This window comes from Lynx rufus, unplaced genomic scaffold, assembly GCF_022079265.1.
Source record: "Lynx rufus isolate CCGP_SWC_20201006 ecotype Redwood Valley unplaced genomic scaffold, mLynRuf1.p SCAF_12, whole genome shotgun sequence".
NCBI lineage: Eukaryota > Metazoa > Chordata > Mammalia > Carnivora > Felidae > Lynx > Lynx rufus.
The window spans coordinates 39,625,618-39,751,775 of NW_025814826.1; the positions used below are offsets into that span (position 1 = coordinate 39,625,618).

A 126,158-nucleotide genomic window follows, 5' to 3' on the forward strand; every position below is an offset into this window, starting at 1 on the left:
GCTGGGACCACAGTCAGACTGCTGTGTACCTCTCCCAGGGGCAGGACTCACTGCGGAGTGGTGTGGCCCCTGTCTGGGCTACTTGCACACTTCTATGTTTGTGGTGCTGCTTTGATGGGATCTGGCCAAGAGCATATTAGCCGGGATGGATCCACAAGGTGCACAGGGGCAGGAGGGGCAGACTTAGCTAGCTTTGCTGTCGGTGGCCCCCTGTGAGAGGGACCCTGCAGCATCGGGAGGGAGGCAGGCCCTTCAGAAGGACAGATCCACAGAAGCACAGCATTGGGCATTTGGGTGGTGCAAGCAAATTTAGTGAGGGAAACTGGTTCCCTTTGGAATTTCGGCTGGGGGATGGGAGAGGGAAATGGTGCTGGCCAGCACCTTTGTTCCCCTGCTGAACTGAGCTCTGTCTTCCGGGGCTCAACAACGCTCACTCCCAGCATCCTCTCACCCTCCCCACTCTGAGAGCAGAGCTGTTGACTTTTAACATTCCAGATGTTAAGTCCCACTGGCTGTCAGAACTCACAGAGTCTGGCCCCTCTGCTTTTGCCACCCAGATTTTGGGGGCTCTGCCTTGCTGGGCGGGCTGCCCCTCCACTGCCCCAGCTCCCTGTCACCAGTCCATGTAGCATGAACTGCCTCTCCGCCCTTCCTACCCTCTTCTGTGGGTCTCTTGTCTACGTTTGGCTCCGGAGAGTCTGTGCTGCTAGTCTTCTGGTGGTTTTCTGGGTTATTTAGGCAGATATGGATGGAATCTAAGTGATCAGCAGGACGAAGTGAGCCTAGCATCCTCCTATGCCGCCATCTTCCCAGGTCTCTCTAAGGCAGTTTACAGAGCTACTTCCCTCCCTTTCTTGATATCTGATCATCTTGATATCTGATGAAATTCCTCACCCCCAATCCTTGACGTCTGATTACTTTGTCTTGCCTTTAGCAAGAATCTTGTTAGGGTTCCCTCCCTCCTCCTGATGTTTCCCTCTTAATTAATTTACATTCACTGATCCCTGCATTGCTCCTTGGGTATAAATCTCCACTGACAAGGCTGTATTTGGAACTGATCCCAATTTTACGCTGAGGTCTCTTTTTCCCTACTCCAGTAATTCCTGAATGGAATCTGTTTTTACTTTTTACCTGCTGTCCAGCTCTGGGTTTCTTTAGCAATCTCATCCTAAAGTACAAGTTTAAGCAATCTCAACAAAGCAAAGCAAATACTTAATATGTACCATTACAATGTTATGGGGTCATATCAGTTAGGGACTAAGCAGGAAACAGAGCCACCGGAATTTGTAAAAGATTTAATTTAATGCAGGGAATTGGCTACATGGGCACTGAAGAGCTGAGAAGGTAAACAGGGCATACTAAAGCAAGGCAGAGATTCCTAAAGCAAAAAAAAAAAAAAAAAAAAACAAAAAAACTAGGATTAATACTCGTAGGCTAAGGGGAGAGAGAGGAGGTGGAATTACCAAATCCCAGGGGCCAGGGATCACATGGAAGAAGCTAACACCATGGTATATCTAACCACCAGGAAATGGGGCAATGAAGGAGACAGAATGTACCAGATAATATCACCCAAGGCAGAGAAGACAGGGAAAATACCTTGGCTCCTCTCTTAGTATACCTCTGATCCCAAATCAGTGTTCCCCATTGGCTGATTCCCCGCTGGAATCTGGGAACCTAGGGAAATGCAGACTGCAGAACTCCACACACTTGCAACAGAAGAGCAAAGTGTGGGGAAGGCAAGAAATGGAACTGAGGCTGGAAACACTCCAGCCTGGTAGAGTGGTTCATTCAGTATTTAATTTGTGCAACACTCAGTGAGGTATTGTTACCCACCTTACAGCTGTGAAACTTAAGTTCATTAAGAGAGAGAGCCAGGGGGAGAAGTCAACATGGCAGAGAAGTAGGGGGACCTGAAGTTCCCTCCTCCCTCAAACACAGCAGTATTGAGGCCAGAAGTCTTGGAATTCCAGGAATCCAGGTTACAGAGTGACCAAAACATATCCAGGGGCCCATGGGGACAATTTGGTGAGACATAGGTGCATTATTGCGAGTTGGGAGAGATAAAACAGGTTGTGTAGGCACAGAGGGAAAGGATACCCCTCTGTGGAGAGACAAAAGGAAGAGGAAGAGAGGCTGTGGAAGTGTAGGACTGTATTTGGACAAGAAAAAGACCTCCCCAGACCATGGGCCAGGGTATGGGAAAAAAGAGAAAGAACCAATTTCTAACACGATCCAGAGTTGCAGGACTTTCTCTGGACTAGGGCCTGCCATCCTGTACATGCACCTGGGGAGGGAGGGAGCCAGCCCCAGTCTCGGGAGCAAGCTCAGAGAGCAGTCCTCTTCTTTGAGTGCTCTGGGAAGAAGGTATATAGTGGCTCCAATGACAAAAGACCCTGTAGGTGCCTGTCAGCCAGAGGCCCTTTGTTGGCTGGGCAGAGTAGCAACACCCCTGAACCAGGGCACATGGAATGGGATCCTTTAAGGCATAAGGGTTTGAAACCCAGACAATTGCCTAGGGGATGAGGGAGACTGGGGAGTGGAACAAACCAGCCAGCTCCCTGGGACACTAGACCAGGGAGGAGAGACTGGGGTGTCACCATTTTTCTCCCCATCACCAACAGGGTGGGGCTTCTGGGAATGCACAAGGGAACCACAGTGGAGGCAGGACCCACCTACACCAAACCACACCACTCCGTGCCTGGTAACTGCATATCTAACAGAGCAAGATTGACACTGACTGAACCAGACAGCCCCTCCTCCAGACCAGCACAGCCACTGGTTCCAAAGCACCATCAGATTTTTGGTCCAGCAGTTTTGCATTTTCTGATTTGATCCTTCTCTATTCTGGTTATTCTGGTTTTTGGTTTGTTTCAGCAGACATTTTAAATCTATTCTTTTACACTTCTTCTGTATCTCCTTCGTTATTTTCCTCTCTCTCTCTCTCTCTCTCTCTCTCTCTGGATTGAGCGGTATAGTTTCTCTGACTCTCTGCCTGGTCACTGTTTTTACCTTTTCTTTTTCCCTGCCCCTGTCATTTCTCTCTTTGTATGGGATAAGTCTTCTTCCACCCCACCATACCTTTTTAAAGTTTTTTCAGGGTTACTTCAACAAACAAATTAAAGCACACCTGGTGGAAGGTCCCAATCACCACTACAAGTAGGGAGAAAGAGCAACCAAAGCCACAACAGAGAGCACACAACATACTCCAAAAGCACCTTCTGAAGGACCAGGCCCTGTAGAGTATTTGACCCCTTTTTAAAATAGTAGTGCTCACAGGTATAGGACACATAGCAAGCTATTAAAAGATGTAAAAGACAGCCAGCGAAAATGATGAAACAGAAGAATTCGCCTCAGAAGAAATTCCAGGAAGAAATGACAGCTAGAGAATTGCTCAAAACAGATGTAAACAATATATCTGATCAAGAATTTAGATTAATAGTCATAAAAAGGCTTGAAAAACATAGAAGACAGCAGAGAATCTATTGTTGCAGTGATCACGACAAATTAAGAAATGTTGTAAATGAAGTACAAAGTAAACTAGAGGCAGTGATAGCAAGGATGGAGGAAGCAGAGGAGAGAATAAGGAAAATAGAAGATAAAATTATGGAAAATTATGAAGCCGAGAAAAAGATAAGAAAATACTAGACCATGAAGGGAGAATTAGAGAACTAAGCGATTCAATGAAACATAATAATATCCATAACATAGGTTCCAGAAGAGTTCCAGAAGAAGAAGAGAGAGAGAAGGGGTAAAAGGTTTACTTAAACAAATTATAGTTGAGATCTTCCCTAATCTGGGGAAGGAAAAGGACCTCCAAATCCAGGAGGCACAGAGAACTCCTTTCAGATTTAACAGGAGTAGATCTCCATGGCAGATCATAGTGAAACTAGCAAAATACAAAGATAAAGACAGAATTCTGAAAGCAGCTAGGGACAAACAGGCCTTAACCTACAAGGGTAGACACATAAGGGTAGTAGCAGACCTGTCCACTGAAACTTGGCAGGCCAGAGAGGAGTGGCAGGAAATATTCAATGTGCTGATTAGAAAAAATATGCAGCCAAGAATCTTTTATCCAGCAAGGCTGTCATTCAGAATAGAGGAGAGATAAAGGCTTTCCCAGACAAACAAAAATTGAAGGCGTTCGTGACCACTAAACCAGCCCTGCAAGAATGTCTAAGGGGGACTCTGAGTGGAATGCTGAAAAGACTACAAAGGACCAGAGACATCATCACAAGGATGAGAAGTACAGATAAACACAATGACACTAAATCCATATCTTTTAATAATAAATCTGAATGTAATGTGCTAAATGCCACAATCAAAAGACATAGGGTATCAGAATAGGTAAAAAACCAAGATCCATCTATATGCTATCTGCAAGAGACTCCTTTTAGACCTAAGGACACCTTCAGATTGAAAGTGAGGGGATCTATCATCTCTGGAAAATCTATCTGTCATGCTACTGTAAGTCAAAAGAAAGCTGGAGTAGCCATACTTATATCAGACAAACTAGATTTTAAACTAAAGTCTGTAACAAGAGATGAAGAATTACATTATATCATAATTATGGAGTCTATTTATCAAGAAGAGCTAACAAATGTAAATGTTTCTGCCCCCAACTTGAAAGCACAAGCATATAAATCAATCACAAACCTAAGCAATCTTATTGATAAGAATATAGTAATTTCAGGGGATTTTAATACTCCACTTATAACAGCATCTAGGCAGAAAATCAATAAAGAAATAATGGCCTTGAATGATACACTGGACCAGATGGACTTGATAGATATATTCAGAATTTTTCATCCCAAAGCAGCACAATATACATTTTTCTTGAGTGCACATGGAATATTTCCTTAGATAGATCACATACTGAGTCACAAAACACCCCTAATAAATATAAAAAATTTGAGATCATACCATGCATATTTGCAAATAACACACTATGAAACTTAAAATCAACAACAAGAAAAAATTTGGAAAGCCTCCAAATGCATGGGGGTTAAATAACATCCTACTAAAGAATGAATGGGTCAACCAGGCAATTGAAGAAGAAATTTAAAAATATATGGAAGCAAATGAAAATAAAAACACAAGAGTTCAAATCCTTTGGGATGCAGCAAAAGCAGTCCTAAGAGGAAAATACATTGCAATCCAGACCTATCTCAAGAAATAAGAAAAATCCCAAATACAAAACATAACTTCACACCTAAAGGAACTGGAAACAGAGCAGCAAAGGAAACCCCAAAGCCAGCAGAAATAAACAATATAGAATTTTAAAAAAAAACAAACAGTAGAACAGATCAATGAATCTAAGAGCTGGTCTTTTGAAAGAATAAACAAAATTGATAAACTCGTAGCCAGACTTCTCAAAAAGAAAAGAGAGAGAATACAAATAGATAAAATCACGAATGAAAGGCAAGAGGTCACAACCAACACCACAGAAATACAAACAATTAGAGAATGTTTGAAAAATTATATGCCAACAAACTGGACAACCTGGAAGAAATGGACAAATTCCTAGACACCCACACACTACCAAAACTCAAATGAGAAGAAATAGAAAATTGTAACAGACCCATAACTATTGAAGAAATTGAATCAGTTACCAAAATCTCCCAATAAATAGTAGTCCTGGGCCAGATGGCTTCCCAGGGGAATTCTATCAGACATTTAAAACAGAGTTAATACATACTTTTCTCAAGCTGTTCCAAAAAATAAAAAGGGAAGGAAAGCTTCCAGACTCATTCTATGAAGCCAGCATTATCTTGATTCCCAAACCAGAGACCCCACTAAAAAGGAGAATTATAGGCCAATATCTCTGATGAACCTGGATGCAAAAATTCTCAACAAGATACTAGCAAATCAAATCCAACAGTATATTAAAAGAATTATTCACCATGATCAAGTGGGATTCATTCCTGGGATGTAGGGGTGGTTCAATATTCGCAAATCAACCAATGTGATACATCATATTAATAGAAGAAAGGATAAGAACATGATCCTGTCAATAGATGCAGAAAAAGCATTTGACAAAATACAGCATCTTTTATTAATAAAAACCCTCAAGAAAATTGGGATAGAAGGAACATACCTTATCATCACAAAAGCCATATATGAAAAGCCCACAGCTACTATCATCCTCAATGGAGAAAAACTGAGCGCTTTCCCTTTGAGATCAGGAAGATGACAGGGATGTCCACTCTCACCACTGTTGTTTAACATAGTGTTGGAAGTTCTAGCCTCAGCAATCAGACAACAAAATGAAATACAAAGCATCGAAACTGGGAAAGAAGTCAACTTTCACTTTTTGCAGATGATATGAAACTCTACATGGAAAACCTGAAAGACTCCACCAAAAAGCTGCTAGAACTCATATGAGTTCAGCAAAGTTGCAAGATATAAAACCAGTGTACAGAAATAGGTTGCATTTCCATACAACAATAATGAAGCAACAGAAAGAGAAATCAAGAAAGCAATCCCATTTACAATTGCACCAAGAACCATAATTTACCCAGGAATAAACCTAACCAAATATGTAAAAGATATGTATGCTGAAAACTATAGAAAACTTATGCAAGAACTGAAGAAGCCTCAAAGAAATGGAAAAACATTCCATGCTCATAGATAGGAAAACAAATATTGTTAAAATGTCAATACTACCCAAAGCAAACTACACATTCAATGCAATCCAAATCAAAATTGCACCAGCATTCTTTTCAGAGCTAGAAAAAACAATCCTAAAATTTATATGGAACCACAGAAGACCCCGAAAGGCAAAGTAATGCTAAAAAAGAAAACCAAATGGGAGGCATCACAATCCTGGACTTTAGCCTCTACTACAAAGCTGTAATCATCAAGACAGTATGGTATTGGCACAAAAACAGATACATAGACCAATGGAATGAAATCAAACATCATCCAATGAAAAAAGACAGTCTCTTTAGCAAACGGTGCTGGGAGAACTGGACAGCAACATGCAGAAGAATGAAACTGGACCATACCTTACACCATACACAAAAATAAAAAAAATGGATGAAAGATCTAAATGTGAGGCAGGAAACCATCAAAACCCTAGTGGAGAAAACCAGCAACAACCTCCTTGACCTCAGCCACAGCAACTTCTTATTCAACACCTCTCCAAACACAAGGGAAATAAACTTCTGCACTGCAAAGGAAACAATCAACAAATATAAAAGGCAACTGACAGAATGGGAGAAGATATTTGTAAATGACATATAGGATAAAGGGTTAGTATCCAAAATCTATAAAGAACTTATTAAACTCAACACCCAAAAAACAATCAAGTGAAGAAATAGGCAAAAGACATGAATAGACACTTTTCCAAAGAAGACACCCAGCTGGCCAACAGACACGTGAAAAGATGTTCAACATCACTCATCAGCAGGGAAATAAAAGTGAAAACCACACTGTGATACCACCTCACACCAGTCAGAGTGGCCAAAATAACAACTCAGGAAACAACAGATGTTGGCAAGAATGTGGAGAAATGGGAACGCTTTTGCACTGTTGGTGGTAATGCAAACTGGGCAGCCACCCTGGAAAACAGTGTGGAGTTTTCTCAAAAAATTAAAAATAGAATTACCCTACGACCCAGCAATAGCACTACTAGGAATTTACCCAAGGGATACAGGAATGCTGATTCATAGGGGGCACATGTACCCCAATGTTTATAGCAGCACTTTCAAGAATAGCCAAAGTATGGAAAGAACCCAATGTCCATCAACTGATGAATGGATAAAGAAGATGTAGTTTATATATACAATGGAATACTACTTAGCAATGAAAAAGAATGAAATCTTGTCATTTGCAACAACATGGATGGAACTGGAGGGTATTCTGCGTGAAATAAGTCAGTCAAAGACAGATATCATACATGTTCACTTCTATGTGGAATTTGAGAACTTAACAGAAGACCATGGGGGAAGGGAAGGGGAAAACAATAGTGTCAAACAGAGATGGAAGCAAACCATAAGAGACTTAAATACAGAGAACAAACTGAGGGTGTTGGGGGAGGGGCGGGAGAGAGTGGGAAATGGGTGATGGGCACTGAGGAGAGCTCTTGTTGAAATGAGCATTGGGTGTTCTATGTAAGCGATGAATCATGGGAATCTACTCCTGAAGCCAAGCACACACTGTATACATTGTATGTTAGCTAACTTGACAATAATTTATACTTAAAAAAAAATAATAGGGGCATCTGGGTGGCTCAGTTGATTAAGTGGCCAACTTCGGCTTGGGCCATGATCTGGCAGTTCGTGGGTTTGAGACCTGCATTGGGCTCTGTGGTAACAGTTAGAAGCCTGGAACCTGCTTTGGATCCTGTGTCTCCTTCTCTCTCTGCTGTTCCCCCACTCACTTTCTATCTCTCTCTGTTTCTCAGGGGTGCATAGACATTTAAAAAAATTGTTTTGAAATAAAAATAATAATAATAATTTAAAAAGAAAAGAAAAAAAAGAGAGACAGACGCTAAGTCACAAGGCCCATAAAGGGGTAGATCTGGAAGTTTTATAAGGTGTCTCTCTCCTGATTCAAAGGCCCTGCAGCTTGGTAGGCAGAGACTTGAACATCACAGCCATGTTTTCTATGCTGTGAATTCTGATTAACAGTTCCACGGAGGGCTGATAGGCTTTTGGGAAACAAAATAGGGAGATCATCTAAGTCATAGAGTAACAATCTTACAATGCAAGGCTACAGGACCTAAGAACGCAGCAGCAGACCCGTGAACCTTTTTATTGAATAGAACAAAGATTCTGGCTTAACTGCTTACATAAATCATTATTGTTCTGCTTAATGGGGCTGCCATAAACCTAATAACCTGAAGGATTTGAAAGCAATTTAATGAAAAATACACTGGCATTTTAGAGGAAAGTAATTTGGCCCAGGGGGACGGTTTGGATACAAGGTAGATTTATCCTTTGTAGTCAACAATAAGCCCTGTTACCTGGGTGAAGTCACACATTAGCACAGATGAGTTTATCTGATAAGCTGCTGCCAGCAAAGAGCAAAACCCAAAGACATGTAGAAGGGCACAGAAGTGGTTTTTATGGAGTCTGAGAAGAGGTAAGGGGGAAGGAAGGAAGATTAGCTGTCTCGCAGAGAGATAAGGACTCCCTCAAGAATTATGGAATTGCTAGGGAAACTTATTGGTTTTGTTATTTGTTTTCTTGTTTATTTATTTAGGAGATTTCCTATGGACTTATTAAATGTGTATTACATGATCTTCTGGTTGTCAGTGCATATTAGAATGTGATCTCGTATGGATCTAAAGATTGAGTAATGTGGAAAACTGTTCTTGGATGATTGTACAACAGGCATCCACACATTCTGATCTTTATAGCCCGAAGGGTTAGTAGGCCTCAGACAATCCACGGTTATAGCTATTTCCCCTGGAGCCATATGACAGTGTTTAAAATTCCTGATTTACGGCTCTTTGTGCTCTTTGTACTTGGGTGTTTTATTGCTTGCTTGTTTGTATTGTGGAGACCAGCTAGGCTCTGAATCCTCCTATGGGCTCTGTTTGGCCTCCTCTAATCTAGTATCAGGCCGAATCCCTACTCCACAACTGAACCATTAGAGAAACTTGCTCATTTGGCCACAGTGATTAATAAGAGATGATTGCGCACACACACACACGTGCACACACACACACACACACACAAAGATGAGCACACAAATCAAGTCAAGCCCATCTGCTCCATCAGCTGATTTTTTCCAACTTAAGCTAATCACAAAGCTGTTAGGATATAATACTGTAAAGTGTTGACAGTCACATTATAGCAGATGGAGAAATCCAGTGAGCATCAGGAGAGAATGAAGCTGATACACTAGCAATAGAGAATCAATAAAGCATGTGCGTCAGTGGTGTTTAAGTTCTCCTTCAAGCTCCCAGGCCCCAGATTCATGCAGCTCAAACCCTTTCAACAAGTGCTTCTGTCACTTGCAATCAAATTCCTTGCTTAAAATAGTTTTTAATGTGGGTATAAAGCTGGTGACTCTAATGTGAGTGAAATTTCCTAACCACCCTCCAACTCTGTTCTGAACCCATCACTTATGAAAACCAAAACCATGCACAACCCCTCCAAAGACATTAGTCAATTCCTGCAAAATTTACTTTATCTCCACCACTCCTGCAATGGGGACCCAGCATTGATGTGGGCCCAACATCCTGCATATTTCATGTATCACTCCATGAACAAACCCCAGCACATGACAGCCTCTTCTATCAACAACCTCTCTAAAAATCACATTTGTGAGTTTAGAAGACTGCACTACAGGTTTGATGAAGGCTGTGTCCTGAGGCACAGCCATGTTGCATATCTCATTGCCTTTTAACATCATTTCATTCTCTCCCATCTCCTACCCTTTTCTTTCTCCTTTTTCCCTTTCTCATTAGTAATACTAAGAAAATTAAATCCATTTCCCTGTACATGGAGATTTATTAATCACAATCTGTTGCCTTTACATCTCACTTATTCAACTTCACTTCGAATGTCTTTTTTTTTTAAATAAAACATGAACAAAACTTTATAACCCATAACAAGGGGATCTGGTGGTATAGTGTCAACATTCATTCATTTGTACATTTTTATTACTAATTTAATGTATACCAGACAGTGGTAAAAAATTTCAGTGGTTCCTGTTGTCTGTTAGATCTGTGGTTTTCAACTGTAATTGATTCACCTAGAAACCTGTATTTGTCTTCCAAGATTTTATTTAAATTAAAGTTAGTTAACATAATGTAGTGTTGGTTTTTATGGATAGAATTTAGTGACTCTTCACTTACACGTAACACCCAGTGCTCCTCACAAGTGCCCTCCTTAATACCCATCAACCATTCAGCCCATCCCCACCCACCTCCTCCCAGCAATCCTCAGTTTGTTCTCTATAGTTGAGCCTCTTATGGTTTGCCTCCCTTTCTGTTTTTATCTTATTTTTCTTCCCTTCCCCTATGTTCATCTTAGTGAACATATGAGTAATATCATATGTAATTGTCTTTCTCTGACTTATTTTGCTTAGCATAATATACTCTATTTCTGTCCATGTCATTGCAAATGACAAGATTTCATTCTTTTTGATGACTGAGCGATATTCCATCTTATATACATATCACATCTTCTTTATCCATTCATCAGTCAGTGAACATTTGGGTTCTTTCCACAGTTTGGTTATTGTTGATAGTGCAGATAAAGATCAAGGTACATGTGTCCCATCAAAACAGTATTTTTGTAACCTTTGGATAAATACCTAGTAGTGCAATTGCTGGATGGTGGAGTAGTCCTACTTTTAACTTTTTGAGAAAAACTCCATACTGTTTTCCAGAGGGGCTGCACCAGTTTGCACTCCCACCAACAGTGCAAGAGGATTCCTGTTTCTGCATTCTCACCAACATTTGTTTCCTGAGTTGTTAATTTTAGCCATTCTGACGGGGGTGAGGTGGTATCTCATTGTGGTTTTGATTTGTATTTCCATGATGGTGAGTGATGTTGAGTATTTTTTCATGGTGTCTGTTAGCCATTTGTATGTCTTCTTTGGAGAAATGTCTGTTTATTTCTTCTGCCCATTTCTTAACCAGATAATTTTTTTTTGTGGTGTTGAGTTTGATAAGTTATTTATAGATTTCGGACACTAACCCTTATGCAATATGCCATTTGCAAATATCTTCTGTCATTCTGTCAGTTGCCTTTTAGAGCTGTTGATTGTCTCCTTCACTGTGGAGAAGTTTTTTATCTTGATGAAGTCCCAGTCATTCATTTTTGCTTGTGTTTCCCTTGCTTCAGGAGATGTGTCTAGTAAGAAGTGTCTCCAACTGAGGTCAGAGAATTTTTGCCTGCTTTCTCCTCTAGGATTTTCGTGGTTTCCTGTCTCACCTTTAGGATTTTCATCCATTTTCAATTTATTTTTGTGCATGGTGTAAGAAAGTTGTCCAGTTTCATTCTTCTGCATGTTGGTGTACAGTTTTCCCAACATTTGTTGAGGAGACTGTCTTTTTTCCATTGGATATTCTTTTCTGCTTTGTTGAAGATTAGTTGGCCATACATTTGTGGGTCCAATGCTGGGTTCTCTATTCTATTCCATTGATCTATATGCCTGTTTTTATGCCAGTACCATAGTTTGTAATACAGCTTGAAGTCCAGAATTATAAGGACTCCTACTTTGGTTTTCCTTTTCAACATTTCTTTGGCAATTTGGGGTCTTTTCTGGTTTCATACAAATTTTAGAATTATTTGTTCTAGCTCCATGAAAACTGCTGGTGTTTCCAAATGTCTTATTAGGATAACTTCCTAATAAAATTCTCTTTCAAAGTCTGATGCCAGCTAGGATTTTAACATATTGTATAACATTTTCTGCTAATTTATTTTTAAAAAGTAAAGTTTTGGATATTTGAGGTAATAAATCATACCTAATTTCATATTCTACCTTATTCACCTCACTTTAGACCATAAGCATTTTCCCATGTGAATAAAAGTTCTTCATAATAATATTTAATATCTTCATAGTATTTTATTGTATGAATATATGCTAGTGTACTTACAAAATTATTATTTCCATCTGAGTGAAGGTAAAAGCAGAATAATGATATCAATATATAATTGTTTTTAAAATATGATTTTAAATATAATTCTTAGAGAAAATTAAGGAGTACAGTTGCCAAAGCCTCTCTTTAAACCACTTACAATGCTTATGGCAATGTTGAATTTTTTTATTTATTAAAAGTTACATTTCCAACTCAACCCATTATATTTGGTTTTTGATGACAATGAACTGACTGCAGTTTCTAATTTCACATCAGTTTAAAAAGTTAGTATGCTTGCCTTCAGACCTAGGATCAATACAGGTTAACACCAAAGTGAGAACACTTGCTAAGGGACAGATGAGTTGTACTGCTTTCTTTAGCTACCTACAATGAGTCAATTCTTAGGAGTCATCATTCCAGAGTCCTACCAGGAATGCTGTAGAAACCACTAGTTAAATTGCTACAAAGAATTTCACTCCTTTCAAAAATCTGTCACTGCCTCCGACTCTGCAGTGGGCAGATTTGACAAATAGGTCAACAGGCTCTCCTGCTTTCTTAATGACTCATGGATGCTGGGTAAATCTGTGGGCTTAGGTGGCTGCTATCTTTGTAAAACATGGTCTTTGGGTAATTAAATAAGTACCTTTAGCCCAGTATTCAACATAGATTGAAATTATTCCTTGAGAACTAAAATACTCAAGGTTAAAATAGGGGGGAGATGGGGAGCCAAAACCCGGAGAAAAGAGAATTAAAAAACTATGCAAGAAGGATTGCTTAATGAAGGTTTTTCAGAAACAGTTGGATAGTAGTTTTTCTTCTCATCATCCCAAACTTTAATAACCCTGTTAGGCCTCATTAGGAATTATCATACAGCTGGGGCTGGCCATTTGTCAGATCACTGGGGAAACCATTAAAAAGCATGCACCTGGAAGAAATTCAAAAGCAATGGTATGGAAACCACAATTGAAATTATCTAGACCCACTGCAACAAGCATGGGGTGAAATCATGAATTTCTAAAATCGTAAACCAAATTTTCTCATTGATTAAACATTTTAAATTTATTTTTTGACTTAAATATGTTTAATTACTCACTTTCCCAAAGCCTCTGTATCTGAAGATATTGAATACAGATAACCCCAAGAAAAGTTAACCAAGCAATAAAATAAAAGCAATAATTGAGAAATATAATTATGTCCAAAATTCCATCTGTTTAAAATCCTAGAGACTTGGGACATATATGACAAGAACTTACCACCACCACCACCACCATCATCAAGAAGTATGTGGACAATTCACTACCTGTGCACGTAAAGCAGATTTAAAAAGTGGTTAAGAGCTCCCTAGAGTCCATACTGCCTTGGTTCAAATCCAGGCTCTGCCACTTACTGCTATATAACTAAGGCAGGTTACTTAAATTCCATGTCCTAGTTTCCTCTTTAGTAGAATAATAGGATTGTTATGAGAAAAGAGTTAATATGTAAAGTACTAGAACAATGGCTGGTACATAGTAGGTGCTATTTACATATTAGCTGTAATATTGTTATTACCTTTAAGAAATAGATTTTTGAAATGCCTGTGGCTCCTATGTACTTTAAGGCAAAGATTCCCACCTGTAATTTAGATGAATGTGTAAATTTAACATAGTGTTGTTAGTCTATCTTCTATTTCAATATCCCAAGGGGTTTATTTGTTGTTTTTGAAAGAATTTTCTGTCCTTAACTTACAGAAAGTTTTCAAAGAAATTTAAAAGGTTGGACCTCTAGCACAGGATGTCCCAACTTAAAGACGATGCATTCCTTCTACCACTTGCCCCTAATCCTGAGTGTATGAATCTTAGCAGTCTGGTTGCAGTAGCCAGGTGCTGAACCACTATATCATGATCTATTGCTGCTATTACTAACGTGCAAATATCTAGCCAACTTCATTCCATATCCCCTCATCCCTGAGACTTTCAGAATCAAGCTTTCTGGTTTTACCAGTTGCCCCTGTGAGATAGTCTACCTTACTCCCATATAACTGCACCCACTTTGCAGCTGCTCTCAGATATAGTGCTTCAATGTCACGTACTGTGTCTGTCCTTGGAGAATCTCTGGCTTCCAATCTCATTGATTCTCTTTACTCCTAACACTAGTGCCTACAGCCATGAAGAGAACCTTTCTCCATGCCTCTTAGGCATCAGGAGCTCAGTTCAGGGTTCTTGTCCCTTTTCCTCACTGGTATCCCACCACTAAATCATCTGTCTACACTGCTCTTTACCCTGTTCCAGTAGCAAAGGACAGGTGGAAAACCCTGATAGCTAAGCAGAAATCTGACTAGAAAACAAATGCAATTATTCTTCTTTGATACCTCCAAGCTTTACAAGGAATTCTCAGCATCTCCTTAGGGAGGAAAACTTGTCAGGCATTCTCTCTCTCTCCCTTCTCCAACTGGGAAATTTCTCTCTCCATCTAAGTTCTCTAAAATTACCTGGAGGTAGTAGGAGTATGAATGCTGGTAGTATAGGTTCTGGGAACACTGGCCTCTCAGCAAGCCCTGGTGCCCTCAACAGCTGGTTCCTCAAGGCTACAAGTAACCTGCTTAACAATCTTTATTCTCTTTCTGTGAGCTTAGAAGCCAATTATAGGGGAAAAAACTTATCTAACATCCAATATCATGCTGTTGTAATTATTTCTTATTTATCAGTTGTGTATTCTTTAAGACACTAAAAAGCCTTTTGAGGAAACCAGCATATATGGATAATTAGGCACTCTATATAATCTATAATCCTCACAACTCTGTGGGGAATGTATTATTGTCCCCATTTTACAGAGTAGGTATTGGAGAAAAGCCAACTCCCTAAATCATGTTTATTTTACTAAACAAAACTTGAAGATCTGTGTTCACATTTTGATCATCTTTGACACTTAGCAAAGTTACTCAAAAACATAGCATATTTTCAAAGTTCATACATGTTGTAGTATGTATGCATTTTTGTTGCCAAATAATATCCCATTGTATGGATCTATCACATATTTATCCATCCATCCATTTGTTATACTTTTGGCTATTATGAGTAATGCTACTATGAATATTTATGTACTAGTTTTTATTTCTTTTGGGTTTATACCCAGGCTTGGGATTGGTGGGTCCTATGGTAATTCTATGCTTAACCTTTTAAGGAACTGCCAGGCTGTTTTCTTTTTAGCTTTCCGTTTTGTTTGCCATTCTTTATTTCTCAATTGTTTTTCCTCCTATCTGGTTCCAACTGGGTTCCCGAAGTACCAGTAAAATCTATTATACCAACATTAGAGGATACACTTCATACTTTTATTACCTTGTACTTCCATTAAGATATCCTCATTCTTTTTTCCTTTAGCAAGGTATGTATTTGCAGACAGAGAAAAACACTGAAAACATATGTGCTATTGAGTAAAGGACCAGAGAAGAATAACATTTATTTCAGAGTTGTTCGTTTCATAATTTCAGTGACTGAATTAACATTGCATGCCAAACCATATTTTTCCTGGGGGAAATACACATGGCAGTTAAAAGAGCAATATTTGTTTTAATGTCAAGAATATATTCAATCTTCTTCAATATTCCCCTGGTACCATTTTCCAGAAATAAATACCTTTATTGGATATTTTAGCAAACATTAAAATGAATTTCAAATTAAAAAAATAATTATAGAAAACATTTAAATGGCTTAAAAATACAATATTCTACAGATTTTTCTCCCATTTAGAGTAAATTTGTAGTGTGGGCACATGGAAAAAATGGCAAAGTCAGAAAATATAGTTTCAGAATTGAAGGGTCTCATAAATCTTTTATCTTCCCTCCCTAGTACCAAATAAGTTGTTTTCTAAATTTATTTTCATAAATATACATTTTTGAGGAGAGTAGCAGAACTATTTTGACATGGAAAAAAATTTCCCCTTCTCAAAAGCACTTGTAATTTATTTACATACCCATATTTACTGCTGCTGTTGATAAAAACATAATTTAACTATCATCCATAAACTCAGATGTAAAAATCTAGAATAAAATCTCAATGTGAAGAGCATAGTTACATATTAAAAGAATTTCTCGTCTTGGAATCAGGCTTCTTTCGACCAAAAGTCTTAGGCAAAAAGATAACTTATGACTCACATTACCCAAACATACAAGAATAGATCTAGCTTTATGCACTACTAGGTACACTAGATGATATAATCAGGGTCTATTTTCTCTCACACAGCCTCTTAGCTCCATCCCTCTGTTGGTCCCATATTTTGAGACATTCTCAACTTACTATAGTGACAAATTTGGTTCTGTTTATATCGCTTCATTCTCCTATCCAGCAGCATGTCTTTGTGCCAGAAGTTACAGTAAATGCTCATCGTGAATCATTGGTTCTGAATGAATCAGGTGTCCTTTTATGAGCCGATCACCATAACCAGTGCATGGCAAAGTACTGATTAGTTTAGCTTTAAGTGATGGTGCCAAGAATGGAGCCAGTGACATACAAGCACATGGTTTCAGAAAGAAATTACGGGATAGCTACCAAAATAAAGGGGCATGGATACTGATGCCCAAAATATAGGAAACGTGTACTAAAATGCTATTGCAATACAAGTTATTAATAAAAGAATAGAGTAAAAAACATGATTATACCAATAGAATGACATTTTGATAAAATTCAAAACCTAATTCTTAAAATTTTAATAGCATTATGGACATAATTCATTGATATAAACTGCACATTTAAAGCATACTCTTGAATAAAGTTTGAGATACATATTCCCTCATAAAACTATCACAATTAAGACAACACATCTACTACCTCAAAATGTTTCCTTATGACCCTTTATAATCTTCCTTTAACTCCTCCCACTTAGCAACCTCTGATCTGTTTCTTATCAATATAAATTTGTTGGCACTTTATAGAATTTTATACAAATTAAGTAATTTAGTACATACTCTGGCTTGTTTCACTCAGCATAATTATTTTCTGATTCATCCATGTTAATTATATCAATAGTTTTTTATTACCATGTCACAGTCTATTGCATAGATATCTCACAGTGAATTTATTCATCTGTGATGGACATTTGGTTTATTCTCAGGTTTGACTATTACAAATGATTTGGCCATGTATAAGTCTTTGCATGGGAATATACTTTCATTTCTCTTGGGTAAGAGAATGGGTAAGTGAAATGGTTCAACCATGAGGTAGATAGGTTTAACATTCTAGAAAATTGCCTATTTTCCAAAGTGATTTTCCATTTCACAATTCCAGTCAGCAGTGTATGAGAATTCCAGTTACTCCTTGCCAATGCTAGATATGGTCAGTCTTAAATTTGAGGCATTTCAATAGCTAGGTAGTCATATCTTATTACGTTTTCATTTTGCAATTTTCTAACAAGTAATAATGTTGAGCATCTTTTCATTTGCATACTTACTACTCCTATATCTCCTTTGATGTGATGTCTGTATAATACTTTGGCCCATTTAAAAACATTTATTCATTTGATTATTTTTTTTAAGTTTATTTATTTATTTTTGAGAGAGACAGAGCAAGTGGGGGAGAGGCAGATAGAGAGGGAGAGAATCCCAAGCAGGCTCTGTGTCAGCTGACTTGGGGCTCCAACCCACGAAATTGTGAGACCATGGCCTGAGATAAAACCAAGAGTTGGACACTTAACCAACTGAGCCACCCAGGTGCTCCTCGTTTGATTATTTTCTTACCGATTTTTGATGAGTTTGAGTGAGTTATTTATAACTTTGGATACTAGTCCTTTATTAGATAAGTGATTTACAAAAGTTTCTCCCAGTCTGTGGCTTTTCTTTCATTCTAAAACTTACAAAGAACATAATTTCTTAAAGTTCAATTAATCAATTTTCTCTTCAATGGATCTTCCTTTTTGGTGTCCTAAGCAAGAAATCTTTGCCTAGCCTCATGTTACAAAGATTTTCTTTTATTTTCTAGAAGTTACAAAATTAAAATGTAAATTTTAAATCTATGATCCATTTTAATTTTGGTACAAGGCTGTTTCTTATGACCACTATAATAAATTACCACAAAATTGGTGACTTAAAATTATAGAAACATATACTCTCAGAGATCTGAGGTCAGAAATTAAAAATCAACATGTCAGGAAGGCCATACTCTCTTTGCATGATCTGGAGGAGAATCCATTATTTGCCTCTTCTAGCTTCTGGTGGCTGTCAGGATACTTACCTTGTGGACATCACTCCAATTTTGGTGTGCATCTTCACATAACCTCTTCTCTGTGTTTATAATCTCCCTCTATCTCTTTCTTATAAAGGCACTGTCATTGGATTTAGGGTCCACCTAGATATCCAGGATAATCTCTCCATGTAAAATCTTTAACATCATCATTTTTTCTTTATATGGTAATATTTATAGGTTTCAGGGATTATTACCTGATATCTTTGGTTCTACATCTGTACTTGGACTCTCCATTTTATCAATCACTTCATCTGTTTTGATGCCAATACCATGTTGTCCATTGTCTTGATTACTATAGCTTTATAATAAACCTTAAAATCTGGTGGTTTAAGACTTTTTTATTCTTTTTGGTATTCTAGGTCCTTTGTACCATATTTTCCCTAAAAAGAAAAAATCATGTTAGGACTGTTTGATTGACTGAATCAAGTCTATAGATAAACCTGTGGAAACATCTCACCACAACTAACTGTGCTACTGTTTTTACATCAGTTTCTGATTGTTGGTTGCTAGGATATGGAAATAGTTGAGTTTTGTATATTGATATTGTTTCCTGCAACTTTAATAAACTAACAGTTGTAGTAGTTTGTTTTTATTTTGTATTTATTTATAAAGTCCAAAGGATTTTCAACACAAATGATCATGTTACATGTGGAGAAAGACAGCTTTACTTCTTTTCAAATCTGGATGTCTTTTATTTTTCTTGCCTGAGTGTACAAATTAGAACCTGCTGTACAATTTTGAATAGAAATGGTGAGAGCAGACATTCTTACCCTGTTTCTGATCTTGGTGGGAAGGATAGGGGAGTGCAGCAGTGGGGAAAGCGCTAAGTCTTTCACCATTAAGTATTATGTTAACTGTATCAGGTTGAAGAATTTCCCTTTCATTTCCAGTTTGCTGTAAGTTTTTCATGAGAATGTTAGATTTTATCCAAAACTTTTTAAATACCTACAGATAAGATCTTATGTTTGTTAGTTTTTTTAGTCCGTTGATATGGTAAATTTCATTGAGGTGTATTTAAAATCTAAAACCAAACTTTCATTGCTCAGATAATCTCTACCTGGCCATAATGTATTATCCTTTTTATATGCTTTATATAATCCTTTAAGTTGCTAAAATTGTGATGAGAATTGTTGCATTCATGTTCATGAAGGATATTAGTATACAGTTTTCTTTTATTGTATTGTCTCTGCTGGGTTTTGGTATCAGGATAATGCTGGATTTTTTAAATAGATGGGGAATATTCCCTCTTTTTCAATTTTCTAAAAGTTTGTGTAGAATTGATATTATTTCTTCAAATATTTGGTAGAATTCACTTGTGGTGCCATCTGGTCTGTGAGTCTTTGTGGGAAGATTCTTAACTATAAGTTTCATTTTAGACATAGATATAAAGCTTCTTGACTCAGCTTTGGTCACTTGTGTCTTTTAAAGAATTTGTCCATGTTTTCTGAATTGTTCCAATTATTGGAATAAAGTTGATTATAATATTCTCATATTTTAAAATATCTGTAGAATTTGTAGTAATTTCACTTCTCTCATTCCTTTATATTGGTAACTTTTTAATGAAATTTATTGTCAAATTGGTTTCCATACAACACCCAGTGCTCATCCCAACAAGTGCCCTCCTCAATGCCCATCACCCACTTTCCCCTCCCTCCCACCCCCCATCAACCCTCAGTTTATTCTCAGTTTTTAAGAGTCTCTTATTTTTTGCCTCCTTCCCTCTCTGTAACTTTTTCCCCCTTACCCTCCCCCATGGTCTTCTGTTAAGTTTCTCAGGATCCACATAAGAGTGAAAACATAGGGTATCTATCTTTCTCTGTATGACTTATTTCACTTAGCATAACACTCTCAAGTTCCACCCAAGTTGCTCAAAAGGCCAGATTTCATTCTTTCTTATTGCCAAGTAGTGTTCCATTGTATATACACACCACAACTTCTTTATCCATTCATCAGTTGATGGACAGTTAGGCTCTTCCATAATGTGGCTATTGTTGAAAGTGCTGCTATAAACATTGGGGTACAAGTGCCCCTATGCATCAGTACTCCTGTATCCCTGGGGTAAATTCCTAGCAGTGCTACTGCTGGGTCATAGGGTAGGTCTATTTTTAATTTTTTGAGGAACCTCCACACTGTTTTCCAGAGTGGCTGCACCAGTTTTCATTCCCACCAAGAGTGCAAGAGGATTCCCATTTCTCCACATCCTCTCCAGCATGTATCATCTCCTGATTTGTTCATTTTAGCCACTCTGACTGGCATGAGGTGATATCTGAGTGTGGTTTTGATTTGTATTTCCCTGATGAGGAGTGACGCTGAGCATCTTTTCATGTGCCTGTTGGCCATCTGGATGTCTTCTGTAGAGAAGTGTCTATTCACATCTTCTGCCCATTTCTTCACTGGATTGTTTTTCAGGTGTGGAGTTTGGTGAGTTCTTTATAGATTTTGGATACTAGCCCTTGTCTGATATGTCATTTGCAAATATCTTTTCCCATTCTATTGACTGCCTTTTAGTTTTGTTGATTGTTTCCTTTGCAGTGCAGAAGCTTTTTATCTTGATGAGGTCCCAATAGTTCATTTTGCTTTTAATTCCCTTGCCTTTTAAGATGTGTCAAGTAAGAAATTGCTGTGGATGAGGTCAGAGAGGTTTTCTCCTGCTTTCTTCTCTAAGGTTTTGATGGTTTCCTGTCTCACATTTAGGTCCTTCATTCGTTTTGAGTTTATTTTTGTGAATGGTATAAAAAAGTGGTCTAGTATCATTCTTCTGCATGTTGCTGTCCAATTCTCCCAGCACCATTTGCTAAAGAGACTGTCTTTTTTCCATCGGATATTCTTTCCTACTTTGTCAAAGATTAATTGGCTATACTTTTGTTGGTCCAGTTCTGGAGTTGGCAAAAATGGAGTCAAGCTTTCACTTGTTGCAGATGACATATTATACATGCAAAACCCAATAGACTCCACCAAAATCTGCTAGAACAGATACATGAATTCAGCAAAGTCGCAGGATACAAAATTAATGTACAGAAATCAGTTCCATTCTTATACACTAATAATGAAGCAACAGAAAGACAAAGAAACTGATCCCATTCACAATTGCACCGAGAAGCATAAAATACCTAGGAATAAACCTAACCAAAGATGTAAAAGATCTGTATGCTGAAAACTATAGAAGGTTTATGAAGGAAACTGAAGAAGATACAAAGAAATGGAAAAACATTCCATGCTCATGGATTGGAAGAATAAATATTGTTAAAATGTCGATACTACCCAAAGCAATCTACACATTCAGTGCAATATCAGTCAAAATTGCACCAGCATTCTTCTTGAAGCTAGAACAAGCAATCCTAAAATTTGTATGGAACCACAAAAGACCCCGAACAGCCAAAGTAATATTGAAGAAGAGCAAAGTGGGAGGCATCACAATCCCAGACTTTAGCCTCAACTACAAAGCTGTAATCATCAAGACAGCATGGTAGTGGCACAAAAACAGACACCTAGACCAATGGAATAGAATATATTGGTAATTTTTATCCTCCTTTTTTCTTTTCCTGATGAGCTTGGCTGCAGGTTAATTTTATCAATTCTTACTAAGAACCAAGTTTTGGTTTCATTGATTTTCTTGATTCCTATTTCATTGATTTATAATCTAATAATTACTATTTCTTTTTTGCCACTTACTTTGGGTTGAGCTTCCACTTTTTCTAGTTTTTGAAATTGGAAGCTAAGGTCATTGACTTGAGATCTTTCTTCTTTTCTAACAAAAGCATTCAGTGCTACAAATTGCCTTTAAACACTGCTATAACAACATCACAAATTTTAATAGTCCTCATTTATATTCATTTTGAACACTTTCTGATTACTGTTTGATATTTTTTATTTGAATTATTTACAAGTCTGTATATAATTTCACAGTATTTGGCGATTTTCTAAAGGGCTTTCTGTTACTGATTTCTAATTTAATTCTATTTTGCTCAGAGGACATGTCTTGATACTTGTTGATTTATTGGGATTTGTTTTATGGTCCAGAACACAGTCTATCTTGAGAAATATGATGTTTGCACTTAAGAATGTTTATTAAGATTAAGAGTATTACTCGGGGCGCCTGGGTGGCTCCATTGGTTAAGCATCTGACTTTGGCTCAGGTCATGATCTCATGGTTTGTGGGTTCAAGCCTCGCGTCAGGCTCTGTGCTGACAGCTCAGAGCCTGGAGCCTGTTTCAGATTCTCCCCATCTCTCGGCCCCTCCCCTGCTCATGCTCTGCCTCTCTCTGTCTCTGAATAATAAATAAATGCTAAAAAAATTTTTTTTAAATAAAAAAAAGAATATTCTGTTGTTGGATAGTATGTTTTTATAAATTTCAATCAAGTCAACTTGGTTGATCGCATAACTTGAATTTTCTATATCCTTGTTGATTTTCTGCCTGCTTATTTTTATCAATGACCAAAAGAAGTGTATTCCAATCTTCACTGTAATTATTGATTTTTTGTTTATTCTTATAGTTTATTAGTCTTTGCTTTGTGTATCTTTAAGCTTTGTTATTAGATACATAAACTTTAAACATTTTTTATGTCCTCTTGCATAATTGACCCTTGTCATGAAATGGTCTTCTTTATCCTTAGTATAATTCTTTGGTCTGAAATTGATTTTGTGTGATATTAATATAGCCACTCCAGATTTATTTTATAGTGATTATTTCACTAAGTATATACGAATACACATGTAATATACATTACATATTATTACATATGTATAATTTATACCAAAATATATTAAAATGGATCCAATTGTACATGTTAAATAAGCATAATCTATTGTGTACAAACCATACTTCAATAAGGTTTAAAATTTCCAGTATAATTAACATGGTGTTGTGTTAGTTTTAGATGTACAATAGAGTGATTCAACAGTTCTGTATATTACTCCATGCTCATCATGGTAAGTGTACTGTTAGTTCCCCTCACCTATTTCACCTATCCCCTCACCCACCTCCCCCTGCCAACCACCAGTTTTCTGTTTTTAACAGTCTGTTTTTTTGGTCTGTAACTTTTTTTCTTTGTTCATTTGTTTTGTTTCTTAAATTCCACATAAGTAAAATCATATATTTGTCTTTTTATGACTGACTGATTTCACTTAGTGTTATACTGTCCAGATCCATCCATTTTCCATCCAGATTTCATTCTTTTTTATGCTGAGTAATATTCCATTATACATAATGGTGTGTGTGTGTGTGTGTGTGGCACACACACCACTTCTTTCTCCATTTATCTATTGATGGACACTTGGGTTGCTTCCATAGTTTGGTATTGTAAATAATGCTACAGTAAACATAGGGGTGCATATATCTTTGAATTAGTGTTTTGGTATTCTTTGGGTAAATACCCAATAATGGGATTACTAGATCATATGGTAACCTGCTCTTAATTTTTTGAGGAACCTCCATACTATTTTCTACAGTGGCTGCACCAGTTTGCATTCTCACTGCCAGTGCACAAAGATTCCTTTTATTCTATACCCTGCCAACATTTGCTTCTTGTGTTTTTGATTCTAGTCATTCTGATAGGTGTGAGGTGATACTTTGTTGTGGTTTTGATTTGCATTTTCCTGGTGATTAGTGATGTTGAGCATCTTTTCATGTTGGCCATCTGTGTCATCTTTGGAGAAATATCTGTTTATGTCTTCTTACCATTTTTTATTTTTTAAGTTTATTTATTTTGAGAGAGAAAGTGTGAGTGGGGGAGAGGCAGAGAGAGAGGGAGAGAAAGATAATTCCAAGCAAGCTCCACACTGTTAGTGCAAAGCCCAATGTGGGGCTTGAACTCACAAACCATGACCTGAGCCAAATTCAGATGCTTAACCAACTGAGCCACCTAGTTGCCCCATATTCCCATTTTTTAATTGGGTTATTGAGAAGTTTTTGGGTTTTTTTCAACGTTTATGTATTTTTGGGACAGAGAGAGACAGAGCATGAACAGGGGAGGGGCAGAGAGAGAGGGAGACACAGAATCGGAAACAGGCTCCAGGCTCTGAGCCATCAGCCCAGAGCCTGACGCGGGGCTCGAACTCACGGACCGCGAGATCGTGACCTGGCTGAAGTCGGACGCTTAACCGACTGCGCCACCCAGGCGCCCCTTGGGTTTTTTTTAGTTGAGTTGAATGTTAGTGGAGTTATACATTTTGGATACTAACCTCTTTTTGAACATGTCGTTTGCAAATATCTTCTATTATTGTTTTGTTGATTATTTCTTTTGATGCATAGAAACTTTTTCTTTTGATGTAGTCCCAACAGTTTATTTTTGTTTTTGTTTCTCTTGCCTCTGGAGGCATAACTAGAAAAATGTTGCTATGGCTGACGTCATTGAAATTACTACCTGTCTCTCTTCTAGGATTTTTATGGTTTCAGGTATCACATTTAGGTCTTTAATGCATTTTGAGTTTATTTTTGTGTACAGTGTAAGAAAGTGGTCCAGTTTCATTCTTTTGAATATAGTTGTCCAGTTTTCCCAACACCATTTATTAAAGAGATTTCTTCCTTTTGTATATTCTTGCCTCCTTTGTCAAAGATTAATTGACCATATAATTGCGGGTTTCATTCTGGGGTCTTTATTCTGTTCTACTGATCTATGTGTCTACTTTTATGCCAGTACTGTATTGCTTTGATTACTGCAGCTTTGTAGTATATCTTGAAATCAGGGATTATGATACCATGTTTTGTTCTTTTTCAAAATTGCTTTGGTTATTCAGGGTCTTTTGTGGTTCTATACAAGTTTTAGTATTATTTATTCTAGTTCTGTGAAAAATGCTGTTGATATTTTGACAGGAATTGCATTAAATGTGTGGATTCCTTTGGTTAGTGTGGACATTTTAACAATATTTGTTCTTCCAATCCACAGGCATGGAATATCTTTCCATTTGTTTGTGTCATCTTTAATTTCTTTCATTGGTATTTTACAGTTTTCAGAGTACAAGTTTTTCACATCTTTGCTTAAGTTTATTCCCAAGTATTTTAATATGTGGTGCAATTGTAAAAGGGATTCTTAATTTCTCTTTTGGTTATTTCATTATTAGTGTATATAAATGCCATGAATTCTATATATGGATTTTGTATCCTGCAATGTTACTAAATTCGTTTATGAGTTCTAGTAGGTTTTTGATGGAGTCTTTAGGATTTTCTATATATGTAGTGTCATGTCATCTGCAAATTATGAAAGTTTTATTTCTTCCTTACCCATTTTTATGTCTTTTATTTTTTTTTTGTTTGATTGCTGTGGCTAGGACTTCTAGTACTATGGTAAATAGAAGTGGTGAGAGTGGACATCCTTGTCTTATTCCTGATCTTAAGAGGAAATCTCTCATTTTTTCGCCATAGAGCAAAGTGCTAGCTGTGGGTTTTTCTTATATGGCCTTTATTATGTTGAAGTAGATTCCCTTTAAACCTAGTTTATTGTGGGTTTTTATCATGAATAGATGTTGTACTTTGTTGAATGTGTTTTCTTTATCATTGAAATGATTATGGTTTTTATCCCTTCTCTTTTGATGTGATGTATAACATTGATTGATTTGCAAATATTGAACCACCCTTGCATCCTAGGAATAAATCCCACTTGAGTATGGTGGATTATTTTTTTTTTTTAATATTTGTTGGATTTGGTTTGCTGGTATTTTATTGAGGACTTTTGCATCTGTGTTTATCAGAGTTCTCTGCTTTTTTTTTTTTTTTGTAATATTTTTATCTGGTTTGGGTATCAGGATAATGCTGACCTCACAGAATGAATTTGGAAGCTTTTCTTCCTCTTCTATTTTTTTGGGATAATTTGAGAAGAATAAGTATTAACTCTTATTTAAATGGTTGGTAGAATTCACCTGTGAATCACTCTGGTCCTAGACTACTGTTTGTTGGCAATTTTTTTTTATTACTACATCAGTTTTATCCCTAATAATCAATCTATTCAAATTTTCTGTTTCTTCCTGATTTGGTAGGTTATAGGTTTCTAAAAATTTATCCATTTCTTTTGGTTGTCCAATTTGTTGGCATATAATATTTCATAGTATTTTCTTATAATTCTTTATTTCTATGGTGTCAGTTGTTATTTCTCCTCTTGCATTTCTGATTTTGTTTATTTGAGATTGGTCTCTCTCAGTGTCTCTCACTCTCTCTTTGAGTCTGACTAAAGTTTTGTCAATTTTGGTGATCTTTCCTAAGAACCAGCTCTTTGTTTTATTAATCTGTTCTATTTTGTTATTGTTTCTGCCATTTATTTTGGCTCTAATCTTTAATATTTCCTTCCTTCTATTGGTTTTGGGTTTTGTTTGTTCTTTTTCTAGCTCCTGTAGGTGTAAGGTTAGGTTGTTTATGTGAAATTTTTCTTGCTTCTTGAAGTAGACCTGTATTACTATAAATTTCCCTCTTAGAACAGCTTTTTCTGCATCCCAAAGATTTTGGACCATGTGTTTTCATTTTCATTTGTCTCCATTTATTTTTTATTTCTTCTTTGAGTTTTTGGTTTCCTCATCCATTGCTTCATGTTATTTAACTTCAATGTAGTTGTGTTCTTCCCAGATTTTTTCTTGTGGTTGATTTCTAGGTTTATAGGATTGGGTCAGAAAAGATGCATAGTATGACTTTAATCTTTCTTAATCTGTTGAGACTTGTTTTTTGGACCAATGTATAATCCAGTTTGTTCCATGCACACTTGAAAAGACTGTGTATTCTGCTGTTTTAGGATGGAGTGTTTTCAATGTATCCATTAAATTCATCTGGCCCAATGTGTCATTCAAAGCCCCTATTTTCTTGTTGACTTTGTTTGGATGATCTATTCATGTAGGTGAGGTGTTAAATTCCCCTACTATTATTTTCTTACTATTGATTACTTCCTTTATTTTTGTTATTAGCTACTTTATGTACTTGGGTTCTCTCATATTGGGGGCATAAATATTTACACATATATTTGTATATTATATATAATATATATATATTTTATATATAGTTATATTTTTTGTTGGATTGTTTCCTTTATGATTATGTAATGTCCTTCCCTGTCTCTTGTTATAATCTTTGTTTTAAAATCTATTTTGTCTGACATAAGTATTGCTACTCCAGCTTTCTTTTCACTTCCATTTGCATGATAAATGCTTTTCCCACCCTCTTCATTTTAGATCTGCTTGTGTCTTTAGGCCTGAAATGAGTGTTTTCATAGGAAGCATATAGATAGATGGGTCTTGCTTTTTTATCCATTCTATCACCCTCTGTCTTTTGATTGGAACATTTAGTTCACTAACATGCAAAGTAATTATTAATAAGTATGTACTTACCACCATTTTGTTACTTGTTTTATGGTTGTTTTTGTAGTTATTCCATGTTCTAGTTATTGCTCTTCTCTCTCATGGTTTGCTGGTTTCCTTCAGTGATCTACTTGGATTCCTTTATCTTTATTTTTTGTGTATCTATTACTGGTTTTTGATTTGTGGTTACCATTATGTTTATATATAACATCTCATACACATAGCAGTCTATATGAATTTGATGGTCACTTAAGTTTGAACCATTCTAAAAGCACTAAATTTTTACTCCTCTTCCCCCAGTATATAGTGTCATACTCTACATCATTTTATTTTGTGAATCCCTTGATGGATTTTTATAGATATACTTAATTTTCCTGCTTTTGTGCTTTCTAATTTTCTTACTCCTGCTTATGGTCTTTCATTTCCAGAGTCCCCTTTAAAATTTCTTGTAAGACTGGTTTAGTGGTGATGAATTACTTCCACTTTTGTTTGTCTGAGAAACCTCTCCTATTCTGAATAATAGCCTTGCTGGATAGAGTATTCTTGGTTGCAGGTTTTTTTCCTTAATAACTTGGAATATATCAGGACAATCCCTTCTGGTCTGCAAATTTTCTGCTGAAATATCAGCTGATATAGCCTTATGGGATTTCCCTTGTATGTAACTTTTTTCTTCCTGCTTTTAAAATTCTCTCTTTATCACCATTTTTTGCCATTTTAATTACTATGTGTCTTGGCATGGACCTCCCTGGGTTGATTTTATTGGGGGCTTTCTGTGCCTCTAAGATTGAGATTTCTGTTTCCTTCCCCAGATCGGGAAATTTACAGCTATTATTTCTTACAATAAATTTTCTGACCTCTTTTCTCTTTCTTCTTCTGGAATCCCTATAATGGGAAAGTTACTACGCTTAATGGTGTTGTTGAGATCCCTTAATCTCTTTTCATTTTTTATTCTTTTTTCTCTCTCTTGTTCAGCTGGATAGCTTTCTATTACTCTGTACTCCAGGTTGCTGATCCATTCTTTTTTCTCTAGTACTATTTATTGAGTACTTCATCTCTGATTGGTTCTTTTTTAAGCTTTCTATCTCTTTGTTGAGAGTCTCACTGAAGCCCTCCATTCTTTACTCCAGTCCAGAGAATAGCATTGTGACTATTACTTTAAATTCTTTATCAGGTATATTACTTATATCCATTTCATTTAAGTCTCTTGCTGTGCTTTTTTTCCCCTGTTCCCTCACTGGGGACATACTCCTCTGTCTTCTCATTTTGCCTAACTCTGGGTCTATTTCTCTGTGTTAGGAAAGTCAGCTATGTCTCCTGCTCTTGAAAGTATTGGACTTACAAAGCAGAGGTCTTGGAGTGTCCTGCACTACAGTGTTCCCTGTTTACCAGAACCTGGCAGTTCAGGGTTGTCATCCTGTGTTTTGCATGCACCCTACTCTTGTGGCTGAGTTGCATTTGCCTTTAGTCCAGTCAGCTGCAATGGCTCTCTTAGTCTATTGTGACAGGGTTTGGTTCCTGTGTTAGTGGGCCAGTATGGGACTGCTTTGGGCTTGGGTAGGGTCAGACCAGGCATTTGCCAGAGCTGCAGCAGCACAGAACTGCAGGGTGCTTCCCTGGTGTTGTCCCTGAGATGTTGTCATTGTTGGGAGAGGCCTGCAGTCCACTGCTGGGACCACAGGAAGGGTGTGTGGTGGTGGTTATCTTCTCCTCTCCCTGAGCAGGAGTCACTTTGTGGTGGTGCTGACCCATCGAGGCTGCTTGCACACTGCCAAGCTTGTGACACATCTTTGGATGGACTCATACCAAGGGTGTTTTGGAGGGGGCAAGTCCATAGGAGAATGCAGGGCTTGGGGCATGCAGTGTTAGGTTGGTGCTGGTTTGCTGTGGGAGGAATCTGAGATGGGGGCAGATCTGCACAAGTATGCAGGTCCAGGGCCTACTGTTAGCAAGCTAAGTGGAAAGTGTTCAAGCTATGCTCATTCCCACAGGTGTCCATGTATCTAGGCTGTGGGAGGGGGTGGGGAGTGAGTGGAGAGCCCTCCCCCCCACCAGCTCCTTTGTTCTTGGAGAACTACCCATCAGCATGGGCCTCAAGATTAGCAAACAAATCTCCCTCCTGTACCCCCAGGAGTCTTTCAATTTGCTGTTTCTGTGCTGTATCTAAGTGGGGCTGTTTGTGGTACTGCCTCTTCAAGGGCAGGGACAGTTTCCTGTCACTCTCTGGCTCTCAGAGCTGAGCCCATGATTTGTAAAGTTCCAGGTTTTAAGCCTCACTGTAAGAACTTCAAAAGTTAAGCCCCTCTGGTTTTCAAAGTCAAATGTTAGGGTGTTCATCTTTCCTGTGCAGGTCCCCTGTGCCTGAGGTGCCTGGTGCAGGGTCTGCTCCTTTTGCCTTTTGTGCCCATGGTGTCCCTCCTGTGGACAGTTGCCTGAACACTTTGGCTCTGAACCATGTCTCTGCCCTTCCTACCCTCTTCAATTTGGCCTTTTCTTTACATTTAGCTGTGGACAGTCTGTTCTGCCAGTCTTTGGGTCATTTTCTGGGTTATTTACACTGATGTGGGTTTTATCTAGGTATGTCCATGGAACAAGGTAAGCCTAGGATCCTCCTATGCTACCATCTTCCCCAGAAGTCAAAAAAGTTCACTTTAAAAGCTGATGCAGGGGCACCTGGGTGACTCAGTCAGTTAAGCGTCCAACTTCAGCTCAGGTCATGATCTCACAGTTCGTGAGTCTGAGCACCACGTCAGGCTCTTTGCTGACATCTCAGAGCCTCGAGCCTTCTTCAGATTCTGTGTCTCCCTCTCTCTCTGTCCATCCCCACTTGCGCTCTCTCTCAAAAAATGAATAAACATTAAACAATAAATAAAACAAAAGCTCATGCAATGACATGTATGAACATCTGAAATGGTAATAATTATACATTTTGGATATCAATGACAGTATAGTTTTCTAAAATAAAAATTTTCAATAATTTTTTAAAGAAAATTGAGTATAGCCCTTAATTAGAAATGACATTCAGAGTATGCACATACCTCTTAGACTTTACATCAGTGTGTTGCAAATAGGTTACAGGTCACCTAGATATTTAATCCCTTGGTCCTTAGATAGCCAAGTCACTTCTGGCCAAGAGCACCCCTAGTGTGCTATAATTTTCTGTGTGCCATAAAGTGGGGGGAAAAGGCTAGAAATCTACATTGTTTGGACATAGTACGGGGTACATGTAATAGATTTCAAAAATGGTTCCATTTCTTCGCCTTCCTCATATCTAGGTCCTCTGCCATGGAACTTTGCAGGGTACTCCACTCTAACTCTGGGATAAGCTGTGTGATCTGCTTTGGCCAGTATGATATGAGAAAATGTGACACAAGCAGAGGCTTGATAAATACTTGTGCAACTGATCTTGCCGGTCACATTCTGACACAGTCATATTGTATGCCTGGGTTAGTCTGCTGAAGGAAAGGACAGGTGGAACAGAATCTCAAGATGGATGTGGCTGGTAATGGATCCAACACAAGTGACCTCTCTTGGAACATGGTTGCCTCCTTTTAAACCCAAAACACTTGTTCAAAGCAAAGTCATGGGGTTGGCTCTTTTTATTTCCTTCCCATGGCAGAAACTTAGGAAACAAGGCAACATACAATCTTAACTTTCCTATTTCCTTTGAGGCACTAAGGGATATTTCCCTCTTTAATATATACATTAACGATTCAAAAAATACGTTTTTATGAAAAAAGAAAGAGTTCTCACAGGCATATCTATCCTTTTGGAAAACACACAGATCCTGTTGTAAATTTCCCAGGTGTTAAAATTTAACTGCATCTTTCTCCTATGAGAAAGTTGAAAAGTATTACTTACATACTGGGTGTCAGGGAGTTTTCAGACCCATAAAGAGGGATGTAACTTCAAGCTTTTAATAAACATTGATATATACTATTCTAATGTAAAAATATTATAATTTAGTTACTTCCCTAAGATGGAAATTTAGATTTCTCTAAATTTTTATTAGAAACATCACCACAATGCATATTCTTATATATACTGTGCTGGGCACATGTTGAGTGTCTTCCAGTATTTCTGGGATTATGGAAAATGCACTATTTATTTGAATACATATTTATAACTGTCCTTTGGTACCCACTGACACTCCCACCAACAGTGTAGGAGAGTTCCCATTTTCCCCCACCTTGGTCAATATGTCATATTCTAAAAATTTACATTTTTTTACCAATTTCCCTGATTACTTGGGAGACTGAGCATCTTTTTAAAAGTAAATTGGCTATTAATATCTTTTATCTGCTTCCCTATTTTGCAGTTTTTATATTATGAAAAAATAGTTTTTTGACATTCTAGATTTTTCTAGATTTTAACCCTTCTCTATTATGCGTTGACAAATATCTTCTCTCAGTCTGTTTTCTTTTACCGCTGTTATAGAATCAGGTCATAAAGAAATTTTACATCTTATAATCCTTTAGTTTCTCTCATATTTTTGTTTTCTGGGTCTGAGATTATACACATTTAAGTAAATAAAAAAATATGTCTATTTACGGATCCAATGATATACCAACTTGTTTACCACTTCATAATGTATCTTGGTACCTGATTGGTTACCTTTTATCTTCATTGTTTTTGCTCATAATTCCTTCATACTAAGTTGAGAGGGGCTAGTTTTCATTTATTATTCCAACATTCTAATATTAGGCATAATTTTTTACCAGCTAAATTACATTTACTTGTTTGGTAAGACACCCTTAGTACTAAGATGTAATTAAAATATTCTTCCAGTAATCAGCAATGACTAGTACAATACTAGTTTTATTATATTATTTGCCATACATAAACTTAACATTTGTTTTATCTCTTTAATCACATATAAAATGTTAGAAATGCCTGTGCAATGGTGATTTAATCTGTATAGTAATTTCCTTTGTATGCAGAAACCTGACAGTTGTATATTACTTGAAAGCATCAGTTTTTACCATTCTTAATTTTTGAATTCCCTTATCCTCTTTCTCCCCTTCCTATTGGCAACACTTCTGCCTGCTTCTTGTATGGGTTCCGGACTTGGTCAGACTTCTTTCTAACAGAACCACTACTCCACCTACCCCCTCCCACTTTTTTTTCCTCCAAAGAGAAACTTTACCTGGAAAACTCTGTAAGGTAGACTCTTTGTCTCTTTATACTTAGCAATGCATTATCCTCAACATTGGAAACACGAGGTTATGGTATATAGTTGATGCTTACTAAATGTTGAAATAACGAATTTTTTTTAAAGAATATAGGGTTTTTAAAATTTTTTTAAATTTTTATTTTTATTTTTTTCAATATATGAAATTTATTGTCAAATTGGTTTCTTTTTTTTTTTAATTTTTTTTTTCAACATTTATTTTTGGGACAGAGAGAGACAGAGCATGAACGGGGGAGGGGCAGAGAGAGAGGGAGACACAGAATCAGAAACAGGCTCCAGGCTCTGAGCCATCAGCCCAGAGCCTGACGCGGGGCTTGAACTCACAGACCGCGAGATCGTGACCTGGCTGAAGTCGGACGCTTAACCGACTGCGCCACCCAGGCGCCCCTCAAATTGGTTTCCATACAACACCCAGTGCTCATCCCAAAAGGTGCCCTCCTCAATACCCATCACCTACTCTCCCCTCCCTCCCACCCCCCATCAACCCTCAGTTCTGTTTTTAAGAGTCTCTTATGCTTTGGCTCTCTCTCCCACTCTAACCTCTTTTTTTTTTTCCTTCCCCTCCCCCATGGGTTTCTGTTAAGTTTCTCAGGATCCACATAAGAGTGAAAACATATGGTATCTGTTTTTCTCTGTATGGCTTATTTCACTTAGCATAACTCTCCAGTTCCATCCACATTGCTACAAAGGGCCATATTTCATTCTTTCTCATTGCCACGTAGTACTCCATTGTGTATATAAACCACAATTTATCCATTCATCAGTTGATGGACATTTAGGCTCTTTCCATAATTTGGCTATTGTTGACAGTGCTGCTATAAACATTGGGGTACAAGTGCCCCTATGCATCAGTACTCCTGTATCCCTGGGGTAAATTCCTAGCAGTGCTACTGCTGGGTCATAGGGTAGGTCTATTTTTAATTTTTTGAGGAACCTCCACACTGTTTTCCAGAGTGGCTGCACCAATTTGCATTCCCACCAAGAGTGCAAGAGGGTTCCCGTTTCTCCACATCCGTTCCAGCATCTATAGTCTCCTGATTTGTTCATTTTGGCCACTCTGGCGTGAGGTGATATCTGAGTGTGGTTTTGATTTGTATGAAATAATGAATATTGTTAAGTGACTCTTAATATGAAAAGCACATAAAGTACTACCTTATTACTATAAATTCCTGCTCATAATTTATGATAAAAATCGACAAAATACAAGGTAGTTGTATTATGCCATAGACTTATAGCATATGCCTTATTATTTTTTTAAATTTTACTTTACATACAATATTGGTTTCAGGAGTAGAATTCAGTGATTCATCACTTGCATACAATAGTGCTCACCATAAGTGCCCTCCTTAGTACCCATCACTCATCTAGCCCATCTCTCACCTACCTCCCCCTTTCAACCCATAGTTCTCTATCATTAAGAGACTCTTGTGGTGAGTCTTATTTGTGTGTTTATTTTTTAAAGTGTAGAAAATTGTTTCAGTTGATTTATAGGCTTATGGGATTCTTAAAACATTTCGAGAAATCAGAGCTTAGAATCACTGCTCTGGATGTATTACTCTCTTAAGATAGGTCAAGATGCAAAAATCAGGACTACTTATCCTGATAGTTTCCAATTCAACATTATGTTAAAAATCACAGGAAGAAAAGAAAATTACTACCTGGAACTTTGTGTGTATATGCATACATACACACACAGCCATATGGTTAACTAAGGAGCACATTAATCGGCATTTTTCTTATATTTCCTAAGAGGGTACTTATGATCCTTGGGGAAAATTTTAAAGATTTAAATCTCCTGTCACATAATAAAGTTTTTAATAATTCACTGTCTCAATATTCTTTTGTGTCATTAAGTTTTACAGCACAGAAAAGTTCTGGAAATACAGTTTTGTGTCTTGTTTTTCTGTGTTCTGACCTTATGATGCTCGAAACCCAGTCCACCTCATTCCTAAATACTAAGAGCACTGTTAGGACTCTGGCTTTCATTACCAGTTCTCTGGACTTCCCCAATTTTTTATGTAGCATCCCAATACTTCTCTCTAGGAAACTGCATTTTAAGTGTTTAGAACATGCATGTAATCTCCATCTTTTTCCTCCAAAGTAAACAATTTTCCAGGTAAACGCAAACCCCAAAAAAGCCAAGGAAATGAAAAACTACAATTCATGACACAATATATTTAATATATAAACAGGGTTTTTTTTTTTTAATGTTTATTTTGAGAGAGAGAGCATGAGCAGGGGAGAGGCAGAGAGAGAGGGAGACACAGAATCTGATGCAGACTCCAGGTTTCAAGCTGTCAGCACAGAGCCCGACGTGGGACTTGACTCAAGAACTGTGAGATCATGACCTGAGCTCAAGTCGGACACTTGACTGAGCCATCCGGGTGCCCCAGGGTTATTTTTTTTAACTGTAGAAGTTTAAGGAGAACTACCAGGATAAATCATAATTTGTGTGACAGACTGTCACATTAATGGTGCCAATGAATTATACCTCCTGCTGTGTTCCTGTGCAGTCCCTCTCACACTGACTCTAGACTTGACCATGTGACTTGCTTTGTTCAATGGAAGAAGAGCAAATGTGATGGAAACACAGGCTTGATAAGCTCTTGTGTATCAGTCTTGCCCTCTTGCAATGTCTGCTCTATCACAGGAATAAGACAAGTCTGGCCTACTGGAGCCATGCAGAACAGAGACAGCCACATCAGTGAACCATAGATTTTCAAATAGTCTTGTTTTAATGAGTTTTGAGGTGGTTTGTTGTATAACAATGGATAACAGCTACACTTTCTGGAACTTTATCATCTCTCTTTGTCTATGCCTTTTGGAAGAGCAAATGAATAAAAATTAAATAAATGGAAAAAAAATTTTGGAAAAAAACTCCAAATCTTAGTATTTCAGCAAACTTTAACAATACTGGACCTGCTGTACTTCTGTTCTATTTCCCCCCTCTACCTCAGCTATTCAGTCCATTTAAATGAGTATTTACAAGAACCAACAGTTTAACTGTAATCCAAAAGTTCTATAGGTACAGAAGGAAGAAACTATCAATGAACAAAGAGTATGTGATAAATATTTTTATTTTTAAACACTGAATTGTACATCTTTCATATAAAAGATGAAATTCCAGACTGTTTTTAAAAAAATCACTCTAATACTTTACATTTTTTACAGAAGTAAATTTTCTCTAAATTTGCAGCTTCATTCCATAGCTTTTATAGAATCATAATCTCTTGAATATACTTCCAATTTCCTTTAAAAAATAAAAAATTCATATAAGATAATTTATTTAACATAGTAAAACTTAACAGGTTATAGTATAACTACTAAGCTTTCTGGCTACCACTGAATACTTTTCTCAGTACAGAAAAGCCAACATGTTGGGGTGATCAATTCTCTGTATTTACTTTTATTAAAAACAGGTTTTTGGTAGTGAGAACAAATAATCTCTCATTTGTTGCTTGAAAGCCTAAAATAGGATCATTGGTTTCTAGGCTTGCTACTTGCTGCTTAGCAACCTGCCCTACTTGCCGACCTTCCTTTCTGTTGTAAAGTACAGTGGACATGGGAGTGGGCTGGCGGTAGATGAACACTCGACGGAGGCACTCACACAGGGCTGCATACGAGTAGTTTGGAGCACAAGCAAAAAATTTTTTGTCTCTCTTTGATGCTTGGACGTAGCCTGTTATGAAACAAATAAAAACCCGTATATTAAAAAGAAGGAAAATGTGATTACACATTTAGTATTTCCCAGTTTTTATTATAAATTAAAATGCCTCGATAAAATATACACCATAAATATTCAACAGTGTTTGAATTCTGAACCATTAATGACTACTTACAATTTCTCCCAATTGGTGCCAAAATAGAGCTTTAATTCTTAAGGAAGAAAATAGGTAGGGTTTTATCTCTTTAAGAAAAACACAATATAGTTCCTTATTTCCGTGAATAATTAGGACACTAAAAATCTAAAAATCAAAAGGACTAAAAACATGTCAAACTATCTTTAAATGCCAAATAATTAAGCTCATCAATCACAGATGTGGCATTACAGAATCTTTTTTATCAAAAAAATGGGAAAATATTTATAGGATACCACTATAAAGTTATTTCAGGAGTGTGTTCATAATATAGCCCCCAAGCCTAAAAATGCTAATGTGACAATGCATTCTCTTATTATTTCTATTATGTTAGTGGTATTTTTATACACCAGTGCCCACAGTGTAACAGGATTTTGTTGTACTTCAGCTCCCAGAAGTAGAACCTTGAGATCACTACAAGTTGGAATGAAAATTTAAGCATCTAATTTTTTTTTTTTTTTTTTTAATTTTTTTTTTTTTTCAACGTTTATTTATTTTTGGGACAGAGAGAGACAGAGCATGAACGGGGGAGGGGCAGAGAGAGAGGGAGACACAGAATCGGAAACAGGCTCCAGGCTCTGAGCCATCAGCCCAGAGCCCGACGCGGGGCTCGAGCTCGCGGACCGCGAGATCATGACCTGGCTGAAGTCGGACGCTTAACCGACTGCGCCACCCAGGCGCCCCAAGCATCTAATTTTAAAAACTTAATTAGAACATCCCTTGAAAACTAATTAAACTCTGTAAAATCTTATTCTTGTCTTTTAAAAAATTATCTTTACAGGTTAAAAGGGTATTTATGTTCTGAAGTATAAATTAGGATTTTCAGACTGGGACATGGTTACTGAATGTTATAACATGTGGGATAAAAACAGAATACTAACGTAAAGTGATCTCATCAAATAACGAGCAAAGGAACTCTAGGTAGAGCACAGGAAAATCAATATTGGTTTTATAATTAAACAGGGTTTGAAGAGGAAACAGTGAAGAGGATGTAGATATCTGAGTATTTTAGAATTAGCGCTCTGGGCTAACCTTGAGAAAATTAACAATGTATATAATGTCTTGAGACTACATATCAAATGTAATGTTGATTTAACTTAAGCAGAATTCTAAACAGACTTAGGGATACAAATGGAGAATCTAAGCATATAAAAATTATGTGACAGAGATTTCCTTACTGAAAAAAGAAGATTCAGAATTAAAAAAGAGGAATTATATAGAGGCCAGAAATTTTATATTCAAATTTTTCAATAAAACTCTTTATTTCAGGTCATAAAAATCCATTTGGAGTCTGAATTAACCAGCTTAGCAGCCTACATTATTAACTATAAAGGATAATTGACCAATCTCCTCTATAATTAAGGTTGTATTCAGAATATATAATTTTACTTCCTGTTCCCAGTTTAAAATAATCACTCAATAAAGCAGTAACTGTGCCTAATTTATATAAAAAAACTTCTTCCATACAATACTAATATAGTTTGACATAAAATCAATTATTGCATAAGTCTACAATTATGTATCTTAACATTTTTCAAGCCCTGGTTTTAAAATGCATTTCCTTAGAGCAATTCTATGATGTTTTTGATGATTACTCTGAAGAAACATGAATACAAGTTCCATGTAGGGTATTGTCAAACCCACTGTTCATATTCTAATACCGCATAGCTTATTTGGAATAAACAAATGACTGATTAGAAGAATCAAGTGGTGAGACAACCACTTTGATTTCTATTCTGTGCTGATCTTCTGTACAAGCATAAAAATTGATTGGTTCTGTTCCAAAAGTACTAACATTCATCAACTATAGTAAAAGCAACCAAACATAGCACAAATCAATCCAAAGGTAATTAAGACAGATCAAATTAAAAAAAAAAAAAAAAAGAAAAAGAGAAAGAAAAAAGAAATGAACTTAAAAAAAAATGACCCTACTTTCTGACATAATGGAAAATGCTGTCAAAGAGCTTGCTTTATACCTAAAGCATTGAAAGTTGCAATGTGCTCCCACATATCATCTTGTTTGCTGGAGTGTGGTTGCCAGAGTAGGGCATCAACATCATGGCGTAAACAGAAGCAGGGCATTTCTTTAGGATCCACTATGACAGAGAAAAGGTACTGGTTGCTTCCAAGATTCACCTAAAATAGTGACAAAGAATAATTTACTCAACAAATTAATAATGATGATGATGCCAATAACTGACACACACCTCTATATGTCAGCAAGTTTTCTAAACTGTTTATACAGGCAGTTTGATTACCTCTTCAGAAATGCCCCTGGGAGAAATGTGCTACTGTTATATCCATTTTAAAGTTCAGCAAAGTCACTTGCCCAAGGTCAGCCTGGTAATAAGTTGTGGAGCTGAGACTGAACCCAGCATCTATGTTCCTAACCACTACACTATACTGCCTCTTAACTCTTAGTATCCTAGTTTAAAACACAATATAAAACACTCGTTTATAGGCAGAATACTTTTTAAACCACAGAATTACAAATATGAAGTTTACAAATGGGAACTTGTAACAATTACTAAGTACAATGTGATAGCTAAGATTTATGAGCATGTGCTATATATACAAGGCATGTTATAAATATTAATTTCAACAATCAACACGCTTGTTATTATCTGCACTTAAGAGATAAAAGAACATGGAGAGTTTGAGAACTTGTTCTAGGATACAAAGAAACACCACAAAGCTGAGATTCAAACTCAAATCTGTTTACAAATTATTTTAAGTTGATGTACTGTTTAATTTCAGTATCAATGTCAAGAATGTTTATTATGCTAATAATTTTTATTGCAATACTCATGACTAAAGGAATTCATTTTTAATACAAAACCATCGGATTGAGATTCATATTTGAATTCTACCTATAGGAATACTTCTTTTAATGAAAATAGGTTGAAATGATATTCTGTCTAGAAATGTTATCATCAGTTAAAAATGCCTAAATACCACACCAACAAAATCACATCAAATGTAGAAAACATGCATAGTACTTGATAAATATTGAATTGCTTTCATGAGTTTCAGAGAAGACTGGAGAATAAAATGTTGGGTTCCAATGAGAGAGACCTGACCTGTATTCAGTAGGGAAAACTGTGAAGTGGCTCTCCAGGAAGAGGATTTATTGGTACAGCTGAGCAGGCATAGGCTCCTGGTCACAGGAGGATTCTGTGACAGAGCAATTTCTGTTGCCCCAGCAGTGCCTGGGGATAGAACTTTTGTCTTCCTCGGAAGGGGAAGAGGATGGCGGACAGTGTTCACAGACTATACATGTTTTTTATGTAAATACACCTACAACGATGTTTACTGCAGCTTTGTTTATATAACATTGAAACACTTAAAACTGGTACATTTTTCTTAGGAAAAAAAAAATGGGCCCCTTATTCTGACTTAAATATTTCTTCTCTTCCACTCTCACTTACTTTATACATATCTCCATTAGAGTCATTGAGAGAAAGAGTAAGCATGAGTGGGAGGGAGGGGCAGAGAGAGAGGGAGACAGAGAATCCCGAGTAGGCTCTGCACTGTCAGTGCAGAGTCTGATGTGGGGCTTGAACCCACCAAACTATGAGATTGTGACCTGAGCTGCAATCAAGAGCTGGACCCTCAACCAAAGGAGCCACCCAGGCATCCCAAAATCCCATTAAAATATTTTTCTTTTGTTTATTTTGAGAGTGAGTGAATGGGGGAGAGGGGTGAGGGTCGGTGGGAGGAGAGAGCGAGAGAACCCCAAGAAGGCTCAACACTGTCAGCATGGAGCCCAACATGGGGCTCGGACCCATGAACCATGAGATCAAGACCTGAGGCGAAACCAGTCAAGAATCGGATGCTTAACCAACTGAGCCAGCTAGGCACCCCCACCCCTGCAAAAGCCAATTTTATAGTAATTATTATTATTTTTAATTGAAGCATAGTTGACATATAATACAATATTAATTTTAGGTATATGACATAGTGACCCAACAATCATATACATTACAAAATGCTCACCATGATTAGTTACAAAAGTCACCAAAGTTGTTATAATTTGATTGACTATATTATTCCCTATGCTGTACTTTTGATCGCTGTGTGTACTTCTTAATCCCCTTCACCTATTTTGTCTATCTTCTAACCCCCATTCCCTCTGTCAATCATCAGTTCTCTGTATTTAGGAATCTATTGTTGTTTGTTCATTTGTTTTGTTTTTAGAGATTCCATATATAAGTGAGATCATATATTTGTCTGACTTATTTCACTTAGCATAATGCCATCAAAATGCATCTATGTTGTCACAAATGGCAAGATTTCCTTCTTTTTCATGGATAAAAAGTATCCCATTGTATGTATATACATATTTTTAAAATCCATTGATCCATCAATGTACACATATTGTTCTCCTATGTTGGCTCTTGACTATCATAAATAATGCTACCATAAGCATGGGGGTTAGTACTTTTTTTGATTTTGTGTTTTTATTTCCTTTGAATAAATACCCAGAAGTGGAATAACTGGATTATGTGGTTATTTCTATTTCTAATTTTTTGAGGAACCTCCATTCTTGTATTTTGCATAATGGTTTCACCAATGTACATTCCAACAAGGAGTGCACAAGCGTTCCCTTTTCTCCACATCCTCACCAACACTTCTTACTTCTTTTTCATACTGGCCATTCTCACTGGTGTGAGGTGATGATTCCCTGTGGTTTTGATTTGCACAGGGCTCTGCGCTGGCACAAGGAGCCTGCTTGGGGTTCTCCTCCTCTCTCTGTCCCTCCCCCACTTATGCTGTATCTCAAAATAAATCAATACACTTAAAAAGTAAAATGGGCTTTGGGAGAACATGCTGTGGTGGTGATTAAGAACATGGGTTTGGAAGCACATCTGAACTGAAATCCCAGTTGCCATTTACTAGCTTCCTAACTTAAATCTCTTCACCTCTTAAGTTTGAGCTTCCTCTTCTATAAAATGGGATCATATTCCTAATTCTTAAGTAGTGAAGATTAAATAAGGTAGTTGGTAAAATAACAGAAAATATGTATATATTGTGTTCTGCCTCTGGGTCCTGGCACACAGTTCCTGAAACTCTTATAATTTCCTAAGTGATAAGAACACTAGGAACATCTTTTGTTGTAATATTTGATCTTTGATCCAGGTTCCTGACACATAGCTCCTAACCCCTTGGTATTTGACTCTAAGTTATAGGAGTGTCTTTTGTTCTAACGAGATGACTCTTGGTGGGCTCCTGGATGGCTTCAGGATAGGGGGTGTTTGCCAGAAAGACCACAGCATGATTAGGAGCTTGGAACTTTCAGCTCCACCTCCTGACCTTTAGGATAGGATCATGACTGATCATGCCTGTGTGATGAAACCTTCACAAAAGTCCCAAAAGTACAGGCTTCATAGAGCTTCTGAGTTGCTGAACACATGGAAGTACTAGGAAGATGGCAAGTCTGGTGAGGGAATGGAGGTTTTGTGACCTTCCTCTATAGTTTGCATTATGCATCTCTTTCACCTGGATGTTCATTATTATCCTTTATTGTATTTTTTATAATAAACTGGTCAATGTGCATTTTGTTAACTGTCTTGGCAAACTATAGAACCCAAGGAGAGGGTTGTTTAAACCCTGATGTATGGCCAGTCACAGGTATAGATGAACCTGGGATTTGTGACTGGCAGCTGAAGTGGGAGTTTGGGAGAGTCTTGCGGGAGTGAGGCCTTAGCCTGTGGGATGTGACACTACCTGCAAGTAGATTGTGTAGGATATCCTACTAGTCTGAGAAAACTACTTGATGTGTGGAAAACCCACACATCTGGTATCAGTAATGTTCTGTGTGGTAGCATTGTGAGAGTAAAGGAGAAACCCAGGGAATTGTTTTTCTTTATACAGTTGTAGATGCATATCAACCCAATACTTAATGCATAGTAAGAACAGTGTAAATTTTAGCAATTTATTCTATGTACAGAATGCTTGAATTTTGAATTCAATAATAGGCTTTGGAATTAAAGTTTCAGGTCATTAACTTTTCAGTCTGGCCTCGTAAAAATACTCTGTTTCTGAACAGACAGAATCTTTTTCTTGATACTCATTTTTAATTTAATTTGGTAATAGCAGTTATTAGAGGTTCTTTAAATGTCTTTACTTTGACATTTAATCTTCAAAAGTCTTTAATTGCTAAGTGTTCTACAAAGAAAAAAAAAGTATCAATTGACTACTTGAAATGCATTTCAAAATTTTCTCTAGAGAATATTTTACTCTAATTGTAGTTTTCACTAGTACTTTAAAGATAAACACAATCTTCTCTTTAATAAACATGAAAATAGAAGGAATGTGGAATTGTATTGTATTGGCCAGTTTATGGGTTTAGGATTTTTTTTTTAAGGCAATAAATTTGGCATTAGCAAAGAATGAGTTTTCCAAATTAGTAAATTGTCTAGTGTAAATGAGTTCTTCTCATTTAAGTGCTAAGACTATGTTTCAAGCCTTTTTAAAATGAAATGTTGCTAAAATTTATTATTTGCACATCTTATATAGAACATTCTGAAGAGAAAGTAACATTTTATTGATGGTTGAATGTCATCAGGGTAAACATTAATGTATATGTCTATGACAATACCCTTAGAGACATCTGAAATGAGTAGAGCTCTTTAACACTACACTAAGTAACCTCAGCCTTCTCCATTTTAAAAACGTATTTTCTGGTTATGTGTGGTTTGTTTTTGTTCCTTCCTTCCACTGCTAATAAGCTATTGGGGGCTACTTCTTTTGTCAGCATTTGCCCAAAGCAGCCATCCTTTCCTTCTTCCTTATTTGCTGTCCCATTTTGCTCTTGGATACCAAATTGTGACCTTGGGCTTTGTGGTACCTGTTCCTGACTATCCAGGGAACCTTAGAGCATCTTACTCTTGACTCTTACAGGTTATTTGCCCATGCCAGGTAAATGGATAATGTTTCACTTTCCCCGTTTTGTCTGCTTCAAATATTTTTGTTTTTCTGCATTTTCTTATGTTGATGCTATTTTTTCTATAGGATCATACAAAAGTGCACTTGATTTTAAGTGTACTTTTTTAGTTATCACACTTCATTTCATTTACTTAATTCACTTAGCAAAACTAGTTACTTTAGTTTGTAATCTTAATACTGATTTGTTTTGCTTTTGGGTAAAATTATGTAGTGTGGATTTTTAGAGTTTGCAGGGAACAGAGAAAACCTCTGGAATTATCTTGAGGTGGATGTTTAACGTGAACATATGTGAAGATCATAGGGAACAGTGGAAACAATCAGATCTCATGAAGAACTGGGTCATTCTACAAACAAATGCACTGGCAAGTCAGGTCTAAAGGAGAAGTGGAATGTTGTTTAGAAAATAGTACCTAGTTTTGATGAACATGTAATCTACTTATCTCTTGAGAACCAAATGTCCCTTGTTCTGTACTTCACTGTGGTGTCATTGTGATCATATCACCATCTTCTTTCCTTCTGCTACTCATACCTGTATCCACCTAAGTCACTTTCTACCTCCCACAATGGTTTCTACTTAATTTATTCTCTCTGGGTATGTCTTTTGCCCTTCTGTTGGCTGAATAATTGTGTTTATTGTTCATTTTGGCATTTAGACTTCCCAAACAAGATTATTTTATTGTTTTGGCCAGCCAGCATCCAGTATGGGAAGCACCTGTTCAAGAAAACACTTTAATCTTGGATAAAAGATGGTTGCCTCTGAGATGCCCACCCTTGATTTTTTTTTTTTAGCATAGGTCAGAGGAATGGAGTTTTACAGTACACAGTTTGCCTACTTGTGTATATGGAACCTCTTGTGAATACTGAACCATCACTAATTTACTGATTATAAGTTGAAGTTCTAGGCTTTTTAGGCATGTTTACTGATAGTAAGCAAAGGAATTCCAGATTCTGCCTAGGATGAAGAAAGCTGGAAATAATGTCACTCCAAATGTAACAAGAAAAGGCTGGGTAATTTGTAGAATCATTACTTTTAAAAAATTCATCAGAGAGCTGAGGTTACAAGGAAACCAACTAGCTTGAAATCTGAGGAAAACCAGGTGTCACCAAGGAGATGGGCTAGGGGAACTGTTCCATCTGAGCATAGAAAGAAGAAAGAACTGCATAATTGAGAATTCAACTAACAAATTGCCAAAAGCCTAGTGTGGGACAGCAAGTACAGAATTCTTTGGATTTACACATTTTCTTATGATCCTTGACCAGTTCCTAGCAAAAAAGACCAGGAGAAAGGGAGCTGCTCTGAAGGTACCGAGTTTTAGGAAGGAAGTGTCTTCCTCTGTGGAAAAATCAGAATGTCCTTCTTGGATTTTTTTCTGTAAGTGTCAAAAGTCTTAAACCGTTGGGAGAGAGCATTAAATCTTAGCATCCCAACGGCTCAGAAGACGACCTGTTGCAGATGAGGTGAAAAAAAATTAAAATTTTTAAAAACACCATCTCTGTGCCTGGAGGAGAAATTAAATCATCCTGGGCCTAGACTATTACAAATTTTCTAGAGGAAGGGCAGTATCACTAAAAAGTCCCAAACCCTGAAACCCAAGAACACATGGCCCAGGACTGAGGCTGAGCCAAGAGTCTGAACCGCTCATCCGTGCAACACCCCCCAACCCCCAATCAGGCTGGGAAGCACCAAGTAAGTGACAACAGCAGTCTACCACTAGAGAAGGAGTAAGAGCATAGAGAGATTCTCTCTGAGAGGCAGATGTACAGTGAAAGCCCAAAGCTTAGGGTAAATTAGCAGAGTTGGGGAAAATCTTCCATCAACTCAGCCTCCACCAGAGTGTAACTTAACACTAGGGGAATTTGAAGCGTGGGATGCACTGAGGGTAACCATAACAACAAAACTCAAGGTTAGATCAGCCTTTTTACAACCCTCCTGTCATAACCACCCACACTAATGACCCAGCAGAAGTATGTCCACTCCCAGGCATAAATACTATTTACCTCAGTCTCTACTGCTCTCACATCCAGTATTCAATCAAAAATTGTAAGGCACAAAAAAATGAAGAAAGTAAAAACATCCCACTGTCAAGACACAAAGCAGACCAGGTAACCAGATTCAGATGATCTATATTTTGGAACTACAAGACAAGGAACTTAAAATAACTATGGGATTTTAAAGAGTTTAATGGAAGAGATGGGTTATGTACATAAATAAATGCAGAATTAGAGCAGAGAGAAACTGCAAAGGGTGAAAAAAAAATCCTAGGGGAAAAAAACACAGCAAGAGAAAAAGGCTTCAACAAACTCATCAGTATACTCTATGGAAAAAGAATTAGTGACCTTGAAAATAGGTTATTAAAAATTAGTAGAACCTAAACCAAAGTGGGGGATGGGGCAGGGATTAAAAACAAAAAACTGAGCATCTAAATGCTGTCAGGCAATATTAAACAGTCTAACACACATCTGATTGGAATTCTAGAAGAGATATGGAACATTCACCAAAACAGACCATATTCTGTCCTATAAAAAACACATTTAAAAAATTAGAATCATAAACACAATGTTCTCTGAGCATAACAGAATTAAATTAGATATTAGTAGGGGCACTTGGGTGGCTCAGTTGCTTAAGCATCTGACTCTTGCTTTTCACCCAGGTCACAATCTCTCAGTTCATGAGTTCAAGCCCCACATCAGACTCTGTACTGACAGTGCAGGGCATGCTTGAGATTCTCTTTCCTTCTCTCTCAGCCCTTCCCCACTCACACATGCTCTCTCAAAATAAATAAACATTTTAAAAAATTAGATATTAGTAAAAAAGAAAAATTTGGAAAATCCACAAATAATCTGGAAATTAAACAACATGTTTCTGAATAACCCATGAGTCATAGTGGACCTCACAAAGGAGATTAGGAAATTTTGTACTGAATGAAAATGAAGCATAGTACATGTGAGATGCAACTAAAACAATGTTTAGAGGGAATTTTATAGCATTACAGGTTATATTAGAAAAGAAAAAATGAAGTAGTATGAGCAACTCTTTCATATATTTGATAATTTAAGTTAAATTCCTTGAAAGACAAGCATTACATTTCACTCAAGGAGAAATAGATAACCTCAGTAGTCCTGTATCTGTTAACAGGATTGAATTTATTGTTAAAAACCTTCCAACAAAGAAATCTCCAGACCTAGAATGCTTCACTGGTGTGTTTTACCAAACAAAGAAACAATATCAAACTGTTCCAGGAAACAAGAGAAAGGAACAACTCTCAACTTATTTTATGAGGCCAGCATTACTCTGAGAGCCAAAGATATGACAAGAAAAGAAAAGAGAAACTATTATTCCTGATGAATGTAATGCAAAAAATCTCAGTAAAATATCAGTAAATCAAATCCAGTAATAAGTAAAAAGGATAATATATCATGACCAAATATAGTGTATCTTGGGAATTCAGGACTGATTCAGCATTCGAATTATCAATCAGTGAAATTCAGCATTATCAACAGACCGAAGAAAAATATTTTAGCCTCCATTTATGATAAAAATGCTTAGCAAACTAGAAATTAAAGGCAACTGCCTCCCTGAGGAACCTAGAATTAACACTGTACTTTATGGTAAAAGACAAAATGCTCCTCCCCACTAAGACTGCTAAGAGGAAAGGGTATTTGCCCTTATTACTCCTAGTCAGTATCATGCTGGAAATCCAAGCTATTGAAGTAAGGCAAGAAAAAGTAGGAAAAAGCATACAACGGAATATTACTCAGCGATCAAAAAGAATTGAAATCTTGCCATCTGCAACAATGTGGATGGAACTGAGTGTATTATGCTAAGTGAAATAAGTCAATCAGAGAAAGACAAATATATGATTTCACTCATATGTGGAATTTAAGAAACAAAACAAATGAACACAGGGGAAGGGAAGAAAAAATAAAAGAGAGGAAGGCAAACCATAAGAGACTCCTAAATACAGAAAACAAACTGAGGTTGCTAGAGGAATACTGAGTAGGGAGGATGGGCTAAATGGGTGATGGGCATTAGGGAAGGCACTTGGGATGAGCATTGGGTGTTGTATGTAAGTGATGGATCACTAAATTTTTCTCCTGATACAATTATTACACTATATGTTAACTAAATTAGATTTAAATAAAATATTGAAAAGCATAAATAATTATCAAGAGATTCTAATACTATCATGAGAAAGTGAAACCAGACTTTTTTAGGTGTTATCCTAAATCATTGTTTATACACAATTCCTTTAGCTACTCTTAGTTTGCAACCTTTGAATAGAATTAAAAGCCTATTTTCCTATCATGGCCACTGACCAACTGAAGAGGGATCAAACATCTTTTAGTGGCATTTTTTTTTTTTTTTTTTTTTAGTGGCATGATCTACTTACCTATGGGGAATACTAGGCAGGCTGGAATTTTTTTTTTTTTAATTTTTTTTCAACGTTTATTTATTTTTGGGACAGAGAGAGTCAGAGCATGAACGGGGGAGGGGCAGAGAGAGAGGGAGACACAGAATCAGAAACAGGCTCCAGGCTCTGAGCCATCAGCCCAGAGCCTGACGCGGGGCTCGAACTCCCGGAACGCGAGATCGTGACCTGGCTGAAGTCGGACGCTTAACCGACTGCGCCACCCAGGCGCCCCTGGAATTTATTAAGTAAAGTGAATATTATACAATCTCTCACTACACAGAGAAGAATTCTAAATTATTTACTTCATCTAAAGGGTATGTTTTGTCTTACAGTATACTATTATTTGCAGTTAGTATCATCAGACTAGTTAATCTTGATTTTAAAACTTCCAGAAACTTGGTTTTGAGTATATTTAAAGCATCCAAAGCTTATTTCAAGAATAACTTGTTCACTTTTTATGGGCAGATCTACAAACTACTGAAATATATGCATTATAGGAAAGTATAAAATTGAAAGTGATGGGCCTACAGTTAGAATTATAGATAAAATATAATTTATTTGACAATACAATGACAAACAGAATAATGAATTTTGCATTTCTTATTTTTGAAATGGTGCAAGATTTTAGAAATTTGTCTCTAAATTAAATATGCTAGATTAACACAGAGTCAGGTTTTTTTTAATAGCTATTCACAAATTTCTCAGGCATAAAATTGTTTAAATGCTTTATGATTTCCATGAAGATCACTCTAAAGTTGCCATGTTTTCCCCATTAATGTTGCTCATTCCGTTTAATTTGGGATGACTATAATATTTAAGGCAGAATGTATAGAAGATGCCTAGGATGGTAATAAGGGATATTTGCAATTACTAAGGTCTTTCTAAGTGCCAACCCCTGTGTAGGTGGCTTGAAATATATTTTACTCATTATAATAATTGTGAAATAAGTACTATTATTATCATCATATTTATAGAATAAGATAGGGGCTAAGTATCTTACCCAGAGTCATCTCAAAGAACATAAAAGAAAATGAGGTAAGTTCTACAGGAAAGGTATCAATTATTGATGCATCATTTCTTTTTATTAACACTGGAGAAAGTTCTCTTTGAATATGGCATACAGTACAGCATAGCTCGTTTTGTGCTTCACAGATGCAGCTTTTTTTGTTTTTACAACGCAAAGTTTGTGGCAACCCTGTGCTGAGCAAGTCTATTGGCGCCATTTTTCCAACAGCATTTGCTCAGTGTCTCTTAGTCACCTTTTGGTAATTCTTAACATGTCAAACTTTTTTATTATTACTGTATTTGTTATCATCATCTGTGATTGGTGATCTTTGATGTTAACTATTGTAATTGTTCTGGGGTGCCACAAACCCCACCCATACAAGATGAACTTAATTAATAGGAAGGCATCTTAAAGGCTGAGAAAGGCCAAAAGCTAGGCCTCTTGCCCCAAATGGTTAGCCAAGTTGTGAATGCAAAGGAAAAGTTCTTGAAGGAAATTAAAAGTGGTATTCAAGTGAACATACCAGTGATAAGAAAGCAAAGCAACCTTAACTGATAGAAAGTTTTAATGGTATGGATAGAAGATGAAACCGGCCTCAGCATTCCCTGAAGCCAAAGCCTAGGGAGACTCTTAACTCTCTGCAATTCTTTGAAGGCTGAGAGAGGTAAAGAAGCTGTAGAAGAAAAGTCTGAAGGTAGCAGAGCTTGGTTCATGAGGTTGTTTCATAGGTACCTTAGTCATCTGTGTGTTTTCTTTAGAAAAATGTCTGTTCAGGTCCTCTGCCCAGTTTTTAAAACATTAGTTTTTTGGTGTTGGGTTCTAGGAGCTCTTTATATATTTTGGATATCAATCCCTTATTGGATATATCATTTACAAATATCTTCTCCAACTCAGTAAGTGACCTTTCATTTTGCTGATGATTTCCTTTGCCATGCAAAAGATTTTTAGTTTGATGTACTCCCAATTGTTTACTTTTGCTATTGTTTCTCTTGCCTGAGGAGACAGATTGAGAAAAATATTGCTAAGGCTGATACATAAGCCTTTACTGCCTATGTTTTCTTTTGGGAGTTAAATGGCTTCAGATCTTATATTTACATGTTTAATTAATTTTGAGTTTTTTGTGTATGGTGTAAAAAAAATGGTCTAGTTTCATTCTTTTACAATGTAGTTTTCCCAGCACCATTTATTAATTTTCCCCATTGTATAGAGAATATACATATTCCCCATTTGTCATATAATTTGTCATGTATTAATTGACAAGATCAGCTTGGGTTTATTTCTGGATTCTCTATTCTGTTCTACTAATTTATGTATCTATTTTTGTGCCAGTACCATACTGTTTTGATTACTATGGCTTTGTGTAGTATAGTTTGAAATCTGGGATTGTGACACCTCTAACTTTGTTCTTTCTCAAGAATACCTGGGCTATTAGTAGTATTTTGTGAATCATACAAATTTCAGGATTTTTTTGTTCTAGTTCTGTAAGAAAAATGCTATTGGTACTTTGATAGGCATTTCACTGAATATCTAGATTACTTTGAGTATTATGGACATTTTAACAATCTAAATTCTTCCAATCTATAAGCATGGTGTATATTTCCATTTCTTTGTGTTTTCTTCAATTTCTTTCATCAGTGTTCTATAGTTTTTAGAGTACAGGTCTTTCACCTCTTTAGTTACATTTATTCCTAGGTATTTTATTATTTTGGTGAGAGTTTTACCTTTTTTTTTTTAATTGAAGTACAGTTTAACATCTAATGTTCTATTAGCTTGAGGTGAACAACATAGTGACTTAACAAGTCTTTATGTTATGCTATGTCTACCACAAGTGTGGCTACCATCTGTCACCATACAGTGTTATTACAATAGCATGGACTATATTCCTTATACCTGTACCTTCCATCCCCATGATTTATTCTTTTCATAACTAGACCTGTTTCTTCCACCCCCTTTCACCTATTTTGGCCACCCCTCCCCTTTTCACCAGTTTGTTCTCTGTATTTACAGATCTGGTTTTGCTTTTTACTTATTATATATTATATAATCTACATATAAACAAAATCGTATGGTATTTGTTTTTCTCTGTCTGACTTACTTCACATACCCTCTACCAATGTCCATCCACATTGTCAAAAAATGGCAAAATTTCATCCTTTTTCTAAGATTTTTTTAAGTTTATTTAGTGAAAGAGCAAGCAAGGGAGTGGTGGCAGAGAGAAGGGGAGAGTGAGAATCCCAAGCAGGCTCCACACTGTCAGTGCAGAGCCTGATGCAGGACTTGAATTCATGAACCATGAAATCATGACCTGAGACAAGGTTGGATGCTCAACTGAGCCACCTAGGCACCTTTTTAAAAGTTTTTTTTATTTTAGAGAGAGACCACAAGTGGGGAAAGAGGGGAAAAGGGAGAGGAAGAGAATCTTAAGCAGACTACATGTTCAGCACGAAGTTCAATTTCACAATCTTGGAATCATGACCTGAGCTGAAATCAAGAGGTGGACGCTCAACCAACTGAGCAACTCAGGTACCCCCAAGATTTCAAGATTTCACCCTTTTTTATAGCTGAGAAATATTCCAGTGTGTGTGTGTGTGTGTGTGTATTCACATACCACATCTTCTTTGTCCATTCTTCTATCGATGGACACTTGGGTTGCTTTCGTATCTTGGCTATTGTAAAAAATAATGCAATGAACATAGCGGTGCATTTATCTTTTTGAATTAGTGTTTTTGCTTTCTCTGGGTAAATATCAGTAGTGGAATTACTAACTTTTACTTCTTCTTTATCAATTTGGATGACTTTTTCTTTCTTTTGCTTGTCTGACTGCTGCAGCTAGAATTCTCAGTACTAATAAAAGTGGCAAGAGTGGGCATCCTTGTCTTATTCCTGATCTTAAAGGAAAATTTTCAGTTTGAGTATGTTAGCTGTGGCCCTGTCATATATGACATTTACTCTGTTATGTTCCCTCTATACCTAACTTCATTGAAATTTTTTATCATGAATGGATGCTAAATTTTGTCAACAGCTTTTTCTGCATCTATTAAGATGATCTTAGCATTCTTATTCTTCATTTTGTTGATATGGTTTATCTCATGTTGACAGATTTGTAGATAATAAGCCATTCTTGCATTTCTGGAATAAATCCCACTTGATCATGGTGAATGATCCTTTTAAGGCATTGTTCAATTTGATTTGCTAATATTTTGTTGAGGATTTTTGCAGCTATATTCATCAGAGATATTGGTCTAATTTTCTTTAAGGGTCTTTGCCTGGTTTTGGTATCAGGGTAATGTTAGCCTTATGGAATGAAATTTGTAAACATTCCTTCCTCTTCTATAATTTGGAAGTTTGCGAAGAGTAGGTATTACTTTTTCTTTAAATTTTTGGTAGATTTTACCTTTTGAAGCCATCCATTCCTGGACTTTGGTTTTTTGGTTAATGATTCAATTTCACTACTAGTTATTAGTCTGTTCAGATTTTTTTCTTTCTGATTCAATCTTGGAAGATTGTATATTTCTAAGAATTTACCATTTGCTAGGTTATTCAATTTGTTGGCAAATAATTTTTTGCCATCGTCTCAGTCCTTTCTATCTCTGTGGTGTCAGTTTTAACTTCTCTTTAATTTCAGATTATTTGAGTCCTCTTTTTTTTTCTTGATGACTTTGGCTAAAGGTTTATCAATTTTATCTTTTCAAAGAACGAGCTTTTTGTTTCATTGGTCTTTTTTTTATTCTCTATTTTAATTGTTTCTGCTCTATTCTTTATTACTTTCCTTCTACTAACTTTGGGCTTTTTCTTTTTCTTGTTCTTTTAGTTGTAAGGTGAGATTGTTTGATATTTTTCTTGTTTCCTGAGATAGGCCTGTATCACTATAAACATCTCCCTTAGAACAGCTTTTCCTGCATCCCAAAGATTTTGAACCATTGTGTTTCTATTTTCATTTCACACAAAGTACTTATTAATTCAAAGGGGAAGATGATAACTTGGGAGCAGGGAAACCAGGTGAATACCACCCAATTAAATTTCATGCCATAATAGTACGGAAAATTGCCATGAAGTTCTCCTTCATGTTAGACACTAAAAAGGAAATGTCATTTATGTGGTATTCCTGGCAAAAATGTAGCCAGTGAGTCTGATCTTGAGGAAATATTGGAGACAGTCCATAAAAGGTACAAAATAAAGTCAACAACATAAAGACTGGGTAACTGGATGTTCCAAATTAAAGGAAACTAAAGAGACATCACAACTAAGTGCAATAGGTTTCCAAATCAGGGAAAAAAAATTGCTATGAACTATGTTAGATAAAAGTATTATATCAAAGTTAAATTTCCTGACTTGTATTGTGCTTATATAAGAAAATGCCTTCATCTTTAGTGCACATGTGAGATATTAGGGATGAAGGGACATGGCATGTGCAACTGTTCCTATATATTTTAGCAAAACGGAGGTAGAAAAACAAAGAAAAAATAAATGTGACAAAATGTTAATAAGTGCTAAAATCTAAGTGAAGGATATTTTTTTTTTCAACGTTTATTTATTTTTGGGACAGAGAGAGACAGAGCATGAACGGGGGAGGGGCAGAGAGAGAGGGAGACACAGAATCGGAAACAGGCTCCAGGCTCTGAGCCATCAGCCCAGAGCCCGACGCGGGGCTCGAACTCCCGGACCGCGAGATCGTGACCTGGCTGAAGTCGGACGCTTAACCGACTGCGCCACCCAGGCGCCCCATAAGTGAAGGATATTTTTATGGGCTAAGCTGTATCCCTCCCAAAGTCATATGTTTAAGTCCTAACCCCACAGTACCTCAGAATGTGATGTATTTGGAGACAGAACCTTTAAAAGGGTAAACTGAGTCATTAGGGTGCGTCTTAATCCAATATGACTGGTGTTATAAGACATTAGGAAACAAACACATGCAGGGGGAGGACCATGTGAAGACTAAGGAAGACAGCTATCTACAAGCCAAGGAGAGAGGCTTCAGAACAATCTAAACATGCTAACACCAAGATCTCTGACTTCTAGCCTCCAGAATTGAGAGACTATAAATTTCCATTGTTTAAGTCACTCAGTCTGTGGTACTTTGTTATGGTGGCCATAGTAGCAAAATTGTATAGCTTAAATTTTTTTGCACTATATCAAATTTGACCAAGTATTAGAAATTGATACCCCAGGGAATGTAAGAACATAAAGGGATCCTGAGACCAAAAAGCTTGAGAACCATAGGCTTAGATACTTTTTATCTAAATAGTATTTCCTTTCTAAATGTATTTCTAAATACATTCTTTCTAAATGTATTTCCTTCCTCTGAACTTCTGATCTCATCCTTAATATCTTTTGGAAAGAATTAGTGTATCAGATACTTGCCTTTTGTACTAGCTTTCATAATGACATTAACTTAAAAGAATTATTTCCTCTTTGCAACTCCTCTGCTTCCAGTCTTGATGGCTTTATTTATCTATAAGTTGCAAATACTTTTTTCAGCTATTTTAATTTTCTGTTTTAAGCAGTATATGATGAGTACCATCTCAACTGATCTTAGAAACTCACTGTAATTTAATTTTTAAAAATATCCTATCACCTTTTGATTGCTCAAGCCTGTTTAATTTGATCACTACAGATTACTACAAACCACATATGTAATTTTGAATTTTCTAGTAGTCACATTAAAAATAAAAACAGGAAAAAGGAGTCTTAGTAATATATTTATTTAACCAAACATATAAAAACTATTATCTCATAAAAATTCATATAAAAGTGTTAACGTATTTTATATTTTTTATTCTAAGACTGCAAAATCTGGTTGTGTATTTCACACTCATAGTACATCTCAATTCAGACAAGCTACAATTTCAAATGCTCAATAACTACCAGGTGGCCAGGGGCTAATATTTTGTATAGTACAGATCTAGAGAGAAGCAAAAATAACTCATCAACTGTATTTGAATTCTGACTTGAGTTTTACTCAAGTGACCACATCTTATTACTTTCCTTTCTCAAATTTAAAATTTAGTATTTCTCTTTTATTGTGCTGCTGCATATATTCCTTCCCTATTTTATTTTCAAAATGCTAAATTCTAACCCTGATTCCCATTTCTTTCAGGGAACTTCTATTTTGAAAAATCGGTCATTTACAATATAGAGTTCTGACCTTTTTTTCTTACAGTATTGTTTCCTAAAACTATAAGGACATATACTGACCTTTCCATGTACAGCCAAAGTCATGAAAAATGAAATCAAGAGAGAACTTGGAGTAAACACTGCAGAAAGAAGTACAAATTGTTGATAAAGTACTATTTGATTCCTAGAATGGATGTAGCAGTGAACATCTGAAATATTATAGCCTCCTTTGTTTCCTTCTTCCAATGACAAGCCAACTGGTACCCCCCTGGGTACACCAAGAAACTACACATTTGACCAACTACCACCATAAGGGCATTGCACTAACAGAATGAAACCTAACCCAAGTCTTTCTGTGAAAAAGGCTTATTTGCTTGGCCTGGAACCTCAGCCCCAGACTTTTAATTTAATATACAGGGGCTTACTGAGATACTCTTGGAGACGGAGACCAGCGGGCATTATTGCACTATCCCTCTGCATTCTTCCAGAGTGCCAGGATCCCCCGGAAAGATACTTGTACATTTTCTTGGCACCCTGATTTTCATGGCTGCCACCCAGGGGACACGTCTAGTTTACCTGGTTCTGGCAGACAGTGGGACTTCTGGTTATGACTATATATTTTGCATACCTTAAAAGCTGTTGCCTGAGGCTTCCAATCAGTCTGAATGTAGGTGCTGACTGAGATCCTCCCCTTAGGGACACTGACAGTTCTTGGTATACCCCTAAATGCTAGGAGCCACTAAAAGTAAAATAGGCTGCTTGGAATATCAAAAAAGTTTGAGAGAAAACCAAGAGGTAGGGAAGAGCTGAACAATAAGGTTCACTTCCTACAATAGATCATTCCTTCAAGACCTGGAAAGTTGGCTGTTTTACCTAAGGCAGAGAAACCAATACAGTGAGGAAAATGAAGAAACAGGAATATGTTGCAAAGAGGAAAGAACAAGATAAGACCTCAGAAAGAGATCTTAATGAAATGGAGGTAAGTGGTTTGTTTACCCAATGAAGAGATCAAAACAGCAGTCATAAAGATATTCACTAAGCACAGAAGTATGGATAAACAAAGGGAAAACCTGGGGAAGGAAGGGAAGGTTCAGGAAGCCCAGAAGGTTGGGCTCCAGAAAGTTTGAAGTAATATCAGCTCAAAAAGACCTACACCAAGACATGTCATGTTTAAAATGTCAAAAGTTAAAGACAAGGATAGAATCTTGAAAGCAGGAAAAGAAAAACAACTTGTTATGTATAAGGGACCGCCACCACCCCACCACAACTATCAGCAGTTTTTTTCAGCAGAAACTTTGCAGGCCAGAAAGCTGTAGCATGATACACTCAAAGTGCTGAAGGAAAAAACACCTCCAACCAAGAATACTCTACCTGGCAAAGATATCATTCAGAATGGCAGGAGAAACAGTTTTCCAGAGAAGCAAAAGGTGAAGGAATTCATCAGTCCTAGACTGGCCCTATAAGAAATGTCAAGGGACTTCTTTAAGCTGAACAAAAAGGATGCCAAATAGTAACAGAAAACCATATGGAAATATAAACCTCACTGGTAAAGGTAAATGCACAATAACTTTCAAAATCTAATGTGAAGATAGCAAGTTAATCACCTAGAAAGGTAGCATAAAAGTTAAATGACAAACGTTGCAAAAACGCAACTACAGTAATTTATTATGGGATACACAAGATAAAAAAATATAAATTGTGACATCAAAAACATAAAATGTTTCAGGGAGTAAAAATGTATAGCTTTAAAATGCATTCAGACTTAAGCTGTTATCAACATAAAACAAATGGTTATAAATCTAAGCTTTTAAATATAAACCTCATTGGGGCACCTGGGTGGCTCAGTTGGTTAGGTGTCTGACTCTTGATTTTGGCTCAGGTCATGATCTCAGCACACAGCCTCTCCTTGGGATTCTCTCTCTGCCCCTCCCCTGCTCGTGCACATGCTCTCTCCCTCTCAAAATAAATAAATAAACTGAAAAAAAAATGTAAACTTCATGATAACCATTAAGCAAAAACCTACAGTAGATACAAAAAAGATAAAGGAGTTTAAGCATACCACTATAGAAAATCATCAAATCACAAAGGAAGACAGAGAAGGAATAGAAAAACTACAAAACAGCCAGAAAATTAAGTAGCAAAATGGCAATAAGTACACACCTATCGATAATTAATCTGAATGTAAATAGATTAAATTCTCAATACATAGAGTGACTGAAAGAAAAAAATAAGACCCATCTATATGCTGCCTAGAAGAGACTCCCTTCAGAAGTAAAAACACACAAAGTTGAAAGTGAAGAGACTGCAAAAGATATTCCATTCAGTGGAAAACAAAAGAAAGCTGGGGCAAGCTATACTTACATCAGACAACAGACTTGAAAGCAAAGAATGTAATAAGAGGCAAATCATTAAATAATGATAAAAAGGTCACTCTAACAAGAGAATATAACATTTGTAAATATTTACGACACCAACACAGGAGCACCTAAATATATAAATTTGCTTTACTGCAGGTAAATTGCAGGGATGAGGTTTACTGCAGGGATGCAAGGAGGGTTTAATATCTGAAAATTAATGAGATATTCCACATTAACAAAATTAAGAATAAAAATTCTATGATCATGTCAATACATGCAGAAAAAAGCATTTGACAAAATTCAACATTTACAAAAACTCTCAAAAAGTGGGTACAGAGGGAATATAACATAATAAATGCCATAATATGACAAGCCCACAGCTAATATCAAACTCAACAGTGAAAAGCTAAAAGCTTTTCCTCTAAGATCATCAACAAGAAAAGGATGCCCACTCTTACCACTTTTATTCAACATAGTATTGGAAGTCCTAAGCAGGGCAATTAGGTAGGAAAAAGAAATAAAAAGGCATCCAAATCAGAAAGGAAGAAGTAAAACTATCACTATTTGCAGATGATGTGACATTATACAGAAAACCCTAAAGACTCTACTAAAAAAATGATTACAATTAATAAATTCAGTAAAGTTGCAGGATATAAAGGTAATACACAAAATGCTGTTGTGTTTCTATATATCAGTTACATACGTACAGTATACATACATACTGCTGGAAAGAGAAATCAACAAAACAATCTCATTAACAATTTCATCAAAAAGAATAAAATAGGGATACATTTAACCAAGGAGGTGAATAACTTCTAAACTGAAAACTGTTAAAACTCCAATGAAAGAAACTGAAGACAAAAATAAATGGGAAGATATTCCACATTTATTTATTGGAAAAAATTGTTAAAATGTCCATATTACCAAAGCAATCTACAGAGTCAATAAAACTATCAAAATTCTACATGGCACTTTTCCAAGAAACAGAACAAAATCCAAAAATTTGTGTGGAACCAGAAAATATCCCAAATGGCCAAAGCAATCTTAAAAAACGTTTCCTAAGTTCAAACTATACTACAAAGCTATAGTAATCAAAACAGTATAGTACTGGTATAAAAATAGACACAGAGTCCTGGGGCATCTGGGTGGCTCAGACAGTTAAGCATATGACTTTTGATTTTGGCTCAGGTCATAATCTCATTGTTTGTGGGATCGAGCCCTGCATAGTACAGAGCCTGCTTCGGATTCTCTCTCTCCCTCTCTCTCTCTGCCCCTCCCCTGCTCATTCTCTCCCCCCCCCCCAAAATAAGTAAATATTTAAAAAAGTAAAAAATAAGAAATAGACACAGAGTCCAAAGGAACAGAGAGCCCAGAAGTAAACCTATCCATACATGGTCAATTTATGATAAAGGAGCCAAGAATATACAATGGGGGAAAGGACAGTCTTTTCAACAAATGGTTTTGGGAAAACTGGATAGCCACATGCAAAAAAACAAAACTGGACCACTATCTTTATATCATACACAAAAACGCACTCAAATGGATTAAAAAGTTGAACATAAGGCCTGAAATTCCTAGAATAAAACAGAGCCCGTGAACATCTTGACTTCAGTCTTGGCAATGGTATTCTGGAACAAAAGCAACAGAAGCAAAAGTAACAAGTGGGACTATTTCAAACTAAAAATCTTAACAGCAAAGGAAATGGTCAACAAAATGAAAACGCAACCTACTGAATGGGAAAAAAAATATTTGTAAATTATATATCTGGATAAGGGGTTAACATCCAAAATTTATAAAGAACTCCTGTAACTAAATAGCAAAAAATAATGCAATTAAAAAAAATGATTAGAGAAACTAAACAGACCTTTTTCCAAAGAAGACCTAAATATGGTCAACTTGTACATATATGAAAAGGTGCTCAACAACAGTAAGCATCAAGAAACGTAAATCAGGGGTTCCTGGGTGGCTCAGCTGGTTAAGCATACAACTCTTGATTTCGGGTCAGGTCATGATTTCATGGTCATGAGACCGAGCCCCATGTTGGGCTCCATGATGGGCATGAAACCTGCTTAAGATTCTCTCTCCCTTCCTCTACATCTCATATCTGATGGTGGCTGGGGGATGGATTAAGGGTGTCAAAGGCATAATCTTCCATTTATTATAAATAAGTATAGGGGATTATAATTTATAGCATGATGACTATTAGTTAATACTGTACTTAATATATGAAATTGTTAACAGAGTAGACCTTAAACGTTCTCATTATATGAGAAATAATTTATAGGTATGTATGGTGAGAAAATTTAATTAGACTTATTATGTGGTCATCTTGCAATATATACAAACAGCAAATCATTGGTGTCATCTTGCAATATATACAAACAGCAAATCATTGGAGTTAAACCAGCAATTAACACTGAACTGTGACTAAACAGTTTGAGTATGTGCAAAATGCTGGAAATGTTTTATCAAACATTGTCTCTAAAAACTATGGTACAATGAGGGATTATATGTACATTTCTTAACTTTCTGATGACAGAACCTACTTATAAGAGAAATCTATCATGCATGCTCTTTAGGAACACATTTTATGAAGAAGTAAGGTCACACAAGTCAGTCAGAAACACCAAAATAAATAAATGAAAAAATTCTTCACAAAAGAAATAGTCAAAGGTAATATCATGAAATAGTCAACAGTCAACAGCAAAAAAAACCAGACTAAAAATCCTGTATCTTGCACACCAATTAGTAAAGATCAAACATAAAAACAAAAGGACAGGTAAAGATGCAATGAAATCGGTAATAACTGCAAACATTATTAATGAGAATATACAGTGGAAATCGACTTGTCAGAGTCTTAGTCCAGGACTCATTAATTTGACTTCTGTAACTCTATTAGATAAAACCCCTGAATACAGAAATGGCTTTACGTAAGAAGGGATTCTTAAAAAATAGCATATAAATAATGCAATTGGAAAAAATTTACTGAAGATACATACTATAATCTCTAGGACAACCACTACATATACATACACACATGAACACCAACAATAACATTGTATAGTATTACCTAGCTGTTAAACCAGGTGAGAACATAAAGAAATATGTCATAATTTCAAATGAAAAAATGAGGTTATTATAAATTAGTTGTAACCACATATAAAAACCTAAACAGAAAAAAGCTTACCACAAGATATCAAATATGCAACAGTACCAAAATAAGGCAACAGTGTTTCATTAGGGATGGTGATATAAACTGCCACTTCATGAAGTAATGAGTTTTAGATGATAGCCACCCAACCCCAAACACCAAATATTATAAAACAGTCAACAGTAAAAAACAAACCAAAAACAAAAACAGACTAAAAATCCTGTATCTTGCACACCAATTTGTAAAGATCAAACAAAAAGTTCAAGGGTTTTCTTGTCATTTACTTTGCTGTTCAGCTTTGCAATCAAGCCAGGTTTGCAAATTATATATGTGGCCAGTTAATTATTATCTCCTATAACTTGTACTTATTCATAAATTTTTAGAAATATGAATGATCAAAAACTTACCACATGAGTAGTTTTTAATGTAATGCCATCAAATCTGCATAAACTGGAGCTCTCTTCAAAGAAAATATCACATTCTTCTAACTCTTGAGCATTACAAGGAGGTTTCTCTTTATCTGGATTTGGATTCTTAGGCCAGAAAACAAAATAAACAAACCATCAACAATAAGAGAATGGGTTTCTTCATACTTAAAATATCAAGATTACAACAGTAATTAAAAACTAAATTTCAGACCCATGATTGATAAATCCTAATCAACAAAACCCAGAAATGACAGAATGATGAAATCACCACAAAGACATTAAAACAGTTATTACAAAATCAAGGATGTACAGAAAAATACATATATGTTGAGAGAGGTATGGAAGATATAAAAAAAGAACCAAACTGAACTGCAAATATGAGAATATAATATCTGAAGTGGAAAGCAAAAAAAGATGGGATTGACAGCTAATGAGACACGGCAGAAGACCTGTGAGCTTGAAACACAGCAAGAGAGTCTATCTAAAATGAAACACAGAGAGGACAAAAAATAAAAACACAACTGCAATGACCTGTGGAACAAATATCAAATGGTGTAACACATGGGTAACTAGAAGAGGGCACGAAGAATGGAAAAACAAAATTGAAGAAATGGTCATTAAATGATGAAAACTGTAACTCTATAAACTGAAGAAGGTCAAAGAAACATCTAAAAAACCCACTGCAAATCACATTATAATGAAATTGCTGCAAACTAGTAATAAAGAGAATATCATAAAAGTAGTGAGAAGAGGAAAAAACACATTATGAACAGAGGAACAAAGATACAAATGACAGCCAACTTCTCATCAGAAACTATGCAAGCCAGAAAACAATGGAGTATAACAGAAGTTCTGAAAGGGGGAAAAATCCTATCGACATTGACTTATATACTTACCAAAAATATTAAAAAAGGAAGACAACCTAAGTATTTTTACAGCAAACAAAAGCTGAGAAAATTCACTCAGTAAACCTACACTACAAGAAATGCTAAAGGACACTATTCAGCCAGAAAAAAATGACAACAGATGGAAATATGAATCAACACAAAGAAATGTAGAACAGAGGAAATGTGTAATATGTGGGCCAATGTAAGACCCCCCATATTTTAATCTCTTTAAAAAAGAACTGACTGATTAAAGTTGAAATAATAACGTTATTGAGTTTATAACATGTAAAAATAAAATGTCTGATGAGAATAACAGAAAGGATGAAGAAATGGAAATATATTGTGAAGCTCTTTAGTTACAGTGAAATGATGTAATAATTTTTGAAGAAAGATGGTGATGAGTTAAAGATGTACAGTGTAAACTCTAGAACAACCACTAAATACACACATACACACTAATACAAAAACTAAGGTGTAGCTAATAATAAGCCAAAAGTAGAGATAAACGTAAGGTACTTTTAATATGTTCCATTGCTTAAATGCAAGAAGTACTCTCTGGCCTTATATCCCTCACAGAGTACAAGGATCACAATGTTGAAGTGATAAATTGCACATATACATGCATTATGAATTATGTATACACAAGTATGTAACAGAACCATAATTCTACAACTGACCAAATGTCCACACACCTCGTTTGCCAAAATGCAGTCATGTTATTGAAAACTTGATGAAATGACCTGAGAAAATCTCTGAAACTAAATCTCTGGAGTTACAGAAGTGATAGAAGATGAACCTTGTCCATGTCCACCTGGGATTTGGAGCCACCTAGTTTAGTCAGCCTAAATATCAATGGAAACAAGTCTGGTTGCTATGATTGGCTGGGAAGGCAATATCAGCAATTAGCTGGGGCCATTTTTTCAGCGATTCAAAAATATATATATGTCCAGTAGCATAGAGAAGGCACCCTCTGCACTCCTCTCTCCTTTCCCTTTTCCATTAACTATATGTTAAAGACAAGAGGACAAAAATGAAAAGTTCAGGACTATCAGGGCGCCTGGGTGGTTCAGTTAAATATCCGACTTCAGCTCAGGTCATGATCGCACAGTTTTTGGGTTCAAGCCCTGTATTAGGCTCTGTGCTGACAGCTCAGAGCCTGGAGCCTGCTTCAGATTCTGTCTCTGTCTCTCTCTCCCCCTCCCCTGCTGTCTCTCAAAAATAAATAACATGTTAAAAAAAAAAAAAAGTTCAGTACTATCAAGGCAGCCAGAATTTAACAGAACCAGTTTACAGAGAAAGGGGAACAGCAGAGAAGAGAACCCAAGATTCTGCTACTTGTCTTTAGGCATTTGCTGATTTTCAAGTTGTGCTGGAAAAGACAAGTGGAAAGAAGCAGGCAAGGGGCTCAAAAGCTGAGTGCTGATATTAATAAAGTGCTTGGGAGACAAAATTAGAGATCAGAGCCCACACCGGAGAAGCCCTGGTAAACATCCTAGACTTTCAGTTGAGATTCATGAAAAGTTCTGCCCTAGTAGAAAGAACAAACAAGGAATAAATATCAGCCACATAAAATACTGAAATACAGCACCAAATCAAATCATCCTTAATGGGATTAAGAAGACAGGCTGAAATTTTGGAGGAGGTAGGTCAAGTAGTGTTTGGAATAAAGTATATAGCATTAAATGCTTTCAACAGAAAAGTAGGTTAAAAAAAATCAATCATCTAAACTTTCACTTTTAAAAATAGAGCAAAATAAATCCAAAGTAAGCAAAAAGGAGAAAATAATCAATGTAATAACAAATGCAACTGGAAACTGAAAAAAAGCCAAAGGAAATAGATGCCCAGTATAATCCTGTATTTAATAAAGAAATTAAATTCATGGTTAAAAACTTCCAAAAAAGAAAACTCCAGTCCAGACAGTTTCACTGGAAAATTCTATATTTAAAGAAATAATGCCAACTCTACACAATCTCTTCCAGAAATAGAACAGGCAGGAAACACTTCCCTTTTCATTTGACATCAGCATTACCCAGATACCAAAACTGAATAACGACAGTAAAAAGAAAAAACAAAGACTACAGACCAATATTCCTCACAAATACAGATGCAAAACTCCTCAATAACATATTAGCAAACCCAAACTGGTAATAGCTAAAAGGGATTATACATCATGACCAAGTAAGGTTTACACCACAAATGAAGTGTATTTGACAAAATTCTATATGGCCTTTCATGATTAAAAACTCAGTATAATAGAAGAAAATTTCCTCAACATGACAAAAATAATCCATACTTAACAGTGAAATATTCATTTTTCCAAGCTTACAAATAAGGCAAGAATGTCTGCTTTCACTATTCACCATTTCTATTTTACAATGGATTAAAGGTTCTAACCAATGCAGAAAGATAACAAAAAGTATAAAGATTTGAAACACGCAAGACAGCCTTCAGCTGCAGATAACAAGATTCTATGTTTTTCCCAAATACACTGGTGTTCAGACATAAATAACTTACTCATATATACCAATATTCACTTGAAATAATCAAGTTTAAAAGGCAGTTAGCAGCAATAATCTACAATATCATAACAAGCCCCACTACTGTAACTATATGATTATATCCCAGAGCCCTATCACAAAAAATACTTGCTGAATGAATGAACATAGGGCAATGCAGTCTGCATGGACTTGTTTTAACACCAGGGCTAGGAGATCAAAGTTTCACAGTCTTACAAATGCTTTCCAGTGATCCTGAAATTTTTTTTTCAACATTTTTTACTTTTGAGAGAGTGTAAATGGCTGGGGGGGGAGGGGGCGAGGATCTGAAGCAGGCTCTGTGGTGACAGCAGTGAGCCTGATGTGGGGCTTGAACTCAAGAACCATAAGATCATGACCTGAGCCGAAGTAGAGCACTCAACTGACTGAGCCACCCAGGTGCCCCCTGAAATTTTTAACTATTGCTGGCAGACATGAAACTTGGTTTCTCCATTTTGGCCATGTTTTCTTTTGACAGAGACATTTACTTTCAATATTCTAATTTCCTTTCCACTTTAGGATATAATTAACCCTATAGTATAAACTACCTCCTAACAGTTTTTTCCTCATCACTCTAACTCCAAATGGCAATAAGTCAGACATTGTACATGTGCTGATATAATTTTTGGTGAATAAACATATAACTGAAATTCTGGTATAATGTTTTATTCAATTAAAAAAATTTTTTTAATGTTTATTTTTGAGACAGAGAAAGAGCACGAGCAGAGGAGAGGAGGAGACAGGAAGACACAGAATCTGAAGCAGGCTCCAGGCTCTGAGCTGTCAGCACAAAGCCCACACGGGGCTTGAACCCACGAACCATGAGATCATGACCTGAGCTGAAGTTGGACACTTAACCAATTGAGCCACCCAGGCACCCCTGCTTTATTCAAATTTTTAACATTATCTTAAAAGTTATCAGATTGGAACATTTTCAACAAAATGTCACAGTTGAATGAGTAGTGTATTATCACTGTAATCATTACAATGAATTATTTTGTCAATCATAATTAATTGTAGTATATATATACCCCCGTGATATCCTAAGATAACCTAGAAAATTTTATGATGACAAGAAGATTATTGGCATAGGTATACAGTAAAATCCTAATTTTGTCCCTGCCAATATTGGTCTGATTCTTCTAAAGGAGAATATATATGTATCTGTGTGTGTGTATACATATATATAAATATACACATGTACATCCACCTTATACAGCAATCCTACACACACAGATATGTATTCACATAGTGTAAGGAATGAATATTAGAATTTTAACCTACATTCAAACACCAGTCTGTGCCTCATCTGTGTCTCTAACATTAGTAAATGTAAAATAATGTTTGAAAAACATGGAACAACCCTCACATAACATACTTCCGGGCCTTTGGAAAGTCACCCTACTATTACAATTGCTTACCAGTTCTTCAGAGGTCAAATGCATCAAACGTTCAGCTATAGCAGCACACTGGGCTGAGTCTCTTATAAACTCTCCTTGTTTATCACCAACCACTAGCTCTGGCCATGTTAGTCCTTCATTCTTTTTAATCAAGAAAATCTCCAAGCTAGAAATTAAAAGAAGTTACTTGTAACATGCTTAATGTTACATTAACCAACTATACAAATTATATAACCAACACCAACCAGAAGAATCTTCCATTGAATCTACCCACCCTGGTGTCCAGAAGATACCAAAACTTGTGTTCATTTTGGTATTGCATATGATGGAAAATCTATAATCCAAGGGTAATAATTTATACTTACTAAACAGTCAAGAAAGTACCACTGGAAATGGTATGCCACATGACTTGATGAGAAGAGTGACTGGCAAGAGTAAGACCACCTAGAAAATACGGTTGTAGTCCAGGTATGCAGTGTATTACTGAACTTAAGAGACAGAAATGCAGGCACCAAGATTCTGAGATATTTTACTAGGGAATGGTGGTGGTAACGAGGATGGTGGTTGGGGCAGGCACGTGAAATTAACTGACTATTACTAAAGGTACTTCTTTATGCATGAGCCAATAATTAGCTTCATTTTCCTAAACTAGTAGCCATAATATATATTAATGTAAACATCAGGCAGGTTAGATCAGTTCTTAAAATACAGATTTTAATGAATTGAAAAGAAAGTAGAAATTATAAAATAATTAAATTTGGTAACATAAGAAAAAAGTTGTTAATGTGGTCTGTATCAAATGAAAATCTAATTCTGTACATTTAGGCCACTGAACAAATTCCAAATACACTAAAAGGGGCCTATCACGGAATACTGAGATTAAGCTTTCATGTGGCAGGAAAGAGAATGAGAGCTGAGCCGGGGCAGACAGTGGACATAGGAGCACAGGGAGTTGCCCCATGTGCCTCTTGAATAGGAAGAGAAATTCAAGTAATAAGCTGCTTTAGGCGCAGCCGTTGCTAGAACACAGAGAAAAGTGGGGTGGTGGTAGCTGTCCCATAGGAAAGCAACCCTTCCCATGTGCCACCTTTGGTACACGTGTGCCATACTAACCCATGCCCTGGAACACAACGGCAAGGAAATAATTGCAAGGACACAATAATAACTATAATCATAATTATCAAATAGAACATGCAAACTTATCAGTTATTTTTCAAGGCTGTTATTATCTTCACCTCATGAATTAATTACAGCACTTTTAACTTTTTCTGAAACTACTTATTTTGAGACGACGCAAAACATCTTTTCTATGTAATGAGTTCCTATCATTAGCATTAAAAATTACCATCATAATCTATTCTCTAAAAGAGAGCTAATCTTGAAAAGGATGATGATGATGAAGATAATAATCGCGACAGCAACTCATACTTATCTAATGCTTCCCATATGCCAGGTGCTGTCTTAAGCACTTTACATGTTTTAACTCACTGATTGCTCACCACAACCAAATAAAGTAAGTACTATTTTCATCTCCATTTTACAAAGTAAGAAAAGAAAAGCACTTAGAGGTTAACTTGCCAAGGTCATGAGTTAGTAAAGCAGTGTGGCTCCAAGTCAATGCTCTTCACTACTGCACTATTCTGCCTCTCTGAATAAATACATGTAAACATTAAAGAAATTTTACCATGACCAGAATGTACAAATACTGTTTTAGTCAGCTGCTACCTAAAGAAGTTAAAAACAGTTCACACAATGTCAGTTATAGAGAATTTCTGAACCATCGTTAAGTTTGCATGCCTAATCAATGCAATCCTTTAAGCACAACTGCATTTCTACATTTTAAAATTAGGATCATGTCCTACCATCCAGCCAAAAAGAACATATAACCCCATACATTAATAACCTACAGACTAGTTAACAAATCCTTCCAAAGTGAGAAGGAACATTAACCATTTGAAAATGAGAAATATGAATAATTTAATCAAGCACAGAAAATCATGTTTTTAAACCAATGACCCCACCTACACATCACTGTAATTATCCTTTGTAATGTAAAATAGTAATCAAGTACCTCAAATTTAATGGGAAAACAACACAGGTTTATGCTCATGTATTAAATGCTGAAACTATTTGTGTGAGGTCCAGCTATTCTAAACCTTTGCTAAGTTACTGTTTGATGACCTACTTTAACAGTATGTTACAGCTGCTTTGCCAATTTATAAATGCTACCCTCAATCTCTCCCATGGACATAAAATATGTTTAAGTAGAATATAAAATGTTTCTTAAAGAACCGTTCACATAACTAAGCTTTTAAAGTATATTAAAAAGTGTAAAGGGAATTAAGGGTACACTTATCATGATGAGCACTGAGTAAAGTAAAAAGTTGTTGAATTATTATACTGAACACCTGGAACCGATATAATAGCATATGTTAATTATACTTCAATAAAAAATAAAAATAGGGATGTCTAGGTAGTTCAGTTGAGCGTCTGACTCAAATTCAGCTCAGGTCATGGGATTAAGCCCCATATCAGGCTCTGCACTGAGCGTGGAGCCTGTGCGGGATTCTCCCCTTCTCTCAAAATAAAAAAAAAAAAAATGTTTTTAAATAAAGAGTAATTTTATCAGATTCTGTTATGAACTCAGTGTGTTAGTATGCCAAAGTTCATGAAGAATGAACCAAAAACTATGTGTTTTACTGTGGTAACCTAGCTATAGTCAGACGGTGATTAGTGGACACATTAGATTCCAGGGTACTTCTCATCTGGGTGTCCTTTTCCACATCTTCATTATCCATATAAATGGATAAACTGTTAACAAAATCAGGTATTTATTCAATTGGTATAACTGAGTATTGGTCAGGACTCTAGAAACCACGTTTATCACCTTGAAGGTGAGATTGTCGAAAACTATCAAATCCATGAGATTAGACTTTAATCTAGCTCAGATCTTTCACTCTCCCTCTGAAACAGTAATACTTTCCTGAGAATTACAATAAAAATATTTTTGTAAACATTTGCAGGAGTGATTATTAAAAATGTGGAAGGACTGCAGTGATTAAATATACCATGATTAAAACTGGTTAGCAAGAATTATTAGAACAGTTAAAAAAAAAATCCATCCAAAAAGAGAGAAAGACAAAGCATCAGATTCATGGGAATCATTATTCTTTTTTTGTTGAATTCACTGAATATTGGATTCTTAGTTCAATAATTCTCAAAAAATTATAAACAACATCATTTACTCATGAATCTATTTATCTTACCACATTAAAAAAGAAAAGTCGCCAAATTTCCCCATCAATAAAACGAATTCAGGATATAAAAGCATAGAGCTTCAAATTTTTTGAACTAGATACCTATTTCTCAGACTTCCAATATTTAGACTCAAATCAAAGACTCATATGGGTCCTATATTACAAATTAAAAATTATATTTAAAGTAAAAATAACTAATTTTAACCCACTTCTGACCAAATCTAACCATTTCTTTTTTTTTTTTTAATTTTTTTTTTTAAACGTTTATTTATTTTTGAGACAGAGAGAGACAGAGCATGAACAGGGGAGGGTCAGAGAGAGAGGGAGACACAGAAACTGAAACAGGCTCCAGGCTCTGAGCCATCAGCACAGAGCCTGACGCGGGGCTTGAACTCACGAACCGTGAGATCATGACCTGAGCCAAAGTCGGACGCTTAACCGACTGAGCCACCCAGGCGTCCCCAAATCTGACCATTTCTTAAATTAAGTGCCCAAAACCATCCATTAACCCATCACAGAATGTAATAATTACTAACAATCTATAATGAAAGATTTACAAAGGAGCAAAAAAGTAGGAGCAAAGGGTTATAGTTTTATAAGAAACTTAATCTTTACCTATTTTTCTGCATATTCCTTTCACTGAGGTTTTTACAGACTAAATTCAGATTTGAAGTATAAAATTCATGGAATTTCACAAATGCATATACCCTTATAACCCAAGGAAGCTATTCAATCATCCAGAAAGTTCCCTTGTGTCCCTTTTCTAGTCAGTCCCCCTACACCCTAGAGGTAACAACTGTCTTGATTTGTATCACCAGAGATGGTTTTGCCAGTTTGCCAACTCCATATGTTTGGACTCACACTGTATGCACATTTTTTGTCTCTGGCTTCTTTCACTCTGCATGTTTCTAAGATTCATTCACACTGCTGTGTTTATCACACCATTCTCTTGTATCGCAGAGTAGCATTCTATTGTGTACTACTGAGTACTAATATCTAGTAGAATTTCTGGGTTACTAAGTGGGTATATATATGCTTAGCCTAAGAAACTGCTAAACAGTTTGCCAAAGTGACTATCATTTTTCCCTCCCACCAGCAATGTACAAGAGGCTGGTGATCCACATTCTTGTCAACATTTGATACCATAAGCTGTCTAGTTTTAGCCATGCACTGGTGTCTCATCTAGCTTTAATGTGCCTTTCCCTCAATTTTTTCATATGCTTAACTAGCTATTCAAATATCATCTATCATGATACGTCAATTCAAATCATTCGACCATATTTAAAATTGGGTTATCTTTTAATTATAAATTTCTAACAAGGTTTCTTATATATGGAGAATGCAATTCCTTTGTTTTATATGCATAATGAAAATATTTTTTTCCCAGTCCATGGCCTGGTTCTGTTTTCTTAATGGTTTTTTTAGAAGAGAAGAAATTCTCAGTTTTGCTGTACTGAAAAGTTCTGTTTGGATAAGTTGACCATATCATCTATTTCTCGTGTCCTGAACACACAATTACAAAAAAATGTACACAGCTAACTTACATTAAAAAAAATTCTCTATAATTTTCAAAGAAATATTGACTCCACTTGTAGGAGTCCTCCATATATATTCCTGCACACATGAAATTCTTTTATATACATATGAAAGTTATTCACTGTAGCAAAAGACTGCAGTCAAAATATCGAACAATAAAGGACCATTTTTTAAAAAAGATTGTGGGTGACAAAGTAAAATATCATAAACAGCCATAAAGGAGAATAAAATAAATCATTATATATACATTATAGAAAGTTCTTCAAGATTTGCTATTGAAAGTCAACATAAGCAAGCTGTAAAACTATGTATAGTTATGTTTAAAAACCTTTTTTGTTCAAAAAACAGACATATATCTGCTTGAATATGCATAAAATACCTGTAGAAGGAAAACTATGAATGGTGGTTATGGGCATGAGGGGAAGGATGGCTGAAGGGCCTGGGCTGGAGGGAGCATTCACACTGTGTACCCTTTTATGTATATTAAAATTTAAAGAATGGGAATGTATTATCTAGTTGGCAAATTGAAGTCAATAAAAAGAGATTTTTCTCTTAAAAAATTTTAGAGTATTAATTAAAACAAATAACCATTTTTATCTATTATTACTGTTACTACTGTCATTATTTTTCCAGAGCTGATAATAAAGACTCTACCATAGAATACAAACTATAACTTTACCAGCATTTTTAATCTTAATGATAATCATGTATTTTGATACAGTAATTCCATTTTTAATCTGTCTTAAGAAAGAATCAGCAATACAGACAGACCTATTGTAGTAGTAGTCAACTTTGGTGTAACCACTGTAGAAGGGATAAAAAAAAAAAAAGAAAAAAAATTTTTTAAATATAAATACAACTCTATCCGTATACCTATTATCTTTAATCATCCATGTACTGCTGTCTTGATCAATAGATGAATAGAGATTTCCTTCCAAAAACCTCTGACCCTTCAGCACAATGTTGATGTGATCAGGCAAAAACTGTACTTGAATGTCCTCCTTAGAACTGCCTTCTGGAAGTTGTATTGTTACTGTCAAATCATCTTCAGTCTGTTGCCAGTAATACAGAGGTTCTATTGGGAAAAGAAAAATACATTATGTAATAAAAAAGTGGAGACCAGAACACACAAAATGAGACACTGGAACACACAAAAGAACACCTATCTAAAGGAATCTTAGCATAATTTCTAGTGATCTTCTTACAAAACAAAGTAATTATAAACAAACACACACAGATCTTTTGGGGGAATTTTCAGAGTTATAACAACTGCACTTGACATTTCCTCTTCCAGGCTTACCTAATGCTCCAAGACATAAGCACTCATAAAATACTAATGACAGCAATCCTTTATCCCCATTCATTCTCTCCCTGCCTCCCAGTTTCCCCTTTTCTTCCTCCTTTCTCTTCCCTTTACAAACACAGCAGATTCCTACTTCAAAGGAGTAACAAATATGTCATAAACCACTGTCTGAAACTTTCACCATTGCTTTGATTTGCCCTAACAATGTAACTCTGTGATACAGAAGACAACTATTATTTGGTGAGATACATACCCACATAAAAATAAAAGATATATATATTTATAAATTCTACTCTGCAACTTTGTGCATGAAAGCAATTTCACAGGAAATTCAACGGCTGCCAGTGTATTTTGTCCAAGTTCCCAATAAAAGTATCCTCCCTTCACCTCCTTCTTGATCTCCTTGGCTTCTCTTAGAAAAAGCTTTAAACTCATCATGCTACAGGTTGAAATACCCATAGGATGAAATAAGAAAATATGGCTTAAATGCAAAAAGAATAAATATTTGCTAAGAAGTAAATAATTATTTGCTTAATGATATCCATAAACATTAATCTGTCCACACACTCATCAGAAAGGAATATAACATATTGGTTAATAACTAGTACTCCAGAGTTGACTAGTCCTAGGTCTTGAATCTTGCTTGGCTCAACCACTTATTAATCTTGGTACGCAACTTTATCTACTACCCTCTTTTTCCTAATCTGTAAAATAAAATAACAAAATATGACATTATCTCACAGAACTGTTAAAATTTAAATGAGTTAATGCATATAAAATATTTAATAAATGAGTTAATGCATATAAAATATTCAATATCAATCCTGTTATTACATATATTATAAACTCAGTAAATGCGGGTTATTATTCTTTTCTGAGGGGGGGTATCGTTCTTTTTATTTTTGTGCTGTTTTGTGTAAAAACTTTGTAAGTACTAGCTATGCTCAAAGATATAATAGTAAGTATGATGTATCTTCTTAAAGGGTCACTTCTATTTGATGTTAAATAAAATTTAACAAGCATGATACTATAGGAATAAGCATAAAAAAATGCATAAATTTTCAGGATAAAATTGTTACTTTGGATTAATTTCTAACTTGCATCATATTCCTTTGAGCAGGCTCTTAGATCTTCTCTGTTATCTCTTTAGAAGTACTTTTAGTGTAAATTCACTGAGAAAGTTTGAACTACAGCTTAAAAGATTGGTAACTATAAGCTCCTTAAGGCAAGTTACCTGTTTTACTCAATTTTCTGTCTACCACAAAAGTTAATAAGGCAGTTTATATGTAACAATGATTCAATGGGTAACTTCTGCCAGATATGGAAAGGGGAGGAGTCTGCAAAATCACATGAGCTTCTAGTAAAACTTAAAGTCCATGGAAGTAGACTAAATGGAAAGCCAGAATTTTTTAAGCTTCTCTCCACTAAAAGTTATACAAACAACTAAATAATTTTTTCAATTGTTGGTTGCTAAGTGCCTATGTTTTGGAAACTGTTTTAAGTCTTTCTAAGAAAATGTTCTTACTTATATCATTATGACAACACCAAACTGGCAACAGACAATATCAGTCTTCTTGAGGTTTATAGAAAATGAAACCCATATATATTCTCAGATGATTACTTAAAAGAAAGCATGCTATAATTGACAAACTATCCATAATTTTTTTAAAATTACATTTCTCCTTTATAGGTAAAGTGTGCTTATTATAAGGTACACAGGAAAATACAGGGGATTTGAGGTTCACACTAAAAGGGAAGGAAAGACGTTAATGGATTCAGAAGGAAATCAAAATATAATGTGAGATGTCAACAAGAAAAACAACACCTGAACTGATAGTTATGATTTAAACAGATGTTGTATCCCTCCTGCACTACAATCTGTCTTGGAACCACATAGTTTCAGGTACTAGGCAGAATGTTTCCAGAGATTAGGGCATTCTTTCATTTCCTTTGCAATTGCTCACCAAGAGTTCTAAGGGGCATGTGGTCTAGAGATATGAATAGCTGTTTTGGCTAAGCTCTAGAAAAGCTTAACAGTATAATTGAGACAGAGTAGTAGAACTTATTCAGAGAGGGATCTTAGAGATAATCTAACATTAAAACACATCACATGTGAAACCAAGTTGTTAAAAGGCTAAATAAAAGGCCATCAAAGCACAACTCTCTTATTCAAAGGTGCATATCATTTATGAACCTGTGGAAAATATTTTTAAAATATTTATTACATTAATGTTTTCAAATACTTTTCTTCTTTTTTTGTTTGTTTATTTATTTTTGAGAGAGAGACAGGCATGAGTGGGGGAGGGCAGAAAGAGAGGGAGACACAGTATCTGAAGCAGGCTCCAGGCTCTGAGCTGTCAGCACAGAGCCTGACATGGGGCTCGAACTCACGCGCCCTGAGATCATGACCTGAGCCAAAGTCAGATGCCCAACCAACTGAGCCACCCAGGCATCCCTGTTTTCAAATACTTTTCAAAGAATTTTTTTCTTTAGAAAGTTCTAAATAAATATAGTGAAACTAATTTTTATTTTATATAATTAACAAAAAAGGGACATTCAAAGATTAATATGTATAATTGAAAATATTGCAAAAATCTCAAGTAAAATATACTATTCTCTGGTTGTAAACATCAGAATTATGAATAGAAATGATTACAGGGGGATATTCTCTTGAATGTAAGAGTATTCTTCCTATGTAAATATAAATTTTAAAGACTTTGTTACTGTCTTCATTCTAAAACATTAACTTCATCCGTTTATTCATTTAACATTGGAAAAACTGAACAATTAGGCCCTCAAGAACTTTTTTTAAAGCTTAGTACTAAAAATTCAGAACACGTACACTAGTATATACCTATAATCAACACAGTTTAGCTTATTTTAAAAGATTAATATATTCAATACTAATATGCTAGCTTCACAAACACCAATAACAAACAGACATTATTTATTCATTTAATAAGTATTTACTAAACATCTCATAAAGGCATAATTTTTTAAAAACATTTTTGGTAATTATGAAATTACTGATTAAAACAATTCACACTATTTAGGTAGCACATTTTACAAAAGACAATTCTGAGAAATACAAAGGAAAATTAAGCCTCTATCTAGTCCTGGTAGAACCCATAACCTAACCAGTAAGACAAACCAGACATAAATGTACATAAACACACATGAGCTCTATGAAGATGAACACTAAAATTACCTTTGATTTTCTCAGACAAGTTCTCATTCTTATTTTCTTCAAGATCTTGACCAACATGTACAAATGTGAAGGACTTGTAGGAGACAATCATCAGACCTTTCCCATCAGGCTCAATAGCGGCATAATGCGGCACTGACTTTCCACGGAGAGTATCACGCTTAATGATTTCATATTTTTTGTCTGTAAAAAAAGAAAGTATTTTAGAACAAAAAGTATAAATAAAACACTATATTATAAAATATCCTGAAAATATTTGTATATTAATTTTAATTAAAATTAAGTATTTTTTTTTAACATTTATTTTTGAGAGAGAAAGAGAGCACAAGCACGGGAGGGGCAGAGGGCAAAGGAGACAGAATCCCAAGCAGGCTCCAGGCTCTAAGATGTCAGCACAGAGCCCAATGCAGGTGGGGCTTGAATTCAGGGACAGGAAGATCATGACCTGAGCCGAAGCTGGACGTTTAACCGAGCGACCCAGGCGCCCCTAAAATTAAGTATTTTAAGTGTACTATTAAAAGGCATGCTATCAAGAGTCTTTTCATAGGGCTAAAAAAGTTTATAACCTAATTTTCTATAAATTCACCCCTACTTTAAAATACCAGCTCTGATGAAATTTGCTCTAGATTGTGCTTTCCAACGTGGTAGCTACTGGCCATAGTGGCTATTTAACGAAAATTAAGAAAAATTTAAAATTCAATTCCTCAGTCACATTAGTCACATTTTAAATGTTCTACAGCCACACATGGGTAGCTGCTACTGTATTAAATGGCACACACATAAAACATGTCCATTTTGCAGAAATTTCCATTGGATACCAGTGCTCTAGACTTTAAAGTGACTGACTTACCTAAATATCAGCTTCTGAATGATCTACCTTTTCCTTTACTACAGCCTTTCTACTTCCCCAGCAGGTACATGATAGGCATCTGCTCAAAAGAGCCACAAACGAAGGATAAAGTAAAGGTATGGTGTGGACTATTTTTCTGCTCATTCTAGCTACTTAAGGGGGTTTCCTTAAAATGAAATGTTCATGGTAGAAATGATTCAGACCTATATGCCTAATGAATCAAGCATAAATAATGATACATAATTTTTTTAAATTTTTTAATATATTTATTTATTATTGAGAGACAGAGCATGAGCATGGGAGGGGCAGAGAGAGGGGGAGACACAGAATCTGAAACAGGCTCCAGGCTCTGAGCTGTCAGCACAGAATATGACACGGGGCTCAAACTCACAAACCACGAGATCATGACCTGAGCCAAAGTCAGACGCTTAACCAACTGAGCCACCCAGGTGCCCCAATACTTAATTTTTTTAAAAATGTTTATTTACTTAGAGAGAAAGCACGCATGTGTACTCATGGGGGAGGGGCAGAGAGAGAGAGGGAGAAAGAATCTCAAGCAGGCTCCCCGCTGACAGCACAGAGACCAATGCAGGGCTCAAACTCATGAACTGTGATATTGTGACCTGAGCTGAAATCAAGAGTAGGACAGTTAACCAACTGAGCCACCCAGGTGCCCCAATACTTAATTTTTTTAAAAATGTTTATTTACTTAGAGAGAAAGCACGCATGTGTACTCATGGGGGAGGGGCAGAGAGAGAGAGGGAGAAAGAATCTCAAGCAGGCTCCCCGCTGATAGCACAGAGACCAATGCAGGGCTCAAACTCATGAACTGTGATATTGTGACCTGAGCTGAAATCAAGAGTAGGACAGTTAACCAACTGAGCCACCCAGGTGCCCCAATACTTGATTTTAAGATATAAAATTTAAGATATGAGATATAAAGAAAAGATATAAAATTAACTGTATCATGAAAATTACTGGTAAAATAACTGAATTTATTCTTGAAAACAGGTTTGGTTTTGTGTGTGCCCTTACCTTTACTTACACTGTTACTCTATTAGAGTGAGCTGTACTACTTTAACAAGCTTCACAATAAGTAGTCAAAAATTGTAACCCAATGTCACGTGTTATACATAATGATACAATCTGTTTTAAATATATGTCCTTGTTTTCCTCTACATACTACATACTACATTCACCTTCATTTCACACATATTTAAGAAAAGACTTGTAAATTTACGAATGAACTAAAAACTCCTATGCTTCCTGCACAGGTATGTGTAAGGGAAAGAGTCCTACCGGACTCCAAACACCCAGACTTAGATACTACATGGTTTACAGGGTGGCTTTTCCCAGCATGTGTGCAACAGAAAATAACATGTGGATTTCAAGTGAACTCCATGGTTAAATGAGCTGGGAAATGCTTGCTCTAATTGTCTTTTTTTTTTTTTTTTTTACTCAACATTTTTAGAATCTTCAACATGTTTAATGTGAAATAGGGCTATTATATGCCCATATTTTCAATTTAACTACAAAACATTGTTTATCAAATGTTCCACTCAACACAGTTTAGAAAAGCACTGCTGTTATATTCATTGAAAAAGAAAAAGGAAAAGAATAACAATTATATAGATAACACTTAAGGGGGTGAAAAGAATGAAACCTTAAGAAATGACATGAGAGATGCTGGGTGGCTCAACTGGTTAAGTGTCTGCCTTTGGTTCAGGTCATGATCTCATGGTTCAGTTTGAGCCCACATCAGGCTCTCTGCTGTCAGCATGCAACCTGCTTCGATCCTTTGTCTCCCTCTCTCTCTTCCCCTCAAAGTTTCTCTCACTCTCTCAAAAACAAACATTAAAAAAAAAAAAAAAACAAAAAAAACACACAGATCCCCCATGCAGCCAAAAATCTGCATATAACTTTTGACTCCCCAAAAACTTAACTACTAATAGCCTACTGTTGATTGGAAGATTTACTGATAACAAAAACAGTCAGTTAACATATACTTTGTATATATATTATATACTGTATTTTTAAAAATAAAGTAAGCTAGAATAAAGAAAGGGTTATTCAAGAACTCATAAGGAAGAGAAAATACATTTACAGTAATGTCCTGTATCAAAAAATATCCATGTATACGTGGACCTGAACTCTACAGTTTAAACTACACAATTTAAACCTATTGTTCAAGGGTCAACTGTAATTTAAGGCCCGTAAGTTATGTAAGTTAATAAAAACTTAGCAAAAGGGCAGAGAGTCATGGACACAAGCTCCCTTAGTTTTCTTTCTTTTTATTTATTTATTTATTTTATTTATTTTTTTTTTTTAATTTTTTTTTTTCAACATTTTTTATTTATTTTTGGGACAGAGCGAGACAGAGCATGAACGGGGGAGGGGCAGAGAGAGAGGGAGACACAGAATCGGAAACAGGCTCCAGGCTCTGAGCCATCAGCCCAGAGCCCGACGCGGGGCTCGAACCCACGGACCGTGAGATCGTGACCTGGCTGAAGTCGGACGCTTAACCGACTGCGCCACCCAGGCGCCCCAACTCCCTTAGTTTTCAACAATAGTAAGGACTAAGCCCTGGTGAAGAACAAGGCCACACCATTAAAGGAATCCTAATTAATACAGTGAAAAATAATTTCTAATGTCCAAGTTAGAAGTCTGATAGTTTCAAACAGCCCAAGAGTCAAGACTTTTCTATAATTTATAATTTACATTTAATTATATACATAATCCTTGTATGTGATACATATACACATTAGAATGTATGTGTACAGTCTTGTATATACTGAAATTATACACCTTAAATTCTTTCAAAATTATGTAAGAATGTCTCCTTTTATACAAAAAGGCATAACTGACTGTGGAAGTTATTGTTTCTTTTCTTTCTTTTTTTTTTTTTAAACATTTATTCATTTCTGAAAGGCAGAGAGACAGAGCGCGAATGGGGGAAGGGGCAGAGAGAGAGGGAGACACAGAATTGGAAGCAGGCTCCAGGCTCCGAGCTGTCAGCACAGAGCCCAACGCGGGGCTCGAACTCACTGACCGCAAGATCACGACCTGAGCCGAAGTCGGCCGCTTAACCGACTGAGCCACCCAGGCGCCCCGGAAGTTATTCTTTCTATAACAATATATACCTGAGGAGAAATTATCTATAGGAATTCATCCCACTAGATGTGGGGTATTAGAATCACAGCAACAACAGCATTTACAGGAACAGCTTTGCATTTCAAAATCTACTAAATGGCACCAACCCCTGTGGATTCACATTGTAGTTATATTTTACCTTTATTTTTCTTACTGATAGTGATCCATTCCAAAGAAACGTAGAATCCACTTCCTTTCATATCCAATTCTTCTTTCTCTATTCGAAGAAGTAAGGTAGTTATTGAATGTTCTTCAGCGTTCATCAATGAGATACTGTGAATTATGATAAAAGGATTCCCAAGCTCTTCATTAAACATAATCTAAAATAAAAAAAGATTACACACACACACACACATAAATGTACATATTACAAACACAGCACAGCGGGAATGCACAAAATTCTGACAATATAACAACTAACTGGATGCTATTTATTACAAGGAGTAGAAAAAATGCGAAAAGCCTTTAAATAAAGGTTGCAAGTTCAACTAATATTCTTTGAAAAAGAACTTCTGAAAGACACCTATTTATTTCACACAGAAAACTGGCCAGTACTCTTGGCTTAAAAACAAGGTAAACAATAAGGCATCCAAACAGCATCAAAAGGAGAAAGAGAACTAGAAGTGACCTCCTAGAAAAGAATTACCAAGTTACAGTGCTCTACAGAAGAGAAGCAAGTCTCCCTTGTCTCTTCTCCTATCTCATATATGATTTATTTTTCCTTTGTTCCTCTTACTTTCTGAATATTGTGCATACTGGTGCACAGGTGTGCGCATGTGCGTGTGTATGTTTTTTTCCTATTGTTTTTGTTTTGGTTTGTTCCTGTTTGTTCCTGGAAGTCTGCAAAGGTCAGAGGCAAAGGAATTGGAGAACATATCACTAAAACTCTTATTTCTCTATAACAAAAGAGCCCATTTACATTTAAAAGTTATAATAAAAAACTTATAATTCAACAAACTCTATTTAAATATATTTAAGTTTCTTTTTAAAGAGCAAGTTTAGGCATCATAGAGACATAAAATCTTAACAAATTCTTTTTTATATCACAAACACATAATCTAAAAGACTACTGTATTTTATTTAAGAGTAAATAACAAATCAAAGATATTTTAAGACTGTTGGCTAAGCAAGATTTTCAAATAAATGAGTTGAAGGAAAACATCCAAATGACAAAAATTAGTTTAAAAAAAAAAAACTTTTTCTGGGGGGGGGAAATCCTTTTATCTAGAATCTCTTACTATCTGCTCCTAGTTGAAAGCCTTATAAAGAAAAGTGTGCTTTAATGTCAATTTCCCTAAATGTTTGAGCACCTCTTCTCAAATTATTCAAATAGTAGACCTTTGGAATCCATTCTACAGTCTTCCATAAACAGAAAACAGCAGTAACAACCAAAAATACCTCACATACTCAAAACTGAGATGATAAAGATAGGTTTCAGTTGGTTGACATTGGGAGACAAAAAGGAGGAAGGAAAAAGGTTGAGTTTTGTCAGGTACAAATAGCTAGTTTATTGCTTCCTCCTCTTCTCTATCTCTCATGTGAGTGAAAGGGGTGGAATGAGACCGCGGAGTCAATGTCTAAACTTTTATAAATGGTTAGGCTGAAGGCTCCTGTCTCCTGAACGAGCCTAGCAACTCAAACGTGGTACTGCTGATACACAGCAACCCATCATACTAGAGGCAACACATCTGTAAAGCAGGCAGTCTTTCTATCTCCCTTTGTTTCTCTTCCTACACTTCAGTCATCACTGCCCTTCCTTAGCCCCCGTATGCTCTACTGTGCCCCCTAACCACTCGCACCTTTAGCCTCCTCTCTGTTACACCAATTTCCCCAAAGTCTCAAAACTCTCCTAAGTTGCTTCTCTTAAAGTGACCAGTACTCCACAGTATCCCTCCCACCTCAGTGAAAGCCCAAGTCCAAACCCTATCCCGTTCCCCCTCTTCCCAGACCCCAGTTAAAACTATTACTCACTGCAAACATCTCAGAGTGTGCTTATTTCATTACACCAGTGTATACTAAAGAGGGCATGAAGTAGATTTAAATTTATGATTTAAAAAATATTACTAAAAACTAATATGCACCATGGGGATGTACACAGCAGAAACCAAATAAATTATAAACCCATATGAATTTCCTTCTGGCAGAGTATGTGGTGCTATTTTTAAGCTGAAGGTGAGTTCGGTCAGTTTGTCTCTTCCTGATCAAAACCAACTGAATCCACAGCTTGATAATAATAAGTTCTCATTCATATCTCTCCTGCCCATCACTTTCCTTCCAAGTGTTTCAGGTAGCTATGCTATATACCACACTGCCTCAGTAGAAAGAAAGAAAAAAAGAAAGAAAGAAAAAAAAGAAAGAAAAGAAAGAAAGAAAGGAAAAGAAAAGAAAAGAAAAGAAAAGAAAGAAAGAAAAGAAAAGAAGGAAAAAGGAAGGAAGGAAGGAAGGAAGGAAGGAAGGGGAAAAAAAGAAAAAAAAAATTATCACTGGAGGCCAAAGCAGAAAATGTCACAATGTCCAATTAATATCTGAATCTGCCACTACAAAGGCCTGCAAAGGTCCCCTCTAAACAGGGTATCATTGTTCTGGTTATTTATCATGTTTTTTGTTTAGTTTTTTGAATTACTACAATTTGGTAGTATACCATTTAATATAACTTAGGAAGGTAAGTCATTTGGTTCTAAGGCCTTCTTGGTTTTTCTCAAATAATTAAAGCCTGATCTTTGTAGGTATCTGATCTGATAAAAATATTTTATAAGATATAAATATATTTATTAAGTTCATGTTTGTTTACCTGGAACTAAAGGCCACCTGCTGAGATTTAGACAGAAGTATCACAATATACTTATTAGTATAACTCTGTGTCATTCTTTCCCACCTTCAAAAACTGTGGCTCTGGAGAAATTAATTCCTTACTTACTAAAATCCTAATTTGCCCCTTAGATTTAAAAATGTTACATTGTTGGGGCGCCTGGGTGGCTCGGTCGGTTGTGTCCAGCTTCGACTCAGGTCATGATTTCACGGTTCGTGAGTTCGAGCCCTATGTTGGGCTCTGTGCTGACAGCTCAGAGCCTGAAGCCTGCTTCAGACTCATGCTCTGTCTCACTACCTCTCAAAAAATAATTTTTTAAAATATTACATTGCTTTAAGAAAACTGAAATAGGGGCACCTAGGTGGCTCAGCAGGGTGAGCGTCTTGACTTCAGCTCAGGTCATGATCTCATAGTTCGTGAGTCTGAGCCCTGCCTGCTTCAGATCCTCTGTCCCGCCCCCCCCCCCCCCCGCCCCTACCCCACTGGTGCGGGCATGCAAGTGCAGACTCTCTCTCAAAAATAAACAAACAAAAGAGAAAAAAAGGAAAACTGAAATAAAAATAGTATCTTAGAGACTGGCACATTACTATATGCGTATTACAGTGTATTTTTCTAAATGGGGAATACTCTGGTCAACTCACTGACCAATGGCAACTTACCAGACAGCAAGCAGAGTGGTTACGCAGAAGTGTGCTGGGCTTATAAAGATATCAGCAAATATAAAATGAGTAAAGGAGAAAAGATATTCCAATGTAATTTTTGGCTATCTCTTCTTCAAGAAGGAGGCAATACCAATGCTTAGGGTACTGCTTTACACACATATAAAGCACTCAACATGCAATGAAAATATGAACGCAATTCTTGACAACTTGCAACGACCCCTGATCAAACCAGAAATGGTTAACGTATCAGTTGTGTAAAAGGTACATACTATATAATTAAAAATTTCCAAAACATGATATATTATAAAAACAAAGAGGTCACATATAAGCTATGCCCAGAAAGTGTTATTTCAAAATCACTAAGGTCTATATTATATATACTTTCCAGACTTTGCATAAGTCTTAAAAATATATAACAAAAACCGCACCTCCCATTTCTCAGAAGCACTATTTCCACGTTCACCTGTACCAATGAGATACAATCGTCCAGTTCCATCTGACAAGGTAACCCAGGTAGAAGATGTGAAATGGATAGATGCACAAAGGCGATTGTCGTATGTTGTCAAATCTGTGGGAAGTCGAAACACCTCTCGTGGTTTTCCTAAAGCGGTATCCTAAAAAGAAGCCCAACATTATTAATGAATCCTTCCTCCCCCTTCATCTGTATACACAGAATAAATATCTGCAGTGTAGTGGTTAGTCTTTTAAGAGAAGGTGCCTAGAGGATGAGCTGTACTAGCGACTCTCTTCTAACTAATAAAATATGACTGAAGTGACGGTATGTGACTTCTCAAACTTGGTCATAGTTTTTATCACATCTTCTATCTTGCTCTCTTGGACCCACATGGAGAGGGCATAAAGGCTCCTGACAATAACCAGCAGAGTGAGCTGTTTTGGGAGTATATCCTTCAGCCCTAGTTGAGCCTCGAGATCACTGCTCTCCAGGCTGACATCTTGGCTTACAATGTCATAAGAAACCTTCACAGGAACCACCCAGCTACACCACTCTGATTTCTGACCTACAGAAACTGAGTGAGATGACAAATGTTTTTTATTTCAAGTCACTACATGTTGAAGTAAGATACTACACAGCAACAGACACCTAATACATTGTAGTAATCCGGTCTTCATTCTTCTTTTTTAATTAAGTTTATTTATTTATTTTTGAGAGAGAGAGTTAAGTGCAGGGTGGAAAGAGAGGGAGACAGAGAATCCCAAGCAGGCTCCACACTATCAGTGCAGAGCTCCACGTGGGGTTCAAACTCAGGAACCATGATTATGACCTGAGCTGAAATCAACAATCAGACTGAGCACCCAGGTGTCCCTCTTCATTCTTAAGTTTAGAGTTAACGATCAGTATTTTTAACTAACTGGAAATACTACATCATGTTCTAAATGCCTCCCTAGACATCAGCCTAGACATTTAGACTATTAACAACTTAGGTTATTGTTAACACATTTTTACCGTTATCTATATCCTTACCATTTAAAGCTGTAAGATGGCTCCATCATTAAAATGTTTTACAAGAAAATATATAAAAAGGCCTACATTTCTGGGGCACCTAAGTGGCTCAGCTGGTTAAGCATCCAACTCTTGACTTTGGTTCTGGTCGTGATATCTCAGTTTGTGAGTTCAGGCCCTGCATGGGGCTCTGCACTGACAACGCAGAGCCTCCCTGGGATTCTCTCTCTCCCTCTCTCTCTGCCCCTCCCTTGCTGGTGCTCTCTCTCTCTCTCTCTAAAAATAAGTAAATAAACTTAAAAAAAAAACCAAAAGGTCTACACTTCAGGAAACAGACTTCACCTTATACATCAAAATGTACTCAGCTCAATAATTTGTTGTTGGTGGTGGTGGTATAGCTTTAGTTTTCAGGTAACAGATTTTCCTACAGGCCCAAAATAATTCCTGATTCATGTATTTCATTTTCTGTTCCTATAATTACTTAGATCTGTGTATATATTAACTAAATTTAAGTAAACCATACAAAATGTCATTACTAGCCACAAGTTTTGTAGTGACCCACTGTCTTTTTCTAAAGCATCCAGTTTAGTTTTCTTTGAAATGGCACCTTCCCTTCTTTTTGTATTCATATTTTACTGATTTACACAATACTGATTAAATAACGAAAATACAATGACAAGCAGAGCCGGCAGAATGATTTTAGAATGACCAAATCTGAGTATTAGTGATGTAAAACTTCACTAGCAGAAACAGAATTGTTATTAGCATAGAAGTACTGAGTGGCCTACTAGCAGTAAACATTAAGCTTACTTTGGGCTTCAATCAGTATATTAAATAGAAGAAACAGAGAATACCAGTTACTCCAGTCACTCAGTTAAATGGAGTCAATAAAGAGATATTTTACTGCAGGTTGATGCCTACATAGGCATTTAGAACATCATGTGGTATTTCCATTTAGTGAGAAAACAATGGAGTGGTCAACAAATACTAGAGATTTTCTGGAAAAAAATTACTCTCTCCCTGACAGCATGCACAAATTCCACATTCCAGATAGATTAAAAATATAAATGTTTTAAAGAAAAAGTAAAGTAACTTTGTTAGAAGATTAATCATGTTTTAATCTCAGGGTGGAGAAAGTCTTCCTGTGAAAAATAAAAGACATGTAGGAGACAGGGAGAAAAATATTTGCCACAAAAATAACACAGGACTAGTATCGATAGCATATAAAGAGCCTTAACAACTCAAACAGAAATACATTATCACTCAAAATGTTTAACTGGAAAAAGAATATGAGTAGGAAAACTAAGGTTAAAAAAAATTAAGCAGAAAAAAAAAAATCACCTAATACAAGCCCAATCCTATAATCCTTTCTAACATCCTCTTACTGAAACACTATGTGGTTCTCCATGGTGTGGATTCTCTTGTATCGTAAAACGTCATAAATACAACGTGTTCAACTACAGATGAGTACCTGGCATCTCTGTCTGGAGAACACTGGTGAAGGAATGGTTAATTGTAAAATTCCATCCTTTGGAATACCAAACAACTGTTAAATACACTGAAGTGGATTTAAAAAGATCTCCAAAATAGTAACTGGAAAAAAAAGATGCAGAATATATACAGTAAGAATCCATATATGTTTAAGCAACTAAATGTTGTGGTATGACAGCACAGAATAAGGTGTATACAGATACACGCTAGTCTGTTAGAAAGGAAAAAAAGATCTTTACACAGAGCTTAAGCCTGTTAAATCACTATTCTTCACTTCATACAGAATCGCGAAGGTTGTTTTAAACCACTTTCTTTTATTTTTTTTTTAATGCTTATTTATTTTTGAAAAAGAGAGAGAAAATGAGCGGGGAAGGGGCAGAGAGAGAGGAGAAAAGAGGATCCAAAGCAGGCTCCAGGCTGACAGGACAGAGCCCAACGCAGGGCTTGAACTCATGAAAAGCAAGATGATGACCAGAGCAGAAGTCAGACGCTTAACCAACTGAACCCCCCTAAACCAATTTCTTTTAAATGTAAGGTTACACATAACTGAGATTGCTGGAAGTCTAATTATCAGATAAATGATTTCATATTCAATATAATGACTAAGACATTCAAATATATAAATATAAAGCTAAAATAAAATACAAAAGAAAACACAGTACCTCTCTTACATAAGTTAAATGATAGTTTAAGTGAAAGCAATCTGAATGTTCCTAATTTTTGAAATCTAAGTCTCAAAGGGTACATCTAATTTTAAATGGACTGTATGCAATAAAAATATTTTCTTCTGTAAATCTTAGAGTATTAAATTATTTCTGAATAACTTCCATTGACAGTTTTACAAAGTGTCCTCATAATAATGCTTTATGATACTGGCATTTATAATGTCTTAGTCCCACCCAATCATTTTCTTCTTCCAGACCAAAAAAAAAAAAAAAAAAAAAAAAAAGGTTTATTTAACTATATTCAAACCTATTGAAAATAATTCTGCAGTAACATTTCACAGCTGAATTGCAGAAGAATTAAAATTTAATTGATGAATGGAACATTTACTGAATGACTACATGTACAAGTGTTATATTAAATAAGTGCTTTGACTTTTTGCCATCTCATTTAACTATTACAAAATCTTATGAAATTGAAATCATTATGCACACTTTAAGAGAAAAAGAGCTCTGTTCAAAAAGATTAAATAATTTGCCTAGAATTCCACTGGTAAGAAAATGGCAGGGCTAAGATTCAAATCCTGGTTGACCCCAGTCCAAATATTGTCCCTCCTGTATTCCACACTTTCTTGAGAAGAAACCACTATCCAAGTTTTTCTAAACAAATGATACCTCAGATCTCACTGCAATTTCTGGAATACTCCCCTCCCCCTGCAAGAACAAAGCAAAACAAAACAAAAAAAAAACAAAACATTATGAATGCAACTACCATATTCAGTTTTTCTTCAGGCTAACACATTATATAAAATTTTTAATTAAATTCCTGGGTAAATAAAATGTAATACAAAAATTATAAGGTCAATATAGTGTATACAAATGACACAGTAAATCATATATGAACTGTATTTAAGAAATGGATGTATTTAAGAAAAACATCTCTAAACAGGAGTTTGAGGGCCTCTTAGTTAACAGCTAAGAAGATGAGGTTTGAATTGACGAGGCATTTTTCTAATACACATACGTTTACAGAAAGCACTACCCAAGTTCAAGGCAAAATGGTCAAGCAAAATTAAGCAAGGAAGCCATTTACTAGTATTATTACACACTGACATTTAAAATTTTGCCCTTTTATATGGAAGTGATCTTTTCTGGAGAAAGGCTTTCATCACTAATAACTGTTAAGCTTATTTGAAAGAAAAACAAAACATCCTTTTTCCTTTTCCCTTTCTCTTTTTTATGCTAAAGCTTAAAAAAATGATGTTTCATTAAGTGGAATTTGAACGAATAAGGTCTCTATATAACATAAAACTTTTAATAATTCATGAAGAACATATAGTTCAACCTTACCCCTCCCTTTTTATTTTTGTCTTTAACCGGGTAAATAAGTGGCTCCCTATTAATAAATGCAATTGTAGAAAAGAAGGTAAGATGCAGGTTTAGAGATGCTAATCTGGAGATACTGGCAGGCACCTCAGCTAGACTAACAAGCAGTTAAGGCAGGCATGTCATTAAGTCCATGACAAAGCCTCACAAATGCTGGTTTCATATGGAATCCACTAACTCTCCTCCCATTCTAAGTGCAATTTAAAGATGCACTATGAGATGACACACTTCTTTAGGATAAACAAAGTAGTTTTTCAGATAAATGGAAACATAAAGACTGAATGAATTCTCTAAATATTAAGAAACAAACACATTATTTAAAAAGAGGTCCTAATACCTAACAAAATGACAACATAAGAATTAAATTTTAAGAACTTTTTTTTTTTTTTTGCTTTCTTAAAGGCATTTTCTACTTCTTTTTTTTTTTTAAATTTTTTTTTTTCAACGTTTATTTTATTTTTGGGACAGAGAGAGACAGAGCATGAACGAGGGAGGGGCAGAGAGAGAGGGAGACACAGAATCGGAAACAGGCTCCAGGCTCTGAGCCATCAGCCCAGAGCCTGACGCGGGGCTCGAACTCACGGACCGCGAGATCGTGACCTGGCTGAAGTCGGACGCTTAACCGACTGCGCCACCCAGGCGCCCCATCATTTTCTACTTCTTAAAAGCACTCTTCCACCCAACTGGCATTTCTATAAAATTGAGGACTGTAAACACACACACTGACTTGGAAGTAGAACGCCTCTATAAACCTGTGTGTTGGGAACTGCTGCCATCTGCTGACTCCTGACAACATCTCAAGGTCAGACACATGGATTTCCTTTCTTGGGCCCTTACAGCCTTCTCTTTGACCACAATAGTGTTTAGCGCAGATTTAACAAAGGGGAGGTGGGAGTTATTTATAAACCAGCCACAGCAAAAGAACCTCTCAGGGTTTTGTGCATGTGTGCCTTTGACTCAAAAAAACAAAACACAACAACAGAAACAAAAACACAAAAATGACAGAAAAATGGGTATCAGAACAACTTTTCTGCTTAAAAAAAAAAAAAAAAAAAAAAAAGCCAATGTGTAGCCAGTGGCTAACACTCTCCACCTTTCTCCAACACATAACTTCAAACAGCAAGTCAATTTCTTGCTACTGATCTGAAAAATAAGAAGCACGGTATTCTTCTACACCACAGTTGCAGAGTTTTTCAAAACTTGGTCACTGATGGGGCTCCTGGGTGGCTCAGCTGGTTAACCATCTGACTTCAGCCTAGGTCATGATCTCTCCATTCCCGAGTTTGAGTCCTGTGTCGGGCTCTATGCTGACAGCTCAGAGCCTGGAGCCTGTTTCAGATTCTGTGTATCCCTCTTTCTCTGCCCCTCCACTACTCACGCTCTGTCTCTGTCTCTCTCTCAAAAGTAAATAAACATTTAAAAAAAAATGTGGTCACTGGACCACAGTCATTTAACATACTGATAAAGTGCAGATTCTCAGACCATGACCAACCTGACATACTGAATCAGAATCTTGAAGAACCATAAACTTAAATTAGCCTTTCTTTTTATCAATTACTCCAAGTGATTCTGATGTGCATTACATACAGTTTGAAAACCAAAGACAAAAGCTGAACTAAGCAAAAAAACTAAAACAATCCCAGACATGGGTCTTTAAAAATAAAATAAAAATATCCTTCTAAAGTTTGATTAAGGAAAAAGAAAGAACAGAGAAAGGAAAAACAGAAGATAATCTTAAGAGCATAAACATGCAAATTTATAGCAACAAATCTGAAAACTTAAAAAGAAATGAATGATCTTCTCTAACAAAAAAATATATTACAAAATTACCCGGAAAACAGAGTTTGACTAAACCAATTACCATAGAATAAATTGGATAGGTAATTGGAAGACTAACACTGAAAAGGACAAACGGATAGAAGACAGGTCCAAAAAGGATCTTTATTTATATAAGGAACAGATCATTCCAATCTTAAATTGTTCTAGCTCCAGAAAGCTCTCCTTTAGGCCAGCAAAACTTTAATGAAATTCTGACATATTCACCAAAAAAAAATTAAAGAAACCACTATAATTTGTGAAAGTACAAATATTTGAAAAATAAAATATCAGAAAATAGAAGCCAATATTGTATGAAAAGAATATATTCTTACCAAAAAAGGCTTATCCAGGAAATTAAGCAATTTAATAAATGTATCAATTTAATTCACTACATTGATAATTAATGAAAATCATATAATCATTAACAGTAAGTGGGTGCTGAAAAGCATTTGATAAAATACAGCGGAACAGAAACCGAAGGAAGCAACTTTAAAAAAATGAAGGGGCACGTGGGTGGTTCAATGGGTTAAGTGTCCGACTTTGGCTCAGGTCATGATCTCATGGTTTGTGGATTCAAGCCCCACACAGGGCTCTGTGCTGACAGCTCAGAGCCTGGAGCTGCTTCAGATTCTATGTCTCCCTCTCTCTCTGCCCCACCCCACTCATGCTCTGTTTCTCTCTGTCTCTCAAACATAAATAAGTGTTAAATAAACAAACATTTAAAAAAAATAAAATAAAATAATAAAGGCTATTTATCAAAACCAACAGTATTTTCTTAAGTAAATTTAAAAGCCATTATAATTAAAATCAAGAGCTAAACAAGGATACCTGCAACCCCCATTATTATTCAACATTGTTTCAGAGGTTCTATCTTGTAACAGCAATAAGACAAAAATGGAATAGCAGGGGAATGTTATTTCCATGTTCAAAAACATTAGAAAAGGAGAGATAAAACTGTTTCTTGTTCCTGATGATATAATTGTACCTTTTGAAAACCTAAATGGGAGTAAGTAAAAATTACTAAATTATCAAATAAGGTGGCTGTTATTTCAATGTTTATACAATAAGCATCTAAAAAAATAGCAAAACTTTATTAACAATGGGGTGAAACCTCAAAATTCTTAAGAATAAATTTAATAAAATGAGCATAAAGTCAAAGGAAAACTAGAAAACTCTTACTTAAGGACATAAAAGCATACCTAAATAAATGGAAAGACATACCATGTTCTGGGGTGGAAAAAAAAATCATAAAAATACCATTTCTCTCCAAAACAATATAAATTCCCCACTGCAGGAAAAAACTGGAGATTTCTCTAATTTTAACTAGACTGACTCTGGCCACCAGGCCCAGCTAAACATAGGGGTAAAGAACTCTACTGAAAGAAAGGAGGGGAATGAGTTAGATCCCCACATATTAAAAGATGGTACCACAAACTTTTTCCTTTTGCTTGCATCTCAGAAAACAGGATCATGCCTTATACCCCTCAGACAAGAACCTAGAGGACTCCTCTCTGGGGACAACTCTCCAGCCCAGGAGATAAACCTGCAAAAACCAAAATTTGGAGCCAGGGATCCTCAAACATAGTGTCACCTCACCAGCTGAAAAAAAAAAGGTATATGGTAGGTCTTTTCCATACAAGATCTAATACATTACAAGATCTAATAAATTAATATTAGAGTGTGTATTATACACGTTTTCTTTTTTTTTTTTAATGTTTATTTATTTTTGAGAGAGAGAGAGAGAGAGAGAGAGAGAGAGAGACAGAGTGTGAGCAGAGGAGGGGCAGAGAGAGAGGGAGACCGAATCTGGAGCAGGCTCCAGGCTCTGAGCTATCAGCACAGAGACTAATGCGGGGCTCAAACTCACAAACTGTGAGATCATGACCAGAGCCAAAGTCAGACACTTGACCGACTGAGCCACCCAGGCGCCCCTATTATACTGAATAATTCAAGGACCTTAGCTAAACAGAGAATGCATATGAAGTGCTCAAAGAGTTCAAGGATGAGATGATAAATGAGAACTATGAAAGAAAGCAACTTGAGGAAACTTTCAAGCCCTGTGTTCTAAATTATGATACCTTATTGCTTGTCAATAAAAATTAAAAAAAAAAACTTCCTAATTTTATCAGGAAGCTAAACAAACTTAAATATACATTATACATATGGAAAGGTGTATACTTTTTTGAACAAAAGAGATTGTTATTTCAATGTCAAGTTCAAACTGGGGAAGCAAGAGAAAGAAATTCAGTTGACCCTTGGACAATGAAGGTTTGAGCTGCAACAGTTCACTTATAAGTGAATTTTTTACAATTCAGTACTGTAAACCTATTTTTTCTCTTATGATTTTCTCAGTAACATTTTCTTTTCTCTAGCTTACTTTATTGTAGGAATACAGTACACAATACATACAACATATAAAATATGTGTTAAGATTTCTGGTCAACAGTATGGTATTAGTTAAGTTTTGGGGGAGTCAAAACTAGCACTTTTCTATTGCACAGTGGAGGAGGGGTTTAATGCTCAGATATCCGGTGTTGTTCAGGGTCAACTGTAGTTCATATTCTGCTGTGAATTAATAAACTGGAAGAGACTATTTTGTATGATGCAGAATTCCCAGTGCTTATGACAATGTGTAACATATAGCCGGTATTCAATAAATATGTTGAAGATTGAGTGAATAGTACAAATCAGACTATGTGACTGAGTTAGGCTCTGGAAGTCAATATTCTTAGGGAATTTACAGATATTAGATTTGTCTTCCTAAAAAAACAAAACACAACAGAATCTAAAAAATATAAAAGCCCTTAAAGTTAAAAGACACAATAAAATATGAATTATGCATATGTAGATTATGGACATGTATAATCATGTATAGGTAATATACTGCACATGTATGTCAGGCATTTGGCTCATATGTACAGGCTATCCTAGTACATAGTGTATATAGAGTGTGTATGTATACAGCGTTTTTATTTTTAATGAGCCTATAAGTAGAGAAACTAAACTAAATAAGGAATTGTAACTAGTTATTCTAATATGTCCACAGAAGCTAGCAAATGGGTCAGGAAAAGGGATCAAAGACATATTAGTCTTTGTCCAGATTCCATGTCAAATAAGCACTCTTATTAAAATTACAGTATTTGAGGGGTGCCTGGTGGCTCACTTGGTTGAGTATCCAATTTCTGCTCAGGTCATGATCTCACAGTTCCTGGGTCTGAGTCCCACATTGGGCTCTGTGCTGACAGCTCAGAGCCTGAAGCCTACTTTGGATTCTCTCTCTCTCTCTCTCTCTCTCTCACTCTCACTCTCTCTCTGCCCCTCCCCCACTTGTGTGCATGTGCGCTTTCTCTCAAAATAAACACCAAAAAATTTTTTTTTAATTTACAGTATTTGATTTCCTTTGAAAACTTTCCAATGGGAGAAGAAAACTATATTGACCAGTCCACACTGCTTATAATATTTCAAATGCTACCATTAAACTTTCTTTCCACATTTCCAATCAATCTTGTGATTTAAATTGGAAATTAGTATCCCAAATCACAATTATCAACAAGTAAACTGATAAAACCAAGCTTCTGGCCCAAAACTGTGACCCTACCATATCCTCTCCCAGCCAAGCATAGTACAAAAATGAATCAAAGAATCAATTATCTTTTTAATATTTCTCTTGGCTTAACACATGACTGTTCCTCCCTCCCTTCACACCCTGGCTTCTGCTCACCTTGCCATCCTCATCTCCAAACAAAGCCTGCATACATACTATTTTGGTCCTTCCATACATACACTGTGTTTTAGCAAACCAATCTAGAGTGCCTGTAGTGCACACATGTGCCTGTGGAAGTTTGCTGAATGTGCCTTTTAAGTCATGTGCAGACACAGCTGCCTCAATCTGCATGGCAAATTAACTGATCCTTCAAAATTCTGTTAAAGTGACAACTCCTCTGAAACTTCTTGGAACACTTCATCTCTCAACATTTATCATTTCCTCCTCTGTACTAGGTCTGCATCTTATCCCTACTTCCACTGTTACATGTTATCAATTTATTTGTGTATGTGGCTACTAAGCATAATAGCATTCAATAAATGTTTGCTGAGGAATATATATAAAGTATATATTTGTAATACATAATAGATATTCATACGTATAATAAAAATATATAACTAAGTACATATAATATAGAAGTAAATATTTATTATTCAGTAAAGTTATTTATCTCAATAAACCAAAGACTCATACCTGAACCCAGAGAAGAAATAAGAAGAGGAAGATCCTATCAAGAATGAAAAGACAACTACAAAGGATAAGAACAAGCTTTAAACAGTTGTTGTTATTTCAACAAACATACTGACCAAATCTTCTGCTGGATGGCAGGATTATAGAAAAATAAGAAAAACCCAGGGCCTAGACCAAGGGTCGGCAAACTATAGTCAACAGTTTGGAATTGAGCTTGGAATGCAGTCACATTCATTCATTTACATATCGTCTAATGCTGTTTTCACACTACCACACCAAAACCGAGCAGTTGTGACATAAGACTGTCTAACCTACAAACTGTACAATATTTATTATTTGGTCCTATGCAGAAAAAGTCTTGCAAACCTCTGGCCTAGAAGGAATTAAAAGTCCACATAGATCTGAGAGCCAATGGTTTGAATATTCCCAGAGGAGCAAAGTGAGGATGTCAGGGAAAGCTTAATAGAAGAGATGGTTTGCTAGGTCTTAAGTAAAGACTGGGAAGCAACCTGGCAAGAACTAAGAAAAAATGTTCCAGGTAGAGTTAATCACATGAAAAATGAGCAGAGGACAACAGGATACAGGGCATGTCTCAGTAACTGCAAGAGTTGGTATTGCTAGAGACTAGTGTACAAAATGGCAAAACACAAGGTTGGAGAGAAGAGCACAATAAACTGTATATACCAATGAGGAGTTTGTATTTTAAAAATAGATCACTTTGTATTTACACTTGCTAAAAAAAATAAAAAACAGACATACAGAAAAACAAACTACCTCTGGAAGGACACACCGGAAACTAATAAAAAGAATTTACAAGAAAACACAAATAAATGGAAAGATATTCCATTCTCATGGATTGGAAGAATCAATGTTAAAATGTCTATACTACCCAAAGCAATCTACAGATTCAATGCAATCCCAATTAAAACTCCAATGGCATTTTTCGCAGAAATACAACAATCCTCAAATTTGTATGGAACTACAAAAGACCTCAAAAAGCTAAAGCAATCTTGAGAAAGAAGGAACAAAGCTGGAGGCATCATGCTTCCTGATTTCAAAATACTTTACAAAGCTACAATCATCAAAACAGTATGGAAGTGGAGGTCAATGAGACAGAGTCCAGAAATAAAATCACACATATACGATCAATTAATTTACAATGAAAGAGCGAAGAGTATACAATAGGGAAAAGACAGCCTTTTCAATAAATGGTCTTCAAAAAACCGGACAGCCACATGCAAAAGAATGAAACTGGACCCCTATATCATACACAAAAATAAACTGGATTAAAGACTTGAATGTAACCTGAAGCCATAAAACTCCCAAAAGAAAACATAAGTGGTAAACTCCTTGACATTGGTCTTAGCAATGATTTTTTTGAATCTGACACCAAAAGCAAAGGCAACAAAAACAAAAATAAATGAGCGGAACTACATCAAACTAAACAGCTTCTGCAAAGGAAATGATCAACAAAATGAAAAGTCAACCTAGGGAATGAGAGAAAATATTTGCAAATCATAGGGTATCAAAATATATAAAGAACTTATACAATAGCAACCCACCCTCCCCCCCAAAAAAACCCACAAAGAATCTGATTAAAAAATGGGAGTGGTGCCTGGGTGGCTCAGTCGGTTAAGTGTCCAACTCTGGATTTCAGCTCAGGTCATGATCTCACAGTTCGTGAGTTTGAACCCCGCATCAGGCTCTACGTTGACAGCACAGAGTCTGCTTTGGATTCTCTCTCTGCCCCTCCCCTGCTCTGCTCTCTCTCAAAATAAATAAATAAACATGCTTAAAAAATGGGCAGAGCATCTGAGCATTTTTCCAAAGAAGACCTAGAGACAGCCAAACTATATGAAAACAACTATGACAGCAACTATATGAAAACTTGCTTCAATATCACTCATCATCAGAGAAATGCAGATCAAAACCACAATGAGATTATCACTGCATACCTACCAGAATGGTTATTATAAAAAAGACAAGAAGTAACAAGTGTTGGAAAAGATGTGGAGAAAAGGAAATTCTCATGTACTGTTGGTGCGAATGTAAACTGGTGCAGCCACTATGGAAAACAGTATGAAGGTTTCTCAAAAAGTAAAAACAGAACTACCTTATGACCCAGTGATTCCACTTCTGGATATTTATCCCAAGAAAATAAAAACACTAACTTGAAAAGATATATGTATCCTTATGTTCACTGCAGCATTATTTACAATAGTCAAAAAACAAAAAACAAAAAACCTAAGTGTCCATCAATAGATGAATGGATAAAGGAAATGTGTCATTATATAAAAAGTGGAATATTTTATTTAGCCATAAAAAGGAATGAAACTTGCCCTTGGTGACAATATGGATGGTCCTTAAAGGCATCTTGCTAAGTGACATAAGTCAGAAAAGACAAATAACCTATTAATCTTACATGTGGAATCAAAAAAAATTCAATCCATGATTCTGTAGATGCAATGTAGAGGTGTGCTAGAAAGAGCAGAGAGCAGTTAGGAAGCTATTATCATTCTACTGACCGTTTAAAGCAAATACATTAACAATCTATTGTGGAATTTACAACATATGAAGTAAAATATAGGATAAAAATAGCTTGAAGGGTAAAAGGGAAATAGAAGGAATTACTACCATAAAGTTTTAGTGTTAGAGGCAGACTATTACCATTTAAGGATGAATACTACAATCTCTACATTAATCATTAAAAAAAAAATAATAGTATAAACAGGTTTAGATAAAAAGCCAAGAGAAAATTAAATGGAATTTTAAGAAAATTTGACTAATTCTAAAACAGGCAGGAACAAAGGGATAAAGAACAAAGAACAGATGGGACAAACTGAAAAGACAGGAAAATGGTAACATAAACCCAACCATATCAGTAATTACATTAAATATAAATGTCCTAAGCCCTTCATTTAAAGGACAGATTGTCATGCTAGATACAAAACAAGACCCAACTATATGTTGTTTATAAGAGACACACTTTAAAAATAACAACACTGTCATGTCAGGATGGTTGAGTGGTCTAAGGCATCAGACTAAAAACAACAACACTGATAAAGTGAAAGAAAAAAGACAGAAAAAGATGAATACTACTAATAAAAAAAGCTATCACACTATATTAATATTGGAAGATTTCAAGACAAACAAAAATCCTTCCCAGAGTCTAGAGATAAAAAGGGCATTTCATAATGCTAAAAGGACAAATCCATAGCAGACAAAATGTTTGTGCCTCAATTAGCATGATTAAAAATACATAAAGCAAGAATTAAAAGGAAAAATAAACAAATTCACTGTCATAGTCAGAGTTAATACTTCACATTAGAAAAAGCAGACATGAACAGTTACATTAACATTGATCTATAAAATCCATTAGAATTGTTGCTCGTTGGTGGGTGTGGAGGGGAATAACAAGTGATAAGAACAAAGGGAAAAATTAAAATTGAATTAAACAGAACAGAGCCTTATATAGATTAACGATAGGATTCCATAGATTAAAGATATGTGTACCTCAATTCTCTGGATATCAGATTTTTTTTTTTTTTTACATTTGTTTATTTTTGAGAGACAGAGAGAGACAGTGCTAGCAAGGGAGGGGCAAGGCAGGGGCGAGAGAGAGAGACAGACAGACAGACAGAATCAGAAGCAGGCTCCAGGCTCTGAGCTGACCTGAGCCAAAGTCGGACGCTTAACCAACTGAGCCACCCAGGTGCCCCTGGACATCAGATTAAAAATGAAAATTAAGAATCAGATTTATTGGAAAATCCTCTTATTACAGGTATTTTTCTTACCAGCATCACTGTTAAATTCATAACTCTTCCAAGGTTATCAATGTAGTAGACGCTGTCTTGATACCATGAATCACTGTGTAGGTAATTATACATTCCAAAAGCATGCATGTGTTCCAGTGTATATTGATCATCTCGAAGTTTTACTTCTGCCACAGCTGAAATACAAGAAAAATAAACATAAATACAGGTTTCACTTTCGATTCTTTCTGCAGAATGCTCACAAGGTGAAGAAATCACAGAATGCTAATCACAAAGGCTTTAAGAACAAATTCACTATATTATTTATTCTAAAACAATTTTTAGACACCCACTAGGCACTGTGTGTAGAGGATAAACAGTGAATCAAACTGGCATGATCCCTGACAGTGGCCATAAGAGATAGGGTTTTTCATGCCATAACATCTTTTCTTTTAGGCACTTCTTCCTTATAATTATGAATAAAAAGAATGGGGAAATTCTAAAATTGGAGGATTTCCTGTCTCTGGGGCAAATATTAAGTCCATTTTATGTAGAGTTTTTATAGTTTTTAAAATGCTTTCACCTCTATATCTCATTAATTTTTTTTTACCACACATTAAGAAATAGAGAATGTTTTCATTATTTTTTTTCATAATTATGGAAATAAATGTAAGAACAAATGGTGATTTCTCCAATGTTTTATCAAATTTTTCCCAAGAGTACAGAACAAAATATTCTACCTGGACTAGAAACGAGGCTTCCTGAAGAACAGTGTTTTGCACTGGGCATTAAGTGATTTCTATAACTTTATTTTACTTTTCTCCACCTTTATTGTGATATAATTGGCATATTACACTGTGTAAGTTTAAAGTGTATAACATAATATACTTTATATATGAACATATTGTGAAATGATTAGCATAGTAAGTTTACTTAACACATCATCCGTCACCTAGTTATTTTTTTCTTGTGATGAGAACTTTTAAGATCCACTCTCTTTACTATTTCCATAATTTTATTCGGCTAAATGTAATCTCACTCTTCCTTCCTTCACATGCAGATAGGAACCCTTACCACTCAGGGCTGCCCATGACATAGAATTAGTTTCTGCTCTGACAGAAAATATAAAAGTAAACTATGCTGGGCCAATACCTTACCTTAATATAAAACTCAACTTACTGTATTCTAATTTCAAGTGTTTTTTTTTTTTCCATAACGTTCATCTGTTCCTACTTCTATTACCTGCTTTGAGGCCTGGCCGACTTATATTTATTCTCTGATTCATTCAGCAATAATTCAATAGGCACCAATGACACAATGATGAGCAAAGAGCACAGAATCTACCTCTTCAGCACTCATGATTCAGTAAGGAAATGGACATTAGTCAAATAATTCATATATAAATATATAATGAAACTGCAATAAATGTTTGGAAGAAAAAGTTACTGGGTACCATAACACTGGGCACTGATCTGTGGAGGAGGGGAATTAACGAAAGCTTTCAGAAATATGACCCACGTTAGAAAGGATATAAGGTAAAGTTAACTTATGAAGAAATATATCTATACACACACACACACGCACACACCCCTACTTACCATAGGCAGAAGGAAAAGCAGGCAAAAGCAGGAGGAAAAATTTGTGTTCAAAGAAACAAAAGATGGGTAACTACAAAGCACCATGGAGAACTGTACAAGAAAAGGCTACAGATAAACAGCTAGGGAACTAGGAAGGAATTGGATCATGAAAGACCTTGTCTTTATCGGTAAACTTAATGTAATTCATTTAAGAGTTTTTAAGCAGAAGAGTAAAGTTCAGATTCAAATTTATAAAAGATTACTTATAAGTACAATATGTAACACAGACGAAAGCAAAGCAAGGTAAAATCCACTGTGAATATTAATAAAGGGAAATCTCACTAGAAGTACAGAAAGAAGGGAGGCCAGAAGGGGGAACCCCACCACTCAACATCAGTTACGGGAAGAACTGGCAATTGCAGACCACAACAGAAGAATATTCAATAGAAGAACCTTCAATTACAGGCCCCAACAGGGAAAAGATATACACTGCATCTCCTACGAGAAGCGGGACTACTCCTGTAACATAGCTAATGAGAAATCAACATTACCCTGTAGTTTTGCTGTTCTCCAATGACTTTCTTTCATTCAAAACAATCCTTCCCAACTTCCTCCTCCTTCTCCATAAAATAACATTCTTCTCCTTTGTTTGCTGGACTTGCCGATGGTTTTGCCAAAGTTTGCATGTCCCGAATTACAATTATCTAATAATCCCAAATAAACCCATTCTGCTGATAAAATAACTTGGGTTTTTTTCTTTAATTTTTTTTAAGTTTATTTATTTTTGAGACAGAGACAGAGCATGAGTGGGGGAAGGGAAGAGAGAGAGAGGGAGACACAGAATCTGAAGCAGGTTCCAGGCTCTGAGCTGTCAGCTTAGAGCTCAAAACGGGGCTCGAACTTAAAAACTGAGAGTTCATGACCTGAGAGGAAGTCGGATACTTAACTGACCAAACCACCAGGTGCCCCAGGTGTTTTATTTTCAAGGTTTATGCCATAAAATCATTATAAACTTAGTTATGGATTTGATGAAGGTTGAGGAAATTGCTATTATATGATTCAAGGAAGTATTTATTTTATAAGGAACAGTTAGAAGTACATATTCCACTGATTAGGAGGGAAACAATCACCAATTCTTGGTTTTCTAGCACCACTGTGTGGATGAAACTCAATACTGCAAGAAATGTACATGGTAAAATAATGGCCCAAAGCAGTAATACTAGACAATGACACGACAAATACATTTACTTCATATTTGTGCCAAAGCCCCCGGGCAATCCCAAACAAGAGGCTTCTTAGCCCTCTGCCTTATTACAACCTCTCATCTGTGAACATAAGGATCTGGAAAACTATTATTAGATGACTATGATATAGTCTAAGTCTTTTGTTGTTGCATTCTGACAAGATAATTTATGTAAGTTATTTGGACAAAGAAATGAGGATTGGGCATATTACATACTTAATAGTTTGTAAAAGCTGTTAGTGTATGGAAAAAAGCCGCATCTCTGGCCTCAAATTAGAAAGGTGAAGTTATCAGTGCATTTTTCATGTCAACCACCTTGAGTTTATAAAAGGAGAGGCAGAGTAATTGAAAGGCAAAAGCAGTGGAAAGCCTCCCAAGAAAGGAGGGGGAAAGCAAGGAGTATTAAATCTCTGCTGGGTTCGTGGAAATGGTGGAAGAAGGGGAACCTCTTTAACAGAAGGCTAAAAGGCCAGAGTAGTAAAAATTTTATTTATTATTACCTTGCATTAGAAATAAAAGAGCTTTGCTAAAAATTCCTTCTCTTTCAGTCTTTTAAAAAGAACTTAGGGCCTGACAAGAAGAAAATTTCCCTTTATCTTTACCTAAATTTCTTTTTTTTTTTATGTTTTTATTTTATTTTTGAGACACACAATGAGAGAGGGGGAGGGGCAGAGAGAGAGGGACAGAGTCTGAAGCAGGCTCCAGGCTCTGAGCTGTCAGCATAGAACCCAACGTGGGGCTTGAACTCACAGACTGCGAGATCATGACCCAAGCCAAAGTCAGGCACCCAATCGACTGAGCCACCCAGGGGCCCCATCTTTACCTAAATTTCTTACAAAACCTGTATGAAACCTCAAAAATCTGTATTTCTCATTCATAAATTATGTATTGAATGTCTACTATGTGTACTGTGCTTGGCAGTGGATATAACACTAGTAAGTATAAAACAGACATGATCCTTGTAATGGTGTTAACAATGGTTACAATTACTGCTTCTTGTCCTTTCAAAATACAGTACTACATTGAACCACATGAAATTGCCAATATTCAACACTTTTGACCCAATTAAATATGATTCATTCTAATACTGATAGAAGCAAAGTATAGTACTTTTAAAAAAGCAGGGGTAAAGGCAAAGAACATTAAATGTTACCTTACGGAGGTCACTTCTTAGATTATTTATCTTTTAATCACACCCAATGAATTAAGTCTTCTGGCCAAGTTACTTACTGAGTTTGCTATTTGTGTATAAAAGAAGATAAAAATGCAAAAAAAAAAAAAAAAAAAAGAGTACAGTAGCCCCCCCAGCCCACTCCCCTTATCTGCAAGGCATACGTCCTAAGATCCCCAGTGGATGCTTAAAATCAGATACTGATCCCTATATATAATGTTTTTTCCTATACATACATACGAATAATAAAGTTTAATTTGTAAATTAGGCCTAGTCAGAAATTAACAATAACTAATAATAAAATAAAGCAATTGTAACAGTATACTATCATAAAAGCTACATGAATGTGGTCTCTCTTTCAAAATATCTTATTGTACTGTACTCACCCTTCTTCTTGTGATGACTTGAGATGATAACATGCCTGTATGATCAGAGGAAGTGATGTGAATGACACAGGCACTGTGATATAGTGTTAGGCTACTGCTGATCTTCTGACAGTATGTCAGAAGGAGGATCGTCTCTGCTTCTACACTGCAGTTGACATGGGTAACTGAAACTGTAGAGAGCAAAACTAAAACTGTAACTACTGTGCAAGTCTGTATTATGAATTCTGAAGCAAGATTTATGGAACACAGCAGAAACAGAATTCAGAGCATTGTTCCCACTAACCTATTTTATACAATGTTTCTGCAAAAATTAACACAGTCATCTACCACTCTTCCCCATATTTTCCACCCTAAGAGCAGATATCAATTTTACAGTAAACTCTACATAAATCCAACGGTGACATAGCTCTTTTCTTCCTTTAGTCCAACTATAGCCTAAATCTTCACCGGCTTCTATTCTCCCTCCCCTGAAGAAATAGCCCATAGATCATTAGAAAAGGCATGAGCTTTGGAGTCTGATTTGCCAGTGTCAAGTAGCTTTATTAAGTTACTAGCCTTTCCACCCCATCTCCTCATCTGTAATGAAAATCAATAACACTTGTCCTATGAAATTAGTAACAAGCTTAACTTTAAACATGTAAATGGTGGGGCACCTGGGTGGCTCAGTCGGTTAAGCGTCCAACTTCGGCTCAGGTCATGATCTCACGGTCCGTGGGTTTGAGCCACGCGTCGGGCTCTGTGCTGACAGCCCAGAGCCTGGAGCCTGTTTCAGATTCTGTGTCTCCCTCTCTCTGCCCCTCCCCTGTTCATGCTCTGCCTCGCTCTGTCTCAAAAATAAATAAACGTTAAAAAAAAAAGTTTCAAACATGTAAATGGTATTCTAAACAAGTACCATACTTGTTATATGGTACATATTTAGAAAGAGAAGTGTGATTTTCCTGTTTCTCTTCTTCTGTCCAAGGTTAATTCTCACATGGTTGCTTATTATTCCATTCTCTTCTACCTCTTCTAGAATTAGAGAGAAGTTTTGGGCACTCACACAAGGCTCAGAACTATGACTGTTACCAACAGGTAGAATGGAGAAAACACCTAATTCACGGGATAATGGGTGGAACACACAGAAAAGTACTGTCTCAGTAGTGGGGAATAATTAGCCCTTGACTGAGCATTGCTCCAGACCAGTGTAACAAATCATTAAAAAGACTAAATGAAATTAATGTTTCCAGTAACTCAACTGTAACCCAAAATCAAGTTCAAGAAGATTTAGAAGAATATAAATCTATTCTCCAGCCAACAAGGTAAAATTCACAATTTCTAGTGTCCAAATGTTACTCGGCAAAGAGGAAAAAAAAAAAAACACAATGAAGAGAATAATCAATCAACAGAAGCTCAACATAACTGATACATAAGTTATAATTAGCAGAATAGAACACTGAGTTATTATATTAAAGTACATTCCATTGTCCAAAACAACAAAGACAAAAAAGATGTAAAATGTACATTCCATACATTAAAAACAGACGTGAAAAATGTAAAAGATGAAAACTACAACATCTGTGATGAAAAATACACATGATGGGAATAACAACAAATCAGACACTGCAAAACAACAGTGAAGCTAAAGGCATGAAAATAGAAATTATCCAAAATAAAGTAGAGGGAAAAAAAAGAATACAAAAAACACACAAAAATCAAGAGCATTGATAACCTGGGGTCAATTTCCAGCAATCTAAAAATGGGCAACTGGGGGTGCGTGGGTGGCTTTGTCGGTTAAACGTCTGACTCTCAATCTCAGCTCAGTCAGGATGTCACAGTTCATGGGATCAAGCCCTGTGTCAGGCTCGGTGCTGTTAGCCCAGAGCTTGCTTGAGATTCTCTCTCTCCCCCCTCTATGCCCCTTCCCTGTGTTCTCTCTCTCTCTCTCTCTCAAAAATAAATTTCAAAAAAATAAAAATAAAAGATACAAATGGGCAACTGGATTCCTTAAAATAAAGAAGAGGAAGAAAAAAAACTGAAAAAAAAATAATGGCTGGACATTTTATAAACTTGAAAACTATAAACCCACGGATCTAGACAGACCAACAAACTCAAAAGCACATGAAGAAAAAAAAAAAACACAGCAAGGTAATGTAATCAAACTGCTCAAAAGCAATGCAAAAGAGAAAAAACATATGTCATATATAAAAGAATAAAGATGGAAAAACACCAGCTTTCTCATCAGAACCAATAAAAGCTAGAAGAGAGTGGGGCAACATCTTTAAAGTACATTTGACTTTTGAATGACACAGGTAAGGGGCACTGACCCTAGCACCTCGAAAATCCACATATAACTTTTTGACTCCCCGTAAATTTAACTACTAATAGCCTTCTGTTGACCAGAAATCTTACCAATAGCACAGTTAACACATATTCTGTATATGCTGTATATACTGTGGTCTTAAAATAAGCTAGAAAAAACAAAATACTATTAAAATCATAAGGAAAACACAGTTACAGTCCTCCACTATATTTACTGAAAAAAATCCACATATAAATGGACCTGCATATTTCAAACCTACATTATTCAAGGGTCAAATGTACTGAAAGAAGAAAAGGTATAAACCTAGAATCCTACACATGGCAAAATGTCTTTTGAAAATACAAATTCAATAGCATAAAGGCCAGGAGGAAAGAAACAGAAGTATACTATTTTAGGGTCTTATATTATGAGCAAAGTGTAACATCATTTGAATATACCATGCAGTAAATTAAAGATGTATTATATTGGGGCACCTGGATGGCTTAGTCAGTTAAGCATCTGACTCTTGGTTTCCACTCAGGTGCTGATCTCATAACTCATGAGTTTGAGCCCCACATTGGGCTCTGCACTGGCAGCACAGAGCCTGCTTGAGACTCTCTGTCTCTCTTTCTCTTTGCTCCTCCCTGACTTGCACTCTATCTCTCAAAAATAAATAAACATTAAAAAAAATCTTTAAAGATGTATACCATTAACTCTAAAGCAACTAGTAAAATACAAAGAGCGATAGCTAGTAAACCAAGAAATGTGATAACAATGAATTCTTAAGAAAATACTCAACCCAGGGGCACCTGGGTGGCTCAGTCAGTTAAGTGTCTGACTTGGGCTCAGCTCATGATCTCACAGCTGGTGAGTTCAAGCCCTGCGTCCAGCTCTGTGCTGACAGCTCAGAACCTGGAGCCTGCTTCTGATTCTGTGTGTGTGTCTCTCTCTCTGCACCTCCCCTGCTTGTGTTCTGTCTCTCTCTCAAAAAGAAATAAACATTTTAAAAATTTTAGGAAAAAAAAAAAGAAAATACTCAATCCAAAAGAAGGAAGAAAAATGGAAATGGACAAAATGAAAAAAAAAAAAAAAAAAGGAAAATTCCATTTTCCCAGAGTAGGTAATACAAACAGAATACCACTAGCAAGATGAAAGATCAAACTAAAAAAAATCAATAATCACATCAAATATAAACAGCATAATGAAAAGGTAGAGATTGTCAGGTTGAATAAAGAAACAAGACTCAACTATTTCTGCCACTAAGAAATACATGTTAGATACTAAAACACAAAAGGTTAAAAGTTAAAAGGTAGAAACAAATACACACATTATGGTAATATTTAGCAAAAGAGCTGGAGTGAGGACATAATAATCAATAGCGTTTATGCAACATAACAGAGCTTCAAAATATATGAAGTAAAAATGAACAGAACTGCAAGAAAAAAGAAAAATCTACAATCGTAGTCAGAGATTTCAATATCCTTCTCTTATGCAGGCACGAGGTAAAAGTAATTATGCTGAGTAAAAGAAACAAGACAAAAAAGAATACATACTGTGTAATTCCATGTATATAAAACTCTAGAAAATGCACACTAATTTATAGTAACAGAGAACTAGCAGCAGTTGCTTAGGGACTGAAGGGGTATGTGGAGGAACAGAGTGCTAGTAACAGAAGGGCACAGGAAGTGCCCATTTTAAGTAGAGGAAGATTTGTATAAAATAGATGCCTAGAGGGGTGTCTGGGTGGTCAGTCGGTTAAGCATCCGACTCTTGGTTTCAGCTCAGGTCATGATCTCACCGTTTCATGAGTTCAAGCCCCAAGTTGGGCTCTGTGCTGGCATCGCAGAGCTTGCTTGGGATTCTCTCTCTCCCTCCCCCCACTCATGCTCTCTCTCAAATAAATAAATAAACTTTATAAAACTTTTTGCTTGTTCTTTAGCATAGAAAAACAAACTGGAACGCCTGGGTGGCTCAGTCACTTAAGTGCCCAACTCTTGATCTCAGCTCAGGCCATGATCTCATGGGTTCATCTCATCAAGCCTGTGTTTGGCTCTGTGCTGACAGCATGGAGCCTGCTTGCGATTCTCTCTCTCTCTCTCTCTCTCTCTCTCTCTCTCTCTCTCTCTCTCTTCCCCTGCCCTGCTCATGCTCTCTCTCTCTTTCAAAATAAATAAAATTTGGGGAGAAAAAGAAAAACACAAACTGACAGTTGTACTGTTTATATAGCAAAGGGAACTTTAGAACAATTTGCTAGTATTATTTAAAATAAGAGAATAAAAATGAGCCAGTACTAAAACTCCTCAAGATGAGAGCACATCTTCAACCTCACATTCTAAATGCAAAGCTTCACACACTGTCCACTAATGTTTTTGCTGAAATAATGTAAACTCCTTGGGTAGTATAAAAGAAATCAAGTTGCCAAGAGGAGCTCCTCAATCATACCTCACCATCTCCAGAAATGACAATTTTTAAACAAACTAATCTCAGGGCACCTGGGTGGCTCAGTTGGTTAAGCATCCGACTCATCATTTTGGCTCAGGTTCGACTCTCAAAGTTTCATGGATTTGAGCCCCACGCAGGCTCTATGCTGACAGTGCAGAGCCTGCTTGGGATTCTCTGCCTCTCTCTCTCTCCCTCTCTCTCTCTCTCTCTCTCTCTCTCTCTCTGTGCCCCTCCCCTACTCAGGCTATCTCTGTCCCTCTCAAAATAAATAAACTTAAAAAAATAAATAAATAAAAATAAAAGAATTAACCTCTTCATCATCATTCTCAGGTAGTAATTCTTTTTTATTTTTAAATATTTATTCTTTTTTTTTTTTTTTTTTTGAGAGAGAGACAGATACAGAGCATAAGTGGGGCAGGAGCAGAGAAACAGGGAGACACAGAATCTGAAGCAGGCTCCAGGCTCTGAGCTGTCAGCACAGAGCCCGATGTGGGGCTCAAATCCACAAACCATGAGATCATGATCTGAGCAGAAGTTGGATGTTTAACACACTGAGCCATGCAGGTACCCCATCAGGTAGTAATTCTTAATGCAAGCCCCTCACATAAACTATGGCAAAAGCCTCCAAACTGGTCTCCCTGCCTCTATTCCTCCAATCTCCCAAATTCAGCTGCCACAGATCCTCTTTTTTTTTTTTTAAACATTTTATTTTATTTTTTGAGAAACAGAGAGAGACACAGCACAAGCAGGAAAGGAGCAGACAGAGAGGGAGACACAGAATCAGAAGCAGGCTCCAGGCTCTGAGCTGTCAGCAGAGCCCAACACGAGGCTCGAACCCACGAACCACACAATCATGAACTGAGCCAAAGTCAGATGCTTAACTGACTGAGCAACCCAGGAGCCCCCAGCCTCCACAGATGCTAAGAGTAAACCACTCAATCTCTAAATCTATCTGCTTTCTATTCTTAAAACCCTAAATGGCAGCTCATCACCACCTCCAATTGTGCATCCCAAACACAGATTCCAATACCAAAAATGGTGAAAAAAGGAAAAAACAATGACAACTTAGGAACTCGTTAATAAAGTTAATGTATTCAATTTAGAGGACTATTGTGAGAGTTTGCTTCCTGTTTTTTTGATGTTCAAATATCCTTTTACTTATGAAAGAATGGGTGAGGACATCACCGTGTTTAAGAAACATCTCCACTTAGGATGTATTATGCTAAGCTAAACAAGTCAGTCAGAGGAAGACAAATACCATACCATTTCACTCATATGTGGAATTTAAGAAACGAAACAGATAACATGGGAAGAGGGGGGAAAAGAGGGGGGCAAACCATAAGAGATTTTTAACTATAGAGAACAAACTAAGGGTTGATTGGGGTGGGGGGGGTGGATGGGAGGGATGGGCTAGATGGATGATGGGTATTGAGGAGGGCACTTGTGATGAACACTGGGTGACATGTAAGTGATGAATCACTAAATTCTACTCCTGAAACCAATATTACACTAGAATTTAAATAAACACTTGAAACAAACAAAAGAAACATCTCCACTTAGCAAATTAAAAAGTTGGCAAACCTTTGACAGCTGAACTTTATTTTTATCTATTTTTTTTTAATCTTCATTCATTTCTGAGAGAGAGAGAGAGAGAGAGAGACAGAGTGTGAGCAGGGGAGGAGCAGAGAGAGAGGGAGACACAGAATCCGAAGCAGGCTCCAGGCCCTGAGATGTCAGCACAGAGCCCGACGTGGGGCCCAAACTCAGGTACCGTGAGATCATGACCTGAGCTGAAGGTGGACGCTCAACCGACTGAGCCACCCAGACGCCCCCTGAACTTTATTTTTAATTGTAAAAGCCCATGAAAAGAAATACTGACTTAGACACACCAGAGGTGCAAAGTCCACAAAACAGCGTCCTCATCTATCTTTCTAACTCATCTCTCATTCCCCAGATTTTTTCCTCCAGCAATACAGGACTGCAGCAGTGTCTTACACAAAACCCAATTACTCTTTCCCTTTTTTACTCACGCTTTCTCAGGAATGGAGTGACCTCAATAACAACTTCTTTTCCTCACTCATTCAATTTATTGAGTACCTATAATCTTAAGCGTGAGGGATACAGTAGTGAAGAAAAGAGAAACATTATCTTCATGGAGTCACAGTCTAGTGGAGGAAAAAGATATCAAATAAATATAGAATTAAAAACTATGATAATACTGCTTTACAGAGAATGGAATGAAGGAGAATGAAATGGCAGGAAAGCTAGTCAATAAGCTACTATAGTTAAGGTAAAAAATAACTGATTTGGACAAGGGTGGAGGCAAGAAGTCAAATCTTGAGCTGACTGTACTTGCTGACAGACTGAACAAGGGGATAAAAGAAATACTTCATGACTCCAATATAAGCAATTATGTAGACTTGCACTAATAGTTCCAATTTTTTATGCCTCTCCGTCTTTGCTATGAGTTTGCTATACTGACTTTAAGGCTTGATGATATGACTTGCTTTGACCAATGGGACAAGAGCAAACTTTTTCCTGGCAGCAGCTTATAAAAGTGCCTGTGCACTGCTGGTTTTCTCTTGGAGTAAAAAGCCTGCTAAAGAATGAGACCACATGGAGAAAACCTAACTAAGTAGAAGCCATCTGAAATAATCCTATACCAATCTATAGCCAGAGAACCCCCAAACATATGAGGAAGTCCAGCCAAGAGCAGAGCGACAAAGCAGATGCATAGCTGAACAAAAATGCAGGAATAAGCCCAAGCCACGACTAGAAGAACCACCTACCTAACTTACAGACCTGTGAGCAACAATAACTGCTTACTCTTTTGAGCACTGAGTTTTGGGTGGCCTTTTCATGCATAAATTAAACATGATGGTACCATTTACTGATACAGGGTGGGAGAAGGAAAGTTAGGGAATGAAAAGAAAAACCAAGCTCATTTTATCTTACCTGAGTCAACTCTTACCTATTCTTAAAAACTCAACTTAGATATCAACTTCTCCAGGAAGTTTTCCCAGATCTCCAGGCTGGTTTGGAAAGATACTTAAGTACTAACATTGTGTTCTGTACATAACCAGATCACTGCCTTATCAGACTGCTCTAAATTTATCTGTTTATATTTTTTCTTCCCAAGTACCCAACTGCACTTTTATGTTACAGACTGTACCTCATTTATCTTGATTATATCAGCAGGTAACATAAAACAAGGTCTTGATAGAGGTTTCTGAATTTTATAAATCAATTAATAAACACTTATCTGATAAAATTTATTAAGTCTAGATCAGTATTTCTCAAAGTGTGATGCACTCAACACGCATCAGAATCAGTAGAGGTGTGTTAAAAATGCAAATCTCTGGGCCCTTTATCTTTAACGAAAATACCATTCATTACGTTCTAAGAACAAGGATGAATATTTTGGTCAGCCTCAAATACACACAAATAGAAGTGTAGGTACTAAATCAACGTTTCCTCAAAATTTCCTAGAGATATTCTCTAAGATAGTGTCCTTAGACTGACAGCACCTATGCAACTGAAAATCCTCTGAATTGTAATGGAGTTTCTTTCTAAGAAATGAATCTCCGCCATCTGGGAGGTCCTCCAAGGTGTGGCTTCTCAACCCACACGGTTACCGAGGATGCTAGAGAGCGAAAGCGGGGCCCAGGCCAGGGACGGACAAGCGCCCAGAGGCCAGGCAGCAGTTGCGTGACGGACCCTGGAACTCGGGCCGAGCCAGGCGAAGGAGACTCCCACTGGGTTCCGGGATGGGCTTCCCTCTCCAGAGGCGGCCATCCCCGGTCCACGCTAGCCCGACGGGATATACGGAAGGCCCCGGTCGCCTTGCTTGCCCAAGACAGAAAGGAAGAAAATGAGGAAAGGGTCCGGCTGCCAGCAGCCGAAAGTGGGGAGAGTGCCGGGGGTCGCCGCCGCTTCCCACCTGCGTCAAGCTCCAGCTGGTAACAGGGCAGCGGCTCGAGGGAGAGCTTGTAACCCTCGAAGCGGGGATCCAACAGAGGTCTCTTCACGCGCAGAGAGCAATTAGCAGCCACCTCCATAGCCTTCCTAGGTCGCAGCGTGAAAATTAATAAAGCTCTTGTTGAAAGGTCCGCGCTTCGCTCGTAGCACCGAGGCTCGCAGGCGGCGTGGTTCCCATCCCAGAAAACACTGCGGTGTGGGGCGCCGTCTGGGAAATGTAGTGTCCATGCGAAAGTTGACTCTGTTGCATGCCGGGCTATGTAGTCTTTCGGAGACTTAACGCCCGCACGACTGCAGGGTATGGACTTTCTTACCCAGAGGGCTGAGCTACCAGGAGGCGGCCCGCGCTGGTTAAATTCTCACATTTATAGGCAGGGTGGCGAGACCCCGCCCCGGAAATGCGTGTTTTAGCTTTCTGTGTGCTTAGGTGCCCGAGCTACTGAGGGTCTAAGTCCGGGCAGCCGAAGAGTGTGGTAGGTAACGGTCGTCAGCGCAAGGGTCATTTCGTCGCTGGGAAGGGACGGCCCTCGCCCGCGGTGATGGTGGTGAGCTATGCCCGTGGTCCTCAGGGCCGGGACCCGGGCCCAGCCCAGGCTCCTTTCGATGTGCTGTCTTTCGTTAGCTTCCCCGACCCGCGCTCGCGGGCCTGTAGGGCTCTCCGACAGGGCGTGCAACCGGAGTTGGCCTGAAGCCAGTCCACGCTTTGTTTTCTGGCTCCTCCCCTCCCGCCTCTCCCGCTGTCTCCGCCCTATTCTATTTTCCCAAAGAATGTCTGAACTGGGAGGGATTCCCCTAGCGCCCTTGTTTTACCAGTGAGAAAACTGAGGCCTTTAAGAATTGACTTGTCCAAGGTCACTATCCGTATTTTAGGGGCCAAGGCGAGATCAAGTTCAATATTCTAGGAATGGTACCGACTAGACCTTAGAGTTATTTTGAAAATGTTAGCCTCCAACGACATAAGCAAACATTACTAAGTCCTTTCTCAACCCCTCCTTTTTCCTGTTCCACTCAAAAAAAATTTTTTTCCCAACTCAAAATTCATTGCCAGCCTGAGTTTTCACATAGGCGAAGATGGGAGACAACAAAAGTGGTCCCGAGTTAGTGACAGATTAAGTGCAGTAATGTTACTGTATTCCAAGTTTTTACATTCTAACCTTCTACCTTTTTTTTTTTTTTAACTGAAAATTGAGAATTTTCTGTGTTGGGAATTAGTTCGAGATTTGTTTTCAGCTTTGATGAAGAGCATACACAAACACATACTTGGAGCTAGTTTGAGAGTTGTACTTCTGGGTGCATCCTAGTGAAAAGTAAAGCACTTAGAACCTAATCTGGAAATTTTATTTTTCACCAACAGTACTTGATCTTTTATTGGTATTTAGGTTACATGGCTTCCCAGAAATTTTGAATGCAGTTAAAGTGCAGAAATTATTAGCAGTCAGTTATGATGTGCTGTTAAAGTGTTTGGGGGCTTCTCAGGTCAGAGTACCTGAGTTCAAATCCTGCCTTCACCACTTTCTATCTTTGTGCCTCAGTTTTCTCAATTGTAAAATACAAATTATGTTAATAATTCATACATAAAAAAATAAGTTTTGGGAATTAAATGAAGTTAAAAAAAAGCCCCAATGTGTTAACCCAGTACTGGGCACATAAGTGTTTCATAAATGTGACAATAGTTATTATTATCTAAGGACTCATTAATAAAGGGTATATGGGGAAAGAAAATTGTGAGTTAATCAGTATGACTTACTGGGATGCAGTAAACGATATTAAGAGTAATGACATTGTTAACACAATGTTGAAATTTATCACTCCTTCAGTTGATAGAATGTTAAATGTTACATGGGATGCTTACCTAGAGGATTTAGAAGAAAATGCTTTGTGGGTGTTCTGTATCTGAAAATACATGTTGATGTTCAGGTTAGCAAGATGAACAAAGATGCGCAGATGAGAGCAGCGATTAACCAAAAGTTGATAGAAACTGGAGAAAGAGAACGGTAAGCAATGGATTGTGTTAATAAATTACATTTAACATCTTTAAGTTACAGTTATTTTAATGTAAGAATCTAATATCAAGGAGCAAACTGATGTCAATGGAAGGAATTACAGAAAATTGAGATTATCAAAAGTTTCAATTCCTAACATCCATAAAAAATAGGTCTGTTCAGTATTGCATGACTTAAACGAAAATGAGTTCTCTAAAAAGATGAACAAGAAATGACTGTCAAAGAATGTATCATCTAACAGAGAGGAAAATATACCCAGATTACTACAGTTTTTAATAGGGAGATAATATGATAGAACCAGTTTCAGTTACAAAACTATTAATCTCAGAGCAGCTGTGCTGTTCTTACTCTCTGAGACATTCTTCTTCCCTGATCTTTAATTCTAGCTCATCTTTCAGGTCTTAATTTAAATATCATCTCTTACAGGAATCCCTTAAGTCCAAGATGCCTTGTTCTATCCTAGCATTTAATCACATTGTATTATAACCACCTGCTTTGCTTATTTGTGTCCTCCAGTATACTCTCAGTTCCTTGACAGTAGAACCACCATTGTATCCCCAGCATTATGCCTAGCACATAACTGACCAGGTAAATATTTGAAGAATGAACAGGTGTAGAAGTACTAAGCAGAGGCTCAGGAATTAAGAAAGGCTTCCAGAAGTAGGGTGAAAAATTGCATAAGAGAAATATATTTAAGCAAGAGGAGAGATCTTTCAACTGTACTTGGGGGTTAAAGTAATCAGTTAGAGTAGTATAAGAGGTATTTCAGTTCTGGGAGAAAGATTAGCAGTTCTTCCAGCCAGTAAAGCAGAGAAGACATTCAAGGAACATGGAACAGAATGTGCAAAGTCACAGAGATTTGTTACACCATAATAATGTTCTGAGGAACTGTAAAATTAAAGCTGGCAGGTAAAGTATGAAAGTGATATTGCTGGAACAGTAGACAGGAGGAGTAGATTTGGTATAAGTCAGAATTCTTTCATTTGTAAATGGTAGAAACTGAACTCAAAAACTTGCTTAATCAGTGGAAATATATAAGCTCATCTAACTAAAAAGTCAAGAGCTTGAAATTACTTCAGGCTCCACTGGGTCCAAGCACTTAAAAATTGTTACCAAGAATATGTTTTTCTTTTTCTTTCTCAGCTCTCTTTTCCTCTGTGTTGGCTTTATTCTTAAGCAGACTACCCACAAGGTGGCAGAGATCAGCAGTTCAGGATTCACATCCCTCTGGCTCAAACTACCTTTCTCCTAGTAGTTCCAGCAAAGTACCTGGCTTGATTACCATCTTACTTAGGTACATAGGCCAGTTGTGATCAGCCTTGTCTGGGTCTCATTTCCATTGCTGGAACCCTGCACAGATTTATTACACTGAGAGTGGTGTCAAAGAAAGGGCAGGAAAATGGGTGATGGGTTTGCAAAAACATCTGACTTTATCCTTGGGTGGGGGGAGAAGTTAAAAGATTCTAAGAAAGGGGATGACTACATCACATTTGCTCTTTAGGAATACTATTCTGGCAATGTGAGGATAGCCTTAAAGGGCTAGAGATACATTATAGAAGAATGTGTTAGCAGGTTATATCAGGTTAAAAATGAAAAACAGCAAAAATGGAAACAAGAACTTAAAAATTTTTAAAGTAAAATCAGCAGTCCTCAATATGAGAAATGAGGAAGAAGACATCCAGAATGGTGCCTTGGGGAACTGAGACAATAGTATTGGCAGTAATGTGTAAAGGGGATTATTTATTATTGTTTATTTGTCTCTTCATTCGTGCAGCTTAAAGTTACTGAGTTTCTAGCATATGCTATGTCCTGTTAAGGTGCTGGTGATACAGTAGTGAACAAAATAAAGTCTGTCCTTTCATGGAGCTTACATTCTAATGGGAGGAGACAGACACTACATCTGTTTTATGTAGATGGTGGTAAGTTCTAGAGGAAAAATAAAGCAGAGAATAATGGGTTGTGTATTTGAGACAAAAAAATAAAGAAGGCTTCACTGGTAAGAAATCAGAAGGATATGAGTGAATGGGGAGGACTTTCAAGAGCCAAGGATCTAAGACAGGAGCTTGCCTGGTTTTTTGAGGAGCACATAGAATTTCATCAGCCTGAGTAAATTGAGTGAGAGGAAGAAGAGAGACCTGGGGAGGGGGAAGATCATGGAGGGTTATTTAGGCTAGTTAGGTTAGTAAGCCTAACAAAAACTTGGAATTTTAGTCTAAGTAAATTGGGAAGCACTGGGCCATTTTGAGCAGAAGAAGGAGAGCGAAGTATATGAGCAAAGGAGTAGGGGGATAAGTTTAGGGGCATTGGTAGTGGTCCAGTCCAAGAGAAGAAGATGGCTTGGACTAGGGGAGTAATGGCAAAGATGGTAAAGAAAACATTTTGATTGTAGGTGTATATTTAAAACTGGAACCAGTAGGAATTGCTCCTGTGGATTATACGTATAGTGTTAACAGTTGAGTGAAAGATGCTCCTAGGTTTTCTAGCCTGAGGAACTTCAGGTTAAGCGTCCAACTTCAGCTCAGGTCCAACTTCAGATCAGGTTAAGCCTGAGGAACTTCTGGTAAGCGTCCAACTTCAGCTCAGGTCATGATCTCACGGCTTGGCTCGGCGGTGTGAGCCCTGCTTTGGGCTCTGTGCTGACAGCTCAAGCCTGGAGCCTGCTTCTGAGTGTGTGTCTCTGCCCCTCCACCGCTCAAGTGTGCATGCTCTCGCTCTCTCTCAAGTATAAATAAACAAAAAAAAAAGGAAGACCTAATTAAATACCAAGATGGAACTGTCACATAGGGGATGTCTAGGAATATTGAAAGAGAAATGGTTTGGTTTGGGACATGACATGTTGAAGCTGAGACATGATTTAGGTTAAAGATTGAAGACTTGTAAGAGTGGGTATGGCAAAAGGATAGGAAATATTTTATTATACCCATGATGCAGTTAGTTGTAATACACACCATTATTTTTTTTAACCTGTAGGGAAAAAGAAAATTCTGCCAATTAAATTATGACAGGCATAGGGCGCCTGGGTGGCTCAGTCGGTTAAGCGTCCGACTTCGGCTCAGGTCATGATCTCGCGGTCCCTGAGTTCAAGCCCCGCGTCGGGCTCTGTGCTGACAGCTCAGAGCCTGGAGCCTGTTTCGGATTCTGTGTTTCCCTTTCTCTCTGACCCTCCCCCGTTCATGCTCTGTCTCTCTCTGTCTCAAAAATAAATAAACATTAAAAAAATGTTTTTAATTATGACAGGCATACCAATTACTGAATTATTGGAATGTGGGGGAGAAACAGGCTTAGAATCAATGAAATACCATACTTAGTATATAATTTGGAAGCTTGTTGGAAAAAAATGAGGGGAAAGTTTTTGAGGTTAGAAATATGGGGAAGCAAGAGAGCTAAAGGAGAAGAGTTTGTAGTCAGAGAATAGATTTTGAAGATTTTGAGGTGCACCTGCTTCGACTTCAACTAAAACTATCTAGAAATTGTACAAGACTCACAGTATTCCTGTTGGTGGAGGGGAATAGAAAGTGTATGAGAAGGCCAGAGAGTAGAGTTTCTTGAGAAGTACTTCTCCCTCATCCACTTCATTTAACTTTATAATGATGAAAATGAGGTCCAGAGTCTAAATTATTTGCATAAGATCAAAAAATTAGTAATAGAACCAAGATTAGGCCACAATTAAAGTTTTTGTGTTTAGAAGGCAGGGAATTTTTAATTGAACGTTTGAACTTTTGCTTCAAACATCCTATCTAAAATATTGTGCATTGTTGTAGTTTAATATCAAAATATTTCTTTTTCAACAGCCTCAAAGAGTTGCTGAGAGCTAAATTAATTGAATGTGGCTGGAAGGACCAGTTGAAGGCACACTGTAAAGGTAATCAGTTTCATTTACAAGATAAACTAATTCCATTGTTCTTGTTGGTTTGGAGTTCACTAGAAAAATCATAGGCAGTATTTTAAGATCTGTTGAGTGCCGAGCATAATTTGAAACATACGGAAAATTGAATCTTGTAGTAATGATTTCCTCCTTTTGTCTCCTTTTGGTAGATGTAATTCCTGAATCTTTAGAAATTTTCTTTGTATTTTTTGTAACCAAGTGAGGCAAGATTTTCTCTCTCATCAGAGTATGGAATCCAGCCTTTTTCAGTGTCCCTACTCAAAGTGAAACATTAATTATTCCTATGTTTTAACTTTATAACAAATTGAACACTATCATTGGCAGACTTTATAGGAATTACATCTCTGGCTTTAACAATATTATTTTTTGAAGAATTTACCTACAAAAATCCTAGATAATTACACTAATTTTTTAAAATGTGGGGTGGAAGCTTGTTAAGTTACTGGGTGTTGATGAGGATACCACTAGATAAATTATACATGTCAAGAGATGAGCCTCCTTTTCTGGCTCAGCTTTGGTATAATGCAATTCTGGATATTTTCAATGAACTCCCATTATATTTCAATTGTTTCTACAATTAATGATAATAGAAACTATTTATATCATTAATCCTAAGAAGGCAATGTGGTGAGTTAGTAAAGGCATAGACTTTGAGGTCATACAGACCTTCACTGGAAGAGAATACAGCTGGACTTCAGCTCATGTTTGGATGAGTATTTAATCTTTAAGCCTCAGTAGGCTCACTTGTGAAGTGGAAAAATGCCTGGCCCATTAGATTGTTGTGAATATTAAATGCTGCAAAACACCTAGCACATAGCGTTCCAATAATGTTAACTCCTTTCCCTCTTCTTTTGGCCTAGCCTAGAGAAGAGAAATGAACAAAAGAGTTGTTCTATAGTTTAATTTAGGGATATGAAATTACAAGTTAGACTCAAATAATAGCTTTTACCTCCCTCCATACATTCAGGAACTGCTATTATAGTGAAATAAGATCTGTACAGTTCTAAGTTTCCAGCTTTTTACACATTTTAGATTTGACTTTACAGTTCGAATTCATTCTGTTATATTTGTTAAGTTACAAGTGATTTAGCTGAGAGATGAATAGGTTTTTAAGATTTTGATCTGGTGAATACTTAATGTGTTTAAGGTTGAACTAAATCTTCAATAGAAAAGAAAAAAAGAAGTGTCCTCTTTTTTTTTAAAGACCAGTCTGCACTCTAAAAACATGATCTTAACCCTTCCTCTATGAAAATCTTTCTTACAGATAATGATTTTAAATGATATGATTTGTTTTTTGCTTTTGCATAAGAGGTAATTAAAGAAAAAGGACTAGAACACGTTACTGTTGATGACTTGGTGGCTGAAATCACACCAAAAGGCAGAGGTAAGGAATACAAATTTTGTGGACGGAAACGTGTGAAGACATGATTTTTTTCTCTCTTGCTGGTTCAGTTTTTCTTTCTTTTTACAGGGAAAAATACCCTTTCTAAAATTATTTGGGTACTTGAACTTTCCTCAATGGGAAAGATAATTGCTACCTGCCTCTCTAGCATAGTCTTAAGTAATAAATATGATGAGAAGTATAAAATGTTTTTGCACTCTAAAACAGTATAGAAACATAAGTTCATAATGGTTGTTAAGACAGATAGTTTTTAAAATATGGGATTTTGTAGGGTCAAGTAGTACCTGAAGCTAGGATTCATAAGTTTTATTAGATATGGCCTGATTTCGGTAATCCAAAGTTTTACTCTAGCCCCACAGTCAATGCTCTGCTGTTGTTTTTCTTTTTAAAAATAAGTAAAGTTCTGGGGCACCTGGGTGACTCAGTGAGTTGAGCATCCAACTCTTAATTTCAGCTCAGGTCATGATCTCACGGTTGTGGGCTCCGTGCTGAGCATGGAGCCTGCTTTGGATTCTCTCTCTCCCTCTCTCTGCCCTCCCTCACTTAATGCTGTCTCTCTCAAAATAAATAAATAAATAAATAAATAAATAAATAAATAAATAAATAAACAAACATTTAAAAAAGAAAAGTTCTGTCTTCTTAACTGTCTAATTAAGAATTGGGCAGCTTCAAAACTTCATATTCAGGGTAACCTGTATTTAAAATTCACACTACAAACATCTTTATTTCCTTTCAGAAGGCAAAGGAAGGAGAGGAAATATATTAACATTGGTGATATGTAATGAATACTGAGTTAGGAGTTACGTTGTTACCTCAGATGCAGCTATGTCATTTTCATTTATTTTGAGAAAGGGGTTTTTCTGGTCATTTTAAGTGTAAGCAGATAAATTAGATGATTCATTATCTGTTTTCTCACATAGAAATAGTGAAAAGAATTTAAGTGTGAAAAGTAAATGAGTTTGAAAATTATTGCTAGAGAATACTAATTCTCTGAACTATCTGCTGGGAAAGAGCTACAGAATCCCATCGTCCTTTCCAGCCATCTGTAGGCCTGTTCACAGCTAAAAAAACATGACTTTTTCATCAAGCATGTCTCAGGGAAAAGAAAAACAAAACAAGAAACAGTATGTATTGTTCTCCCCACGAATTTACACTTTAAAATCATTTTCTCCAATTTCTTTTTCTATTTTCTGTCTGTAATTTATGTTTAATCTATTAACATTTAGGAGCTGGTTATACAGGATGGAAATTTCCTTTGCTTCTCTTTCAACACTTGTATCCTGGACATTTCAATCCCGTATAACTCCACTGCTGGAAAATGAACAAATACAGAACAGAGAAGTCAAAATAAATCCTTTATGTTCTTAGTCTTCTTTTATAACAGAAATATTTATTTTCTTTTTTTAAGATACAGTAGAATTGACTTTTTCTTAGTGTGCAGTGCTATGAATTTTATACACATGTGTAGATTCACGTAACTACCACCCCCTATCCCTCAAGCTATCCTTTTATGGTCACACCTTATCCCTAACTCCAAGGCAACTAGACTGATCTAGTCTCCATCACCATAATTTTTATTAAAGTATGTTTAATGTACCTACTGATCCCATTTCTAGTGATCTTAATTATGTAGCCTTTATTTCTCAGAGGCTTAAATTAAACAATCTGTCAAGGGGAATAGGTGTCTTAATTAACTTGCATACTTATTTATGGAATTCACTATACAAATGTTGAACTGTACCTGAAGTTTTTAGTTTCCTTTAGATACAAGCAAGTAGCATTAGAAGTTCTGGTTCATTCCTGATTGTCCTTATTTATTAGTAGCCACAAAAGGAAAAATGATAGTGTAGATTCGTGTATTGACATTTAATAGTAATGAAAATTTCAAAGAGCAGGGCTTTTTTGTTTTTCATTTTTAGTTTGATACTCTGAATAGATAATAGTCACATGGTTCAACATTGAAAAAGTAAAAATACCATAAATGTAACCCCTGTCACAGTTTTTGCATCTTTGCTGAGTCAGAGAGTATGTGCACTTACTTCTACAGTATTGCCAAATTAGCTGCCCAAAAATGTGGTACCAATTTATATTCCCCACCAGCTAATACAAGAGCACCAGTTTTCCCTCAATCTTGCCAGCACAGGATACTACCGACCTTTGGTTTTTAGCCAATATGATTGGTAAAACATGGTGTCTGAATGTGGTTTTAATTTACATTTCAACTATGAGGCTAAACCCCTTCTGTGTTCAAGAACTGTGTTCCTCCTTTTCTTTATCTCTTTTGCTTGTTTTTCTTTTAGTCTGATCTTTTTCTTATCAATTTGGAGAAATTATATAGTAGAGAGGTCAGCCCAATTCTGTAAGTGTTTTCCCACTTTTGTCTTTTGCCTTTGTTTATGGTGATTTTGACCAACTTCTTGAATTGTCACTGTTGCATTTAAACCAAATTTATTAACCTGCTGTACCTCTGTATTTAAAAAAAGCCTTTTCCACTCCTAGTTTAAAGAATTTTCTTATGTTTTCTCATCGGTGTGCAGTGTAGTTAGGTATTGGACAGTTCACTCAAATAATGAATTGCAAATATACTTTTTCAGGTATCTTTACCTATTTCTTTATTGAAGCATGTGGGTTATTCATGAAATTATTAATTCAGAATAAGATATCAAATATCAAATTGACATATATTAATTGGAATCTTCTTACTCTTATATTTTATTTTTATATTTCAGCCCTGGTACCTGACAGTGTAAAGAAGGAGCTCCTACAAAGAATAAGAACATTCCTTGCTCAGCATGCCAGCCTTTAAGATTGAATTAGATTGTGTTGTTTTGTGGTTTTATTTCTGAAAGTAAAACTTGCCATAAATTAGGAATCAATTTCCCAAAATAAAATCCTTTTTTGTATGATGGTATACAGTTTTCAGTAATGATGTATACATTGTATTGATTTTTTTCCCTAAATGTGTTATTTTAATAAATATCTCATGAATGAGTTTGAAGTTTCCTTGGATTTGCGAATAAAAGGGACTTTATTAATAATTTGCCAGATTTGTTGAAAAAGTCAGCAATTAATACAGTTTAAATGTTAAGTATGTGCATATATCTGTGCTAACAACTGAAGAGAAGTAAGCAGGCTCTTCTATTGTCTGGATGTGGTGTATTCCTCTTTTGAATCTCTATGATATTTTATAATACATGTCCCATCTTGTACTACGGATGTCTAATTTCTGATTTGTTATAAATGCTGAGGGTTGGGACTGGGTCTTAATCATCTTTATGTGCCTTCCTTATTCCTCAAAGAATTTACCATCCTATTGGAAGAGAGAACATTTGCAAACTGGCTTCATACCACGCTCCTCTCACATACTCTACTCATCTGAACTTTGAGAGCAGAAGCTCTAAATTGCATCCCCACATACTAAGGTCAAGAAAGAACTTGCTGGGAAAAAATCTCCACCTGTAGCTTTACTCTGACATCAAGATTGCCAAATCCAATGGACTCTTACCTATTCTTATGTGACCTCTGCTGGAATGAGAATGTTGACCATCCTGCCACTTGGAACTTTCTTCCCACTCCTCACATTGTGTTTTCCTACACTGGAAGTTCCTTCTGTTTCTTGTGGATACCTTTTGCTGTATGGGACTTTAAATAATGGTGTGTTTTAGTGCTCCCTCCTGGGCCCTCTGCTTGACTAATGATACACTTTTCCTGGGCAAATCCCAGGACACTTGGGTTGGACTTGTGGCTTCAAATATAAACTTGGTGATAAATGGTAAATTGTATCTCCAAACCAGACTTCAACCCAGCCTCCAGACCCGAATACCCAACTGCTGTGGATCAGCTTTCTTGGATGTTCCATAAACACCTTAACCTGACCACATCTAAGACAGTGACTTCTTTTCCTCCAATAACTGCCCTTACTGTGTTCCTTATCTCTGTGAGTGGTACCTCCCAGATCTACAGATTAAAATACTAATTCAGAAGGTAAGAGGTATGGCACAAGTTTTCTCTATTTCAGACAGGTTCTCAGTCAAGGTTTATGCTGCTGAGGGAGGACACTGTGTAGCAAGGTTGTAAATTGTCCACTTCCTGCCCTCTTGACTGCCTTAGGTCAGACTGATAATTGCAGTAGGCTCCTATTTTAGTTGTCTGTGCCTCCTCTAATGACTCTTCCACAGGATTACCTAAGTGATCTTACTAAAAGTCAAGCCTCATCATTTTTTTCTGCTTGAAATTTCTCAGCGGCTCTTAGTTTACAGAGTAAAATTCAAGCTTGACCATAGCACATAGGTCTGACATTTACTTATTTCTAGTCGCTCTAAAGAGTCCCCAAAAGAATAAAATTACTTCATCCCTCAATAATTTTGAAAATCCATCAATTTAGCCCTTTTACTTTCATTCCTACCTGACCTTCAAAATTCAGCTTGAGTTGTTGCTAAAACATTCTAACGTTCCTTTGCTTTCGATTCTCCGCCCCTTTTTTTCTATAAGAAGCACCTGTGCATAATTTCTCTTCACCACAGTGGTTCCTGAACTTTACATATATCTCCTGGAGGAAAGGAAACATTTTTTGACTTTGAGTGATATTTGTGGATAGATGGACAAGGAAATGAACATTTATAGGAGCACAAAATAAGATAATACAATTGGGTATAGTTGAGAAAAGACTTTATGTTAATTTTTGGTTCACTGTCCCAGAGATATAATTTTAACTTTCCAATGAACTTATATTTTAGGTGTAGTCTGAACCAGCTGGACCTAATTATATAAAGTGACCTCTCTCTCTCTCCCTCACACACAATCAAAACCTACGCAAGAGAGTTTTTGTTTCATCTCTTACAAAGCAATGATCTAAAGTAATGATAGTTATGTTCATTTTTCTGTTGCCCGTTATCAAAAAGGAAACAAATGGTACATCAAAAGTGTTAAAAACAATTCTTATTTCATAGTACTGTGTATGAAAACAAACCAAAAATTGCTCATGAAGATATTTAGTAGCTCAAAAGGAAAATGAAAACAAAATACTTTGAAATGGAACAACAAAAAGCTGAATTGAAAATACTTTATAGCAATCAAAAGTACCAAAGAGCATAGTTTTAAAATCGTAGTGCCCAAAACTTCCCACCTCTACCCCACCACCTCTAGGTTTCTTTGACATCCCAGAAATGTCTTGTTTGCATCCAGCATCGTTAATACCTTTGAAACTAACTTCTTGACTCACATCATTGGTTTATGTAAACTAGGAATACATCGTTTAAAGATCTTGCACCCTTCCATTCCCAATGTCAGGAATTCAATAGGAGATTACTGTTATGGGGCTGAACTGGGTGAGTGAAATACTAATTAAGATTACTATAAGCTTCTCCTGGATAGGATTAAAGAAGACCAGACTAAATTATTTATGTAATCACTTTGCTTTGGCATTAAGAGTGTATCATTTGGTTGAGCAGAGCCAAGCTCAAGATGATGCTGGAGATTGGTAATTAGATATGGGACTTTTCATAACTTGATAAAAGGCTCCATCTAACTCAAGAGAATTGTGACAGCTGCTCAGTAGCTGATGTTGGAAGTGATCCAGTGTGTGTGTGTGTGTGTGTGTGTGTGTGTGTGTGTGTGGTGTGAACCCTTCTTGTAAATGGCTATCTCATGTTACTCAGTGACTTCATAAAACCCTTCATATTATCATTAGAAACCACACAAAAGTCATTGGATGAATCCACCAAGAAAACCAACAAGTGCAGTCAGGCAATTCAAGTTCTAGTTTCATCTCTGACACTGAATTATCAGGTAAGACTGACTCTTCTGGCTCAGTTTTCTCATCTGCATAATAGGTCTGATATTATCCAGCAAGAATTAAAATAATTACAAAGTTGTTAGTACTATGAATAAAATAGTCATAAAAGCAATATGGATTTGAGTTACTCCTAGGAAAAACTCTAGAAATCTGTAATTATTTACCATGTGTTTTCTGGATTTATACAGATATATGAATTACAATGTATGTGGAAAACAGCTGCTTTTATTTTTTCAGGAATTTCTATATACTATTAATTACCATGATAATACCTATAAAAATGAAGATAACAAACATGCCTTTGGTTGTAATAGATTAAATTGCACTCTAATAGTACTTAGGGAGGGTTGAAATTATCTGTAGTCAGTTTTACCCTCATTCTACTATTAACCCCTCTATGACACAGACTGTATACCATTTATCTTTTGATCCTAAGTGCCTAACAGAATAAATTCTTGATAAGTTCTTTTAAAGATATGAATAATAAACGCAACAGAGAATGAAATTTGGCATGTGCCTATTTATTCCAGACTTCAAATTGTGCTGTTCTGTCTGTCAGCCACCAGAGGGCACTTGAAGCCCGTAGTTTGGTTCCATCCGGGGCTCTCCCTAACTCCAGTGTGTTCTCTTGACAGGCCTAATTTCAATCCGGGCCAGCCAGATTTTTCAAGATGAAAGTGCTATTGAATTAAAACTTAATGTGAGGACCTCAGAATGTGGTTCTGGTATAAATTAAAATGAAGCTACAGTGAGATGCGTTGCTTTACTGGTATCATTTTCTGAAGTCATTCCAGTGTTTCAGACAGCAAGTTGGATTTAAATAGCATATGCCATGACTGAAATAGTTCTGTTTCAGCTATTTTATCAAAAAAAGGACAGTAAATTCTTAATAAAAAGTGAAAGAAAATCTCCAGTGTCTTATTTCCCTGTCATCGTGGTCCTCTCTCATAGAGTCCTTTTAGAAGGGAATAATACTCGTATCTTCCTTTTTCATACTATGTTAGTGTTTAAAAAAGGAAAGTATAAATAGAACATTATATAATGCCAAAACCCTGTAGACACTCAATGAATGTTGGCTTATGATGATGATGGTAAAGAATCCCAGTTAATGAAGGCAGATAGATTCTGTACTTGGGGTTCAATGTCGCTCATAAAATAACGTTGAGTACAGGAACTGGTGCCGGTACTTAGGGCATTCATAAATGCTCTGGCATAAATGCTCATAAATGTTCTGATCACCAGAACTGAGTGATAATAAATGGCTTTCAGTTACTGCAAACCTTCCGAATCCAAAATTATCTGTTGAGGGCACATCTTTAAGAATTTATCCTTTCTAGGTGGCTATTTATATTCAAATTGGGTTTTGACAAAGTAAGAGGCATAATGTCAAGTAATGAAAATAGAGACGTCCATCAAGCCCCAGCCCTTCCGATGTGCAGGTGATTTGGGTAGCGATATATATTGTGTCATTTGAGGAGCGTTCAGTTTGGCTAATATAGCATGTGAGTACGTACTCTGGTTCTCTTCTCGGATGTATCATTGATGTGCTTGGTGATTTCATTAGTCACTTACAAAGTTCTACATGACGGTTGCCTATCATCCACATGATTCCTTTCTGCTAGGGATGCTGAAAATATAAAAAAGCAGGAGAATCACAGAGCTCCTCTTAGCAGGTGTAACATAAAGTCAAAGTTATAGGAAAGGACTTTACAAGTCCTTATGTATAATACATGCTGTACTTCTAGCAGTGGGGCTCATGAAACAGTTTTGTGTATGGGATCTATCTCCCAGATTTTGTCTCATGCATAAACATTTTTGGCAGACCTAGGTACTGAAAAACACAGATGTATTCACTGATCAGCTGCTTTTCCTATGTTCCTGACCCAGTTCTTTCACAATATGGAAACTTTGTAGAAACCTCCAGTTAACCAACTATCCCTTTATTATTATCCTCACTCCCTTCATGGTCTCGTTCCCTCCTTTTACCCATTGATGGTAAACGTTGATGGTTTATCATTAGAGCTCCTTTACAATTAACTTTAACTTCTCTCACCCTTTTTCCCCCCAATCACACACAGTCCTGCTTAAATGTAACTACCCTGAGAGCTTACTCCC

General features: G+C 36.4%; 2 protein-coding genes across 3 annotated transcripts; one reads left to right on the plus strand and one right to left on the minus strand.

Annotated features, from left to right (window-relative positions):
- Positions 1-36,342: 36,342 nt before the first annotated feature.
- On the minus strand, positions 36,343-111,131 carry NUDCD1 (NudC domain containing 1). The gene is made up of 10 exons (XM_047074115.1): positions 110,921-111,131; positions 97,926-98,080; positions 83,507-83,692; positions 79,747-79,927; positions 75,611-75,790; positions 71,973-72,174; positions 66,328-66,472; positions 61,465-61,590; positions 39,046-39,205; positions 36,343-36,891 (listed from the first exon to the last, which is right to left on the minus strand). Exons 1-10 carry the CDS (start codon positions 111,036-111,038, stop codon positions 36,599-36,601), a joined length of 1,746 nt encoding a protein of 581 aa, XP_046930071.1. The 5' UTR covers positions 111,039-111,131; the 3' UTR covers positions 36,343-36,598.
- A 235-nt stretch (positions 111,132-111,366) lies between these two features.
- Positions 111,367-121,240, plus strand: ENY2 (ENY2 transcription and export complex 2 subunit). Of its 2 annotated transcripts, none has more exons than XM_047074117.1 (5): positions 111,367-111,431; positions 112,876-112,952; positions 116,753-116,823; positions 118,157-118,231; positions 120,979-121,240. In XM_047074117.1, exons 2-5 carry the CDS (start codon positions 112,885-112,887, stop codon positions 121,053-121,055), a joined length of 291 nt encoding a protein of 96 aa, XP_046930073.1. In that variant the 5' UTR covers positions 111,367-111,431; positions 112,876-112,884; the 3' UTR covers positions 121,056-121,240. The 2 variants fall into 2 exon arrangements, with proteins under 2 accessions (XP_046930073.1, XP_046930072.1); XM_047074116.1 differs by having other exon boundaries at positions 111,376-111,503.
- Positions 121,241-126,158: the final 4,918 nt, after the last annotated feature.

Bases quoted from the DNA above. Each gene is read 5' to 3' on its own strand.
- NUDCD1 (XM_047074115.1), bottom strand. From the start codon at position 111,038: ATGGAGGTGGCTGCTAATTGCTCTCTGCGCGTGAAGAGACCTCTGTTG. The intron at 72,175-75,610 runs GTAATTTTAGTG...TTTTCCCAATAG, and splicing joins CTTGTCTGAGAAAATCAAAG to AACCTCTGTATTACTGGCAA. The intron at 39,206-61,464 runs GTAAGTTTTTGA...TCACTATTTTAG, and splicing joins CATTAAAAACTACTCATGTG to GTGAATCTTGGAAGCAACCA.
- ENY2 (XM_047074116.1), top strand. The intron at 112,953-116,752 runs GTAAGCAATGGA...CTTTTTCAACAG, and splicing joins GAAACTGGAGAAAGAGAACG to CCTCAAAGAGTTGCTGAGAG. The intron at 118,232-120,978 runs GTAAGGAATACA...TTTATATTTCAG, and splicing joins AATCACACCAAAAGGCAGAG to CCCTGGTACCTGACAGTGTA.